Below are 144,179 nucleotides of genomic sequence, written 5' to 3'. Positions count from 1 at the left end.
TCTGTTAAAGTTAGCCATAAATATGTGTAAATAATACTGTATTGGATTGGATTTGAAGTTTCTGCGTATTAATTTTGTAAAATGATATTTGAAGTTTTAATTATGTTTTATGTGTATTAAATACGGCCGGGGTTTTACAAACCCTAACCCAAAGTTTTCTGAAAGAAATGTGTGGTGTGAGTCTCTGCCAAAGAGGAGGTGATGGTGGGGATTCGTAGGTGGTCTGCTAAAAGGTAAAGGGGCTGGGGCTCGGCAATACCTCACCCCATGCAGATCAGTGCCTGGTCTGTCTGCTCCCCGAACCTGGGCCCTTCAGCTGCTCCCCACTCTAAGTTGTGCCTCGCTTGGCTTCTCTGTCTTGTACCCATGGCCTGCACCCCAGCTTACACCAGTCAGGGCCGACCTTGGGCATGGGTGAGTTGGTCCCAGGCCCGGGGCGCCAATATCGCCAGTGAGCTGCCTGACTTAATGTTGAGCAAACAGGAGCTCCTCCATCCCACTTGGTCTCAACCGGTCCATTAAAGACTTTGTAATCAGCCCTTAATGTACCTAAGCTTAATTGTTAGCACTCCATCAACCCCCTACCCTCCTCCCATCTTCATCACACCTCCTGCCTTCACATTGCAACACCGCCCCCCCAACAAACAATACATTTTCTTTCTGCCCAGGGCACGGTCCCGGTCAATCTGATTTCTGGCTGGCCCTGCCCCCAATGCTGAGCCTTAAGCATGCTACTGTATTCTGTACACGTTCCTCTCCCCCTTAGGACCTATTACTTCATCCTGGGGCAGCTCCATAGTCCTGTGCCCTGTTGCTCCTCTAGCCGGAAACCCATGCCTGGACCCCATCCACCCGCAAGCCTGCACCTTTCCTTGACTACCATACTGTGCCCTGCTTGCTTCTCAATGCTGTAACCCATGCCTTGACCCCATCCACCCCCCAAAACTATGCTAAATCCTGCTGCTCTGTTCTGTAGCCTCCCCCCCCAACTTTTGTCCTGTGCCCTGCTGTAACCCACACCTCTACCCATCCGCCCCAAAGCTGGGCTTAAGCCTGCTACTCTGTTTTAGACTGCACACACTGCTTACCCCTCCTCCAACCCACTGTGATCCTGTGCGCCCCGCTCGTGCCTCTTGTCTGAAACCCGTGCCTCCACCACCTCCTCCACTTGCACCGCTGGGCTTAGGCCTGCTACTCTGTTCTGTAATATTCCCTGATCATAGACGCTTGAAGTAGAGGTGCCAGGGCCGCTGTCGCACCACCAAAATAACCACCAGTAGATGAATGAGCAATAAAGTCGCCTTTAAATTTTGTTTTTATCTTGTCACATTTCTGTGCGTTCAAGGACAGAGGTCAAATGTCAGGCTTTGTCTTCTGACAAATTGCTATTTATTCTTTTAACATGGAGACGGTTTACTTTTCTTTCTCTGACTGCAAAATTAGAGGACTTTGTAAAGTGACCTATCTGACAATCCTGCCGGGGTAATTGGAGTGTGACAGAAACGGCTGTAGGATGTCAGATTTTTTGTAGGTCACCTACTGCAGCCCATCCCTCCCCGCTGCCTCCTCCCGCGTCCTATGCCTTTCTCCTGTTCCTTCATCTTGTACCCCCTGAAAGCTGCTCCCCCATTCACATATTTTATAATGGCGCTAGGCATAACGGATCGAGAATAGATAGTTTTTCCTTAACAACTCTTCTGACACATCCCTAGCAACGCCTACAAATTGAAGGAAAAAAATGCATGAGTACGTAAATTGTGCAGGCATATGTAGATTACGCAACTCTTGTTACAATAACTTACCCTAGTGGTTACTCTTAAGTAAAGACAATGCAGCTGAAACAATACACAATCCTACGTCATACTTTTTGTGACGTAAGTTACTCCTAAATCTTGAATACGTTTCGGTAAATCAGGTCTTTAGAATGCTGGTCTGCAGTCACGGCTCACACAGGTAAGCGCTGTGGGGTGGTGAGGCGAGGCAGGGGCAGACCATGGTGGAGGGTAGTGGAATTCAACATACAACGGGATAGTCAAAAGTAGATAAACAAAAACCACTTACCTGGTGCTCGCCGCATTGCCGGCATAGTAAGTGGTTTTATTTATTTACTTCTCACTATCCCGTTGTATGTCGAATTCCACTAAATCCGCCCCCGCCCCACCTCACTGCCCACCGTTTTACCTGTGCGAACCGCCACTGCTAGTCTGGAAGCTTCTCTGACAGGCGAAGCGAGCAGCGTTCCAAAAGAGCTCACATTTCCAGATCGATGCCTGGCTGCACCACACGGGAACACGTCTTCCTTTTTTAGGTCTCGCCTTGCGACGTAGCGCATGTGCTGCTCGCCTTGGTTAAAGATAGGAGGGGCAGATTTACAAGCCCCTTGCGAGACATTTACGACGCCGTTGCGTCACTTCTGTGACGCAGCGGCAGCGTCAACCATGCGCCATGTTGCGCCTTATTTACAACATAACGCATCTAGGGAGATGCGTCACGTTGTAAAGCCCTGCGCTACATTAAACCTGCGTCAGGTTTAATGTATGCAGGGTGGGCGTTCTGTCGGAAAAAGCCTCGGAAAAGTGAGGCAGTGAAATCTACAAGATTTCACTGAGCCACTTTTCCGACGCTGCTGCGTCAAAACCCTGCGCCTGCTAGAAGCAGGCGTAAGGCATGACGCAGCATGTTAGGTATGGGCAGCCCCTAAGCATTGCTGGAGTCGCATCGTGCTTGCGACACGACTCCAGCAATGCGCCGCCCTTATGCCATCAGATGCGTCACGCATCTGTTTAGCCTTGCACCACGATGTGCTGCATTGTAAATGCGGCGCATCTTTGGTGGCACAAGGGTAAACTTGCGTGACGCATCTTTCCTGACGCATCCCTGCTGATTTGCAGGGATGCGCCAGGAAACATAAATCTGCCCCTAAGTGTTTTAAAAGCTGCAGCCATGTTGAAAGATTGTAACGTATGGATTTAGCTTTCCAGGGGTGTAGGTGCTCTTTATTGCACCCCATAGAGTCTAATATCCGGGGTTCAGAATTTGTTGAGTGTGAAATACAGCACCTATTCTGAGATGTTGGGGAATAACATGCAGATGTTGGTGCTTACCACTTGAAAATACCATATTGTTTTAAAAGTTAAAGGGTTGACCTGCTGAAATGTAATGAACGGTGAGGTATCTATCATCCGGGGACAGTAAATACTACCCTGCTTGGAATTCCAACCGCTGTTCAAACAGAGGTTTGTTCAAGGGTTGAAAAACACCAAACAACCCATAATCAGGACCTAAGTGGGGCGCTGAAGCACATTTTCGAACAGGTGGCACTCAGCACCGTGGATGGGGTGTGCCTGGCCAGCAGTTTTGAGGCAGTGTTGTATTTGTTGTCATGTATGTGGAAAGTGTTTTTTGATGTGTTTCAGTGACCAGAAGGGTGCTCTTGTCCTGGAGAGCAGTGCCTAGCACTGTGATCAATGAGGAGCTAGAGTGCTTCTACGCCAGCAGTGGCTCCTCCGTGGGAGCGGGGAGCGTTGTAACCCCCCACACTGCTGGGCAGAAAGTGTCAACAACCAAAAAGTTATAAAATGTGTTTATTATCATTCTATTTTTTTAACTTTCTGCCAGCAAACAGAGTGCGAGGGCAGGGCGGGGGTAGTGCGTCACTGCTGCCAAAGATTGGTAGCAGTGAGAATTCAGCCACTTAAGTTTGCATTGTGCATGTTGGTTTGGCTGGCTACCTTGCTGCGGCCAAACCAAAATACCCAATTCAAACCTCTCCAACTAGGCTGTCTTTGACAGCCAGGTTGGAGAGTAGGCCCAGACCTACAGTACCTTTTGGAGCGTGGAGCCAGCACACTCCAGCCAATCAAGACACTTTAGAACAGCATATTGATTGGATGAGAGAGTTGGCTGTGGACTTCGTGCTCGGAAGACGTGCTGCAGAACAACAAACACGTATTTTAGAACCTCGGCAGTGTAAGGAAAGTGATTTTTTTAATGTGTATATATATGTTAATGTGTAACTTATTGTATATTTATGTGTATGTGTATATGTATATATGTGTATTTGTTATGAGTATTATGTGTATATTTTGTGTGCCCCCCCAATGTGATTTGCCACCAACCGCCACTGTTCTACGCACTCAAAAGACATGAGAGATGTGTTGGAATTTCTGAATCACTGATGCCAACTGCAGCTGCATTATGCAGATCAATTGGGTAATGTAATATGGCCCTTGCCCAACGTCATCAAGCAACACATTATGCAAGTTAAATCAGATTTCTGAGCTGGGTAGAGAGGCTGCCCCAGGACCCGGGATCACGGCTTAGTTTCACTTTCCGTCGTAGGACTGTGAAAGTTGCCCTGCTCTGAAACCCCTCCAGCGTTTGATATTTTTGCAGCATGTATCAATTGAATTGATCTGGCTTGGCCGCCTACCTATATTTTAGATGCTTCTGGGAAAGTACATTTGATTGTGCTTTTCTCTATCACATTATTTTCTGCAGAGGAACGGTTTGTTACATTTACTGCCAGTTCATCTGTAAATCAACTGTTTGTTTGAAGTCAGCACTGTTGTAGTCAGTTTTTTGGCTTCTTCAGCACCTAGTGTAATTGCTGGTGTAAGGCGATCTAATTGTTTTCACTTTGTTAATGTTTTTTCAATGTATCTACAATTCTCAGGATTTTTCTGATGATCTTTGTGGCCATGGTTCCCATTTTGTTGGTCTGAAATAACTAGGGGTGGGCGGAATTTGCGAAATTCACTTTCGCAAATTATCGCGAAAATGTTAAATATCTCCGCAAACACGCGGAAATATCGCAAAGATGCAGAAGTTTTTTTCCCGCCCTTTCGTGGTATTTTCTGCGTGGTCGCGGCTCGCCAACTTACCCATGCGGTTGCTCGCGGGCGCGGCCATCTTGTTTTCACTTGTCTCGCGGTGCATGATCACGAGAAGAAAGACGTGATCGCGCGACGCATGACGTTACTGCGGGCGCGAACTGTCGCGAGACAGCGCAAATGGCTACCAACAATCCAACATCTCGTGGAGAACGCGACCGGATTGGGAAAACTTGTCGGCGAACGCGGGGATTCAGGTAAGGCGATCGCGCTCACGTGAGAATGTATTATTTTACAGCGCGAGTAAGAAACAAATTATCGCTAAGCTGCGGAATGCGGAAATTTTGACATTTTCGCGCTTTCCGCGGAACGCGAAAATGCCAAATTATCGCAATTTCCGCGAACGGAACGGAATTTTGGCCCAGGCCTAGAAATAACTCGGAGATTAATGCCTGTCACAAGTATTGCTGGACTTAGCTGCATGAACCCGGCATCCGAGAGAGAAAGTGAGAGATGTCCAGGCCCCAACTGGTTCATCAATACCAGATCAGGTCAAAGCTGGTGCAAACAGACTTTGCAGGAAGTGCAGATGCTCTGTTGTGGTTGTGGAGCTGATAAACGTAGAACCCCATGAAATCGATTAAGCATGCAGTTGAGTTTTCCTGTCTTGCATAAGCCCTACGTGTTAAAATAACACTGCCACAGAGTGTGGTGCATAATTTGCATTTTGCTCCCCACTTAGTTAGTCCTCTGTGCTGCATAATTGTGTCCTTCATTGGTGCATAACTCCAGCGGCCTTGGAAATAAGTAGCAACTGAGATGCAAACGTTGTAACAGAGAACATAGCTATTTTCAGAGGCACAGGCTTAACTTTGACTTTCTGTGTTGTAGCTCTAGTGGCCTTTTACCCACATGTGGCTGACATGTGATTGACTTTGTCGCAGGCATGACATGAACTGTTATTGACTCTACCACAGCACTACAAGTCATGTAGAGACACATGCCTAAGCTGTGACTATTGGGGAAACAGCAGTGCCCTTTCAAGGTCTTGTGGCGAAACTGTGGTTGATTCTGACCCTTCCATATTGGCCGAGCTCTGACACATGCTTGACCTGTAGTAATTGACTCTGCCACAAAGCATGTTTGATGAAGGCTTCTGTGTGCTCGTCAGAAAGGGCTCCATGGAGGTGTGTTTCATTGAGAGAGAGGAGTGGATAAGTAATATTTGAAACTCTCATTATACCCAAGGTTCACATCCTGCTTAAGATGTCCATCCCAAGCTTCAGGGGCGCAGCAGAGCCCACAAGATTCCAGCTGCCCCAACCCTTCAGGGTGCCCCCACTCAGCTCAAGGTCAATTCATATTTGGAAGATAAGGGAGACTAAGGGGCGCCTCTTCACATTCTGCAGGAGGGCCCCATCATTTAGTGTTATGCCACTGGAGGAGGGGTGCCCTCAACGCTGCAGCGAGCTAGTCTCGACCACTGACTGCAGGTGTGGATAAAGGCAAGAGAGAAATAGATAGGCAGTGTGGGGGGGGGCACCACTAGGATTATTTATGTATTTACTTTTCTGTGTATCACACGCAGATTTTCACTGATAGGTAACTTGGCGCTCTTGAGTCAGAGAACTGGTTTTAGCCATTATTCTTTAAATTCCATCCAACTCAAACCATCTCATGTGAGCCATGTATTTACCTGTTTCCTCAACCTTAGCAAAGAATTGTCTGTGATCAGTTTTTGGGGCGTACTCTTCCACAGTTTAGCCATGACCACTGAAAAAGATCTTCCACCCAAGGTAGCGCCACGAAACCTGGGCACATTTAGCAGCTTGGCATTTTCTGATCTAAGACTCCGCCTTGGCCTGTAGCGTGAGAATCTCTTTGTGAGAAAATTACAAATGGGGACCAATGCAGCGTCTTTTGCTCCAGGCATAATCATGTCAATGTTATTCTTTGACCCAAATGGAGCCAGTGGAGTTTAGCTAACAGCAGTGATATCGACACATATTTCCTTATGTTAAAAATCATCCTTGGGCCGCATTCTGTATCATTTGGAGTTACTTAATCAGTTTGGTGGAAGCTCGGGATATAGCGCCTTACAACACAGAGAACAGTGTGAAGGAAGTAGGCGTGTCCAAGTAGTCAAAGTTTGGAGGAACTATTGAAAATAGTGTTCAGGGCTTTTATCATTTTATAAACGTCGGTAGTACACTTTTTTTAAACAAAATATTCAATATGAGAAAGCCCAATTCTTACCCAAACCTTCATTCCCTCGCCAGTTTAATTCTCTTTGGATGTGTGCCTGCGCCCTCAGCTTCCTTCTCCACTTTGCCTCCGTGGCCTGTTCTTCAATTCAGTGATATCAAAACAAGGGGGGCACCAGGAGCTGTATTTAAACAGGTACTGCACACAAGTTCCAAAATGGACTGTACATCAAAGAGGTGTGCAGTTCCTAGTGAGAGGGACGGGGAAAGGGAGGTCTTTCTTCGTGATGCCCTCACAGACCCTGGAGAATGTCATGCTTCATCACTGGGCCAAGCTCCTCATTGGGCCGGCGCTGCAATGCCCGACGGGCTCCCGTAAATGGGACTCTTTGTTGGAGATCTTATGAAGAAGCCGTAGGGTGCGTGCGGGTGTGAGGGCTGGGTAGTGCACATGCTGGTAGCTTAAAATAAGTCTAGAGCAGTCCTATTCCTATATGTTTTTATTGCTGTGGTAGCTCAGGCTTAATTAAAAAATGCTGGTGCCCTAAATGGATATAATGTTCCTAAAGGGCTGTCGTGGTATAGTCGGTCAACATGTTTCGTGCCCAATTTGCCCCTAAAGGGTCAGATGGCACTTCATCAGGACCATGAAAAACTAATAAGTGGGTGGTGCAATATCGTGAGTCTGGTTCTAGTAATTGAATCTGATAACCAGACGCAATGGGAGGTACCCTATTAGGCTTGTGGGAGGAGACCTGGTGGGAAAAAGGGGAGAAAAAACAGGGGAGAGAAACAACCAAAGTAGAGTTAAGCGAGAACAGCCCGGCGGCGTGCTGATAGCAGTCAACAGGCTTGATGTTGTGGTGAGGTAGCGGGCATATGCAGGTATGGTATCGCACAGTGCCCATGCTTCCCTCATAACTACTGTTGAAGGATGTTGAAGACACTGGTGCACTAAAGTGCGCTAAGTATGCCTATTAAGGCAGCTAAGCATATGAACATACAATGGTGGTCAAAGGCTTGTTGCACCGGTAAAAACTCTTGTGATACATACTTATGCATAGGATTGCCTAGGATGGGGTAAGGAATCAGTTGAAGTTCCAGTAGATCAGAGGGGTCCCGATGTTACAGCAAATGTTTTGGGCTCCACTGATCAGTTTCTGGTTGATACAGGAGCTACTCGTAGCACCTTGTCTAAACAATTGGTTCCAAGGGCTCCCCTGTCTGGCTTAACCATTACATCGATAGGCTTCGATGGAACCCCTTCCCTTAGCCCATTGTCGCAACCACTTGCATTCCATGTGGATAAATTTACTGCTCCATGTCCATTTTTGCTTTCCCCAAATACACCAGACAATATTGTAGGTCTTGAGATGCTTAAGTATTTCAGGGCTACGATACGATGTTCTCCAGAAGGTGTACGTGTTATCTTGAATGACAACCATCCTGTGATGGAGAGAGCTTGTCTTGTTAAAGAGGATATTGCATTAGCTTCACTCCCTAGTACTTTGTGGGCTACTTCAGACACTGATGTAGGGCAAATGGTTATTCCACCGGTACACATTAGTGTCAAGGAGGGCGCTGTGCTGCCACGTTTGCCTCAATACAAAATTTCACAGGAAGGTGAAGAAGCACTCATACGTATTGTCCATGATCACATTGAAGTGGGGGTTGTTGAGGAAGTTCCTTACAATGTTTGTAACAGTCCGATTCTTCCTATTCTGAAAAAAGATACTGACACTAGGGTTTACAGATTTATTATTGATTTGCGAGAAGTTAATAAGATTGTAGTACCACAATACCCCGTGGTATCTGACATAACGACACTTCTTACTTTGGTTCCCCCGACAGCGACTACATTTTCTGTGATAGACTTGAAGAATGCTTTCTTTTCGATCCCTATTCATCCTGATAGCCGATATTTGTTCGGTTTCACTTTCAATAATCGATCGTATAGGTTCTGAAGAGTTCCTCAAGGCTATACTGAGAGTCCTAGTATTTACAGTCAAGCATTAAAAAGACAACTTGATTCTTTCATTTTGCCTGAAGGAGTGGCTCTCATACAATATGTCGATGACATCTTGTTGGCAGCCGACACCCCTGAGCAGTGTGAAAAATGTACTTTGTCCTTGCTGTCTTTTCTTGCTTCCCATCATCACAAAGTATCACGAAAGAAATTGCAATATTGTAGACCAAAGGTGACCTACTTAGGTCACCTTCTGTCTAAGGAGGGCCGTGCACTCACACCAGATCGCATTCAAGCTATTTTAGACACACCAGTGCCCCGTACTCAGAAAGATGTCCGTGCATTCATTGGTCTTACTTCTTTTTGTAGGCAATGGATATTAGGATTTTCACACATTGTTAAACCCTTGCTAGCACTTTTGACCAAAGATACTCCAATGCCCCTCCCATGGACAGATGAATGTGAGACTGCTTTCCGACAGTTACGACAAGCTCTTTGTTCAGCACCAGTGTTAGGTACTCCAGATTATACGAAGCCTTTTACATTATATGTACACGAGAAAGATGGATGCGCATTGTCAGTTTTAGTACAGACACACGGTGACAAACAGCGTCCCTGTGCATATTTTTCAGCAGTACTTGATCCTGTTGCTCGTGCGTTACCTGGATGCTTCCGTTCAGTTGCAGCAACAGCTGTGTCAATACGTCAGAGTGAAGGGATAGTTTTGTCACATAAGCTGTAGGTGCTAGTACCCCATGCGGTTGATGCCCTTTTAAATCAGACGAAGACGCAGCATTTAACTAGTGCTCGTCTGACAGGATACGAATTGACATTATTGGCCCCTCACATTACACTAAAGAGATGTGCGATACTAAACCCAGCCACTTTGTTGCCATACCCGGCGACTCAGTCTCAGTCACAGGAGTCTCATGATTGTATATTCCTTACTGAGGAACAGACAAAGGGTCGTGCCGATTTGCAAGACATGCCCCTTTCAAGTGTTGATGGGGAACTATGGGTTGATGGGTCCTGTTTGAAGTTACCAGATGGTACAACGTCAGCTGCATATGCAATTACAACACTTCAGACGGTAGTTGAGACAGCTCGTATTCCACAGAAGTCAGCTCAGGCAGCTGAGCTAATAGTGTTGACACGAGCGTGTGAATTTAGTACTGACTTATCTGTGAACATTTATACAGACAGCCACTATGCTTTCGGAGTGGCTCATGATTTTGGGCTACTCTGGAAGGAGAGGGGCTTTCTTACATCCCACGGGGTGCAAATAATGCATGGAGAATTAGTACATAATCTCTTGACTGCTTTAACATACCCGAAGAGGATAGCAATTGTTAAATGTAGCGCACATAAGAAAATAATTGATAAGATAGGACAAGGCAATGCTTTTGCAGACCAAACAGCCCATGGAACTGCCATGCAGCGAAGCACCACGTCTATGTACGTAGTGAAGTCACAGGCCGAACGCTGGCATGATACCAGACAGGAAGTGCTAGATATGCAGAGATCTGCTTCTGCAGAAGAAATTGAGCAATGGTCTAAGGAGGGAACATTGGATGATGAGGGCTGTTGGAGGAATAAAGAGATGAGCAAGTGGAGATTGCCGACAGCTTATTACAACCTATGATTCATATGGCGCATGGGCCGGCACATGTTGGAGCCTCCTCGATAACGAAATTGCTCACGCAAGTTTTGGAGCATCCAGAAATTGCCGGTACAGCTAAAAAGATGGTGCAGTCTTGTCTAATTTGTCTTCAGCATAATCCTGTTAAAGGGACACGAACTCCTACAGGAGGGTTTGCTACGCCAACCGCACCTTTTGAAGTTTTGCAAATGGATTACATCCAGCTTGAGCGCTGTAATAACTTAAAGTATGTTTTGGTAGTGGTATGTGCCTTTAGTAAATGGATAGAGGCATACCCTACGAAGGACAATACAGCTCTCACTACAGCAAAGGTGCTTTTGAAGGAATTTTTCCCTAGATTTGGTGTTTGTAAACTTTTATGGAGTGATAACGGACCCCATTTTATTGGGCAAGTTGTCGAATATGTCCTGAAGGGGTTAGGGATAAAGCAGAAGTTCCACGCTGCTTTCCATCCACAATCAGCAGGGTTAGTGGAAAGGTATAACGCCACACTTAAATTAAAACTGGCGAAAATACTGGCTTCCACATCCTTGAATTGGCCAGACGCATTACCTTTGGCACTGTTGTCCATTAGATCAGTGCCACATTCGCGATCTGGTCTTACACCATATGAGGTGGTGTTTGGAAGGCCTATGAACATTTGGGGAATTCCTAAACCACGCCCCATACATGATGTACCATGTGTGTTGATGAGTGACTACCTATCACAAATGACTGACAGTTTGGTTTCTATTCATCAACAGGTTCGAGAAGCTCTTCCTGATAGGTCTGCAGGTGAAGGCCATGGACTTCGACCTGGAGACCAGGTGATGATCCGATCGTTCCAGAGGTCGAGCAGCTTGGAACCGAGGTGGCGCGGCCCGGAGCAGGTGCTCCTTTCAACGAGAACTGCGGTTCCAGTGACGAACAGGAGGAACTGGGTGCACTCCACCCACTGCAAGAAAGTGCTGTCTACCTTGGTGGATCATGTTGCTTTGATCGACCATCGGGACATCCTGGATACAGAGAAAGGCCAAGCCATATCACCTGACGAACCTGAGGAAGTCTTCCCGGACCACACAATTCCTGGAGTATTCCGATACCAACTGAGACAACGGAAAGAGCCTGCATTGCTGAAATAGACTGGTTGAGCAACCTCCCTGGGTTAGTGAAACGGAATGCCGATGTGGCAAGGGGGGAGGATCAGTTCTGTATAGTGTAGCGACACCCGTCTTGACCCTCGGTGAAGAAATCAACGGCTGCCCAGGGATAAGCGCTCCAACGATTGTTTTCAACAATAAGCTGATCATGTCCACAATGAGATCAACTGTTGCTAAGAGAAAGATCATTTGTGCTATAGGGTTTGTTGTTGCTATGGTGGCTGTAGCAGTAATAACCTGGTTCGTTGAGAAAGTGGCTCCTGCTCGAGAACTTTTGATCGCCACTACTCCAGTATCAGTTGAACACCACTACTTTACGCTTCCCTACCATGAGCAGAAGCATCGAAAATCCTATTTAAATAATTCCTTTATCCAGATGTTGCATCATACTCATAATGCCACAAATACTACCAACTGTTGGGTGTGTGGGATGATACCTGCACATCAAAAGAAAGGAGGAACACCTTTTATTCCTCTTCCCTTTTCTCATAATGGTTCTTGTCAAGCTTGGTATGCGCTTTTGTTTGCATCTGGAAGACGCACAGTAGGCGGGCTTCTTTTTCGCCTCAATAAAGTATGCTATCAAGATAAAGATGGTTATCCTCAAGCCAAAGGGACCAAATGGGAATGGGAAGAGTATCAACCGGACAATATTTCAACGCCATATATCTTCACAAATATGAGAACTTTTACCAGTAATAAACAATTTGTGAATTCTGTTACCAGAGCTAAAGCAGATTTATGTGTAAGCAGTATTGGAAAAATTCCAGTGGGGAAGAGCGAATGTACTGTAATTCTGTCTATTGAAGGTATAAACAATAGCACTTTCATAGCCTCACACAATACTTATTTTATCTGTGGTAGCCACGGATATTATCAACTACCTGCTGGGTGGTCAGGCGTGTGCTATGTGTCCTTTCTATTGCCCCCTGTGTTTCGGGCACCTGCATCCTACCACCGGGACCTTAAATTATCCGACGATATCTCTAGGAATAGATACAAAAGGACAATAAGTGTTGACGAAGTAGACCAAACTGATACCACTCTGCAACAATATGTCAATTTTACTTTAGGTTTGTTCTCCTTTGTGGATGCTGCATTAAACAGTAGGAAAGTAAGACGATTAACTAGAGTTGTGGAAGCTGTTACCAATCAGACAGCTATGGATCTCGGGAACATTACGGAGGAGCTGCAAATTGCAAGGATTGTAGCTCTCCAGAACCGAATGGTCCTAGATGTGGTTCTGGCTGATCGAGGTGGTGCATGTCGCATCATCGGTAGCAGCTGTTGCGTATTCATACCGGATCACTCACCTTCAGTATATGACGCAATATCGAAGCTGCATAAGATTGCTGTAGAAATTCATCCAGAGACTGGTACTTGGACTCTGGCTGGATGGTTTTGGACTCTCGTTTCTGCTTGGGGCTGGAAGTTACTAACTATCCTGTGTATAATTATTTCGATACTTTTTACATGCTGTGTATGTATCCAATGTGGTCCAATGCTTTGCTCTATTTGCATTTCTGTCTGTATACCTGTCAAAAGGAATATTGCAGAGACAAAGGCCCAACAAATGTTGAATAAAGAAGTGGCCGAAATAATGCTAATAGATGTACGGGATGCATATTTAGATTATCCCAGAGGAACAGATGTCTTCAGCTAATGCTAAAAGGGTAGTCTGTTGTAAATTGGCTGCGATTGGATTAGCATTAGCGGAATCCATCTCGTATTTAGAGGCCATCTTGTCCATTTTGTGGAATCCATTTGTATTTCTGGCAGCCATTTTGCCTGCCATGTGCTCACCAAGAGCTGTTTCCTTCTTCACTGTTGTTCTCCCTTGTGCTCTGTTTAAAGGACTGGCTATACTTAGACTCTGCTACTCTGCACATGCGCAGAAGAGTCTAACTGTCCATGCATCTGTTTTTAGTCTGTAGCTGTCAGGTTGTTTCTACCAGAGTCAGCAACTGCTATCTCCTCCTTTACTGTTGACTGTGCATTTCTGTATGACCATCTATGTGCATAACTCTTCTCATGTATACTTGTACCACCTTTTTTCAGCCCCTGTGTGGGTATAAAAGGACCATGCTCTTTCTGTTCAGTGTGCTACTTCACTCAATACCGAAGGGTGCTGTTTGAATGTAGTTCTACCTCATGAGGTTTATTAAACTTTGTATTTTCTATTGCAGTTTCTGTGCCAACTTCTTCCTATTGGTCTGAGGACTCTGTGCAGAGAAGGGCGAACCCCTTGCACTGGTAGGCCTAGCTGAGGTCCACTTCTACAGTAGTTTGAATAACTTTATCAGTCAGTGTGAAAACAGTGGCAGTACTTGCTGCTGCTTGGCGTGCCCGAGTGTATATGTACAGAAGAAAGACCGGGGATATGTAAACTATAAAATGACATGGGCAATTGTGAATGAACATTTGATGGCATAAGTTATGTGTAGGCATCGTGGTGAAAACACTCAAAAATACATGGGTTGAATAATGCGTGTTTAAATGCAACTTCAACAAAAAGTATATGAAGTATATAAGTGGTGGCTGTATTCGCTAAGAGGTAAGGATACCAAAAATGAATGATGATGAGATGGCCATAAAACTAAGACTGGGGGGGCATGTCGACAGTAATAGCTAAACTTACTACCATTTTGGTATTCACAGAAGGCACTTACTCATTTTGGTATTCACAGAAGGCACTTACTCATTTTGGTATTCACAGAAGGCCCTTACTCATACCAAAATGAGTAAGTGCCTTCTGTGAATACCAAAATGAGTAATTGCTTTCTGTGAATACCAAAATGGTAGTAGGTTTAGGATTTTGTCTTAAGTTAGTTCTGTGAATCGGGCCCGTTGTATTTAGGTGTCAAGCATGCTTTGGCATCATGTTTAGAAGAAGAATGTCACATTGCTTTGTTGGAAAAGGCATTTGGGAGATAGTATTACCCACTACGGGAAGTAGTGGGGGTACAGGGCTAATGCAATGAGCCTCGCGGATTTCAAAGGTCCTTGATCAGCGAGGTTATAGTAGGTAACGAGGGACCCTGGCTTATGAGAAGGATCTGCCTATCAGAGGCCGGGTGTAGGTGGGGTAAAGTATCTCAAAGATCATGTGGGGTGCATAAAGGTTATATGGCACCCAATGATACCAGGTGGCAAGCATGCAATGGCGTCATGTCTAGAAGAAGAATGTCATAGCGCTTTGTTGGAAGCCAGGACCAGTGCCATATAACCTTTATGCACCCCACATGATCTTTGAGACACTTTACCCCACCTACACCAGCTCTCTAATAGGCAGATCCTTCTCATAAGCCATGGTCCCGCATTACCTACTATAACCCCGCTGACCAAGGACCTTCCAGAACCGCGATGCTCATTGCATTAGCCCTTCACCCCCCATACTTCCCCTAGTGGGTAATGCTATCTCCCAAACGCATTTTCCAACAAAGCAATGTGATATTCTTCTTTTAAACATGACGCCAAAGCATGCTTGGCACCTAAAAATATCCATTGGCTGTCGCCCACAATGCCCGTGGCTATTACTGTTGACATGCCCCCCAGTCTTAGTTTTATGGCCATCTCATCATCACTAATTTTTTGTATCCTTATCGCTTAGAAAATACAGCCACCACTTATATACTTCATATACTTTTTGTTGAAGTTGCATTTAAACACACATAAATCAACCCATGTATTTTTGAGTGTTTTCACCACAATGCCTACACATAACTTATGCCATCAAATGTTCATTCACAGTTGCCCTTGTCATTTTATAGTTTACATATCCCCCAGTCTTTCTTCTGTACATATACACTCAGGCACGCCAAGCAGCAGTAAGTACTGCCACTGCTTTCACACTGACTGATACAGTTATTCAAACTACTACTCCCAAGATGGCCGCTCAGGTTGCCATTCTAACACAGGGACGCTTCCGATGTCACAACGCGTACTTAAGCTTTGGACCTGATAACAGCCAGTACGGGGCCCAGAGCAAGGGTAGGATAGACGTATGTCGGCTGTCACCCTTTTGTGAGCATACCTTTCCCTGACGAATCCAACGCCGCAAGGACACCGGTAAGCCTTGTGTTACTGTTTGTGTTTTGACCACCATACTCTTCTTACAGCTACAGAGCAACGACATGCTCTGCCTCCCCCGTCAGCGGTAGGCTTGCATACCATGGGTGAGTCATAATATGTCGCCACGTTTTCCTTCTGGTTAATTTAGTATCGTATTTGCCGCTTTTATTTGAGTGCACGCTCTGTTTTTGGCTCTTACATCCACTTTGGGCACTAATGAGCGTTTCCCTCACTTTGCGTGTTGTGTGTTAGTAAGTCCCGCTCACTGCCAAGGCACACGGCTGTCCTTTTGGCTCTAGTCACGTCACTGCGGGGGCTAATGCTATTACCTTCAGTTTGGGTGCCAATGAGCCTTCATCCACACAGCGTGCTGTGTGCTGGAGTCCCACTTACTGCCGTGGCACCTGTTCATCCTTTTGGCTCCTGGCATACCGCAGCTAGGGTTGTATATATTTGGCACCCCTTATGTGTCATACACCAGCATTGTGTAAATATGAGCACTCCCTGCATACATGCATCACAAGAGTTTTTACCTTGCAACAAGCCTTTGACCCCCATTGTATGTTCATATGCTTAGCTGTCTTAATAGGCATACTTAGTGCACTTCAGCGCACCAGTGTCTTCAACATTCTTCAACAGAAGTTATGATGGAAGCATGGGCACTGTGAGATACCATACCTGCATGTGCCTGCTACCTCACCACAACATCAAGCCTGTTGACTGCTATCAGCACGCCGCCAAGATGTTCTCGCTTAACTCTACTTTGGTTGTTTCTCCCCCCTGTTTTTTCTCCCCTTTTTCCCACCAGGTCTCCTACCCCGGTACAAACCTACTCGGGTACCTCCCATTGCCTCTGGTAGTCGGATTCAATTACTAGAACCAGACTCACGATAGTGCACCACTCACTTTTTAGTTTTTCATGGTCCTGATGAATTGCCAGCTGACCCGTTAGGGGCAAATTAGGCATAAAACATGTTGACCGACTACACCACGACAGCCCTTTAGGAACATGATATCCATTTAGGGCACCGACCTTTTTTAATTAAGCCTGAGCTACCACAGCAATAAAAACATGTAGGAATAGGAGGGCTCTAGACTTATTTTAACCCACCACCCTGTGCACTACCCAGCCCTCACACCCGCACGTACCCTACAGCTTCTTCAAAATATCTCCGGCAAAGAGTCCCATTTACGGGAGCCCGTCGGGCATTGCAGCACGGCCCGACGAGGAGCTTGGTCCAATGAGGAAGCATGAAATCTACCGGGGTGTGTGAGGGCATCACGAAGAAAGACCTCCCTTTCCGCTTCAATTCAGTGACCCAGCCTGCTTGGCTGTGCCTGCGTCTTGTGTCCCGATCTGCTGTTCTATTATACCCGCTTTCTTACCCGATCCTGGGGCATATTATCAAGGGCTAGCGATATTTTTATCGCCACGTTTGCGTCCGTTTCCGGACGAAATGCAACGATAAAAATATCGCTTTATTTACAAGAGCACGCTAATGCATGTTTAATGGGATTAGCGCTGGCTTCAACATCGCATCGCCTTGCATCGCTAATAAGATGCAAGGGAGGCGTGTCCCGTGAAACAGCATGGAATATTATCGCTAACCCAGCTTCTGTCTATTTACAAGTGTATCACTAACACGCATAGCGATATTAAAATCAGCGCTAACCAGGTATTTCGCCGGTTTGTAACGCCTGCTATTTTTCTTACTAAGCCATATCGATAATGGGAGGTGGATTGTTATGCTGAGTTCACGTCTCCCTATCTACAAGGATTTCCCTAACGTGGTTTTCTATCGCTGGAATTCCAGCGATTTTGACTCTTTCCGCCGCTTTTGCCTGGATTTCTATCACCTCGGTGATGCGCGTTGGTAATAGTGCACTAACCGAGCGATAGATTTCGGCGATAGTCGGCATTAAAATTTTACACGCTAATTGCGGCCAGCGATAAATATCGCTGCCGCTTGATGATATGCTCCTCTGTGCTTTCTGGTCCTCCAACATCTGCACATTTTCTGCGTGGCTGCACCCCCTTTTAGCACCCTGGCCTCCACTCCTATACCAGTGCTTAATTTGAGCCGGTGGTTTCTGGTGCTCTGCACCAGCACTTAATTGTCAACACCTGGGCTTGTGACAGATTGCCACAAGGTGGCATTGTCTGGAGAATTAAGAGAGAACAACCACAAAAGTAAATTAATAAAAAGTAGATTTTACTGGACCGTCTTAAAACATACGGCATTTCCCACCTGGTCTTAGCCTGGCTGAAATCTTTTTTGTCTAACCGGAGACAAGTAGTCACTCTTGGCCACTATCAGTCAGCAGGGAAACCCTTATATTCTGGGGTTCCGCAGGGCTCCGCTTTAAGTACGGTGCTGTTTAATGTTTATATGTCTCCCCTCATTATCCTGATATCATCGTTCAATATTGAGACCATCTCGTATGTTGATGCTACTCAGCTAATTCTGGTGTTAGACACACACTCCACTAAGGCTGAAGAGAATCTCCAACTCTGCCTCACAGCTGAATTTCAATGGATGGAAGCGAATCACTTGAAATGTAATACTCAAAAAACAGGAGACCATGCCACTAGGAAAATCCAACACTTTCTCGTCCTTCCTATGGTGGCCCAAAGATATCCCTCCTCTGACCAAAAACTGTAAATGTGGTAAAGAATCTAGGAGTGAAATTCGATACCTGACTATCTTTTTGTCAACAAGCCCTAGCTGTGGCAGGCATGTGGTTTCACTTGATAAAGTCCCTTAAAAAGTTCTTTGACCTACAGTAGCAGTAGCCCTAATCACGTCTAGATTGTATTATTGTAACAGCTTATATGCAGGGACCAATAAGTCCGTTTTTAATAAACTACAGCTAGTCCAACATGCAGCTGCATGTCTAGTCCTGAAATGGCCATGGGGCTCCTCAGCGGCCCTAAAGTCATTACACTGGCTGCCCATACATAAGAGAGTCCTTTTTAAGATCCTGGTAATTACCTAAAGACAGAGCTAAACTGCAGGAAAGCCCTGAAAATCTGGATTTTCGGTACCTCAGATGTCTAATGTCTCTCACTTATCTGATCTCTGAGTTACTTTCTGTACCTTATGTAGGGTCCCGCATAGCACCATGATGCTCCTCTGACTGAAAGCTGCTCTCTATAAATTTTATATAAAATAGCAAAAGTTAATTATTAATTGAACATACATTAAAAATGACTATTACCTTTCGCCAGAGTCCTTATAGCTTTGGGAGCCTGAAATAGTCCGAATTGTCACACTTGTAGGCATTCTATGGTTAGTAGATGGGTTGTTACTATCATCGGCAAAAAGAAGAATTAATGGACAGAATGCAGAACAATGTCATACAGTCACCCCAGTACAGAGATCTCGGCCAAAATCCATTGTTTAGTTGCTCACCATGCCATTCCAGTTTGGACCCAGCCATATGCAAATCAGTCTTGAGCCCTCATCAGCCAGAATAGCTTGACTCCAGTGGCATGGAGAGCACGGACCCATGTCTGGGCATACCCGTTCCACGGGGTGACAAATGCAAAAAGAAGAATTAATTGACAGAATGCAGAACAATGTCATACATTCACCCCAGTACAGAGACCTGGGCCTAAATCCATCGTTTTTTGCTCACCATGCTATTCCAGTTTGGACCCAGCCATAAGCTAATCAGTCTTGACCCTGCGGCCAATGGGAACAGTCCAGCCCGAACTGCCAGGCTAGGTCCTCTCTGGACTGGAAACAAGCATCCTAGGACCAATTTCGGGCTTTCAGCCCTCATCAGCCAGGATAGCTTGACTCCAGTGGCATGGAGAGCATGGGACCCACGTCTGGGCATACCCGTTCCACTTGGGGTGACAAATGCAAAAAGAACAATTAATGGACAGAATGCAGAAGAATGTCATACATTCACCCCAGTACAGAGATCTGGGCCTAAATCCATAATTTTTTTGCTCACCATGCCATTCCAGTTTGGACCCATCCATATGCAAATCAGTCTTGACCCTGCGCCCAATGGGAACAGTCCAGCCCGACCTGCCAGGCCAGGTGCTCCCTGGACTGGAAACAAGCATCCTAGGACCGGTTTCGGGCTTTCAGCCCTCATCAGCCAGGATAGCTTCTGTTTGCTTGGTTACTATCATCGGCAGCATGACTGGGGCAATGTGTGGTGCAATCTGCAGTGGCCTCCTGACGAGAGGCATGGCTTTTTTCTTCTTTTTTTTTAATTAAGCACTGCGTATACCCCTGTGTGGTCTTTCATCGTGTGCTCTTTCCCGCTTCTCCTTTGGTGACACTCTACCTGCTCCTCCAACCTGTGTTCTTGCTGCCCTCTTGTCTTATAAACCTATTCTACTCGCCCACCCTTTACCCTCTGTCTGCTCCTCTGTTCTCTTTCTCTGCCTGCTCCTGCATTCTCTTTATGCGTCTGAGCCACGTTTTACTTCCCCACCGGCTCCTCCATACTGTTTCCTTGACCCTAATCTGTGCTAAGTGCTTGTACCTCCAGTGCTGCCTGTGTTCGTCTACACTGCTATGTGCCTGCTCCCCTACTGCTGTGCCCCCTCCTACTATTGCGTCCTCTGGCTGCTTCTCTCTTCTTTTCCCTATAACTATACCTCCATCCTGTGCCCCTGCCTCTCCTTCCTTTCTTTGACGTGCCTCTTCTCCCAGTGTTACGCCTACACCTTCACCCTATGCCATGTGCCTGCTTCTCCAGTTCTGTGCTTGCTCCTCCATTATGTGTGTCTGTGCCTCCGTTCTTTCCTTTCTAGCTGTCCCTCCACCTTGCACCCATCTCCTCTGATTTCCAAAGCATGCTATTATGCGGCACTGTGCCTAGGATGACCAGATTCTCAAAACAAAAAACGGGGACAGGTAATAGACATAGAAGTAGGACTACGGTTTGCAGTAACCATCGACATAAAAGTAGGACTATTTGACAGCTGTTATAGACATAGAAAAAGGACTACAATGACAGCTCCCTCCACAGACCGAGATGAAGCATTACAGACAACAAATCTACGGTCTTTTATTGGCACCCCTCTCCTTTACACAGCAGCATTAGTACTTTTTATTACATTTACACTTTTAAGGACTATAGCATATATTTGCCAAAAATCAGTAAAACATCACAGGCTAGCAAACGCCAGATTTACTAGCTTTATCAATGCTCGTTTCTATAGCTGCGCGTCAGCACCACGTAAAGTACAACTCACCAATGTTGCTTAGTTGCTCATGACAGAAAAGCATGGGAGGTAAACTGTGGAATGCTAAATTGCCAAATGGCAGCCATGGACCAATGTAAAAAAAAAAACACTTCTCTCCAGGTATTACTGCCTTAGGATCTTAAGGGTGGCAAAGGCTGGCCGACCACATAGTCCTCCCACATTTGCGTGGTCACTGCTGGGATGTCATGTTACCTTACTGGGGTATGTATAGTGCACTCTAGCCATTGGTATCATCTCATAGTGCAATAGTGTGAAGACCTGAGTAAAAAGCTCGAGCAGCGCTGCTCGCCTCTCCCACAGGCGTTAACCCTGCTCCTTTAAGTCCTTTCCAGCTAAACAGTTTGCCGTGATCTGAAAGGTCAGTCAAAAGGTCAAGTCATAGTTTTTATATGGAGAACATAGAGCATGAATCAATTGGTTATGAATAAAACATGCAATGAGCAATGCATTAATCCTTGCACGGTATGCATAAGGGCTACTGAAAAGTTTGTATGGCTATGAATACAAGCTTCAGGACGAAGAAATATTGTTTTATCCAAAGTAGAAACTTTGACTGGCATGGTGACGTAGGTGGCGCTGCATGTAAAATGTCTCTCTTCAAAGGATTTCCCTTCTTGCTACAGCGCTCACCTCAGTGACGACACATGCCGTAAACAGTGCAAGGAGAGCATGCGCGCGCATGCTCAACCGGAACAATGAAAAACAGGGACATTTCAGTGTTTAACCTGGACACTGTTTGAAAACAGGGACATTTGAGTCACTTGGAGAAAAGTGCCGGGACACGGGGACTTCTCCAAAAACGGGGACCGTCCTGGGAAAACGGCGACGTCTGGTCACCCTAACTGTGCCTCTTACTTTGACCGAGGAGCCTCTGATGTGAGGTTATAATATGGGCCACTGGAATTCTGTGATTCTGCGGCGTTTTCTGAATAAATATGGATTTACAGTACTTGCCAAATAATCCATCATCCGCTGTATAACTTGTAGGTTTCAACAAAGAAACGTTTGTTTATATCTACAGCTGCTCACAAGTTACTGAAAGAAGTGTCACACGTGCTGTCGCGCATTGGCAGACCAGTTGCAAAGGTTAACAGGTCACTTTTTAAGTGCAGATAGCTGGCAAAATACTAAAATTAACTTGCCATGAAATGTGTCGCATTATGCCACATAATTTGCATTTTCTTGCTGTATAATTTAGTCAGCTCTGCCGCATCATTTATTTCTCCTTTGCTGCACAATTCCAGTGGCCCTGGTCCACCATTCTGGACTCGGTAAAGCTCTGCACGAGCGTGGAATACTAAGTGACAGGCAGCTGCGAGGGAGCCGTTCGCAGAGATCACAGCCCCCTCGGTTAATTGGATTTCCAATCACTCCGAGGTTGTGGCCCGGGCACAGGTGCCTGGTACCGAAATAGATGCCCAATTACTGCCCATAACCTCCCGCGGCTCCACAATGAGCACACCTGGCCCAGATCTCGCCCGGGTCTAACAGCCATCAGTAGCAGAGGGCAGGCCCCCTGAACGTTTCATGCAAAGTGCACAGAGCGCTCATTTAAAACGTCTTCAAGAAGCATGGGCTAAGCAGGCCCATCTGCTGCTCCGAGCGCCCCTCCTACCGCCCTGGAACCATCTGCAGCGCCATTATCCACAGCCCCGATGCCGCTGGTGCCAGCTGCTGGTGTTAGTTACAGTGGCGAGGAGGAGCAGAGAGTGTGTCAGCATCTGAGGAACAGTGCGGCAATGTCAAGGGCCTGCCCACAGTGACGTGGGGATGGAGGCGGTCTGCAATGTCACTAGAGAACAACAGGATGCACAAGCAATCCTATTCGAGCATGGGTCTGTGCCCTCAGGAAGAGACGAACACATACAAGAGATCCTGTACGAGCAGGGGTATGTGCCCTCAGGAAGAGACGAACACATACAAGAGATCCTGTACGAGCAGGGGTATGTGCCCTCAGGAAGAGACGAACACATACAAGAGATCCTGTACGAGCAGGGGTATGTGCCCTCAGGAAGAGACGAACACATACAAGAGATCCTGTACGAGCAGGGGTATGTGCCCTCAGGAAGAGACGAACACATACAAGAGATCCTGTACGAGCAGGGGTATGTGCCCTCAGGAAGAGACGAACACATACAAGAGATCCTGTACGAGCTGGGCCCTCAGGAAGAGACGAACACATAAAAGAGATCCTGTAGGAGCTGGGGCTGGGCCCTCATGAAGAGAAGAACACATGCAAGAGATCCTGTACGAGCAGGGGTATGTGCCCTCAGGAAGAGACGAACACATACAAGAGATCCTGTAAGAGCAGGGGCTGGGCCCTCAGGAAGAGACGAACACATACAAGAGATCCTGTACGAGCAGGGGTATGTGCCCTCAGGAAGAGACGAACACATACAAGAGATCCTGTACGAGCAGGGGTATGTGCCCTCAGGAAGAGACGAACTCATACAAGAGATCCTGTACGAGCTGGGGCTGGGCCCTCAGGAAGAGACGAACACATACAAGAGATCCTGTACGAGCAGGGGTATGTGCCCTCAGGAAGAGACGAACACATACAAGAGATCCTGTACGAGCTGGGCCCTCAGGAAGAGACGAACACATAAAAGAGATCCTGTAGGAGCTGGGGCTGGGCCCTCATGAAGAGAAGAACACATGCAAGAGATCCTGTACGAGCAGGGGTATGTGCCCTCAGGAAGAGACGAACACATACAAGAGATCCTGTAAGAGCAGGGGCTGGGCCCTCAGGAAGAGACGAACACATACAAGAGATCCTGTACGAGCAGGGGTATGTGCCCTCAGGAAGAGACGAACACATACAAGAGATCCTGTACGAGCAGGGGTATGTGCCCTCAGGAAGAGACGAACTCATACAAGAGATCCTGTACGAGCTGGGGCTGGGCCCTCAGGAAGAGACGAACACATACAAGAGATCCTGTACGAGCAGGGGCTGGGCCCTCAGGAAGAGAAGAACACATACAAGAGATCCTGTACGAGCTGGGGCTGGGCCGTCAGGAAGAGGAGAACACATACAAGAGATCCTGTACGAGCAGGGGTATGTGCCCTCAGGAAGAGACGAACACATACAAGAGATCCTGTAGGAGCAGGGGCTGGGCCCTCAGGAAGAGGAGAACACATACAAGAGATCCTGTACGAGCAGGGGCTGGGCACTCAGGAAGAGACAAACACATACAAGAGATCCTGTACGAGCAGGGGCTGGGCCCTCAGGAAGAGGAGAACACATACAAGAGATCCTGTAGGAGCATGGGTCTGTGCCCTCAGGAAGAGACGAACACATACAAGAGATCCTGTACGAGCAGGGGTATGTGCCCTCAGGAAGAGACGGACACATACAAGAGATCCTGTACGAGCAGGGGCTGGGCCCTCAGGAAGAGAAGAACACATACAAGAGATCCTGTACGAGCAGGGGCTGGGCCCTCAGGAAGAGACAAACACATACAAGAGATCCTGTACGAGCAGGGGCTGGGCCCTCAGGAAGAGACGAACACATACAAGAGATCCTGTACGAGCTGGGGCTGGGCCCTCAGGAAGAGGAGAACACATACAAGAGATCCTGTACGAGCAGGGGCTGGGCCCTCAGGAAGAGACGAACACATACAAGAGATCCTGTACGAGCAGGGGTATGTGCCCTCAGGAAGAGACGAACACATACAAGAGATACTGTAGGAGCAGGGGCTGGGCCCTCAGGAAGAGGAGAACACATACAAGAGATCCTGTACGAGCAGGGGCTGGGCACTCAGGAAGAGACGAACACATACAAGAGATCCTGTACGAGCAGGGGCTGGGCCCTCAGGAAGAGGAGAACACATACAAGAGATCCTGTAGGAGCAGGGGCTGGGCCCTCAGGAAGAGACGAACACATACAAGAGATCCTGTACGCGCAGGGGCTGGGCCCTCAGGAAGAGAAGAACACATAAAAGAGATCCTGTACGAGCAGGGGCTGGGCCCTCAGGAAGAGACGAACACATACAAGAGATCCTGTACGAGCAGGGGTATGTGCCCTCAGGAAGAGACGAACACATACAAGAGATCCTGTAGGAGCAGGGGCTGGGCCCTCAGGAAGAGGAGAACACATACAAGAGATCCTGTACGAGCAGGGGCTGGGCACTCAGGAAGAGACGAACACATACAAGAGATCCTGTACGAGCAGGGGCTGGGCCCTCAGGAAGAGGAGAACACATACAAGAGATCCTGTAGGAGCAGGGGCTGGGCCCTCAGGAAGAGACGAACACATACAAGAGATCCTGTACGTGCAGGGGCTGGGCCCTCAGGAAGAGAAGAACACATAAAAGAGATCCTGTACGAGCAGGTGGTGGGCCCTTAGAAGAAGAGGGACACACACGATTCACATGTGATCCTGTATGAGCAGGGGCTGAGCCCTCAGGAGGAGAGGAACACACATGATGCTGTATGAACAGGGGCTGGGCACACAGGAGGAGAGGAACACACACAATGCACAAGTGATCCCAAATGAGCAGGGGCCTGGGTTCTCAAGAGGAGAGGCACACACAAGATTCACAAGAGGTCCTGTAAGAACAAGGACCTGGACCCTCAGTTGGAGAGTAACACACACTGCACAAATGATCCTGTATGAAAAGGGGTCTGGGCCCTCAGGAGGAGAGGAATACACATGATGCACAAGTGATCCGGTATGAACAGGAGCCTGGACCCTCCGGAGGAAAGGAACACACATGATGCACAGGTAATCCTGTATAAACAGGGACTGCACCCTTAGGAGGGGAGGAACACACACAATGCACAAGTGATCCCGAATGAGCAGGGGCCTGGGTGCTCAAGAGGAGAGGAACACACAAGATTCACAAGGGCTCCTGTAAGAACAAGGGCTGGGCCCTCAGGAGGTGAGTAAAACACACAACGCACAAGTGATCCTGTATGAACAGGGGCCTGGGTCCTCAGGAAGAGTGGAATACACACGATGAACAAGTGATCTGGTATAAACAGGGGCCTGAGCCCTCAGGAGGAGAGGAACACACATGCCACGCAAGTGATTCGGTATGAACTGGAGCCTGGACCCTCAGGAGGGGGGAAACACACAATGCATAATGCACAAGTGAACCTGTATGAACAGGGCTTGGGTCCACAACAGGAGAGGAACACATACGATGCACAAGTGATCCTGTTTGAACAGGGGCTGGGCACTCAGGAGGAGAGGAACACACATGATGTACAACTGATCTGTTATGAACAGGAGCTGGGCCTCAGGAAGAGACAAACACACGTGATGCACAAGTGATCCGGTATGAACAGGGACTGGGGCTCAGGAGGAGAAATAGACATACGATGCTTAAGTGATCCTGTATGAACCGGGCGAGAAAGGAAAAGACACACAGATGATGGACGGAATGCAGAGCAAATTAAACGTTCACCCTCAGGCAAGAGATCTGGGTTAAATCCATCATTCTTTTGCTCACCATGCTACCCCAGTTTAGACGCAGCCATATGCAAAATCAGTCTTGACCCTGTGCCTCATGGGAACAGTCCAGCCCGAACTGCCAAGCCAGGTCCTCCCTGGACTGAACAAAAGCATCTTGGGACTGGTTTCGGGGCATCACTCGTTAACAGCCAGGCTAGCTTGAATCCAGTGGCACAGTGAGTGTCGTGATTGCCGGCTCCAGGCGGGTACAAAAACTATGAACATGGCCGCCGCTCAGGGGCGTGCATGCGAATTGGCCGACTAGACGGGTCAAAGCGCAGCCCCTCCTGAGCCGTAACGCTTTGCATTCTAGCTCGCAGGCGTTCCACACTTACCTTCCAGTTCACAACATCTCTTCCTGGGGCGTCGGGTTCCTCTTAGGCGTCCAGCTTCGTGGCGGCGTCTCTCCTGCCCGGTCCTTCGTCCTGGTGATTCCATTCCATGTTCCTCCAGCGTCACGAGACTTTATTTTCTTCTCCTACGTGGTACCTGTAAAGGAAGAAGACATTAAGAAAAGCTGTATTACTACGTTATCGGTAACAGCGCTTTGCGCTGCCATTTTATGTACTATCATTTGTATATACATATGCATACTTATCTGATCTAGTGCTCCAGGCATTGTGGACTCCGCTCCTTCAGTCTGCATAGTCTCCTATCATAAAGACAAAAAGGGATATCAGTTACTTGCCTGAAAGAAGGTTATACTTTCGTTTTGCCTGGAAGAAGGTTATACTGTTAGTTTTTGCCAGCAGTAAACATTTTCTTGGGAATGTATCATACATATAGAAGTCTTGCAACAAGGTGGGTTTTTCAGCATGGGTATTCTTATTGTTTCTCTACAGTTCTGTCAGTCTTCTTTTCTCTAAGTAGTCTCTTGTTTCTTCCCTTAGACCTGGATATATGCCTGTTTAGTTCATTCCTATGAATACCTTAGAAGAAGGGAATTATTAAGGAAATCCCATTTTAGAGAGAATTAGGAAACTAAGGTGACTTTTCCATGTACTTACCAGTTATCTATTTTTTCTTACCTACAGCTCTTTAGGCCTTGTCCCTGCCTGGTTCTGTTTCAGCATGGGTTCGACGTGTGACCCTTACCTCTCCTTGTTTTGTTTCCCTTCTTCCCCTGGTTACCATTGTCACTTTGACTCTGTTGGGTGCAGTGGGTGATTTAGGGAAGTGGCAGATTTTTCTTCATGTCCATGCTGTTCCTGTGAAGTTGATCCTGACAGTGAGCACGGGACCCACATCTGAGCATATCCGGCACACTCAGGGAGAGAAAGCAAAAGACACACAGATGATGGATGGAATGCAGAGCAAATCAAACATTCACTCCAGTCAAGAAATCTGGGTTAAATCGATTGTTCTATTGCTCACCATGCCACCCAGTTTAGAACCAGCTATATGCAAATCAGTCTTGACCCTGTGCCTCATGGGAACAGTCCAGCCCGAATTGCCAAGTCAGGTCCTCCCTGGATCCAAAACAAGCATCCTGGAACCAGTTCGAGGGTATCACCCCTCATCAGCCAGGCTAGCTTGAATCCAGTGGCACAGTGAGCCCGGGACCCACGTCTGGGCACACCCCCGGTGCACTTAGGGTGAGAAAGCAAAAGACACACAGATGATGGATGGAATACAGAGCAAATCAAACATTCACCCCCAGTCAAGAGATCTGGGTTAAACTCATTGGGCCCAATTCACAGAACTAACTTAAGGCAAAATCCTAAACTTACTACTTTTGGTATTCACAGAAGTTAGGAGTTTGTCTTAAGACAAACTTAAGACAGACTTAAGACAGACTTAAGTTAGGATTTTGTCTTAAGTTTGTCTTAAGTCTGTCTTAAGTCTGTCTTAAGTCTGTTCTGTTAATACCAAAAGTAGTAAGTTTAGGATTTTGTCTTAAGTTAGTTCTGTGAATCGGGCCCATTGTTCTTTTGCTCACCATGCCACCCCAATTTAGACACTGCCATATGCAAATCAATCTTGACCCTGTGCCTCATGGGAACAGTCCAGCCATAACTGCAGAGCCAGGTCCTCCCTGGCCTGGAAACAAGCATCCTAGAACCAGTTTCAGGGCATCACCCCTCATCAACTAGGCTAGCTTGAATCCAGTGGCACAGTGAGCCTGGGACCCACGTCTGGGCATACCTGGCACACTTAGGGTGAGAAAGCAAAAGACACACAGATGATGGATGGAATACAGAGCAAATCAAACATTCACCCCCAGTCAAGAGATCTGGGTTAAACTCATTGTTCTTTTGCTCACCATGCCACCCCAATGTAGACACTGCCAGATACAAATCAATCTTGACCCTGTGCCTCATGGGAACAGTCCAGCCAGAACAACTAAGCCAGGTCCTTCCTGGACTGGAAACAAGCATCCTGGGACCAGTTTCAGGGCATCACCTCTCATAAGCTTGAGTCCTTTGGCACAGTGAGCCCAGGACCCATGTCTGGGCATACCCACCGCACTTAGGGTGAGAAAGCAAAAGACACACAGGTGATGGACAGAATGCAGAGCAAATCAAACATTCACTGCCGGTCAAGAGATCTGGGTTAAATCTATTGTTTTTTTGCTCACCATGCCACCCAGTTTAGACCCATCAATATGCAAATCAGTCTTGACCCTGTGCCCTTCAGGAACAGTCCAGCCCGAACTGCCAAGCCATTGTCCTCCCTGGACCAGAAACAAGCATCCTGGGACCAGCTTCAGGGCATCACCCTGCATCAGCCAGGCTAGCTTGAATCCAGTGGCACAGTGAGCCCGGTACCCATGTCTGGGCATAACTGGCGCACTTACGGCTAGAAAGCAAAAGGCACACAGATGATGGACAGAATGCAGAGCAAATCAAATATTTACCCGCTGTCAATAAATCTGGGTTAAATCCATAGTTTTTTTGCTCACAATGTCACCCCAGTTTAGCAGTTTAGACCCAGCCATATACAAATAAGTCTTGACCCTGTGCCTCTTGGAACAGTCCAGCAGAACTGCCAAGCCAGGTCCTCCGTGGACCGGAAACAAGCATCCTTGGACCGGTTTCAGGGCATCCCCTTCACTAGACTGGGCCCTTGGGATGAGAGGAACACACGCGATTCACAAATGATCCTGTAAGAATAGGGGCCTAAGTCCTCAGGAGGAGAAGAACATACATGATACACAAGTGATCCTGGATAAACAGGGGCTGGGCCTTCAGGAGTAGAGGAACACACAAGATTCACAAGGGATCCTGTAAGAACACAACACGCACACCTGATCCTGTACAAAGAGGGGCCTGGAACCTCAGGAGGAAGGAAACACACAATATGCACACGTAATCCCCTAAAAGCAGAGACCTGGCCATTCCGGAAAAGGGAAATACGCAAGATGCACGTGTGATTCCCTAAGACCAGGGACCTGGGCATTCTGGAGAAGGGGAACACACAAGATACACATGTGATCCCCTATAACCAGGACCTGGGCATTCAGGAGAAGGAGAACATGCAAGATGCACAGGCGATCCCCTAAGACCAGGTTCCTGTTCCCTCATGATGTGGGGAACACATAAAATGCACAGATGATCCCTTATGGCCAAGGGTCTGGACGCTCAGGAGGAAGGGCCGACACTTGATGCACATGTGATCCACAAAGTCTATGCGCCTTGGCCCCCAGGAGAAGAGGAACGCACATGATGCCACGCGCCAAGTTATCAGGAGAGACAGACATACATAATGCACACGTGGTACTGTAATACGAGTGCCCTCAGGAATAAGAGATAGGGCAGACACTTGATGCACATGTGGTTACCAAATGCAACAAGCCTGGGCCCCCAGGAGGAGAGGAAGACACATATAATGAACATGTAATTCTGTAAGACCAGGGTGCTGAGCCCAGTGCTTATTTTGAGCCGGTGGTTTCCCGTGCTCGGCACCGGTACTTAATTGTCAGCAGCGGGGACTGTGACAGTCTGCCACAAAGTGGCACTGTCTGGCTAATTTAGAGATAACCACAACAACAGCTAATTATTAACTCAATATACGTTAAAAATTAATGTTATCTTCCGCCCAAGCCATTCTTATAGCTTTGGGGGCCTGAAATAGTCTGAATTGGCACACTTGTATGAGTGTGAATGTTAGTACTTGTGTTGTTACTATCATTGGCAGTATGGCAGGGGAATATGTGGTACAAGCTGCAGAATCCTGGCTTTTTTTTGTTTAAATGAAGCACTGGCTGAGCCCCAGGAGGAGGGACAGACACACGTGGGACTGGAACGCTACGGATCTGGGGGCTTGATTTACAGTTCTGTGGTGATGAAAAATACTCCGGGTTGAGGCAAAAGTGCTGTATCCAGGGGAGAGTGTCTCATCTACTGTCCCTGCGAGGGAGAACATTCCTTCGATGGGCTCTCCTTCGGATTGAACACTTCCTGAAAATTAGGGTTTCCCACAATTACCATGTAACTCTCAAGCAGGGTCCGGGGCGAATGGTTTATGGAAGCAAGAACATGCAGAGAAGATGAAGTCCTCAGGGCCGGTCAGGATTGGCACAGTGCAGGCAGGGGCAGGTATACTGCCCACCAGGCGCTCAACGCCCATTGGGCTCAAAGGGCTTCAATGCTGCCCCCCCACCGTCATGTGTGTCAGCCTGTGTTGAGACAGCTTCCCGCGCTGGTTGGACTAGTGACCGTCTTATTGCAGCCACACCGAGTACTTCACAGGGCTTTAAAAGACCATTTACTTGCTAATGAGGCTTTGTTGTGTTTTCACCCCTTCTTAGAGCCCCTGCTGGAAGAAATAGCCACCCCCCCCCCCCCGAAATTTGGCTCTAGTTGCGCCTCTGCTGCCCACAAGCATGTGCAAGCCTATGTGCACTGCAGCCTCACCGGCAGGCTGCATCCCCAGACTGACTGCCTGCACTCCTTTCTCGCTTGCATGTGCGGTCTCATTGTGACCACGGTCCCTGCAATTGTATTACAAGACAGTCGGCTCATATTATGCAGTCTCTTTCCTTGCATAATATTTGCCTCCTTTGTCTTGCGTAAAAGCAGGACTCTCCTTCACCAACTGGGTAGAAGAATCTGCAATTTTTCATAAAAGAGAGACCCAATAATACGCAAAATGCAGCACATTCTGTGGCGGTAATACTTCTATATTTTGTCAGTTGATCACACATTAATATAATATGGGCAAACGTGTCACCTTATTAACACCCATTTCTATAAAGCAACAGAAACCAGTTAATCTTAGCAAAGGGCCTGACACTAAGTGACACGATGTACAGGGATCTTTCTGTAAAGTTTTGACCCCTTTGACCTATTTTTAGGTCTTTCCTGAGCCAGCACACATGCGCTGCCCTGCGAGGCTTTAGTAAGGGCTTTTGAACTCAGAACACACGCTTGTGCGTGTGCTTTTTTTTAATTAACCCGCAATAGGCCTGTGCATGCGTCTTTCTTAAAAAGACTGCACGCAATTGGTCCAAGGCGGGTGATTGTCCCGCCTTCTTTGTTCCCTGGCCTAGGGTGCTCGGGAGCACGCATTAACGCCATCTGTTTCCAATTATCGCTTTCGCGTTAATTGGAAACAGATGGCGCAATGGCGATGAGCGCTAGTTGCGCTGGTTTTTCGCCTGCAGCTGCGGGCACAAGCGCGAGCACGCACCACTCCCGGGCTTGTCTTATTAGCTTTCACTTTCGTGAAAGTTTGCAGCCTTGTTTGTTTGCAGCCAGGGAGCCCTGTTGTCCATCCACGCAGCCATCAAGAGAAGTAAGTCTTTTCACTTTATTTGTGGTTTAATGCCGAGCATTTATCAGCAATACGGCACTTTCTGAACACCCTTATTACAGTGTTGTGACCATAAAGCGCTCACCCGACACAAACTTTGACAACTGTTTTGTTTTTGCTGGGACTCCGACTCTGTATAGCACTAACAGGGGACCCAGCTTGTAAAATTGATGTATTTTTATTAGAAATGTATTTGGACCCATGTTGCTTTAACCTCACAAATGGGTCAGCTGAGCGTGCCAGTGCTTTGAAGCAATACGGGTAATTTATGAAGGTAACCAAAAATATGGTAAGAATTTTTAAAAATGTAAATAATATTGGCGAGTACAAAGCTGTGTGGATTCGAGCAGTCCTCCACCGGCCGATTGTCTTCTCAGCACTCGTCCCGGCGACCTGCTCTTTTAAATCCTTGTGCCTGTGTCGAGACGGAGCATGGCCTTGCTCGTATCCTGTCTAGGCCGTGCACCAGTGGCCGCTCATTTGCCCTGCTGTAGTGCCCAACTCCTGCTGCCTCCGCTGTACCAGGTACTCCAGTGGGTGGGGCTCTGCTTCCTCACTTTGATCAGGCACCGGCCGTGTGGATTCGAGCAGTCCGCCATCAGCCGGTTTTCTTCTCCGCACTTGTCCCATTCAGCCACGACCTGCCTCGTTAAACCTGGCGACTACTGATTGCGCAGGCATGGCGTGCTTCCTCTCTGGGCAGCGCGCCGGTGCCGCTCCCCACAGCGCTTTGGTGTCCAGGTCCTGCTGCCTCTGCCATATCTTGATGCCACCAGACACTCTCCCTCAGGCCGGCTGAGGTGTCCCGCCTGCAGCACAGCACTCGGGAAAAGTGGAGGGACCTGGCTCTCATAGGCACTGCTCCCTAGAACACACCCTCCCAGGTTTCCACAGCTCCGCTCCTGCTGGTCAATCAATCAATCAATCAAATAATTTGCAAAGCGCACTACTTACCCGCAAGGGTTTCAAGGCGCTGAGGGTGGGGAGTGGTAGAGGTGCTGTTGCTACTGGTCGAACAGCCAGGTCTTGAGTCGTCTCCTGAAGGTTAGAAGGTCTTTGGTTTGTCGTAGGTTGAGGGGGAGGGTGTTCCAGGTCTTGGTGGCGCGGTGGGAGAAGGATCTGCCTCCGGCTGTGGTTCTACGGATGCGTGGGATGGTAGCCAGGGAGAGGTCTGCGGAGCGGAGTTTCCTGTTGGGTACGTAGAAGGAGAGTCGACTGTTGAGATAGGCTGGGCCGGTCTTGTGGAGTGCCTTGTGTGCGTGGATCAGGAGCTTGAAGGAGATTCTTTTGTCGACGGGGAGCCAGTGCAGGTTCCTGAGGTGGGGGATGATGTGGTCACGGCGCGGGACGTCGAGGATCAGGCGTGCAGAGGCATTCTGGATTCTTTGCAGTCTGTTGATGAGCTTGGTCGGGGCTCCGGCGTAGAGGGCGTTTCCATAGTTGAGTCTGCTGCTGACTAGGGCCTGGGTGACTGTTTTTGCTTGTGTCTGTCGGGATCCATTTATAGATCTTGCAGAGCATACAGAGGGTGTTGAAGCAGGTGGAGGAGACAGCGTTGACTTGTTTGGTCATGGTGAGTTTCGAGTCGAGGATGACTCCCATGTTGCGTGCGTGGTTGGTAGGTGCGGGGGTGTCCCCAACGATGCAGGCCACCAGGAGTCATCCCATGCTGAGGGTTTGGGCCCGAGGATGAGGATCTCCGTCTTGTTTGTGTTCAGCTTAAGGCGGCTATCCTCCATCCAGTCGGCAGCGGCCTTCATTCCCTGGTGGAGGTTGGATTTGGCGGTGAGGGGGTCCTTGGTGAGGGAGATAATCAGTTGCGTGTCGTCGGCGTAGGAGATTATGTTGAGGTTGTGATGTTCGGCGATGTGTGCGAGAGGCGCCATGTAGACGTTGAACAGCATCGGGCTGAGGGAGGATCCCTGCGGGACGCCGCAAATGATCTCGGAGGCTTTGGATCGGAACGGGGGAGGTGAACTCTCTGGGTTCTGCCGGAGAGGAAGGAGGAGGTCCAGTCCAGGGCCTTGTCTCGGATCCCTGTGTCGTGGAGTCGTGTGCATAGTGTGGGGTGGCAGACGGTGTAGAAGGTGGCGGAGAGGTCCAGAAGGATGAGGGCCACTGTCTCGCTGTTGTCCAGTAGGATCCTGTTGTCGTCTGTGGCGGCGATGAGGGCGGTCTCGGTGCTGTGGTTGCTGCGGAATCCTGACTGGGAGGGGTCCAGGATGCTGTTGTCTTCGAGGTAGCGGGTGAGCTGGATGTTGACTATCTTCTCGATGACCTTAGCTGGGAATGGAAGCAGGGAGATGGGCCAGAAGTTTTTGAGTTCGCATGAGTCCACCTTGGGTTTCTTCAGTAGGGCGTTGATCTCTGCGTGTTTCCAGCTCTCAGGGAAGGTCGCTGTCTCGAAGGAGAGGTTGATGATGATGCGCAGGTGGGGTGCGATGAAGCTGCCGGCTTTGTTGAAGATGTGGTGAGGAAAATTGTCAGACGGCGAGCCGGAGTGGATTGTGCCCATGGTCTTGATTGTGTCTTCAATGCTCACGTTGGCCCAGGTTGTCAGGGGGTCGTGGTCAGTGGGGTGTGGTGGGTCCGGCGTGTTGGGGCCTGTTAGGGTCGTCCGGGGGTTGAAGCTGTCGTGGAGCTGTCGTGGATGTCGGCGAACTTGCGGTGGAAGAAGGTGGCGAGGGAGTCACACAGGGCTTGCGACGGCGGGATGTTATTGTGGTTGGAGCTGGGGTTGGAGAGTTCCTTCATGACGTTGAAGAGCTCCTTGCTGTTGTGTGCGTTGTTGTCGAGGCGGTCTTTGAAGGAGGTCCCCTTGGCGGTCCTGATGAGGTGGTGGTGGTGGTTGCGGATGGCGTCTTTGTGGGCTGCACGGTTGCCCGGCGACTTCTCGCTGTGCCATATGTTCTCCAACTTCCGGCAGGTGCGCTTTGATGCTAGAAGTTCCGGGGTGAACCATTTGGCTCTCTTGCTGGTGTCTTTGAGGGTTTGTTTTTTCAGCGGGGCTAAGGTGTTGGCGCAGTCGTCCATCCATCGTCTGAGGGTGCGTGCACCATCGTCGGGGTTGGAGGGGTTGGTCGGTGGGTTGAGTGCAAGGTTTGTCTGTAGTTGTACTTCGGTGATTTTGCACCAGAAGCGACGGGGGATCTGTAGGGTGCGGTGATGTGCGACGGGTTTCCGGAAGGTGAAGTGGATGCAGTGGTGGTAGGTCCAGGTGGGTTCGGAGACGTGGCTGAAGGAGACGTGGGGGCTTGAGGAGAAGATGGCGTCGAGCGTGTGTCCAGCGATGTGGGTCAGCGTCGTGACGAGCTGTTCCAGTCCGAGGTTGGCAAGGTTGTCTATCAGGGAGCTGTCGTTGTTGTTCTCCAGATGGAAGTTTAGGTCTCCGAGGAGGATGTAGTCGGTGGAGGTCAGTGCGTGCGTGCTGATGAAGTCGGCGATGGCGTCGCAGTATTGTGGTCGGGGTCCGGGTGGTCTGTAGACGAGGGTGCCTCTTAGGGTGGTCTTGGGGTCCGTGTGGATCCGGAAGTGCATGTGTTCGGTGGTGTTTGTTGAGACCCTGATGGTCTTCTTGTGGACGATGGCGATTCCTCCTCCGACTCCGTTGGTGCGGTCTCTGCAGGCGATCTTGTATCCGTCGGGGATGGCTATGGTGATGTTTGGAGAGGAGGCTTCGTTCATCCAGGTCTCGGTCAGGAAGGCGACGTCTATTGATGCGGTGTCGAGTAGGTCCCAGAACTCGACGGCGTGTTTGTGTGCGGAGCGGGTGTTGATCAGGATGCATCGGAGCTGGTTGTGTTCTGTCGTGGCGGGTGTCTCGGCGTCTTTGATGCAGGAGAAGTTGCAGTTCCGGCAGGCGAAGGGACCGTGGGTGCGCTTCGGGGCGGCCCTGCAGCAGGTGAGGGTCCGTCCTGAGTTGAGAGCATTGAGGGTGCTGGCGTCGTATCGGAGGCGGTCTTCATGGCTGGTGCGGGGGCCAGGGATTCTGGTGCTGGGCGCGGTCCAGGTGCGGATGGGCGCAGACGGGCTTGCCTTAGGCGCGCCGAGCGGCGCGACCGTGCAGCGGCCGCCATTTAAGGGGAGGTGGGAGGGAGGAGCAGCTGGGAGGCGGGTGGCAGGGGGCAGCACATGGACACGGAGGGGGGCAGGGCTGCAGGAGATGCAGCGGCAAGGGGGGCAAGCAGGCACAACAGGGGGCACGGGGTACAGAAGGCAAAAACGGGCAGTGGGGCACAGAAGGAGCAAAAGGGCACACAAGAGCACGGAGAACAGAAGGCAAAAATGGACAGCGGGACACAGGAGGAGCAAAAGGGCACACAAGGGCACGGGAAACAGAAGGCAAAAATGGGCAGCGGGGCACAGAAGGAGTAAAAGGGCACACAGAGCAGAAGAAAATGGCAATGGGGCAACAAGGGCACTCAGAGAAACATACAAACCTATGGCCACCACTGGCCACCAGGGATGAGGCGCAGGTGGTAGCCTGCGGGTGGAGGAGGGCCTCAACTTCGGCGGTGACAGCAGGAATGCAGGTGGAGCTGCAGCGGGGGGGAGCGACCTACCTGGCAAGGTCAAGGGTCGCTGCGATACCGGACACTGCCGTTGCACTCTCTGGTATTAGTTTCCGACATAACACGCAGATCCCTAGACGACCGCCCGCAGGTAATTTTAAAAAATCCTCTCAAAATACTTCAGCACACCGCCCCCAGCTCCATTAGAGGAGGCTGTGTACGGGCGTTGGGCATTGAAGTGTTCCCCCACATCTGCGTTGTTCTTGTGCTTCAGTTACAGTGTGCAAATCAGTTTGCTTTATCCCGGTGCTGGTGGGTTTCAGTTTCCATGTCCTGCTCTCCATGACCACATTATTGTCATGTCCCTGCCTGTTTCAGGACTATAGTGACATTTCAGTGTACAGATTTCTCTGACCAGCAGCAGTGGTGTGTTCTTTTTCCTAGCTCATTGCATCTCCTGTGTTCCTGACAGTGTATACCCTGACCCAGGTTACCTGTTTGTCCAAGTATCAGTGTATTCCCTCTCCTTATGTATGCCTCTCCCTCTTCAGATATGTTTGTGTGCCCAGTATCTGTGTATCCTTCTGTCTCAGTGTCAGTGAGTTCCTTGTCTCAGTGTCAATGTACTTCCACTCTCAGTAACTTAATTTCATGTCTCGTTGTATTCCTTACCTCGGTGCTGGGGTATTCCTTTGACCAATGTCAGTGTAATTCCTGTCTATGAGCTACTTTATTCCCTATCTATATTCCTTGACTCACTGTGTTCCCTGTCTGTGTCATTGTCTTCCTTATAGCATTGTGTTCCCAGTCTCTGCGTCAGTGTATTCTCTGTCACAGTGCCAATGTATCCCCAGTCTTAGTTTATTTTGTAAGTGTCATTGTATTCCCAGTTTCAGTGTGTTCTACGTCACTGTATTCCCAGTTTCAGTGTATCCTGTAAGTGTCACTATGTTCCCAGTCTCAGTGAATTCTGTGTCACTGTATTCCCTATAGCAGTGTTTTCCCTGTCTCTGCCTCAGTGTGCTCTTTGTCACTTTGTCATCGTATTCCCCGTCTCAGTGTATTATGGTAATGGCATTGCATTCCCAGTTTCCGTGTAGTCTACGTCACTGTTTTGCTATATTCCCAGCTTCAGTGTATTCTGTGTCATTGTATTCACTGTCTTGGTGTCATTGTTTATCCTGCCTCGGTGTAGTCTGTCTCTCAGTGTCACTGTCTTCTCTGCCCCATTGTATTCCCTTTCTCCGTTTATTCCCTCTCTCAGTGCCAGTGTATTCAATGAATTCCTGGTCTTAGTGGTGATATGTCTCCTGTCTCTGTGTTGGCGTGTTCTCTCTCTTTGCCACTTAATTCCCTGTCTCAGTGTCAGTTTATTCACTGTCTCAAGTCGGTGTATTCCGATTGCCATTGTCTGCATTCCCTGTCTCAGTGTACTCTTTGTCTCAGTGCCACTATATTCCCTGACTCAGTGTCAGTGTATTCTCTATCTCGTAGTCTCTGTGTGAGTGTCAATGTGTTTCCTGCCTCATTATATTCCCTGTCTCAATGTAAATGTTCTCTTTGTCTCAGTGTATCCCTCTCTCATTGTCATTGGTTTTCTTGTCCCTCTGTATTCCACTGCATTCCCTGCCGCACTGTGCTCCCCGTGTCAGTGTACCCCCTGTCGCAGTGTCAATTTATTCCATGTCCCACTACATTGTCCTTCACATTCAGTTTGTAACTGGACTTGGTGTCAGTGTATCTGCTGTGCCAGTGTCAATGTATTCACTGGGTCGGTTTATTCCCTGTCTCTGCATATTGCCAGACTCAGTGTCAGTTACTTCCTTGTGTCAATGTCTTCTGTACTCCAGTGCCAGTGTTTTCCTATTTCCTGTGTCACTGTATTTACTGCCCCAGTGTCACTGCACTCCCTGTTTCAGTATCGGTGATCTCCGTGCGCCTTTGTGTTCTCTGTCTCCGTGCCAGTGTATTTCTATTCCATGTGTTACTGAATTCGGTGGCCCAGTCTCACTGTCCCCCATGTGCCAGTGTCAATGTGATACCAAAGGGGATGATGGACGGAGCGCTTGAGCAAATCAAACACTCACCCCCAGTCAACTGATCTGGGTTTAATCCATCATCATTCTTTAGCTCACTCCACCACCCCAGTTCAGACATGGCCATATGCAAATCAGTCTGACCCTGTGCCTCATGGGAACAGTCCAGCCTGAACTGCCAAGCCATGTCTTCCCTGGACCGGAAACAAGCATCCTGGGACCGGTTTCGGGTTCATAACCCTCGTCAGCCAGGCTATCTTGAATCCAGTGGCAAAGTGAGCAAGGGACCCACGTCTGGGTATACCCTGCCAACTTAGGGCGAACAAAGCGATACCAAAGGGGATGATGGACGGAGCGCTTGAGCAAATCAAACACTCACCCCCAGTCAACTGATCTGGGTTTAATCCATCATCATTCTTTAGCTCACTCCACCACCCCAGTTCAGACATGGCCATATGCAAATCAGTCTGACCCTGTGCCTCATGGGAACAGTCCAGCCTGAACTGCCAAGCCATGTCTTCCCTGGACCGGAAACAAGCATCCTGGGACCGGTTTCGTGTTCATAACCCTCGTCAGCCAGGCTATCTTGAATCCACTGGCAAAGTGAGCAAGGGACCCACGTCTGGGCATACCCTGCCAACTTAGGGCGAACAAAGCGATACCAAAGGGGATGATGGACGGAGCGCTTGAGCAAATCAAACACTCGCCCCCCAGTCAACTGATCTGGGTTTAATCCATCATCATTCTTTAGCTCACTCCACCACCCCAGTTCAGACATGGCCATATGCAAATCAGTTTGACCCTGTGCCTCATGGGAACAGTCCAGCCCGAACTGCCAAGCCATGTCTTCCCTGTGTGTTTTCCATGTCTCAGTGTCAGTGCGTTCCCTGTATCTGTGTTTTCTATGTCTCAGTGTCAGTCTATTTCCTGTGTCTGTGTGTTCCCTGTCTCAGCATCAGTGTATTCCTATGTCTGTCTTTTCCCTGTCTCAGTATCAGTATATTCCTTGTGGGTGTGTTCTCCCTGTCTCAGAGTCAGTGTATTCCCTGTATCTGTGCTCTCCCTGTCTCAGTGGCAGTATATTCCCTGTCTTTGTTTTCCCTGTTTTAGTTTCAGTGTATTCTCTGTGTCTGTGTTATTCCTGTCTCAGTTTTAGTGAATTTGCTGTGTCTGTGCTTTTCCTGTCTCTGTGACTGTGTTTTCTCTGACCGGTGGGGCCTCTACAGTCACTCACTTATCAGGCTCCGGAAAGGTCAGTAAGTCTTGGTCAGCCAGTCACATGGGATGCCTATGTCTCAGAGATGCTACCAGATTTAACCTCTGTCTAAACACTTATAAGGTCCCAAAGGCGAGACCTATTGGCTATGCCAATGCTTGTTTTTTTATCTACAAATTATGCAGGTGCTGTCTTATGAGGTGAATACCGTAAATCCATCATCATGTGGACAACAGTCTGGGAACATGGCGGCTGGCTAACGCCGGTCGGGAGGATCACCGGGCTGCGGAGAGACTGAGTCATGTGGAGGTTTGGTGCTATGATGTAAGGCAAGGTGGTGTGAGCGGGGACTATCGTGCCTTAAACTGAATAACCCGAATAACCCGAATAAGTAGCACAATTGAGTGACCAAGCCCGTTTTGTATCTATCGCGGGACGTGACTCCGCCTCTTCCTCCTAAGGAAGCCGGAGTTGGGAGGAACTGTGAGCAGGGAATGCCGGGCTTTAACCTGAGTAAGCGGTGTATTTGAGTGTTTGAAACGTCCGAGCGTGCCATTTGATTTACAATTGCCTGCTTCTTTCCCCTCCGTATGGGTTACGGAGCCCGTTTAGAATTTGCCGCGACACGCGACTCCACCTCCGCCTCCCAGGGAAGCTGGAGTCGGGCTGCGGCTTCTCTAAAGCACGCTTTGCTGAGAATGGTTAAGTTATATGGCTCATGGAGAGGCACAGTGAAGGAGGTGGGGAGGTCTGCTGGGGCGCTCATGCGACAAATTAAGGGTGGTGAAGAGGTTGCAATCGCCACTATAAGAAGGGACATCTGGGGGGCCCTAGGATCCTCCTTTCATACAATATCACTCCTGGTGCCCCAGGAGCAGTTCTTTGACTTGAGCCTTAATCCGGGGTGGATGGAGAAAGATCGGATGTTGTGTGCTTCACCGTCACCGTCCAAAGTGAGTTTTGACAACACGAAGCTTTAAGAGGTGCGGGGCCCTCCATATTGAGTCAAGATCAGGAGCAGGACCAAAACATAGCGGAGGTGTTGCATGCCGTGGGAGACCCAGGGGTTGCAGGGATATTCGGAGAGGTGTACAGCCTGCGTTGGCTGCAAGAAGTAGATACCTTCTACGCCCTGCCCCAGAAAAAAAGAGTGTTAAAGAGGGAAAACAAAGCAAGCGAGTACGCCTCAAGCTGTAACACCGGTTAAGAAACCTTTGAAGGGAGGCAGAATCAAAAAGTGTAGGATAAAAGAAGCAGGGCTCGCATCCAAACCACCCCCTTCTCTCAGGTCCTATTTTAAAATCAGGGAGCATGTGGCAGGCTCAGTAGGGACAGAGAAGTCCCCTGAAGATGTCGGATGTAATGACCACAGTGAACTGCTGAGAATCGTTTTGCTCCTCTTACAGATAGCGGGGCGGAGAGCTTGGAGGAACATATAACCAACGCCACAGAAGTTTTGACTACCCCCCTGCAAATTCCCTCTATGTTAACGGTACAACTTGTTCAGAGGGGATCCGGGGATAGTGAAGAAGGGGCGAGGACCTCTGATAGTCCCTTGGAGGGGGGTCCCTTTAGCGACTCAAGTGACGGATCTCTTACTTGGTATGAGACAGGACATTCTGCTTAAGTTTGAAACCTCTGAACAGAATCAGAAAGAGATTCAAGTAAAATGTGGGATCCTGGGACAAAAGATCTATGGGATAGCCCTGCGCACGTTAGCATTGGAGGAGGAGGTGAAGGTGCTGGGGGAGGCCACTGGAGCAAATGCTAAGGAAATAGCTGGCCTCGGAGAGGAGAATAAGTCCCTACAAGAGGATCTGGAAAGGCTTGAGATACATGCTAGGTGCAACAATGTTCGCATTTTAGTGGTTTCTGAAAATGCAGAAGGGTCGGACATTAAAGGCTATATATGTAAGCTATTGGGAGATTTGTTACCGGACAGATCTGATATAGACTGGGATAAAGAACTTCAAAGAGTCCATAGAGACCCCTACAGGCTCCATTCAGGGAGAAAGGCACCTAGAAGAATTGTGGTGAACTTCCTAACTTTCTCAGTTAAGGAGTTGGTGTTGGGGCGAGCGCTGAAAGAACGGCAGTTAAAATTTGGGGACGTGACTTATCAGATTCGCTCTGATCTGGGGAAAAGGACTGCTCAGAGGCAGTGGGAACTTGGTTCCAAAATGAACGAATTACACCCCAGGGGGGCCCAAGTACAAATGAAATTTCCTGCCATGCTCAAAATTATGTGGCAAAACAAAATGCATACTATTAGAGACCCCGCGGAGGTTGACTGCCTGTTAAAGTCGATGGGAAGCCCAGATTAGGGATCTGATGTATATAGTTGTATATAGATAGTCCATGAAGTAAGGTAGGAAGTCACTATCCCATGTAAAGTCACGATGAAAATAGTAAACGTTTGTGTTTCTTATATAATAAGCACCCGTACACCTTCGTTTTTTTTTTTTTCATTTTCTTTACTTTTCTGACTCTTTCTTTCTCGCACGGCGAGACCTCATAGGCTTTGTCAGTAGGATAGGATGGGGGGTTCCCCATGGGGGGGTGGGGGGAGGAGCACGGGTGGTTGGGAGCATGTGGGAGAAAATTAAAAAATATTGTCCTCATTGCGCTATATAGCTGGTGGTCTATTTTAGGGAACGCTTATTTGTGGAGGCTGTTACATGTACAAAGGGTAGCGCAACATATGATGGACGTTGAAGGAATCGGCTGTAATTTGGTTCTAATGATGGACAAATGAAAAAGAATTCAGTGCACTTTGTGCCCTGGAACGTGAATGGCCTGAGGTCTAAGAGAAAGTTAGCTTGTGTAATGGAATTCCTGAAGAGAACCGAGGCCAGTGTTATTTTATTGCAAGAGACTCACTTGTTGAAGCACAAATGCATTGATGTTTTCAAGAAGTGGGCCTGGGTTCAGGATATTTTTTGTTCAGATCACAACTGTAATACAAGGGGGTTAGCCATTGTTATCAGAAGCAATATGGGTATTATATTGGAAAGTCATCAGACGGACTCATCCGGGAGGTGGGCGTTGATTAAAATTAGGATACAAGGAACACCAGTAGTTGTGGCTTGCTACTGGGCCCAATGAGGATAACCCAGATGCACTGATTAAATTGGAATCATGCCTACTGTCCTTTAGTGCTCCTGTGATAATTTGAGGGGATTTTAATTTAGTATTGGATAAAAGTCTAGATAGAACCTCCAAGGCTAAATATGTCACCCTGGAACAAATCATGGCAGTGCTCAAAACTATGATCAGTGAGTTAAATTTAACCGATATTTGGAGACTTAAGATGGGCGATAAGAGAGGTTTTACGTTTTTTAGTAAAAAATATGGGCACCATTCACGGATTGATTATTTTTATTAGATCAGGGGTTAAAGGGTTAATCATGTACCGCCATAATATCGGATCATTCGGCCGTTTTCTTATTGTTAAATACTCCAAATAAGAAGGGTGTAATCAGGTGGACGTTGGACAGGACAATTTTATTAGATGAGGGGGTCACACTTAAATTGAAAGAAGAGGCTGTGGTCTTCTTTGAGGCTAATAGAGAGTCTGCAAAACCCCAAATTCTATGGGATGCCTTTAAGGCCTCTTTAAGATCTAATGGTACGGGTATTATGGTGGGTAAAAAACGCAGTTTGAGGCAGCAAGAAGAACATTTTTTGGAAACCATTAAGAATAAAGAGCAAGAGGTACAAAAAGCTTCACTTGAGTGCCCTAGTGCGGTGATCCCCCTCACTAAGCAATTAGAATTATTGCAAGCAGAATATCACGGAGCCCTTGATAAAAACTTATTGGATAGATGGAGGACTAGTAAATTGCAGTATTTTGCATATGGTGAGAAGAGTGGCCCATTGCTGGCTTGGAAGGCTAAGACAGATAGAGCTTGCAATCAAATCTAAAGTCTTAGAGAGGATGTGCGGGAGATATAGTTGATACCAATGCTAGTATAGGGCGGGAAATCTCCAGACATATGAGCCATTTGTATACTGAAGACACTTTTCCTGGGAGGGCCAGTATTGAAGGTTTCTTTAAGGATATTGAACTCCCGAATTTAAGTGAAGATCAAAAGAGGGTGTTACCAGTTGAGATAACAGAAGAAGACATTAGACAGCAGTTCAGGAAAATGGCCAGAGGGAAGGCCGCAGGGCCCGATGGTCTCCTAACTGAGATCTATCATTGCCTCTTGGATGAAGTAATACCAGCATTAAAGGAGTTGTTTAATCAAATTTTAAAAGACGGAGAAGATCCACCGTTAAGTTGGGCAGAGGCAACAGTAACACTAATCCTGAAACCGAATAAGCACCCTATGTTGGATGACTCATACAGGCCCTTATCGTTACTGAATACTGACTACAAAGTTTTTGCTGGGGTATTGGCCGCAAGGATCGCCAAGGTTATTAAGTGTATTATACACAATGACCAGAAAGGCTTTATTCCAGGGAGCAGCTAAACGAATTAACTATCTTAATGCTTGGAGTAGTAGACCTGGTGGAAACGTATAAATTACCTGTGACGGTCGTGGCAGTAGATGCTGCCAAGGCTTTTGACCAGGTGCATTAGCCATACCTCTGGGAGGTCTTAAAGAGATTTGGATTTCCCAGTAATTTAATTAAGGCTGTCCAACTTTGTATCGCCTGCCCAGAGCAAGGGTGCTTGTGAATTGTGAGTTGACTGATTGGTTCAGCATTTTGTGTGGAACTAGACAGGGATGTCCCCTGTCTCCCCTTTTGTTCGATATGTATATTGAACCATTAGCAACATGGATTAGAAAGGATACTGCCATCGTCCCGTTTAGATACAGAAATTTTGAGATTAAGTTAGCGCTTTATGCTGATGACCTCCTACTTTATACCCGCAATCCACAGATGTCTATTCCCTTATTAATGGCCAAAACGGAAATATTCTGGAAAATTTCAGGATATAAGGTTAATACAAATAAGACCATAATTATGGAATGGAACCAACCTAAGCAACAGCCGTTGGTAAAATCAAGCATGCGCTATCTTGGCATTACTATAACCCAGAAATTGGCCTTTGTTACTACGTTGAATTGGAAAAAGATCAGCCAGGAAGTAGGGAGACTGCTGGTGAGATGGGCAAATCTACCTGTTAATTTATATGGTAGGGTAAATCTTATCAAGATGGCGATTTTACCCAAAATTAATTTTTTGTCTAATTCTATCCCATTATTATTTGACAAAAGAGAGATATCCAAGCGTCAGGGAAGGCTAGGCAGTTTTGTTTGGGCTTCTAAGGGCTCTCGCATATCGTGGAAGAAATTAAGGAGGAGATTGGAGAAGGGCGGGCTGGCTCATGCATATCTGTTGATATATGGGCATGTTTTTTTCTTTAAGAATTGTCGGATGGTCTTAAGTAAAGTGGACAGTTCTGCCGTAGGAATTCTTTTTGGAGCAATGCTCGGCGAACTGAGGGAGGGCCAAGAGCAATTCCTGTTTAAGTATGGAGACCCTAAGTTCTTCAAAAAAGTAAGGCTGAAGATTTTATTGGGAGCACTGAAAGTACGGGTCCTAATTCGTAAGAAATTAGGAATTTCCTATTATTCATCTAGGGCCCCGATTTGGGAATCCCCTGGGACCCCTGAGTGTCTGGATGACTCTCTTAGCCTTCCCTTAAGGAATACGGGCATTTTTTGCTGGGTATATTTGAAGGCGGGTATTGAGTTGGTTGATTGGGTACCTTGAATGCAATTACAGGGGGTCAACTCACCAGGTTCAAATACTATCAGCTCTCTGCATGGTGGGGGTGCCAAGAATGGAATGAAGAGGAGGAGGATTCCTGGTTAGACCAAGCAGTAAGAACTGGCACAGTTAAGAAGGAGGTAGCCTTGTGGTATAATACTTTGATCAAGGCAGAAGACAATTTAGATAGTGATATACAGAGGCTCTGGCGAGGGGTTATGCCAAATATAAATTTGAGGGAAACCTGGAAAGTCTATTTTACCCTACTCAGGGAAACTGTTAAACCTGCTTACCTGAAACGCAACCATCTTTTTACTGCGTATAGGGTATACTGGTCTCCAGCTAAATTAGAGAAACTCTCAGGGACACACTTTGAATGCCCAAAATGTAGAAATACTGCTGCTGACGATTTTCATACGATTTTAACATGCCCACATATTGTGAAGTTTTGGTCTGAGGTGTGCGAATTTATTACTGAAGTTATAGGTACTTTAATGAGGGTAAGCCCTGCCCTGGTGTTTTTTGGAGTTTGGCAAAATAATGACACTGTGATTAGTAGGTTGGATGCAAGATTTATTTTCTATGTAATTCTTTTAGGGAGACAAGAGATTTGCAAATTGTGGAAGTCAGACGTTCCACCTCTTTCGCTGGAATGTAAAAAAAGTGTTATATATATAAGCAAACAGGACCTGTTATGTGATACTAGCAGTTGAGAGAAAGTATGGGTTAAGCTGGTGGATTGGTCGCAAAAGTTCGATGTCCAATGATTAAGCCAATGTTTAGCCGTCGGTCCTGTTTTCCTTCCGTGCTACGGGCACTCCAGGGAAGGGTGGAAGTGGAAACGGCTGTTCTCTCTTGTGTGGAATGACTCTAACCTGGCCTAGATCACCAGTGAAGGAAGGGAGTATTGCCAACAAGTGAACTGGCAGAATGAGGACAACAACAAACAAGCATTGGAAATGCAATAGGTCTCGCATTTGTTGGAGCTGGAGCTATTGGTATTGTAAATGGCAATGTTTTGTACTTTGAAAAAGGTCTTGTGTTTGTTGGAGCTATTCACATTGTAAATGGCAATGTTTTTTATTTATCCTTAGGGTTTTATATAGCACGAACTTAACAGCCTCAGTTGTGAATTTCGATTCATCAAAGTTTTGTGAGCCCTGAAATTTGCACAAGTAAAGTGCTAACAGTATAAATATGGGCACTGTTTAATAAACGAAGCCACTGCAATACAAGAGCAAAGGTGACCGAGTGACTGCTTCTGGGTTGACGGAGTTGCTTACACTCACTGGCCGTTAAAGCTAGCTAGCCCGCTACTATGAGTTTATCAAACTTAGTCCAGAACTATTGGACCTCTATCCACTCAACACTCAGAGACCTCACTGGGCTGACCCATTTGACTACCTGGGAGGGATGCGCGCTGGGTATCCTAGGGCGGAGAAAACGACACAAGGTATCGATGCGCTTCGTCTCCCTGGCCCACCTATTGGCTAAACGCTGTATAGCAATGCACTGGCGGTCCCCTACTGGTCCCCCGCTTGCAGCTTGGGTAGGGGCGGTTCTTAAATGGGCTGCGGCGGAGGAGGACGCAATACGAGAGGAGGAGGCTAAGGGTACCCGTAAAACCCCAATCTCTTTAGAGTGGGCGCTCCTACTACACCAATTCCGACAATCCCAGACCCCAACAACACTGGTAGCCGACATGAATACCCCCAATGCCGCACCGCCTCCCGCGATCCGAGTTTTCGCGGCGGGGGACCCCCCCCAGCACCCCCCCACAGCACCCCCGGGCCGACTGAGTCCCCCCCTCTACTCACCTGATACACCCCACGGCTCCTCTTCCCGGACTTTGCACGCACCCACCCCCCCCTAGATGGTTGGCAGCTATATAGCCGAACGGGCAATGGCAGACTTGGGACACAGCCTAGAACTAGTCACTCAGAACTCCATGGCATCCCCCAGTTTGGTTCTCCTCCCCAGTTTTTCTATACAGGCTATGCTCGGTAATCATACAGACCACTTCCACACGAAACAAGACACGTACGTACTCTCTATATTGATGTCGGTCTATTTGCCCGCTAATGTAAAGTATCCATTTTCACGACGAGTGATGTATGTATGCTCATATTATAAAATGCCAATAAAAAGAATTTTCAAAAAAAATATGAGTTTATCAAACTTAATGCTATGTTTTCTTATGTTATGTTATGCTATGCTATGTTTTGTTTATGCTATGCTATGTTTTGTTATGCTATGTTTTGTTTTGTTATGCTATGCTATGTTTTGTTTTGCTATGCTATGCTTTGTTATGCTATGGTATGTTTTGTTGTGTTTTGTTATGCTATACTATGTTTTGTTATGCTATGTTTTGTGTTTTCTTATGCTATGCTATGTTTTATTTTGTTATGCTATGCTATGTTATGCTTTGTTTTGCTATGCTATGCTTTGTTTTGTTAGGCTATGTTTTGTTATGCTATGTGTTGTTGAGTTTTGTTATGCTATTTTTTGTTATGCTATGCTATGTTTTGTAATGCTATGCTATGTTTTGTTTTGATATTTTTTGTTATGCTATGCTATTTTTTGTTGTGTTTTGTTATGCTATACTATGTTTTGTTATGCTATGCTATGTTTTGTTGTGTTTTGCTATGCTATGCTTTGTTTTGTTATGCTATGCTATGTTTTGTGATGCTATGCTATGTTTTGTTGTGTTTTGTTATGCTATGCTTTGTTTTGTTATGCTATACTATGTTATGTTATGCTATACTATGTTATGTTTTGTTATGCTATGTTATGATGTGTTATGTTATGTTAGGCTAGGCTATGTTTTGTTATGTTATGTTATGTTTTGTTAAGTTATGGTATGCTATGCTATGGTATGCAACGCTAGGCTATGTTTTATTATGTTATGTAATGGTATGTTTTGTTATGTTAGGCTATGTTCTGTTATGTTATGCTGTTATTTTATGTTAGGCTAGGCTATGTTTTGTTATGTTATGGTGTATTAAACTACTGTGGATTTTAACACATCCAAAAGCTGATGAATGGAGCGGGCTTGCACGTCTTTGGGCTTGTGCGCGCTCCCCTCCCTCCCCCACCACAGTACTTTGCATTTTGCCCTGTGTTTGTAAGTGTGTTTTCATGTGGAATTAAGGTGCCTGGTGACGGGGCACTATCCGGCACAGCAGTGGGACTAGTGTCTTAATACTGAAAAGTAGCTGTGAATTGTGGAAACCCCAGATTTTTGTGCGTGAAGTAAATAGCTTGCAGGAAGCACTCCAATACATTTGGGGACACAAATGAGGGCGCAGGAGGTGGCTGAAGAAGTGGGGTGGGTTAATCAGCAGAGAGCGGGAGGAGGAGGTGGTGGTTTAAAAGCAGGAGGAGTTGTTAAAAACAATGGCGGGGGCTGGGAGGGTGAGTTAACATAACCAATGCATGTCAAAGGCAAAGCTGGCTGACGGCAAGTTGTGTATCCTCTTGAGTGCTGCGGTGGGTACCTTTGAGAAATTTCGCGCAGCAATAGACCTTCCATGCTTTCGAAAGTCTAATATTGCCAGCACGTTATGACCAATATTTGGTGATGTTTTTTATTTTGGCATGGCATGCAAAACAAGACAGGCCCGGCGGAGCGTGGCGCGCGCGCTTGGCGGGGGCGGCGGGAGCGCATTCCAGGCGATTTGTTTATGGTCTGCAACCCCGATAAGAGTACTAGCCATGGAGTGGGCTGGTAAAAGATAGCAAGTACTTGGCAAAGCGTTGTCAACCAATCTCAAATTGGAAGCTTTATTGCAGGCCTGAGTGACAAGTAGACATGAATGGAGTAGTGTTTGCAGGCGTGGTGAGCGTCATGCATGTGGGACGGGAATGGACATTATACACATGGAAAATGTATTAAAAGAAAGCTGACCGACCCTTTCATTTTAGGATGGTTCTCATTCGTGCCTCCTCCTTCGACCTAAGGAAGCGGGTTCGAGTCTCTGCGTTGGCTCAACATCCTATGATCCTGGGCAAATCACTTAATGCCTGTGTGTGTAATAGAAAAAAAAACTCAAACTGAAAGTGTCTTTGTAATGTAAATGGTGCTTTTATAAAGCACTCCGATACCTTCGGGGATTCGAGTGATAGTGCGGGAAGTGGCTGAAGTGGGGGGGGAGGGATTTAAATCAACAGCGATCAGGAAGGAGAACATGGTGGGTTAAAACAAGGGGGGGGAATGATTTGTTAAAAACAGCGTTGTCAGATGCTTGGTTAAAACGCTGGGAAGGAGAGAAGATGGCATGCAAAACAAGACAAGCCCGGCGGAGCGTGGCGCGCGCGCGCTTGGGGGCGGGGGAGGGGACCCTTTGAAGTGCTCCCAAAAAGCAGATTGCATGGCGGCACGATGCGCGTGACTGTGCGCGTGCTAGCCATGCAATCCGCTTTTTGGGAGCACTTTTAACCCTTTCGCTGCGGCGGAAATTCCGCCGCAGCGCTGGGGGGGGGGTTTGGGGGCAGCGCGGTGGCGCGGTGCCCATGACGGAACCACTCCGTCATGAGCCGCGGTTGAGCTGTGCTCATGACGGAGTGGTTCCGTCATGACTCCGCCCACGGCGCTAATCGCCCGCACAGGCGGGGAATTAGCGCCGCGTGGGCCGCGCGGCCGCCAACGGCCGCAGCATGACAGAACCACTCCGTCATGAGCACACGGCGACCGTGGCTCATGACGGAGTGGTTCCGTCATGAGTGGGGAAGGGGTTAAAACCCACAATAGTCTTTAAAACCCACGATAGTCTCGCTTTGCAATCGCTTACGCGATAGCAAGGCGAGACCTAAAAATCATGCGGACAACGCAGTAGTCACAGGAATATATAACTCTCACGCGCTCTGTCTATGACAAAGAGACAACATGTTAAATACATACCTCTGCAGAAGGTACCTTAGCTACCTGAACTAAAACATTACTCTCTGAGTTTCAGGATGGAAATATACCTCTGTAGCAGCAACCTCAACCAACCGAGCTATCTCACCTGCAGATTCGGTTGGCGAGATAGGCTGAGTGGTCAGTATTTCTGGATCACATGGTTTCTTTTTTTGTTGCTGCATTCTTATCAGTTTTATATTGCGCAAGCTCTACCCGAATGTCTTAGAGCGCTTTTTGTGAGCACCTGTTACATCATACAAGGCCAGGTTTTTTCCCATAAAAGAGAGGTGTCACTTTCACGTGGGCGGGGCTTACGCTGCAGATTTTGCTTTAAGCACAGATGACACCCCCAGCCAGGGAGCTGGCAGCGAGCGCCTCTCGCTGCCTCTTCCATGAGACAGGGGGAATGTGAGGGTACGTGAGACACACTTCTGGCCTGGGCGTGAGATCATACACGAAGAGACAGGCAGGCAGCCAGCAGAGTGTTTCTCTAAAATGGGCTCTTAGCAATAAATGTAACAATCTATTGTAGATTGCAGAGTAAGTGCCGCTAATGGGAGCGATTCCATCTCCAGCCAGTAACAGAGCAGACAGGAGAGGGCCCTTGGAATCAATGAATTGCTCGCAGGGCTCTGTTAATCGCCCCGTTGGCAGGCCGGGCCCTCCCTGTCCGTCACGCTGTCTCCCCCTTGACAGGACTCCCCTGGCAGGGGAGCGCTGCTATTAAACAGAACACTCACTGTCACCTCTCACCCTGCAGCAATTTCATCCCAGCTCCCAAACGATTAAAAAGGTGGCCAGACAGGCGGAAAACCTGGATATTCTAGGATGGGCGAGGGGGCGCAGGCACACCGGGGTGTCCTCTCTGGACTCCAGTGACACCGCTGTGCTTAATTTGTGAAAGAATATGTGCCGGTGGCCACATTCTACTTAGAAGCCGGCCTCCAGTATTGCCTATTATCGGGTTACGTAATCCCAAGGCTTTGAAGTCTTGATTCCTCCTCGAATCTCTTTCACTCACCACCAAACACTCCCTGTCCCTTTATCTCGTTGTTTCCCATCCCTGCCTTTTCTATTTGTCACTGTTTTCCTTTCTTTCTCTTCGGCATTCTTTCCCCCTTTTCTTCCTTTCTCTCTCTTGCTCTGGGTCAAAATATGAGGATTAAAAATAAACCAGAGTCCCCCCAAAAATAGACTGCTGTTGGGTCCCACTTGCACCCAGTGTCTCAAATGATGCACTGGATACTGGGCGCAATCCTCCTCAGCCGTCAGGGGAACTACCCTAGGTAGAAGTCATTGGAGATCATCTTCTCTTCAGGCACCAGAAGTCCCTTCTCTGTTGTCAGCCACTGAGGGGAACTCAGGGTTCACTCCTTCTTCATCCATCACAGAATCCTCTCTGCTCTCCTTCACCAGAGGTCCCTTAACTATCCTCAGCCACCGGGGCAACCCAAGGTTCACTCCTTCATCTATCACAGGACCTACTTAGCGGTCCATCACCAGAGGTCCTTTCTCTGTCCTAAGTCACTAGTGGCAACCCAAGGTTCACTCCTTCATCTATCACAGGACCTACTCCGCTCTCCATCACCAGAGGTCCCTACTCTGTCCTAAGTCACCAGGGGCAACCCAAGATGCACTCCTTCTTCATCCATCACAGGAATCACTCTGATCTTCGTCACTAGAGGTCCATTCTCTGTTCTCTGTCGTCAGTCGCCAGGGGCAACGCAAGGAGCACTTCTTCATCCATCACAGGATCCTCTCTGCTCTACTTCATCAGAGGTCCCTTCGCTATCCTCAGACACTGGAGGCAAGCCAAGGTTCACTCCTTCATCCATCACAGGACCCACTTTCTGTCACCACAGTTCCCTTTTCCATCTCCAGCAACCAAAAGTGGCCCAAGGTGCGGTCCCTGTCAGGCATCAAAGGGCGTGATCTGCTCTCAGGTCACTAGAGATTATCCCCTCTTCAGTCACCAGACTTCCCGTCTCTGTCCTCAGCCACAAGAGGCTACACCAAATACACTCCTTCACCATCCATCACGTGACTCACACTTCTCTCAGTCACCGGAGGTCCCTTCTCTGCCCCCAGCCACTGAATGATAGTGGTTGTAGATCTTAGTCTCTTAGCACAACTCCATCTGTACGAGTGCTCTCTTCGCTCTTCAAAATCTACAAAGACCCTTACATCTCCTCACACCCTACCTCTTGAGTGCCCTAGTGATCTTCCCCCTCCACACGAGGCAAGTGCGTAACATCAGGGACACATACCCACCTGTCCTAACAAATTATCTTACAGAACGTATTGTTGGCAACTTTATGACATGAGGTTAAGAAAGCTTCAGCTAGCCAGTCCTATTGGATGCCAGTGCTAAAGCCTTAGCGCATCTGTCTTTTAATCATGTAAAACGCATATAATGTAACTTATTTAACCTGATACCTTGCCATAGTTATTTGTTTGATATCTACTCCATGTATCCTGGTAATGTATAATGCTGACATGCCACAGGTCACACAACAGTAACAAGAACATACCACAGACACACAAAAGAAACATAATATAACATCCTAGACCACACGATTCAAAGGATTGTCTCTATACCATCTTACTTGCCCAATGTTGTAACTCTGCTAAATGACAGCATTGTGGTCTATTTACACATATGTGAATGTGGGGCTTGCATTGTTGTGCTGTTTTTTCTCCCACAGGACAGTCCACATTCAACAGAACATGACAGACTGTACATCTGACATACAAGTAAGAAGGAACAGACATGCCTCATACTTTGCTATTTTGAGGCTACCAACAGTACCTAGTACCAAGAAAAACTACAAACTCACCCAAAAGTACATACTCAACAGAATTTACCATACAGATTCACTCATAGTTCAGATATAAAGTTGCCTACCATAGAACTGCCAACACCATTTACCAACCAGGAATGTATATTACTCAATCACTTCAAGATATACCTATACATGTGCACAAAACTACGTCAAAGCCAAATAGCTAGCAGAATGTTGCCAACTCAATAACATACCCAGCCCACCCCATTAATGTACATCTTTGAACCATAAGAGGGTTTAATTACACCACAGGCTCATGTGCACCACCTTGCATCTTTAAAAATTGGATAGTGGGGTCGTGGCCAAGTTGGCGGCTTGAGTAGAGGGGCCTGTGTGTTGCTCCGTCCTCACCACTACTGCAGCATTGCTTACAGGCCCCACCCACAAGGACTGTAAGCCCGGGGGAAGACCATGTCCAGGGGAAGACCAACCTAACGACCAAGGTGGAGGACTGGGCACCCACGCGGAGGCCGTGTTTGACGGAGTGCGGCTGGCTCAGTACACAGAACACTGCCGTGCAGCCTTGTTTGCAGGCCCTACCCACCGATATTCTCTGCCAGGGGGCAGCCTGAGCCCACAGGCAGCCCGAATCAGCAGCGGTGGCAGTCTGTGGACCCCGGTGACGGCCGAACTCAGGATCCGAACACCAACGTGACAGCGCGGCTGGTACAGTTAGCAGAACACTGCGGCTGGCGGTACTTTGGTTGTCTGTTGCTTCCTGTTCCCATGACCCGAGGATCTGAGACTGAAGGCTGACGGTCTTGGTGCATGGCTTGGCACCGCCTCGGAGCCCTTTGTGGTTGGGGCCCGGACCCTGGTGCTTGACACCGCTTGTAAGGAGGCCCTCCTTGGGCTGGGGCCGTGAAGCTTCTCTGGCCCTCGCAGGACATGTGACAGGAGCACCCTGCTCCTTGGTGACGGGCCCGGAGCCCATACCGTGCATTACAGCCTCCCCAACCGGAGCCCCACCAAGTTGCCCGTATCCAGCTGCGCTGCTGGGTCTTTGTCCCCCGACTAGGCGCCAGTGGGAGGCAAAGGACACCACCTGGGTGCTGAGCAACGGAGGGACCCGGGCATGGTGGTAATTGGCCCAGCTCTTCAAGGAATTAAAAACGGAACTTCTGGTGGCTCCTAGCCTCCCAGCGCCTGAGGGGCACCGTCTCTACTATGAGGGAGCCGGGCCCACTGCTCTGGCAATGTGCGGGCCTAAAGGAAGGGTCGCCGCTGGGCCCGGGCCTTTGTTGAGGGAGGCCGAGGACTGCCACCTGGCCCTGGTAGAACAGCGGCGCAAGAGCGTTAAGGCACAGGACATAGGGCCTCATGTAGGTAGCGAAATACCAGTCGGTAACGGCCGATATTCGGTAAATATGCCGTTACCGACCGGTATTCAGACAAGTGAGATGTAGGAGTCCAAAAACGACTATTCGGTAAATATGAGGCGGTAAATACCGATTCATAGTTACCGAATTCTAAAATACCGATTCATATTTACCGAATACATAATTAACGAATCGGTAAATATGAAGTGGTAAATATGAAGTGGTAAAAATTTAAAATGACATGTAGGAGCAGTCGGTAATTAAGAAATCCAGGAAAATCGGTAAATAAGAGTCGGTAATTAACACGGATTGAAAGCAGGTGGTAACCATCAACAATGCACATAAGCAATCCCAAAATGCAACAGCGTGGACAACATGGCCGCCATGTACGTCATTGCAAGGCGCCTACGTCTACAGGCAGCAGGACTGAGGGTGTGGGGACGGGAGGAACAAATCTACAGACAGCGCATCACACTATTACAGCTGACTGATGCAGAGATACATGAGAGGTACAGGCTACACCCCGAAACCATCATGGACCTGATAAGGGACCTGCACCCACTCCTGGACCAGCCAACAAGAAGGGCGCACGCCATACCACCACATGTGCAGGTGCTCTGCAGCCTACATCTACTGGCATCCGGCAGTTATCAGGTGGTGATAGCTGCGGTGGGTGGTGTATCCCAGAGTTGCCTGTCCCGTTTCTTCAGGAAGTTCCTGGATGCCATGATGCAGAGAATGCACCACTACATAAGCTTCCCAAACACACAGGCTGCACTGCAGAAAACAAAAACAGACTTTTATCACATGGCACAGTTCCCCCATGTCATCGGCTGTATTGATGGTACACACATCCCAATCTGTCCACCAGCTGATACAGAGCACATCTACAGGAACAGGAAGTCCACCCACTCCATCAATGTGCAGGTGATCTGTGATGCAGGGAACATCATCACAGATATTGTTGCAAAGTTTCCTGGGAGCACCCACGACTCTTACATCTTCCAGAATAGTGGGATCTACACACGACTGAGTGCCGGCGAATTCGGAGAGGGATACCTGCTGGGTAAGTAACAGTGACGCCCCTTGAAACCTGCAAATCAGAGTGTATAGAGGCATGTAACTGATGGTTCCCTTTTACTCATCCAGGCGACAGTGCATATGCATGCCGTTCATTCATCCTCACTCCCTACCTACACCCAGCAACCCAGAGTGAGAGACGATACAACGTGGCCCACAAAACAACACGCAATGTGGTGGAGCGCACGTTTGGAATACTGAAGAGCAGGTTCCGCTGCCTCCACAAGAGCGGAGGCGCACGCCAGTACAAACCCATCACCTGCTGCAAGATTATTGCCACTTGTGCAATGCTGCACAACCTTGCCACGAAAAAAGGTACAGATGTGGAACTAACATATTTTGAGGACAACGAGGATGAGTCAGGCCAGCCAGAGGGCAGCGCAGCTAGAGTGCCAACTGCAATCGATGGGAGAGAGAGACGGGCAGAGATCACATGCAACTATTTCTGAGTAAGTGAGGGGACACAGCGAGTTGTGAGAAGTCATGACGTAGTTTAATGTGGCACCACGCCATGAACACATGAACAGGCCAATCTGGCAATATACCATCTATACAAGGAGTATGTCCAGGGTTACGTCACCCAATGGGAAGTGGCTAAGCAGGGCCACATCAATGTTTGCGCATACGCGCTGCAGTGGTGGATTGCACGGCCTGTGCATCCTCACTAGAGCCAACCCCAAGCCGCCTGCTGCTCCTGCGTGCTTCGGGGACGGGGGGTGTGATGCTGCTGCTGGTGTCGATGCTCTCCGCAGCATCCCCTGCAGCAGTTGTCGACGCCTGACTAGTCAATAGCACCCCTAGAGCACTTGTCACCTGCACCATCCCCCGAGACAGGTCGCTGCAGCACTGTGTTAGGCCCTCCTGCATCGTCACAGAGCGCCGGCAAAGTAGGGAAGTCGCAGTTGCCAGACGGTTGAGTGCCCTGCTGGTAGTGTCCCTTCTCTGGCGTTCCCGGCGCCGTGCTTCGATGTCAGCATCTAATTTGCTGCACAACTGCTGGATTGACTGGGACATGTCCCGAATGCCCGCAGCCATGCCGCCAATGTTTGTGTCCATGTTGACTAAGCTTGTCTTCATCACCCGCATGTGCCTCTGGACTGACATAACTGCCTTTGATTGCAGGCGCTGTTGCTTCAACATTTGGCCCTCGAGCCCCAAGAAGACACCATGGCCGTCAGTGGGTGCTGGTGGACTCTGGACACGCGACCTGCGGCGCCCTCTTGCTCCCGTCTGTGCTGCCTGTGAGGTGTGGGGCACAGTGGGATGGCTCCCTTCCTGGTGCCCGGTGCGGTCTTCTGGGCCCATGCTGTCGTCTGACGAGGTGTCAAAGGCTCGTAGCCTGGCTGCTGGACGCCTCCTCATTCTCACACCTGCAAGCGGAGATGTGGCCGGTGATTCGAACATGAGTGGCGATGCTGGCTGTGGTTGTGGTGATGCTGGCTCTCGGTGAGGTGATGCTGGCTCTGTGTGCGGCGAGGCTGGCTGTGTTGGTGGTTCGGCTGCCAGTGGGCCTGCTCCCTGGTCTGAACTCGTGCTGGCTAGAGGTGATTTTTGTGGCCGGTGTGCCGTCTCCCCTGCAGCATGCCCTGTACTGCATGATGTCACATCTGTGGACAGAAAAACAACATTGGCTCAGTGTCCCCGAAGGGCTGCATTGCAAGCGTCACAATAAATCATTTCACATTCCAATCTGTCCTCTGTCTCCTTGTGCCTCGAGTGCGTGACATGCCTTGTTGCCCTGTGACATTTACGTCATGGTTAGTGTTGCCCTGACTACATCTCCCGGAATTCATTGCCTGTCTGCACTGACACGTGTGGACTGCAGTGTGATTCTCGTTTCACAATGGGGGATGTGGGATAGGGGTAGGGGAGGCTACATTGCTGTGCTTTCGTCTTACCTTGGTGTGTTGCGGCTCTGGCAGAGCTGTCGGCGTCCCCAAGACCCACGACGCTCTCTTGCTCGATTGTGGCCGCCACCAGCTCCTCCAGTTCGGTGAGGGCAGGTGCCCTGTTGGTTCCACCTCCGGTCTGGCTGGCCTCCTTCTGGATGTCGCCCATCTTCCTCTTGGTCACAATCCTCAGGTCATACCAGCGCTTTTTGAGGACCTCAATGTCCCTGTGGGTCACTCCCACAGCATTGACTTGCGCCTGGATGGCCAGCCATATGTTGCGCTTTTCGGCCTCAGGCACTTGCAGGGATTGCCTCCCAAACAGCTTCGGGTGCTGCTTCACCACCTCCTCCACCAGCACCTGGAGTTCCTTGGGGCTGAATTTGAGCTTCCTCCTCCTTTCCCCTCCGTCTTTCTGTGTTCTCTGGCTGGACATGCTGTTCGTTTCCCGCTCGCACATGCAACTGCTCCCTGCCTCTCCTCTGCACTCCAAGCCTCTCCAGGGTCGGCTAATTATGTACACCTGCCTGGGTGTGGCCACGTCGGCTAATTGTGTACACCTGCCTGGGTGTGGGCAGTTCCTGGTTGGGTGGGCTGTCGTTGCACAGGATTAGCTGTTTCGTCAAGTCATGTGATGTTATTTACCGAATCCGTACATACCGATTCGGTATTTTCCGATTCGGTAGATACCACCTCGGTATTTTCCGAATCGGTAGATACCACCTCGGTATTTTCCGATTCGGTAATTATCACCTCGGTATTTACCGAATCGGTGAATTCCGATTCGTATTTACCGAATGTTACCGAATCGGTAACTGTTACCGAATTTTTACCTACATATAACTTACCGATTCTAATTTACCGATTCGGTACGGCTCGGTATTTAAGAACCGGTAAAATTTATTTACCTACATGAGGCCCTAAGTGAGGTTCTTGCATCTTCCTATGTGCTGGGCTGCAGAACTGTGACCAGTTACGAGCGCGGCCCTTCACTGTGAGCGCTGTGGAGTGGTAGCACTCAGCCGATGTTCCGGATTTCATACCTGGTCTCGTGAAGGTGAGCAGCTCAGCAGGGCCCTGGGAGTAAGTGAAGTGCTTTAAGGCTCTGGGCCCTCCTGCGTATGCCACAGAGAACCTCCCATCATAAGGGGGCTTAAGCTGGTATTGGACAGTCTGCGGGGGCATTCTTTGTGGCCCTCTTTCTGGAACTGGTACACGGGGCCCCTTGGGGCTCTTAGTGGGGTCTGGGCTAAGCTCCTCCAGGCGCTGATCGCAGCAGCCCCCAGCGGATCGGGTTTGGTGGTGTCGGCGGGCCTGATGTGCAGGGCCATCTGGTATTGAGGTGGAGTTCCTGGGGACTCCTAGCTGGAGGTGCTGGCTGCTATAGCATCCTCTGTATCGAGTCCAATTCTTAACTGACCCTCCTATGGAACTCGATAGTATGGCCGCCACTAAGTCCAAAAAAGACCGCACTCTACGGGATATGTTTGTCTAGGCTCTCGGGAGACCTTCAATGAGAAGTCAGGGGCAGCAGAATCGGGATCCGGAGGTGGTGGTGAAGCCTCTAAAAGCCCCGTTACCCGTGAATTCTTGGAGTCCCTATTTGCTTCCCTCCACGAGGATCTCCAGGCGGTGAAGAAGGGTCTCTCCTCAGATCTGAGGGAGGTGAGTAGGGATTTGGAGGAGGTGGGAGAGTGTGTGGCTGCCCTGGAGAATGGCTCCACAACAAGAGACGAAGAAATCGAGAGTTTACAGCCAGAAGTAATCCGCCTCCAGGAGCAGCAGATTTACCTACAAGCGCTTGCAGAAGAACTTGAGAAAAAGGTCCAGAGGAACAATATATGCATACGGGGTACCAACTGCCTCAGAGGGGTTCAATCTAAACAAATATGTCCAAGCGCTGTTTCACTTGGTTCTGGGCTCCCCGGCAGAAGAGGAGATAAAACTTGATCGGTACCACCAAGGTGCCCCTACTCCTGGGGTATCCCTTCTGACTAATTTTCCGACTGGAGGGCAAGACTTATCAGCTTCAGTCTCTCTCCAAAGCTTGCAAGGTCCTTGGCATTGATCATTCACAGCAAGGGTTTCAGCCCACCCCCACCCGGGATGGTACAGGACCTGCCATAGATGTACCCCGGAGGGCCTCGTCCTGATTTGGATACCATAGCACGGGAGCGTACAGCTGTTCTTCGCTCCCTGGCTGGAGATGGGGCGGATTCTGCCGGGTCTGGACTTTGGGAGGGCAGATGGACACCTTTTATTCCGCAGTTGGGCTTCAGAGGGTGGGAGCAGGCGATAAGGCCTATTTAGGATTTGCTGCTGGATGTTTCTGCTGTTGCCACCCTCTCACTAATGTTCCACGTTTGATGGACTGCCTTACTGTATTCTTTAAATTCTCTTTATTGTTGGAGATTTGGGGTTTTCTAGGGTTTCTTCCTTCTCTTCCTCAGGCACGCATCCATAGGAGCTACCTTGCTCAGTGGTCCCTGGCTTCTTTTGGAGGCCTGCTCATTCATTCCCATTATCTGACTTGCCCTGGTTTGTGGCCTGATCATAGCAATTATTACCCACACACTCTCTGTCGAGCCTAAATTGCTGAGCCTCAATGTCCGAGGCTTAAACAATCCCACTAAACGATCAGCCGTTCTCTCACTTCTTGAACACATAGGTGGGGACATTTGCCTCCTCTAGGAGACTTACCTGATGTCTAAAGATTTCCACAGGATGCGGTCCCGGTGATTCCCGCAGCAATATTGGTCTTCCTATCGCACTAAGAAGGGCGGGGTCACATCTTCTTTTCTAAGCAATTTCCTGGGGAGGTATTGGACACAGTAGTGGAGGTCAGGGGTCACCTCTTGGCCCTTTGATTGTAGGTGGGCGCTTACCACGTAACCCTTGCCAATGTTTACGCACGTAGCGAATGGCAGGAGAGCTTCCTTATAGAATCTTTGGCTAGGTTCCTCCAGACTCCGGGTGCATCCATGGTAATTTGGAGGAATCTGAATTTGGTGATGGAGTCGGGGCTGGACCGTTCTGGTCAGACATCTGCCCAGACCAGAGCTTTCTCGCGGCTTGCAGACTGTGGTTTGCATGAGCTGTGGCATTGGACATACCCGGGAACAGAGACTATACCTTCTTCTCGGCTGTGCACAGGACGTACACCCGAATTGACCACTTCTTAGCTTCCCTAGCTCTGGTAGATCCTGTAGCCAATACTATAAATTGAGCCCCGCTCTCTCTGACCACACACCTATAACCCAGACGTTCTGACTGCCTTCCTTCCCCTCTCAGACTTTGGGTTGGCAACTTCGGGATACTATGTTTCAGTCCCCACCACAGTGGATGCGATCCGAGCAGTGCTTAAAGACTATCTGGCCCTTAATGACAATGAGGCAACACCACTAGCTTCGGTGGGGGAAGCCCTGAAGTAGTCATCTGGGGAGAGCTCATCGCTCTTGAAGTGGGCAAGAATCGAAGGTGCTGTGACAAGCAGGGAGACCTAGAGAGGAGGGTCTCCAAGCTAGAGGACATCCATAAGAGATCGGGTGCCCCCAAGGTGTGGAGGGAATTGGAGAAGAAACGTTTGGAGCTGAGGCAAATGGCTCTAGACTGGGCTGAATATGCTATGTTGTGCCTTAAACACAGATTCAATCTGGGTAACAATCGGAGTGGTCCCATGTTAGCGCACACCTTCGCAGCAAGCAGTATGCTGGCTCAGTTCAGGTTGTCGCTACAGACTCCAATGGAGAGGTCAGAAAACCCAAGAGTATAGCGGCGGCCTTCCAAGCCTTTTATGACTCATTGTATTCCATGGCGGAGGGGCCGACTGTGGGCCGTCTGGACTAACTTAAGGGCACTACTCTACCTCCCCTGCCAACTACCGCGCTTGACCGGTGATCTCTGCTATTGCCCGACTGAAGCTCTTGAAATCTCCTGGCCTGAACGGCTTCAGCACCCCATTTTACAAAATCTTTTGCTCCAATCTGGTGCCTTTGCTCACATGACTTTTTAACTCCATCTCTGACTTGGACACTCTGACGGAGTCTATGCTGGAGGCCTTCATCTCAGTGAAGCCTAAGCCAGGCAAAGACCCGACCCTATGTGGGTCTTATAGACCCTTCTCGCTGCTGAACATAGATGCAAAACTCTTCTCAAGCGTTCTAGCTCACTGTCTCAATCCCCTTATGCCAGAACTCATCGCTCCGGACCAGTGGGGCTTTATTCCATCTCGACAATGCGGAGACAACACTAAAAGCATTTGCCATCTCATAAATAAAGTGCACTGGTCACTTAAAGAAGCGCTACTGCTTTCTATCGACGCAGAGACAGCGCTTGACAGTGTACACTGGCCCAATTTGTTTGATACCTGAAGCGGTTTGGCATTGGCAAGAGATTTGGGAAGTGTATTTGGTGCATTTAGAGTGTTCCCTGAGCACTGCTGAGGGTTAATGTTGTCCGGTCCCGATATTTCCCCATCTTTCGGGGCACTCGTCAGGGCTGCCCTCTTTCTCCGCTCCTTTTTGCATTATACATGGAACCATTGGCGCAAAAGCTGTGAGACAACCTCGTTGCCACAGGGATCCCATTTGGCCCTGGGCACCATTTGATCAGCTTACACGCCAACAATGTTATTTTTTTTCGGTCACAGAACCATTGACCTTGCTTACGGCTATCGCTGCAAAGCTCCAAGAGTTGGTTCGATCTCAGGGCTTCGGGTCAATATGCAGAAGTCGCAGATTTTGTATCTCACTGTCACCTGGGAGACTGAGAAAGTTTTGAAAGCACAATTTGCTTTTGAATGGGTGAGCGAGGGCCTTTCATACCTGGGCCTCTCCTTGGAACTAATGTTACCTAAGACTGTCCACATAGATTTGCAAATATCTAGTGATATAGAACCCTTTACCCTTATCCTGGAGGGTACGTGTTGCGGTGGTTAAGATGTCCACCCTTCCCTGCATCCTATATATCTTCCAAACTTTACCACTGACTCCACCTCCTGGCGCAGTTTGCTCTCTCCAACTTGACATTAACAATTTCATATGGAGCGGTAAGAAGCCCCAGCTGCAGAAACACCTTATGTACTGGGTGAAGCTGGAGGGCGGTTTGGTGGTGCCCTTACTGTTGTGCTATTACCAAGCCTCCCAGCTCTGCTACCTCTTTGAGTGGGATAGAGCCTTTTCTGAGAAAGCCTGGGTCTTTATTGACCAGGCCATGGCTGGCACTCAAATATAAAAGGAGATGTGGTTCTCCCGCCGGCACAGACCTTGGGGACTATACTCCTCACCTGTGATGATCTCGGCCCTGAAGGCATGAGACATGGTGGCAGTCAAAGCTGGCCTGACCACTTTTCCCTTACCCATGTCATCTCTTTTTGCCAATCCAGACTTTCTCCTCGGAATGGAGCAGGGCGGCTTTCGAAAATGGATAAAAGGGGTCTGTAAGTGTCTAGGCTGCTTATTCAAACTGAATGGTCTCCTTCTGTTTGACCAACTCAAACTTGGCTACTCCCTGACGGAGGCAGACTTTTTCCCGTTCCTACAGCTTCGCCACTGGGTGTTGGTTCCTGACACGCGACAGGAGGCAGGTTGCCCAATGACTCCATTTGAAAAGCGATTGGTCTCTGAGAGATTTTGCTCATCTAGGTAGGAATGGGCCCGACCCTGAACTCCGGGTCAGATGAGATGGGAGGCTAAAATGGGTAGATCCTTTTCGGATAAGGAGTGGGAGGACATACATAATAGAGTTCACCACACAGCGCACACGATGATAAACGGCCTACAAAATCGCTTCATATTGGTACTACACCCCAGGTTGCACCCGGAAATGGAATCCGGACCATTCTGGGGATTGTTGGAGAGCTAGAACCTTGCTTCACCTCCTATGACATTGTCCAAAACTTACCAGATACTGGGAATGAGTATTAGATGACACCGACCAGGCCTTCAAAACTACCATTCCACGATTTGCAGCCTACACTCTCTTGGGGCTGCCGAACGCACTGACTTTCCCCCTGCATTCCCTTAAAGGTAGGCAGATGACCATCAAGCTGAACACAGCTCTCTCGGTAATACTTTCACTCTGGGGCACTGACAAAACACCGTACCACACTGCCTGGTTGCATCAACTATAGTACCTTTTGGGAATGGAGAAGCTATCCTTGGCGGTTACTCCTGGGGGTTCCTCCTATTCAGAACTGTGGGCCCCTTTTATTCATATCCTTTCTATGTATGGAATTTAGGGAACTGACATGCCCGTCCTATCTCCGAATTTTACGATTTGTCCCCGAGACCCCCCCTTCTGAGAGTTGATGGGCTTTATACAATGTTGACTGGATGGGGATCGTTGTTTCACGCTACTTGACTGCTGCTTGTATCTCTTTTTTGTAATAAGCATGAAAGGAAGGGGAGTGGGGTTGTTCTTTTGCCCTTTTGTCTTGTTTCATTTAACGTATTCAAAACTCAGTCCTGTTCCACTTGGTCTACCAATGCCGATGACAGCGAAGTATAGCGCCAAGTAAACGAAGCCAGCCCTGATGAGTTGTAGGCGGCATGCTGAGTTACCCTATATGTTGGCTATGCTAATATCCAAAATTGATCCTAAAATGGGATAGGGATGTTAGTTTGCTCAGCCGGGAAAATGGACAAATGTTCACCCAGGTGGAATGAAAGAAACGGCAAGACCCATGGCATGCACCCGCCACACATACTTAATAGTATACAATTATTATCCCTGATGGGATGAGGCATGGTTTATTTTTCACAGTAACTAATACAAATAATGATTAAGTAATACCATGGACAAATCAGTTTTCCTTAATCAAAAACAATTACACATAACCACAACTATCAACAACCGGTTGATAACAATCGCACTACCTTATGGAAAGAGTGCCCTGGATTCGAAAATACTATGGTGCCATGAAAAACAAACACATTTGTGAGTGCAAACCTTTAATTCATCTCAGCCACTGGTAATTACTTTACCACTTTCTAGTCCATCGTGTTTTCTGGTCACCATGACAACTTGGACAGTAACCAGCCATATGCAAATCAGCCGTGTTACTGTTCCATTAATATCAGTGCAGCCTGGCTTGCCAGGTTAAGCTCCAACAGGACGGGACCTCAAACAACCCCAGACAAGTGAAGACCAATTTGGGCCTCATCAGTTAGAGATTGAGTTGAATGGCACAGTGAGCACATGTCCCATGTCTAAGCTTAGCTGTCACGCATTAGGTGTCTCACTGAGAGATTGCTCAGGATGAAACCGACCTCATAAGCTTTTGCAGATAGACAGCAGTCTTCACTATGGTAACCTAAAATTGAGTTGAGCCTTCTGATATCATAGCTTCTTGTGAAACTAAAGTTACATGCTGAGACCTCTTGCAGGAGAACAGTGGGATGTTCAGCAGCTTCCATTAAACCAAAGTCACAGGTCAAACCTCAAATAAAAGAACAATTGCATGGCCATAGGCTTCTAACCATGCTACTTACAAAACTCATGTTGTACCAAACTGATGGTCTAGAAGCAAAAGCAGAAGGGCCATCTCTGAAGTTTCCCAGTCCAACAGGCTTCAGCTTTACAAAGCACAGTCATTCCTCAGGAGATCATTTAATGGGTTCAGGCACACAAGACCTATCTACCACTCTTATGGCCTCAGCCTGTCCCACCATTTTCTACCAATATAAACCATTGGCTCTGCAGATTCAATTATGTACAAACATTTTAGGGGGTCCTAATATAAATAGCTCTGGTATAAGAGTATATAGGTTTTGTAGTGTCCTCTGAAATTGTGTAGCTAACTCAGATTCACACAGCTCACTGTGTCTCAGTGCAACCCCTGGGTGGTGGGTTGATAGAATTCCAGTCTGCCCCTACATATATGGCCCCCAGGCTTACTTGGAAGAACCTGTTGATTTTGCTTTGGAATTTGAAGAAGTGCCTGACATTGGATCTTCAACTTTTTGCGATTTACCCTCTTAGATTGAACCAGTCCTAACCTTTACTATGCATTGTTTATTGTGAAGTCTACGGGAAGCGTAGGAGTCACTGTTAAGAACCTGGCAGCTATTCAACGGATGAACAATGCTTATGCTTCAAGTGCTAATCTACTTCAAGGAAAAATCTATTCAATGTAGTGGGAAATTATAGTGATAAAGGAGAACAAAAGCAAGAGCCCTGTATGATACAACAGCATAGCTATGTGCTCAAGGCTAAAGCAAATTATTTAATAAAATCACAAATTTCTATCATCTTTCAGTGGAAAAGCTGCAATCTCTACAAGTCAAGGAATAAATTGCCAACAATCTCATATATTCCAAATATGTCAAGGATATTCTGCTGCGAGAGGGATAAGGCCTGGAAAAGCACAGATGAAACAAAAGTAGTAGAACAGGGGAAGGCCACATGCAAATGCAATGTGACATCAACGCCACCCACACAACCATACAGTTGATGGCCTAATGTTTTTCTAAGAATAATTCGCAGAAAGAGAGCGCAGTGAGTTAAGTGTGTGTGCGTGCGTCAGACTTAAAACTACTAGATTAACTGTACCACTTTCTACTATCCACGTTAAAAAAAAAAGAAGTTAGGTATTTAGAGATCTACGCAGCAGATAATGTAATCAAACTGTAGTGAACAACGTTCCCTTAGCCTCTTGACTGCTACGGCTTTCCCCTCACCCGGGGCTAAGCCATTTTTTTTAGGTGCTTGGGGTAGCTCATGCTTAAACCATCATAACTTTTTTTTCCACAAAAGGTATCCAAGCCAAATTTGCGTTCTTATTTACCAACAGCCTGCAAATTCTAAAGGTACACAGGGTTTTGTAAATTCCACTGGAGGGAACCTAGAGAATAGCCAACATTGTTTTTTCTGTAGGAAAAAGGGAGAAAAAACTGCTGGGCAAGAAACTTTTTATGTTTTTGGGGGGTTTTTGTTGTAAAATTGGCATCAGTGAACGGTTTGCTGTGCTTGGATCACCATCTTCCCAGCTTTCAGTAATAAGAAGTGTTGTATTAAAAATATATTTTACCACCATTTTTGCATTTTTCTCAGAGGTAGTACATTTTTCCTAAATTTTGTGCTTTTAATGCACTTTCAGTTTGTGAAAGAAACAGGGGTAAAACTCTTGGGTGATCCTAGAAAGCTATACATTCCTGAAATGTAGGCAACATTCTAAATCCAGCAAGGGGTCATTTGTGTAGACCCTCACAATTTTCCCACAGAAAATAATCCTTGAAATAAAACATAACGAAAATGAGTAGGAAAAAACAGCCATTTGTGACAGCTTTTTATCTATAATTTTTGTTACAATAGCGGATTTACAAAAGCAATATAGTGTTATGTCTGATAGACCCTTCTGGTCACAGGAATATCTCAAGTTTGTAGGTTCTCCAAAAACAAGCAATACACAGATCCAACAACTGACCACCCCTTTAAAATTATTTTTCATTGTGTACAAGCCATGCAAAAATTCATATGATCAAATATAAAGAAAGAAAAAAGGGTATGAAAGAGACCTATGTTGTTCTGAACACAAGTTACAGAGTTTCTAAACAGTGGCTACTTGTAGACCTCTGAATTTGTGGTTGCCTATTCTATCATGTGATTCAGAGAGCATTTAGTCAACTGTATTTTTTCTAGAACAGTGGTTTACATTTGAAATGCACAAATGCAGAGAAATCCCATTTGGTAATAACAAATGTTCTGATATTCTGTGTTCCCACACATCTCTTGTTCTCGGTCGAGCGCCTGCGACACAAAATGCCACAAAAGGCGACCTGGAGACATCACATTTCACTCAGCAAAATCAATGCTTTTTTTACAATGTGGGTAGCTGTGGAATTTGGCCTTTAGCTCAGTCACCACCTAGGGTATCCTACACACTCAGACATTTCAGAAAATTAGACACCTTGGGAGTGCAGGGTGGCATGACTTGCATGTGCCTCATGAGATGGTTCACCCAGACACCATTGCAAACCTCAAACTTGGGCTACAAACACTCATTTTCCTCACATTTATGCGAGGGAAATTTGTGGAATCTGCGGGGATCCCCAATTCTTCTACCACACATGCCTCCAAGTACTGTACTTGTGTGTGGGGGTCTACCGCCTGCTACAGGAAAGGACCCAAAAAGCAACATGGACAGCACACACATTTTTTTTTAATGCCTGTAGCCTTTCCCTTCAGTACTCTGATCCTTCTCGTTCAAACCTGTTCTTCACATATGCTATATTAGTGTAAAGGCATTGTGGCTTCTGGAAGGTGTTGCCATTGCCTTGGGCAACCAAAGAGCTGACTCAAGAAGATCGACTTGCGTCCAATGTTAAACACCAGCTTCCTGTATTCTTCTATTAGCCAAGTTGCCAAATACGACCAAAAAAGCGATGTCCTAGAAAATCTAATTTAAGCAGTAGGGAACTCTGCACTGGTTCTCTTTGTCCATATGAGGAGCCAGAAACTCCTGTGTGAAGCAACAGAGCAAACCTGAACAAGAATCTTTAGGTGGGCCCTAGGCAATATCATATACATATTTGAGCGGTTTCTCTTGTATCCATATATCAGCACACTGTGTTCCTTCTTACACTGCTACTAGAAGGGCCTAAAAATCCTTTATTAAGGACTGGGCAGCATATGTAGCATACATGTGAAGACAAATCACAAATGTGGCTATAGCATTTTGTTTTCCAAGGGAGAATTCAACCCTTTTTCCCAATAAGGTCTGCAGGAACAGCATCTTCAGGGGCATTAATGAGAAACCAGTGAGACTAGGAAGGGGGTAGCTTAAGAGTATCTGAAAGTTCTGATCAAAATCAACCAGTGCATAAATATAGCCCAATATTTATAAATGAATGCCATCTGTAGATCCGTCCATTCTTGCAGCATAATGTGTCGAATAGCCTTAGAGGAAGCCCCTTTTATACTGCAAGAAGATGGCAGACCTGCCGCCTGTGCCTTCAGGTGTAGAAGGCAGACCAGTGTCCTATATGAAGGTACAGATGAGCTACAACATCCCCCAGTACCTCGTTTTTGGTATAGCACCTCTTAGCTTCAACAGAAGGATTATCATCACCAGCAGCAGAGGCAGATTCATCATCCTGCCCTTCTGCCTCAGAACCATTCATCACATCCTGAGTTAACAGCATCTTCACTAAGAAGGGGGACCCCTGAGCAAAGATATGGGCAGGTATACCAGGGGAATAAACAAGTACCAAAGAGAAAACAGAATACCAGATGGTTAAGGACAACAACCAATAGGCCTATTGGTTGTTGTCCTTAACCATCTGGACCCTATTCTAGGGCCGTATTTATTATCAATTAGTGGCAGGTATTCTGTTTTCTCTTTGGTTAACAGCATCTTCAGTCATTCTGCACAGAGACTCAGGGGCCAAAGCAGCAGTAGTATGAAGTCTTTTGCTGCTGGTATGGTTCACAGGTGGCGGGGCGGGTGCGGGAGAGAGGGGTGCGAGGGGGAAATTAAAAAAAATGAAAGAAACACTTACCTTGCCTCGCCGGTCCCGAGTCTCTGCTCCTGCTCTCCTCGTCAGACAGAGGCTCAAGAAGCACAGAAAAGGTTCCCCTGACCAATCACAATGCTGCAATGCAGAGTTGTGATTAGTTTTGAGCATCCTGGTTTGACGCTCAACCAGGGAATGGGGGACTGGGCTTGTTCTCCCCACAGCCTGCATGGAGAATGGGGAAAGTGTGCATTGGCGGACCAAACAGTCATTGAGCACTTAGGAGTGGACAAACCACTCCTCCCCTGCCCTGCTCCGAGAGCAGAGCAGCCCTGCCCAGCCTCCCACCCGCAAAGCAGCAGGAAACATAAAATGATAATAACTCAAAATTAACTTAGAGGTATTTATCAAAAGTGAAGTTTTGAAACTATCAATGCCCTCCCCCCTCCCCCACTGATGGCAATGCCATTAGTGATCACAGAGGCAAATCAGTTGGAACAAACCCTTATGAGACCGAGATTCTTATTATACATGAATTAACATTATAGTCTATTGCATCAAACACAACTTACTCTCTTATGTGATAATGAAGAAAAAGAATGCATGTTGAAATAAACTATTTGCCTAGAATCACTCAATATATTCGAGCGTGGAAGCTGGAAATGATCACAGATTTTCTGGTTTCACTTTATGCAATGCAGCCACTAGATCCAGTCACTAGATGCATATTTCTTTCTCTCACCCATTTTACATCAGAGGTGACTAATTTGTTTTTAATTCTTGGTGCATGAAGTTAGAATATAGGGTCAGGCAGATGTCACATGGGCTTGAGGGTCCAAGTGGATCTCAAGATGAGCCAAAGTCAGGCATCTGATTTAGGCCAGGCTCAAACTTTCAGTGCCTAGCTCTCCTCAAAAACTGATGTGGACGAAGATATGTGTGATGCATAAGCAGGACCAAGGGCACGGATCTGAATGGACCCCTGCCAGCCCCTTACTCCACATCGGTTTGCTTCCTGTAGGGCTTTACATTGGAAAGGTCTTGGTGAGTCTCAGATGCACCAGTAATTAAAATCTGTCTTTGAAATGGTTCCCTATTGGGTCCTAAAATCATGTCCTGCACAGGTAAAAACAGTGTTCAAATTCCCAATGGCCGTACATAGACTTCAGGAAATCCATACCAGTGATGCCATCATTTTAACTTCATCTTGCGTTACCTAATAGTATTTGATTTTGTCCATGTGTTGTCTTTATTTAGTTTTCAAGCAATATATGCCTCTATTATGTTAACGCAGACGCTTCTAAAAGTCTGGGTAAGTTCTGGCTGTGGGTGAGTGTTTAGGACGGGCACAATTGAGATCTCTGGAGAGGAGTCTGAAGGTAGCATGAACTTCTCAGTGCCTGTCAGCGGGCAATAAATAAGTTCTGACTTCATGCACATGTAATCCTTGGTCTTTCTGCAGAGCACACAGGACAATTGACTAACTGACTGCCAATAGTAATTGTGATCTTATTGGAAAGCGTGAGAAGGAGGTACACAGCTGTCAACATATTAAAGCTCGAAAGGGAAATAAAATGAAGTGCTTAAAGCTGAGCAGGTGAGGTGGTTCTGTGGGTGTAGGAGAGTAGGATCTGTTTCACATGGGTACCCCCACTTTTTGCTGGTGTTTCACTGTTTTTCGACCTTAGTCTGGCTGTGGCCCTGCTAATCAGGACCACAGCCTAGCTGCTTCCTCTCTAAAATGGTTTCCATGTACATTAGGTACATATCTAATTGGATTCTGGAGTGCCTTATAAGCCCCTAGTATATGGTATACTATGTACCTAGGGCATAGTTACCTCAGAGGCCTACCAGGGGTTGAAGCAGGTATTATGCCAACCCTGGGAAGCACTCCAAAATGGCACCGCAGGTCTGCTACTGCAGCCTGGTTAAGGGTGTGCTTGCACCCCTTACAGTGGTATAGGCTACCTATATCACTACCATTGCACACACATATATAACCTATAAGTCACTCCTTTGGCAGGCCTAAACAATCCTGAAGGCAGAGTGCTTGGTTTTTATGTGAGAGGGTGCCCCTGCATGAGCAGAGCCCCTCGGCAGCGTTCGGAGTATCTCCTCTGATGCTGTTTGTGGTGCAGCCCGACCATATACTCTTAAGTGCATTATAACCTTGCGGTAAATGCTAACTTTGGGATGGCTGCACGGAAACATGTAGTGTTTGGTGTCAAACGCTTTGGAATACTAACCCCCCACCAGTTCTGGCGGCGGGGGTAGGATTCCACCCTTCTAGAGGGAGAGACATGTTTACACTGGTCTAACCCGGTAGTACTTTCTACAGCCCCGGCATCACAAAATGAATGCCTCTGCCACAGACACGGGCCTGGCCTTCTGCTGCTGACCGAAACTCCGGCAGGGGAGGCCTGGACAATAGGTTTCCTGTCCCAGGGAGGTGTAACCACCTCCCCAGACAGGCAGATGTGTATTGGGGCTGGGCGGGAGCACTCTCTGGTGCTTTGAGGTCCTGCACTGGGGGCACACTTGGTGTCCCTGTGCATAGTCCAGTTCAAACCGGTGGCAGGGGCTACCTGCCCCTGCTCTGGCACGAAACTGGACAAAGGAAATGGGTGTAACCACCCCTCTTTCCAAACCCTCCCATAGGTGGGTCCCTAGAGTATATCCAACCCCCAAACTTTGTATAAGTATGGGAACCCAGACCTTGCGACTTTAGATTACCCTGGACGAAACTCTGCAACATATATCCTGGTCCTTCGATGTTCTACTTTGCTTAGAAGACTGAAGAAATCTCCCTTGGGGTCAAGGAGTGACTCCCATGCTTGACAGGCACCAAAGAAGCAACTGTCCGGTCTGCATCGCTGAAGTCTTTGCATCACCAGAGGTGGATTTCCAGACTTTTCCGAGGCTACCCTGAGTCCACAGCAAAGCTGAGGCCCGTGGCTATCGTGGGTGATGTGGAACCGTGACCCCTGGACACCGTGAACTTTAGCAGCAACATCATCTTCCTGGTCTCCCTCGAAGTTGTGGTTTGGGCTCCGAGTAGCCTTGAGCATCTCCTGCACTGAAGATTTCTAGCCTCGACTCCACGGGCCAGTTTCCAGTGCGACCGTTCGAGGTTCCTTTGCGATCGCTAATCCGTTGGCTAGTAGGTCCCCATGAAGAAAACTCCTCTTCTGATTGGGCTTTCCTGGTTGCTCCAGATGTGCCCCAACTTACCTTCACTGGGTGAGTCCCACAGACCTTGCTGGTCTGCACCGCAGTCCTTTCTCTGATTTCCAGTGACTTGCCATTGCCAAGGCTTGTTGGGTCCAATCTGGTCGCCGATACTGCAGCACTCGACAGACATTGTGGGGCAGCTCGAATCCAGCTCCTGGTCATCATCCGTGCCTCCTGGACCTCGTGGCTGAAAAGTCAAGACACCTGTCAACTCACCAGAAGCACTCGACATCTGTGGGCATTGGTCCATCCTGCCCTTGGTCACTGGTAAGTGACCCAGACTCTGTCCCCTCTGCTTTCAGGTTCCTTCCATCCTAGATCCAGGCTTGGATCGCTTCGGACACTTCTCCTCTTCACGGCAGCAGCACTTCTTCGCCAGCTTCCATTGAAATCGGCGACGCGACCCGACCCGACACCAAAAGACACCTATGCACCCGGCTTCCTTGGGTGAGGTAACACGAGTACTCCGGTGCTCCCATGGGTGCTAGCCCTAGAACTTCCTAAGTCTAAAAGGGTTTGGTCCTAACTCGATTCTAAGTGTCCCTAATCTTTAAATTTCCAACCGCGACATTGCCCATAGAAGCTCACGGGAAACCGCGGTTGTGTTTACACACTGCACACGGCCCCCGTGGGTCCCCTGCATCACTACCTTGGGTGGTTCCTTGGGGTCCCAGCGATTCTACAGGCTCTAGGCCTTGTGTCTAGTTCAGTCGTGGTTCTTATACCACTTTTTTGGAATATGGTTTGGTACGCCCCTAGGGCCCAAACGTGTATTTGTGCTATTACTGTTGATTGCTAACTTGTAAATTAAGTACTTCGAACTCCAGCCTCATAAAGAGACTAGAGGGGTGTGTTTTATCTTAAATACATGTATTTTAAATATATACCTGGTGTGGTTGTCCTTTGATTTGATCATTCAAGAGATTATAGACTGGTAAAACAAGCTGCTTTACATTCCTTCAAGACTTAGCCTGAAGGCTGCTCTCCATAGCTACCACTAGGATAGCTTTCAATAAAGGTTGTCTTTGACCTATTCACCATAAGGGGTTGTTTGGACTGATACAGGGTGCCCACTATAACTAGTGGACAGCATATATCAGGCCAACCTCTCACAGTGGGTTGCTGGTGAAGTGAGGAGATGAACAGGCATACGTGCACATGAAGAGGGTGACAAAACAATGTGAAGAGAAGAGGAACCTGATGATGTGCGGGACATATCAAAGGAAGATTTCAGAAAGATGTAGGTAGCATAAAAATGGAGGAAGTCTCTAGCAAAAATGAGAGACAACAGGAAACTGGCATTAAGCGGACCAGAAGTGATTGAAACACTGCCTCTTCCACAAATCTTAGCTATGTTTGTTCATTCTAAAATTTTCAGATTGGAAACGTTTTCAGTTGTAATTATTCACAACACAATCATTGCGTTAATAAGCACTTACTAAGCCAATAAATTAGACGTGCTATTTTAGGCATGTGTCCATTGTTGAGTTATAGGCTTAGATGCTATAACAAAACTCCCAGATAGACAGTCAAATACTGGCCAAGTGGTGTGCTTTAAAAAGCACAGGATTTTTGTTTTAATGTTCTAAGCCACACCCTTAATTTTGCAGGCCATGCCTCTTGTAAAGGATTCCTAGCTGTACTTCTTTGCCAATTCCCTTTTAGAGACCCCTACCTTTTTCATCCCATTTTAAACACTGGCTGCCTGAGATGATGACCAGAGTGATCCAATCACTGCACAGCGTTTGAGCTTCATGCCCATATCAGGCCTTGAGCGTGGTGCATGGACACCTAGGACACAGTGCTTCAGTATCCGAAATCAGCTCTTAAACCATGATCCCAGCTGCAGCTCTGTTTTTCCTTGCTCTCAACCCTGACATGTATATGAGTGAATCAGACATAGGATCAGCATGCCAAGTTAGGACTTCAAAGGCCCCAGCATTGCACTACCTTCTTCCCTTCGGCTCTGTGCGGACAGTCACCAATCTGACTGTACAGTGTGACAGTAAGTCACCGGCATTGTCATGGGGCCAGTGTTTATGATTATACCATATCTGCGTTGAGAATAGCAGCTCAAGCAGGTACTAATTTCCTCTTTTGTTGCTGCTTTACGTTTATATTTCAAAAGGAACTAATATATTGGATTGCTATGATTTTCATTCATGTTTTTGTCTACCTTGGTATGAAAAAACGTGTCATACAGTTGTCTAAGGACCCGATTACGAGTTTGGCTGTCCATAGCACCGCCAAACTCGCGGTGAAGGTGCTGTGGTGGTCAGAGACCTACGCACCAGCAGTCAGACCCGCTGTATTACGAGTACAGCAGTCGGACCGTCAGGGGACTGCCACAACCAACAGGGATCCACAATCCCTCGTGGTCTTGCGGTGGTGTGGGGAAGCAATATGCTTGGCGGTGCTGCTGCAGAACCGCCAAGCATATTATTACTTTTTCCACCACCAGCCTTTTCATGGCTGTGAGCCTGCCATGAAAAGGCTGGCGGTGGGAAACAAAGTGGGCACATGTTGTGCCACCCTGTCTGCATGCACCCCCTTTCCTGCACAACATAAAGTGCACAGTCCATGCTGTTCGGGAATGACCTTAAGCGCTCCCATTGCAGTGCCCTTTTAATAGGCACCCCTATGGGATCGGCGAACCGCCCACCCCCAAGACGACGAGGAAACCCGTAATCTGGTGGGTGGGCAGCAATGAGGTTTGGCAGTGTGGGAGCAGGGTGGCGGCGTGGAGGACCGCTCCCACACGGCTAAACTTAGAAGCAAGTCCTAAGTGTTTCCTCCCTCAGTAGCGCTTCCTTTCAAGATATACTGACAAATTATATCATATCACCAGTCTACATATTCATTGTCAAAAAGATAGATTAAACCTACCAAATCAACAAACACTCTGAATCGCATCAAAGCCACTTAATTAGAAAAAGGCTGATGAAACTTAACAACCGTTTGAAACCCAACAATGGACAAGTGTATATCCCACTAGAACAAAACAAATTGCAATGTCCTTTATTGCACATATCCATGGCTGTGACCATCATATCTTTACATGTGTGATACCATTCTGATATCTTATATTCAAAGTGAGGAAGCAGGAGGGATCACCGGTGCCTTGCTGTGCAGCTCTCCACAGTGTTCAAGGGTTTTATGATCCCAGGTAGTTTCAAACTTTCCTTTGCTGGGTTTTAGGTGCTTTATGTCATTACACACAGCTAGGTATTCTGCAGTGTTTTTACTATTTCACCCCTTTCACCTCGCCTGCTCTCTCTGATGCCTCGCTTCTCCCTAACGTGGCCTGCTGCTGAGCCTGGGCTACTGCAAGGCTAGCTCTCGCTGCGCACCCCAAGCCTGATCTGTTGATCTGACGCATTGACTTATGGGAGCCTGCTCTCCTGGGCCTCTATGCCCTATGTTTCTCTGAGGAGGATCTGGACTAGAGTGGACAACATAGTCCAGACTATCTCACCAAAGTCCTCTGCAGACTGGCCTTCCTCTCCCAAATAGCTGACAATGAATGCCCCTATCACTGTCCATTACCACCGTCCAGTGGCCCCAGCCCAACGTATCCTTTTTAGGTTTCACCTGTATAGTACTTGCGCTATGCTTGTGAAATGTCTTGTATTTAATGTATCTTAAAAGGGGCTCTTATCAGTTCCCATGGCCAAATTATTGTGTTCATTCGCTTTTGTGTGGAACCTTTTTTTCTGTTAACTTCCCCTGGCTACACCAATTTACAATACTTCTACTAAATCTGTTTACACTGTTTAAATGTCATTCACTGTCAAGACAAGATCTCTTCCCACAGAAAAGGCAGACAGCTGCTGGAATGCTTGTTTTTTATTACTTAGTTGTGCAAAGCAGATGCTTTAGCCTTAGAACGGTTGTGGCATTTCCTTTTCATGCCTCAGTTCCTTTTTTTGCACTTTGCAGGCATTATCAGATTTCTTTTTTCAACTTAATCTATTTGGTCATTATGATCAAATTCTAAATGTTACAACAAATATTACACGTAAAAAATAAAGATAACATAGAAGAGCTATGCTATCTTTTACTACTAAGCAGGCAGCCACAAGTGCAGTTACCTTGCAGACAACAGGATCATGATTTGAATGGTCCAGCAGGTGCAGTAGCTCCGGCCCAATTCTTGTCAGAACTCCTCTAAACACATAATATTGCTATATTTGACTACTAAACAGTTACCTTGCATTTAAAAGGGTCTTGATTTGAATTGTGCAGCGGGTGCAAGGGTACCAGGGCCAAAAGCTCTAGGGACCCCACTAAACCCAGATTATCGCTAAAATGTAAAACTAAATGGGCAATTACCTTGCAAACAACAAGGTCATGATTTCAATGGTGCAGCAGGTGCAGTGACACAAGGATCAAAAGCTCTAGGCACCCCACTAAACACCTAAAAGTGCTATATGTTACTACTAAACAAGCAGTCACAAGTGTAGTTACCTAGCAGATAACAGTGTAATGATTTGAATGTGCAGCAGGTGCAGTGGTACCGGGCCTAAATGTTGTTAGAACTCATCTAAACGCCTAATACTGCCATATTTTACTACTATACAGGCAGTCATAATGGCAGTTTCCTTCCAGTTGATAGAGGCTTGATTTAAATGGTGCAGCAGGTGCAGTGACACTGGGGCCAAAAGTTGGCACAACTCCACTAAACACCAAATATTGCTATATTTTACTACAAAACAGGAAGTCACAAGTGTAGTTATCTTGCAGGCAATAGGGTAATGATTTCAATAGTGCAGCAGATGCAGGGGCACCGGGACCAAAAGCTCCAGCCAGCCACTAAACACCGGTTATTGCTATATTTTATAACTAAACAGGCAGCCACAAGTGCAGTTATCTTTCAGGCTCTAGGGTCATGATTTGAATGGTGCAGCAGGTGTACTGGCACCGGGCCAAAAAGTTGGCCGAACTCCTGTAAACATTTAATATTGCTATATTTTATTACAATAACAATTCAAGTTACCTTGAATTGAAAGGGGATCGATTTAAATGGTGCAGCAGATGCAGTGGTACCTGGGCCAAAAGTTTTCATAACTCCACTAAACACCTAATATTGCTATATTTTACAACTCAACAGGCAGTCATAAGTGCAGGTATCTAGAAAGCACAAGGGTCATGATTTCAACAGTGCAGCAGGTGCAGTGGCTCTGGGACCAAAAGTTCCAGGAAGCCTACTAAACATCTAATATTGCTATATTTTGTATTCCTAAACAGGCAGTCACAATTGCAGTTACCTTGCAGTTAAAAGGGACTTGATTTGAATGGTGCAGCAGGTGCAGGGGCACTGGGGCAAAAAGCTTTAGGGACACCACTAAACCCAGATTATTGCTAAATGCCACTACTAAACAAGAGAGTCACAAGTGCATTTATCTAGCAGGCAATGGGGTCATGATTTGAATGGTGAACTAGCACCAGGACCAAAAGCTCTAGGCACCCATCTAAACACCTAATATTCCTATATATTACTACTCACAAGTGCAGTAACCCTGGGCGAAGTTTGCATAGCCGCGCTATGCGAGGCTACTTGAGGCTACATGAAGATGTACAAAAACTCTGCGACGTTACGCGTAGCTACACGAGCATGCGGAGTTGCTTGTTTCTGCATGCTTGTGTATGCTCGCGTTGTGCTCGCGTATGCTCGCGTTGTGCTCGCGTATGCTCGTGAGATGTTTTTGACGTTCGTCAACGCAGATGACCTGTTTAGGGGAATATCGCGCGAACTTCACCACGTGGTCGCCAATGGGCACGCCCATCTTGTTTTCCTATCTTTTGCATGGTTCTGGGGCCTGTTTTCCAATCTCTCTCCAATCTTTTCAATCCTTTGTATTTGACCCTGTTTTTCTGATCTTTTTGTATTTATTATCTATCCTCTCTGTCCCTAAGTCTATATTTTGCGTTTTATTTCTACTTTTACTGCGTTTTTTAAAACTTTTCTGCTGTTTTATATTATTTCCTTCTTTACTCTCCTACTTCTTCCCCTAACTTTATTTTTTCCTGCAAAATTTTCTTTTCCGCCCCCGCCCACCCCAGAACCATGCCTAAGGGAAAGGGTACCGGCTCCAAGGGCAAGGTGCCTGCACCAAAGAGCCGCCTGCCTTGTGGCAGACTGCTCAAGGCAGGGGTGCAGGCCCGGTCCCTTTTCGGTGAGGCGGAAGTGGCCGCCTTTGTTTTTTTTGTGCAGCGCCACCTCCCCTTGAACTTGGCAGCAGGCGGCAGGCCTGGCTCCGGGTACACTACCCAGGAGCGTCACCACCGGCAGTGTTTCGCTGCTCTGGGGTCCGGCGCGCCCATAACCAGCTGACCCACCGGTAGTGAGACATCTTGAACCGGGAGCAGGACCTGCTGGACCTGCTAGGTGTCGAGGTCGTGGGGCTTGGTGAGTAGCTAATACTATTGTGTGTTCTCTAGTCTGTGTTACTGTTATTGCGAATATAATTTTTTTCTGAATAGCAAGAATGCTGCTGCTTACATTGCAGGTAAACTTAAGTTTAAAAATCTTTAGTGATTGTTATTCTTCTAGACACAGGTGCTCGGCACTACTAATCATACTTGTTTGCAACTTTGCGCTCGCTTGGGCTGATTATGTAAGAGTTTACTTTAGAGAACTTAAGTTAGGTAATGCTAGAGAGACTCTATTCCTTCCTTTGTCCACCTGTCTGTAAGATAGGGGTGGATAGGTAGTTTAGTTACTTGGTTACTTAGTATTAGTTGGTAATTTTTAAGAGGTCCTTAGTAGAACCTTTGTTTAGTGAGTGAGTAATAGGCTTAGCAAAACATCAGCAGCAACCACCCAACAATTTGGTGTATGCAAAAATGTATGCATGTGTCCTCCATCTATGAATTTTTGAGGACTAAAATAAATGGAAATGCAGAGTTAGTGAATAATTGGCCCGTGTGAATAGGTAGGCAAGTCAGGTGGTCTGGAATCAGAATGGAACACTGGATTAGTGTTCATAAATAATAACTAGACGGTCCGCGAATCCCACGATACTACTAGTCAATCAGATTAGATAGGTCAATTTTATTGCAATTGTTGTTTCCAAAAATTTTTTGGGAGCGTTTTTTAAAATATATTATTTGTTTCACACCAATCATTAATGTTTGTCTCTTTCTTGATTATATCTTACATGATCAGCACCCAGAGGCAAGAAGACGGGGTCTGAGTCGGCGGGAGCAGCTAGAGAAGAACACCAGGGCCAGGACCGCTCCTCTACAGAGGGCTCTGCTGATGTCCCCAGTAAGTCTTCCTCCTGTTAATAATAATCATTATATTTCCCTAACTTTTACTGCACCTTATTTTTTCCGAACTATTATTTCCATTTCCTGATTCTATTTTACCAAATCTTCTTCGATCTAGACTATCTGTTTCTAAATTCTTGTTATCCCTGCCTTTAACTGCCTCTGCTCTGACTCTTTGTACTACTACTATATTATTAGTCTGTCTGTAGCTAAGCTTGCCTAGTTGGCCACTCTTTATTTTTATTTAAAAGGTTTTAAAACTCAGATTCACCGATAGCTCTAGCCACTGAGTCCAGTCCTTTGGGTTGTCCTCTTCTAGTCTTCTTAATCTTGATAGGTTTTGACAAATCCCACGAACAAAATGCCCAACTAGATATTTTACTATTTTTGTTAGGATAGGACATACTCCTATTAGTGTCTACTGTCTACTCTAGTACCCGGTTTGTACTAGTGATGTATGTGGAAGATATATGTATTTTAACTATTTTTTCAATCTTGCTACTGAAAAAGAATGAATTGGGGGAGGCGTATATAGCATCTGAAATATGTGTAATGTTTTTTACAGGCGTACAGACCACCAGTTCCGGCGACAGAGACGGGGCAGGCGACTCCAGCCAGGAGGGAGCAGTGGATGCGGCAGCTGCCACAGGGGTGGGTGAGGCAGCAGCAGTTGCGGGCGGTGGTAAGTTATACTTATATTTCTTACTGATTGACAATAGTTACACACTCGCTGCAAGGGTGTACACTGTATGTTGAGAGAGACTAAGTTGTTGTGAACAACAGTTGAAGAAGAAGACACCCTTTACGTAGCATTAGGGGCGAGCAATAGCATTAGCAGTGGGAGTAGTTGAGTAAATAATGGCTTCTTCAATCTGACTTCAACTCAGCTGGCAAAGTTTAATGGAGAAGACTAAGAGTCAGACGACCTTGATGGATGGGTTGATCGAAAAGGGAAAGAAGGATGGAAGGAGGAAGGACGGGCGAGATGTAAATATATATGACTCGCAGAGAAGGATACGTGCCACGTGGGATGCATGCATAGGTGGCTGATAGGAAGGAATCAGATGCATGGGTGGTTGAAGGATGGGTGGAAGGTGAAAGAAGAAAAGATGCCTGCCTGGGTGGATGAAACTGTATGGGTGATAGCAAGAATCCTCCGGGGTTTTTGATGGGTCAAACTCAAAGGCAAGCAAGGAAGGAAGGACGCATGGGTGGTGGCTTAAAAAATAAAAATAAAATGTTTGTTGTTGTTAAAACAAACTAAGGTTTGTTGAGAGATTAAGAAGAATGATAGACTTACTTTGAATGGATGATGGCTGGATGGTATTCATCACATCATATTCATAGCATAGGTGGAGACTGTCACTGGATGAAGAGTCTTTGAAGAGAATGTAAAAGGAACCACGCCAGAGTAGCAAGCAAAGCCAAGGAGAATAGAAGTTATATGTTCAGAATACTCCCTTGACTGACAGTAGTTTGCAAGCACAGCATATATTTTGGGTATGTATGTTATCAAGCGCCTCCCACCGACTCCGATGCCCACTCACTACCTATATGAATTTATTTTCGACTGTTTCAGCCTGCCATGGGTGACCTTCACTGGCCTATCAGCTGCATGGATTGGTTACTAACCGGTTACACAATAAATCAAAACAAAGTACCTCATGTCGTCCCATACATATATATAAGCAATGATCATTTGGATAAGATATCATCTGCCTTGTTGTAGTAGGCAGGGTGAAAGTGAAATTGAGCAGTTGCCCTGGACTTGATGTAACAGAGAGTATGGCCAGTGCCACCCATAATAGAAAAAATAAGATGACTGTGTAGTCAGCTTCCCCACCTGCAGAGAGAAGACTGTAGTAAATATAAATAACGTGAGTCTGCGTCACGAGTATAATGTTTGTCTTGAGCGCAAGCTGACTGAGCTGGCATGCCGGCTGCAACAAGGTTACTTAATTTAGCTAAATAAGAGAGAAGAAGAAAACTGGTGTACTCGAGTCCATACTACCACAAATGTTATGTCATGTGCTTGCTAGTACTACTGTGCCGCTATGTGTACAATTAATTTTGTGTTATTGTTTTGCTAACAGTATTACAATAGTCTTTTTTCTTTTTTGATATAGGTACTCCTTCCCAACCAAAAAGACCAGACAGGAAGGAGTTGGCAGCTATGGCCCGGCGCCAGAAGCTTGAGGTGATTTGGATTAAGTATCGGCAGCTGGTGGCTCTGGAGGAGGAGGAGGAGGAGGAGGCAGCAGCAGCTGCAGCCTCCTCCAATGCCTCGGGCCTCAGCCAGGCCCCTAGCCCTCGAGAGGTACAGCGCCGCAGTCTGGCAGCCTCCCACCGCACTACATCTAGCACTGTTGCCCCCCCGTGGATGCAATTGCCGAGCCTTTAAGTGCTGCGTGCTCCTCCAAATGGCGCGCCTAGAGGAGCAGGTAAAGGAGGTCCTTAAGAGACAGCGAGCCCGCCGATAGACTGAGATCACTTTGGATTGCCCCTTTTTTATAATTTTTTTGGGTGGGTGGGCATTGGGCTACGTTGGGGAAAAGTTGGGGTTTATATTTATTATTTATTATGAACAATTTTTTCATTCAACGCCACGGACATTGTTTGGACTCTATCTTTTGACTTTTTGGACATTGGTTAGGGTTAGGGAGAGGGGTGGGTCAGGTGTTGTGGGATTTTTTACAATAGTTTATTTTGCTAGGGGATTAAATTATATTTATACTTAAACTCTACATACGATATAAATGTTTTGTGGAGGGGGTTACTCTTTTACATCAGACGGTTTCCTTCCTTTGCTGCTGCAAAATAATCTGCCAATTTTGTAACAAACAAACAGATAGATGCGGTACCCTCACTGAGTGACTTGTCCTACTAATACTGTCAGTCTCTCCTCCTAGTCTATGCAGTCTGCCACTGGACTCAAGGGTGTGGGTGTGTGAATTAATGAACCAATTAATTTCCATTATTAATTATGCCTCCCCCAAACATCTTCTCTTACCTGTGATTGATGTTTATACTTAGGCACAGCCATGGCTGGTTATAGTGATGATCGTTTGTGTTTCCCAAGATGCCATGGTTGTGGTGGTAGTAGTAGACACTGGCAGTAGCATTTGCAAAAAAAGAAAATGAGACAGTCAGTCGTCTGAGAGATACTCTGGGAGGAGTAGTAGAACAAAGTATAGTACAGTACACTAGAAGACTGCCAAACAATAATAATAATGCTGATTAGCAATGCTAAAGTAAAATAAGACATAATGGTAGTGGGGATAGCCTAGTACAACAGCAAGTTACAAACTGTAGTTGTGTTGAGTCACTCGACACAAGCGTAACCTTTAGTGCTGTAAAAGGAGGATGATGAATCCAATTGTTGCCGATAATTAATTATGATGGATTAGGTTCCTTTGGACAAAAAATTGACTGAGCATGGGTGGGCAAGCAGAAGAAGATGCTCACCCTGCCTTGAAATTGAATCAGTGTTGCTTTCACCACATCCGCCCCAGCAAGCGTGTGATCAATAATTGGTGTACATTTAATTTAGTCACACCTCAATATAAAACTCACAGCCCAGGGCAAGAGGGTTAGGGTTTGCTGAATGGTTGGGAATGGGGGTTTAGAGAAAGGTTTGACAAAGAAAAACACTACGCATGGACAAACAGCAAAACACAATCTTGGCAGACGACCATCATATCCATAAATCTGTTAAGGGAGAAAAAGGAAATGCATGCATGATGATGATGATGACTTGATGGTTAATGATAAGTATTACTGATGGAGCAAGGTTTCGTATTTTAGAAACTTGCTTGTATGCAATCCTCTCAAATAACATGTAACAACGTAACCAACAAGTCTTGTAAATACTAACATTGCATTACATTCATCAATACTGTATCTAGGGGACGCTTGCCTATGTGTATTATTAACAAATAACCAGAGTGTCTAAAAATGGCTGCCAAAAACGCAGGAAAGTCTCTGCGCATGCGTCTACTGCATCTACGTAGTATGACGCCTTCTGTCGCTTGGTGGGAAAACTTTGCAGCTGCGCAATAGCTTTAAAAATGGCAGCTTGAAACTCACATGATAACGCACATGCTATCACTTAAACTAAACCTATAAGTTCTACTAAGCACTAATGCAAAAATAATAAATACGTAAATGGGGATAGAATAGAGATAAGTGGTACAGTGAAATCATTTATTGTCACATTCTAACATGTCTTTTTCTGACTTTATTATTAGTTATGTTTGGGCCTCGGAGGGTGACTGAAATCCCTACCCCACATGATCATAGAAACTTGCGCATAGAAACTTGACGGAAACCAGGATGACACACTTGAATCACAGCCAAGGCCTCATTAGGCGAAGACGCCTGGGAAAGTAAACCCCTGAACCGGACGAAAGCAACAATTTTGAATAAAATGTATTACTTGTATTGATCATAATGTGAAATGCGAGTGGGAATAAAGCTATGGGAAAATAAATTAAGGGGCGTAAACATAGAACAATAGTCCACAGTGAAATTATTACTTTTAATATGGTGTGATGAACTCACCTCCTCGCCCTGACCAATCAGAATAGGGGAAAACACAAAAATTGAAACTTTGGTAGTACATGAATACAGAATAGTATAATTGAGGTAAGTTAGCTAGAGACTTTGTCAGACTTGTCAGATCCGTCATTTCGACTCGTCCCCGACCCAACACGTATGCTGCCACAGATTCTGTCCGAGGCGCTGTCTCAGACCCTGCTGCTGCCAGAAACTGTGCTCGAGAAAACGAGATCTGATCGAGAATCTAAATCATCTAGAAGGGAAATTTCAGAAGAGGGACATCCGAGGAGAGTAGTGCCAGAGAGGGGTGCGACGCTGGCGTTGCACTTAGAAGAGGTCACCTTCCCAGGTCCGAATCTACCCGATCCTCTGTCTCCATCCTGTCCTGGGAGATTCTATCTGGCCCATCTTTAAGGAGTTGGGTTCATCTATCTCCTTAGGTAAATTATAAATCTGTGAAACCTGTCATTGTACCTTCTCTCTCTCTCTCTCTCTCTTTCCTCTTTACCAGGTACCGTCTTCATTGATCATTATTATGACTTTGCTATATTTGACGTTTATTTTACCTCTTGAGAGAAGGTGCTAGACTGTATTTGTTCTGACTCACAAAAATGTATTTATTTAGATAAAAAAAATTAAAAAATTTTAGTTTGTGGTTATTTCGAGTTTAAAGTTAAATGTCATTTTCTACCTTAAACTATCTCAGCAACCTGATTCGTTGAGTAATGACATTTTCAAGAAGGTCAAGTTGGTAAGATTTGGTAAAGGTAAAATATCAAATTACAGGTAAACTCAATACTGATGACAGCGGGGTTTACTAGCTTATCTGTGTGAATGTTTTGGGCACAGGTGAGTATTAGGTATTGTGTGTGTAACTCGAGCTGGTAATCCACCTTCCATCATTACTTAGTAACTAGACTAGTAGACAGTACAGGGCAGCAGTATATTATTAATTATTATGCAATTTGCCATGCCTGTCTGCCCTCAGAGGGACCCAAAGAATAGCTGTAGAGATCAATTATAAGCAGAGAACAAACAACAACAATACACAGTCGTAACGATTGAAGAGAAAAAATGAATCAAATTATTTAAAAGATGATGAATGTTGATACTAAAGTGTTACTGTATGTTATCCTGGTCAAATTGGGGAGTTGCATCTCGGCATTCCTCTTAGTCCTCCCTTCCATGGATGCTGAGTCTGTCAATCTTGGGTGCCACTGCCTGCCTGGCGGATGTGGAGTGGTAGGTGAGTGTGAGTTGTTCATCTCTCATTAGCACAGGGTAAAGGCCGGCCTGCAAGTGTAGATGGGAAAGCAAAAGGGATATTTAAAAATCATGGAGAAAAAAACCCATCAATTATGGAGGAGTGCAAACACTTTCAGAGCGGCATGCCTAAATCATGTCTACTCTGTTGTTTGTTTCCAGCATTAACCTACAACAGCAACAGGACAGAGTAGGCCCACGGCGCCCACCTAACTTCCACTTAGTTTAGATTTTGACTGAGCCAGACAGAACACACATGTCACATATACAGCAACATAGCATTTTTCAAAGTAAGTAACTAAATCAATGGCATGCACAGCTGTCAGTCATGCCACCACTACTACACTCTTGACTCAACTCCACCACTACAAAGACATGTAGGTCTGCTGTGGTTGTTGTTGACTTGTTTACCTTTTATGCCACTCATGAAATGCCCTGAGTTATTCCATCAATCATCTCCGATCCTACTGAAGATATTATGTCACTGTGGTCCTCATCATGGTGTTGTACAACTTAATCTGCAGTGTACCGAGTGAGTACAGATTCCATATTAAAAAATGCAATGGATCGCCCTGCAGTAGAAGTACAATTTTGTTACTAAACAACAAGAAGGAAAACATTGACTTGAGTCACTTTTAGTGTGTAGATTAAATATTAGTACACAATGAATTCACTTCATGCAAACAACACAAATACCAATCACTCAGAGTCAGCGTTCAATGCAGACCATCATTATTACCTGTTTTACCTGTTCCTTGTTCTCATCTTAAGTTAAGGGGCAGTCTCTCTTGGCTTTGAAAGGAGGATAGCTATAGTAGTCATCATGTTCCACTACTTTTGGAGGGACTCGACGAGGCAACATTTTTTTGTAATTTTCTCCATCTAATCATCATCTGGCTTGAGGAAAATGGATTTAGGGTGAGTCAGGAGAATGGAGCAGGACTCGGAGGAGTGGACTTAAGTTAAATGCACAGAGCTGCAACTCCAATATGGAAATAAAAAAGACTAGAAGACGGTGGCACTGGTGATGGATTTGTGGTGATTCGAAGTTTCAGGGAAGTATAGTTCATCCTCAAACTCTGGTCAAGTAGGTAATCATCTAAGACACTACTTCCATCACCTAAGTCGATGTCCTCATCTTTCTGCGTTGATTCACGTATTTTGTAATTCGTGGTATAAAGTGCTGATTCATTTTGATCATGGTTAACCTCTCCACGTTTTTGGATGGGAGACTGGTCCTTCTCACTGTTACAATGGCACCCGCAGCACTGAAACACGCTCAGAAGAGACACTAGCAACAGGGCAAGCCAGATAGTTTATCGCCAACCTGCTGAGCACTGGCTATTGGCGTCTTTTACCATACCACTACAGCAATGGGTTTTGATCAATGTAGACCTCTGTTGGGTCATCAAGATAGGCCTGGACCATCCGCTCAATGTTCAGGGGTACTCCACTTTGCTGGGCCTCTTTTGTCTTTGCATCAGCACTGGATCTAGCAAGCCCTTGCTTTAAATACAAATTCCGTGCCGATTTTACTGGAGCTGATGATCCGGTTCTTGCTGTTGTCGATAATGTTGGTGACAGCTCTGAGCCAAACGCACTGCCCTCAGGCTCTGAAGTTGAACTTAACGCTGGATGCCCTGCTGCAGTACTTGTTGTGGGTTTGGGTAGCGGGCCTTTAATTACCAACTGTTCATTTTCCAATTTACTGGTTGCCTCAGCTATCCAAGTTTTGTACTGGGCAACATCCACTTCTGAAAAAGGAATTCATGTCTTACTGTTCAGTGCTGATTTGTACTGTGGACCCAGAATTGTGGCACATATGTAATGCTTTTCTGAATCGATGCGAGTTTGCACCCTTGTATTTTCAGCTAAGGGACGGGATAAGCTCTCCACCAACTCATATGCTTCATTTTTTTCCTCCACGCCTGTGTACGTTTCAGACACCTCCTTCAGCTGTTGCTCTAGCATGTGCAACAATTGGATAGCTTGGCCCATAGTACAGACCTCCTTGCTGACTTCACGTGTGAAGAGCTTGAAAGGAAGTAGCATCTCTGCCAGGCATTTAACTAGGCCCCATTGGTCCATCTGAACGGTCATGCCTTTGACAGTAGCATCCCCTCTTTGCATGACATATTCATTGATTGGTCTGTACTGCTCAAACAGACGCTCAAGCATGTAATAAGTTGAGTACCAACGTGTTGGCACCACCTGGATGAGTGCTTTGACTGGCATTCTATACTCACGTTGAATGATCCTCAGCTGCTTCCGGGCTTTAAAAGAATGGCTGAAATGTGTGCATATTCTTCTGCAGGTGGTCAGTAAGTTGCTGACTCTGGCTTCTTTTTTCAGAAAGTCTTGAACAATAATGTTAAGTCAGTGCGCCAAACACAGGACCCTGAAATAGGCACCATCCTCCATGGCCTTAACTATATTACTGCCATTATCCGAAGTAACAAAACCAATGTTAAGGCCTCTTAGGCACAGCCATTCAAAGACCTTGCTGTTAAACTCTTCCAAAATGTTTGCAGCAGTATGAGATTTCTCCATGGTGAACATGGCTACAGTTGCATGTTTCCGAGTAGCATTAAAAATCTCAGCAGTGTCAACAACACCTGCTTCAGATATCTTTTCTCTGACCCCCAGAAAAGAGATCCAGTGTGCAGTGATGCACATGTAATCAGTGGCTTGGCAACTGGTCCACATGTCTATTGTCAGGTGGATATTGTGAACAAGACTCTGCTGCAAAGCTTCTGCAAGAAATTCCAGGACATCGTGATGTAGTGCTGGAACGGCAACTCTGGTGAAATAGGACCTGCTGGGAACCTTCCATTTTGGGAAGATGGCTGTCACAAATTCTTCCACAAAAGAAAAAGGTAGAAGGTCCAGCGCTAACATTTTAGCCAGCTTCGCATTGTACAAACGTGTCGTTGGGTGGTTGTGTTCATACTGCCCCTCCGACCTAAGCATGCTGACAATGGTAGGCTAGATTATTTTCCTTTCTGATGCAGCTGATGCAGGTGACTTCTTGAACCCAGTTAGGCTCAACGACACACTTTTTTTCATTGCAGTACTCTGTTGCCTTGGTGTCTCAGCCTGACTCTTACTACGGTGCCACTGAGATGTTGCTGACGATGTGGGCGGTACCACTACACTGCTTGGGACAGGGCTACTTTGTGTACCAGAGAAAATGTCTCTCTCTAGTTCACCTTCCTCCGCGATCATATCTTCTTCTACTTCTTCATCCACACCAACAGCAATGGGTGAAGTTTTACTTTTAGGCCTTTAAGGTGTTCCTCCCACTGGATCAAGTGGTGTTTTTTCAGATGGGTAGTTGGGCCTCTGGTACCATAGTTTGTACCAAGCTTACCCCAACTAACACTATGTCAACAAATTGAGCATATAGCAACGTTCTCCTCCTTACTGCTAACCAAAAAGAAGTTCAAAACTAGGGAGGTGAACTTTCTTGAGCTGCTGGAGGTGTCACTTGCTATGCCAGATGAACTGGAGGGTGTGCCTGGAATTTGACTCTGAGCAAAACCACTACAGCCTACTGAGGTGGTGGTTGTGCTGGATGTAGGTCCCTGCCGGGCCTTTGCAAAGGCTAATATGGAAGCTGGAGGTGGTGTTACCTGTCTTGGTGGTATCCATGCTACATCCCTCGCAGCAATTTGGGATAGGGTAATAATGTTGGTCTCCATCTCCACTGGGCCGGGAGTGATGTTCATGATGACTGGCTCATCATCATCCCCCTCTTCTACATCTACCTCCATAACTCTAAGGCTTTCTAGAACCTTCCTTTTCCCTAGCCTTGTCTTGCGGCGTGCCTCACTCTCAGACTGAGCTGGTGGCTTCCAAGTGGCATCTAGATCATCAGAAGGGGTGCTTGAAGAAGAAGTTGATGGACTAACCCTCCTTTTCCTTGCTAGGGATCTGGAAGACAATGGATCTTCTGAAAGAGTGGTTTGCTCTTCTTCGTCTGCAGGAAGCTCGATTTCCTGAACTGCCCCTACTTCAGGAGGAACAACTACTATTGAGGGCGGTTGTTGCGGTTGTTGTTCCGGCTGTTGTTCCGGTTGTTGTTCCGGCTGTTGTTGGCCACTTATCTGCTGAGTTTCCACCTGCGTTGATTGGTTACTACTGTGCGATAATGACATTTCAACATCACTGCTCGTTGGCGTTTGTGCAAGTAGACTGGCTACCTCTGCGACACTCATGGGTTCGGGCCTAGGTTGGTGGGGTGGGCCTGCTGATGCAGAGGTGCTGCTTCCAGCTTGGTCCACTGATGCAGGCGTACTTTTTGGTTTCCCAAAAAACATATTGGCCGGCACACCAGTCTTGGTAAGTGGCAGTGCCACTTCCTTCTTCTGTTCCTTCTTCTTACTGGCAACTTTCTTGGTACTGGAGGACCTGGCACCTTTCTTTGGGGCCATCTTCTTCCTTCCGATGTCCGCAGGATGCAGGTGCACAAGTTGCAGAGATGTCTGTGGTCACACGTGACGTGGTGTGCAGCAGGACTTCTGTCTGGCAGTACAACGGGTGATGATGACACCTCCTCCTCTGTCTTTTTGTGCACCTAAAAGCAAAGAAGCCAGGAGAAGAACATCAGTGAAATGTTGCATGTGTTGTTGTGGTTCAATTACTACTACTACAAACAAACAAATATAATATATAACTTAGTGTGTTGTGGTCACACTTGTTAGTGTTATATTATTACATTTTATTAACTCAGTTTAAGTTATAAAAAAAACATAACAGTGTAGCCATTTGAGAGACTTTGACAACAAGGGCTTTCATGGTATACTGTGTAAACTCAGGAAGGATAGGAATGAAGAAGAAAAAAACCAAAAATATAAATGTAATGGAAGTGGAATCTGTTTGGCATTAATTTGTTCATCACGCCATTCATGGAGCTGCAGCTGGTAAAGGGAATGGAAGCAGTAAACCAAGAGTAACAAAGGAAAGCCATGCAGGCCTATATGGCAAAAGCAGCACACTACTAAACTAGCACCTAGGCCTGGGCGGTAAATTCCGTTCCGCTCGCAGAATTTGGGTAATTTCGCGTTCCGCGGAGAACGTGGAATTGCCAAAAATTCCAGGATCCACGGCTTTGTGGAATTTTTTGCTTGTTTGTGCTTTCAAAATGCGTGTTTGCAAGATATTTCCCCCTGAGCACTCAAACAGCGTTTGTGAACAGGAAAAAAGCATCGCAAATGGGTGGAACAAGCAATTCTGCGTGTTCGCGGAATTTCTGCGTGCTCGCGGAGATTTTTTACCGTTTCACAGAACTTAGCGTAGCGCGACTACGCAAATTCCGCCCACCCCTACAGTACCACCACAAAATGGCCACATGGTCACTCACAGTCACAACAAGCAGGAGGCCTGGAAAACTATGAACTCATGCAGGCCTATATTGCCAGACAAAGGAGGCATGCTAAACAACACAGCTTTAATGCAAAAATGCAAAAACGAAAATGACTATACCACACACACACACATCCAACAAAGACATTTATTTAACACGCACCAAAATAGTGAAATTACATTTTATTAACTCAGTTTAAGTTATAAAAAAAACATAACAGTGTAGCCATTTGAGAGACTTTGACAACAAGGGCTTTCATGGTATACTGTGTACACTCAGGAAGGATAGGAATGAAGAAGAAAAAAACCAAAAATATAAATGTAATGGAAGTGGAATCTGTTTGGCATTAATTTGTTCATCACGCCATTCATGGAGCTGCAGCTGGTAAAGGGAATGGAAGCAGTAAACCAAGAGTAACAAAGGAAAGCCATGCAGGCCTATATGGCAAAAGCAGCACACTACTAAACTAGCACCTAGGCCTGGGCGGTAAATTCCGTTCCGCTCGCAGAATTTGGGTAATTTCGCGTTCCGCGGAGAACGTGGAATTGCCAAAAATTCCAGGATCCACGGCTTTGTGGAATTTTTTGCTTGTTTGTGCTTTCAAAATGCGTGTTTGCAAGATATTTCCCCCTGAGCACTCAAACAGCGTTTGTGAACAGGAAAAAAGCATCGCAAATGGGTGGAACAAGCAATTCTGCGTGTTCGCGGAATTTCTGCGTGCTCGCGGAGATTTTTTACCGTTTCACAGAACTTAGCGTAGCGCGACTACGCAAATTCCGCCCACCCCTACAGTACCACCACAAAATGGCCACATGGTCACTCACAGTCACAACAAGCAGGAGGCCTGGAAAACTATGAACTCATGCAGGCCTATATTGCCAGACAAAGGAGGCATGCTAAACAACACAGCTTTAATGCAAAAATGCAAAAACGAAAATGACTATACCACACACACACACATCCAACAAAGACATTTATTTAACACGCACCAAAATAGTGAAATAACCCCAAATAAAACACATTTTGCAATTCAATACAATGCCATTCATGCCCTAAATGATGTTTAAATTCAACAGACACCACAGAGACAGTTGTTTCATGCACCCATGACTAGCTCTGGGCCTACTGGATGAAAGGCCTATTGGCAGACTAGGCCACAAGCTTGCAGGCCTATGGCAAAAGCACACTGGCTGCCTCCACAAAATGATCGCCAGCCACATGGCCAGGCAACCCACAGCAACAAGAAAGGGAAGACAGACAATGCAGGCCTATAGCAAAAGCACACTGCCTGGCTTCAAAATGGCCACCAGCCACATGGCCAGGCCTACAACAACAAGAAAGGGAAGATAGACAATGCAGGCCTATGGCAAAAGCACACTCCCTGGCTTCAAAATGGCCGCCAGCCACATGGCCAGGCCCACAAAAACAAGAAGCCTAGGCCAAAAGGAACAAAGGAAACACATGCAGGCCTATATGGCAAAAGCAAATGTGAAACAAGGAATTCTCTTGGACCTATGCATCTATAGTTAATTATTCAGTCACACCAACCATATATCCTTGTATTATACGTACAAAAACATCCACATAGGGACACAAATCTAAACCCAAAAAGGCAACCACATGCTACACAAAGATAAAAAAACTCCAATATATACTACAGTCAAAATTTATTTAAAAACAACATTAAAATAGCTTTACAAAATTAATGATGATTGAGAATAAATAAAATACATAAATATATACAAAAAAATAAAAAATCGTTATGAGAGACAAAAACTTATATGTGAAACACTTAAATTCATCAAGAGAAGGTTATTGCCAACAGGAATCAAATACATAAACACCATCAGTCTATTCATTCATGTTTGTATTAGACATGAGGCTGTTCCTGGATATAACCCAATACAGAGGTAGGCGTCGACGCGTTTCAGTGGTAATAGATTATTGCAGTACCACCTTCAACAGGACTTAAAGAATACGTGTCTCTCTCGCAACAAATGTAAAAGATTTTTTGAGGCATGATAAACAACACAGCTTTAATGCAAAAATGCAAAAACGAAAATTACTATACCACACACACCCACACATCCAACAAAGACATTTATTTAACACACACCAAAATAGTGAAATAACCCCAAATAAAACACATTTTGCAATTCAATACAATGCCATTCATGTCCTAAATGATGTTTAGATTCAACAGACACCACAGAGACAGTTGTTTCATGCACCCATGACTAGCTCTGGGCCTACTGGATGAAAGGCCTATTGGCAGACTAGGCCACAAGCTTGCAGGCCTATGGCAAAAGCACACTGGCTGCCTCCACAAAATGATCGCCAGCCACATGGCCAGGCAACCCACAGCAACAAGAAAGGGAAGACAGACAATGCAGGCCTATAGCAAAAGCACACTGCCTGGCTTCAAAATGGCCACCAGCCACATGGCCAGGCCTACAACAACAAGAAAGGGAAGATAGACAATGCAGGCCTATGGCAAAAGCACACTCCCTGGCTTCAAAATGGCCGCCAGCCACATGGCCAGGCCCACAAAAACAAGAAGCCTAGGCCAAAAGGAACAAAGGAAACACATGCAGGCCTATATGGAAAAAGCAAATGTGAAAGAAGGAATTCTTTTGGACCTATGCATCTATAGTTAATTATTCAGTCACACCAACCATATATCCTTGTATTATACGTACAAAAACATCCACATAGGGACACAAATCTAAACCCAAAAAGGCAACCACATGCTACACAAAGATAAAAAAAACTCCAATATATACTACAGTCAAAATTTATTTAAAAACAACATTAAAATAGCTTTACAAAATTAATGATGATTGAGAATAAATAAAATACATAAATATATACAAAAAATTAAAAAATCGTTATGAGAGACAAAAACTTATATGTGAAACACTTAAATTCATCAAGAGAAGGTTATTGCCAACAGGAATCAAATACATAAACACCATCGGTCTATTCATTCATGTTTGTATTAGACATGAGGCTGTTCCTGGATATAACCCAATACAGAGGTAGGCGTCGACGCGTTTCAGTGGTAATAGATTATTGCAGTACCACCTTCAACAGGACTTAAAGAATACTTGTCTCTCTCGCAACAAATGTAAAAGATTTTTTGATACACCTGGTTAAAACAAAAAACACATAATGAACCCAGCTTCCAATCTATTCACCATGATCATTCATCTAATTGTTAAATACATTGATATCAACCCCTATCCCCTCATAACTATTATTGATAAATAACAATATATAATTGAAACAAGAAAATGACACAAGGATAAAAAACTTATGAGGCTAGACAGTTTTAATTTCAGTTGTTTCACAGTCTGTTATCAATGTGTCCATATAGTTGTTAAATGGGTTCAGCATTATCATGCAGATTGTTAGGGCCCCATTGATCACATAGAGGGGGGGGCATTAACAATGAATAAAAACTCACATTTCATAATCTATTTCAATCCATCAACCGTAACAATACATCATACACACATCTTTACTCATTTGGTGTATTATATGGATACATTTTTCCATTTGTTACCTACCGCTAATCATGTAGGAAGGTGGGATGCTGATTATATCACCGGTCCTTTCGCAAACAGTTTAAAAATTGCACGTGGTCTGTCTAGATCCAACTGTGTCTACACCATATCAATAATTTTCGGCCTAATGAAGAATGAAATAACATACAATGGTTACCTATTCTTGCTTATGAACTTACGATGATTTAATGTAAAATCATCTAGATACTAAGGTCATACACTCACCTTCATTGTTTTGAAAAATGCATATAAATGTGCCGATCAAGTATCCAGGGGTAGTTTAGAACAGAGTTACATTAATGATGTCCGCCGAATATTTCCCAGAGTAGGGCCACGGGTTTCACACCTAGAATGATAACCGTTTCTCTTTATTGTTGTGGTCCCGTTTTAATAGAACCATTACTATTGTGGATTCTACTATGTTATTCAAAGTGGATATATTCGGAACAAATGTGTTACTTACTAATCTACAATAGATATTGTGACGCCTGTCTTTGTAACTAATCTACACTATATTAAAAGGTATCTCTCCACTTTTAATATTCCTATATTTATATATTATTTGTAAATGGGCGCTACACCCAAATACGGATTGCACTCCCCCTATGTGACGAGGATCTAACCAAGTAGCTCAAGGCTAGACATCACCCCACTGTTGAACAGTGAAAAGGGCCTCAATAGCAGTGAAAGTCTTAGCGTAATCCATATAATGTATTTTACCCGATTTCAAGCACCGTTTCTTTATAAGAAAAATAAGGGGCTTCCCTGCTAACGGGCATGTACATAGTCCGTAACTGTACATAGCATAAGTTTAAATATTTCCCCGAAGGTGCTAAAGATCTTAACATAATCAATCTGGTTCACTTTGCCAAAGGTCGGGTACAGCTTCTTTATAAAAATCGAGGGGCTTCCCTATTAATGGACATCTAAACAATCCGTGGCTCTGCGTGGTGTTAATTTAAATCTCCCATTTACTTGCTAACCCTGCTCCTTTGTGTGTTAGTACGCTACTTATCTATTGGAAAATCATGCTGTACTCATGCTGCTTGCGCTTACCTTAAAATGCGATGAACGCAGATAACCGCGTGTCGCTGGGTCGTCTACCCGGCGTCTCGTATGTAGAGATAAAATGAACTAACGGTGTTTTCTCTTGAGTTTATTTTATACAGAGAGTTTGAATAGTCAGGTTCAGCTGTGACAGTTACGTCACTCCAATGCATTTCTCATTTCCTGCTTTGCTTAAAGCGGCCCCCTCTTAAAGCGGCCCCGTCTTATGCTAAGTACATGTGGGGTCCACTGCAGTTTTTACGATTTCTTACTAGTTAAGAGATCGATAAAGATGTGGTGTAGTCAAACATATTTTAAGGTGTCTATATTTTTAGAAGGATTTATCATAAGGATTATTAATTATGAACATATATTTTTGAAATTAATTGGCTAAGTTCTCATAATGTCTAATGTATTCAGAGACCTATTTAGAGTGTATACGAAGTTTCTATGACTTCACCTATGCTCTTATTTTTCAACTATACTTATAAATATAAAAGAAGGAGGTGCATGGCCCCATTATCATAGAACAGAGGATAACCTTATAGAGCCCAAGCATGTCCATCGCTATCAAGAAAGGTGGCTGCCGGTACACCACCGATGTCAACAGACATGGGACATGCCCAAGCCCATCAGTAATGTTAGCCAAGAAAATCCTATGAGTGTGACTCATTGTTCTTTATTCAATTAACCTCGTCCAGTCTTCCTTTGTGTTTAAACCTGTGCGGATAGTGTCTAATATTGAAATATACCATTGTTCACGGTTTTTACGTTTCAATGTTAGATCCCCTAACTTTTTGTTGCCTTCTATTTTTTCAATAATGAGCCACTTAAAATCTGTGAGGGTGTGGCCTTCTTTCAAAAAGTGGCTAACAAGGGGGGCATTTTCTTTATGGTTTTTAATAGCAGATTTATGCTCCCCTAATCGAATGCGGAGCTCCCTAGATGTTTCACCAACGTATCCCAGGTTGCACGGGCACGAAAGTAAATATACCAGATTTTTGCTCCTGCAGTTATTTAATGTTTTAGAGGTCAGGGTATGTTTGTTATAAACCACCTCCTTCCCTCTATATATTGTCCACAAATATTGCAATGGCTACACTTATAGTTGCCAATGGCCTGAGTACCTAACAAGGTCCGTTGATGTATTTTAGGACCCTCTCTATAGGTATGTACAAGTTCCCTCTTTAAGTTGTTATTGCGTTTAAACGCAAATAAAGGCCTCTCAAGTTTAGTGGATTCAGTGTCATCCAAAATGCTCCAGTTTGAATTTATTATATTTTTGATTTTATTGCTCAAACAGGAGTATTGACTGACAAAAACGAATTTTTGTTTCTGTTTCTTCTCCTGTCTTGATCTGCTGATACCTCCAATTGTCAACATACTTTCCTGATTATAAAATCGGGTGCACTTGACGGAGTGAGAGATGAGTTTCCTAGGATAACCTCTCTCCTTCAGCTTAACCTTTAGGAACTCAGAATGTTTATAAAAATCGTTCAGGGAGGAACAATTCCTCCTCAGTCGGAGGAATTGCCCAAATAGAATATTATCTTTTTGTGCCTTGGGATGGAAGCTTGAATAATGTAAAAGGGTGTTTTTATCTGTTGGTTTAGAAAACAGTTCGACCTCAAGCTTCTCACTAATCTCTTTGATTTTCAAATCTAGAAAGTTCACACTTTGGTTGCTATATTCTGATGTAAACTTCAGGTTGATATCTCCCAAATTTAACCACTCCAAGAATTCATTCAAGAGGTCAACAGTGCCTTCCCAGATGAAAAAAATTTCATCAATGAATCTGCTCCACCTCCCCACTGTATGGTAAAAGCAGCACACTTCTAAACTACCACCACAAAATGGCCATCAGCCACATGGTCACTCACAGTCACAACGAGCAGGAGGCCTGGAAAACAATGAACTGAAACAGGCCTATAATGGCCAGGCAAAGGAGGCATGCTAAACAACACAGCTTTAATGCAATAAAATGCAAAAATGAAAATCCACAGGGCTAAACAAGGTATGCAAGTTACACAACAACCACACACACACACACACACACACACACACACACACCAAAGGCATTTATTTTACACACACCAAAAAGTGAAATACCCCCAAAAATACACATTTTGCAATTCAATCCAATGTCATCCATGCCCTAAATGATGTTTAAATTCAACAGACACCACAGAAACAGTTGTTTCATGCACCCATGATTATCTCTGGGCCTACTGGCTAACCACAATATATTTATTTTTTTAAATGATGAAAAGTACAAAATTGTAGTTGCATTAACTGCAATGCCCCAATCAAACAAACAACACCAACTTACTTGTAAAATCTCAAATCCAAAAGTCCTCAAATCCAATGATATATGATGCAGCAGACACAAAGGGTGATCCTTCCAGCTCCAAATCCAAATGAAAAGTGAACCGGACATGGACAAAGCACTGGGAGGAGCCTGCTGGACAGGAACAGGAAGTTGGAGACTCTGGGGCACTTCCTTCCTCTCCAAAAAAAAAAGTGAAAAAAGAAAAAGGACTCCTTGCACAAAAAAGTACAGCCAAATGTCAATCTGAGGATTTTTTTTCATCCAGATCATCATTTATAAGAATGTTTTATGTTGCTCGAGAAATATTCTTCTCCAGATTGCAAATTTTGCGTGTTCTGCATCGTGAGCTTCACTAAACTTCCGCCGGATGTCCGATGGCGCGTCTGAATGACGTGTTTGCGATCGCACACTCTCGTGGGTTCGCGCGGCCGGCTGCCAAAACCTCGTGGCGCACGCGAACGGATAGGAAAACTTGTCAGCGAACAGAGGGATTTCGGTAATTCGCTACCGCGCACGCGAAAACGCATTTTAAAAGCGTGCACAAGGGAAAAACCCGGCTACGCCACGGATCGCGGAGTTTTCGGTAACCGCATTCTACGCGAAACGCAGAGTTGCCAAGAATACGCAAACTCCGCAAGTGGAGCGGATTTTACCGCCCAGGCTTAAAGTGCAGTTACCTTGCAGACAATAGGCTCATGGTTTGAATGGTGCAGCAGGTGCAGTGGCACCAGGCCCAAAATGTATTATGACGTCCTCGAAACGCCTAATATTACTATATTTTACTACTATACAAGCAGGCACAATTGCAGTTATCTTGTATTCAAAAGGGGCTTGATTTGAATAATGCAGCAGGTGCAGTGACACCGGGACCAAAAGCTCTAGGGACCCCACTAAATGCAGAATATTTCTAAACTGTACTACTAAACAGGCAGTCACAAGTGCAGTTATCTAGCAGACACTAGGGAAATGATTTCAATGGTGCTGTAGGTGGAGTGGAACTGGGGCCAAAAGTTGTAAGAACTCCTCTAAACACCAAATATTACAATATTTAACCACTAACTAAGTAGTTACAAGTGTATTACCTCACAGGCACGAGGGTCATGATATCAATGGTGCAGCAGGGGCAGTGACACCGAGGTCCGAAGTTCTAGAAACTCCTCTAAACTCCAAATATTGCAATATTTTACTACTAAACAGGCAGTCACAAGTGAAGTTACATTACATCCAATAGGGTTATGATTTCAATGGTGCACCAGGTGCAGTGGCACCGGGGCCAAAAGTTGACATAAGTCCTCTAAAATCCAAATGTTGCTATAGTTTACTACAAAACAGGCAGTCACAAGTGCAGATCTCTTACAGGCACTAGGGGCATGATTTGAATAGTGCAGCAGGTACAGTAGCACCGGGCCCAAAAGTTGTAGGAACTCCTCTAAACACTTAATATTGCTATTATATCAATTAATTATATTATTTCACTCTTCCATTTTAATTTTTTTTGCTATTACTTACCCGCACTATACCACTAGTAACAGCACAGTATATTGTCTTTTTGGACATAAACAGGTCATAACACTTTAACAGACTTTCTGTTTCTGTAAATTGTACAACTACTCAGCAAGCTACAACTTATAACAAAAAACTGCAAATTATTAATCACATAGGCGAAACTTATTACGTTTACCAATGCTTGTTTAGTTGGGTACACCTGCTAGCTTGTTGGCAAATCTCACTCTAATACCCTGTTTACATTATTGACTAAGCTACGTCCCTGACTTCAGATGAAAGGCGGGTGACCTCTTTTAACCGCTGCTGTCAGCTGGGCTGGCTTTGGCGTGAGTCCCCTCAGCCCGCCTTCTCCCTGGGCGCCAAAGAAGTGTCTTTACACACTCCATCAACCCCCTGTGGTTTGTTTTGAACTTGTGTATTATCCTGCGGGCAGCGACCTCACAGAGGGAACAGCGCCCCCCTCCACCCACGTCCCCACTCCGCCCCCTAGGAAACAGAAACAGGACGCGTGTGCTTCAAATACACAAGAGGCGTCAAAAACCTCATAACTTGTCAGTCCTCTTTCATGTGGCACGGGGGCATCCAGGGTGAAAACCGCCTCTGTGGAACAGGAGGTGAGGGGGCGGGAGGGGGGGGAGTTGAGAGAACAAAAAGGGGTAGAGAGCGAGAAAGAAAGGCAGAAAGCGAAATAGAGAGGAAGAGAAGCAAAGAACTACAGATGGAAATAGGGAAAGGGAGAAAGAAAAAGAAAAAGAAGGAATTAAATGTGTAACCTGAAAAAGATACAGAGTAGCGTGGAAAAGATGTAAAGGGGTAGAGAAAGAGAAATGGAGAGGTGGACGAGAAGGAAGAATAACAGTGCAGGGGGGAGAGGGAGCGAGGAAGGAAGAGAAAAGAGGGAGAACATAGCTATAACTTACCCCCCTCCCCCAGCGCCTTGAGACCCTTCCGGGTGAGTAGCGCGCTATAACAAATGCTTGATTGATTGATTGATTGATTGATTGATTGATTGATTGATGGAAATACAGAGATATGGAAGAAGTAGGTGGAAAAAGAGGGGGAAATGAAGTGAGGTGGCATGGATAGCAAACAGAAAGAGAGGGGGAGTGTAAAGAGGGAAGGATGAAAATTAAGTCTATAGACTCTAGAGAGCGAAGGAGCTCAGATGGAAACAGAGAAATAGGGAAAGCATGTGGCGAGAGAAGACAGAGGAGCGGGGGCAGAGACATGAATAGGAAATAAAAGGAAAGGAGAGAGGGCTAGAGAGTGGGTGTAGAGGGAAAATGGGGAATTGTAAAGAGTGTGAGAGAGCAGGTGGAAAGAGAAAGGAAGACAAGGTGGAGCAGATGTAAAGAAGGACATATAGAGAGAGGGAGAATATTTGGTTGAGAGGATGAAAGTGAGAAACGTAGAGGGCTGGAGAACAAATAAAAGGAGAGGGCGGAGAGAGCAAACAGATGGAAAGAGATGGTGGCGCGTAAAGAGAAGGAGAGCAGACGTAAAGAGTGAGAGATGGAAAGAAAGAGGGGAAATGTAGAGCAGGAATAGAGAGTAAAGGAGGGGGATAGATGGAGAGAGACGAGGATCAGAAGGAAAGGGAGGGGGTGGGAAGACAGAGAGGAGGAGCAGAGGGAAGAAGAGACAGGGTGTAGAGAGAGGGGGACTAAATGCGAAAAAGATGGTAAATGTAGAGTGGGGGGAGCAAATGTAGAAAGAGAAGAGGGAATGTGGAGAGAGAAGGGACAGATGGTAAGAGAGAAGGGAAATGTAAAGAGAGGGTGAGCAGATGAAAATAAACTGTAATGTGTAATGAGGAAGAGGGGAGCACTGGGCTTTAAGTGGGCCTGGTCTCACCGGGTCTGAGCACAGGCAGTTTTTAGGTCTCGCTGAGTCAGCGCACATGCGCTGCTCGGAGAGACATTTAGTAGATGAGTGCTGCTGGCTGGCCTAGCGCTTGCGTTCACGCGAACGTGCATGCAAGCAGCCGGCCGCCAGCAGTCTTTCATGGGTCATTAGAACCGTGATGACTTTCACTTTCGCAAAAGTAAAGAAATAGAAAAAAACATCTATTTCTTTACTTTTGCCATGATTGTGGCACCCACGCTTTACTTGTGTTCAAAGTAAAGCGCCGGTGCCGCGATGCTTGTTCTCGCGCGCGCGGCCAATGCTTGTTTAGAGCATCTTGGGTCTAAGCGTTTGCTCCTGTTCCTTTTTCATCTTCTTTGGCACACGTAGTTGCTGGGGCAGGGCAATGACAATCATTGTTGTCGCAGAACTGGAACAAACTGAGGGATTACAAGCATCTCAGGGCCTCAGTAGCTGGTCTTGTTTTACAGTTCATTGAGACATAGTCCTTTCACGCTTTTTCCACCAGATGCTTGATGACGACATCCTCATTATTACATCACATGGTATGGCCATTGCCACCATTTTCAATTGAAACTCATAGCCGACGTCACACTCTAGAGCCACCGTGGGAAAGCCATTTGGGGGTAGTAAGAAGCTCATCCAAAAGGATCTCTTGCAAACTACTGGATGAATAGATTACTTTTACAGACCTCAAATTGTTGCAACATGCAACAAGCGCTATTGGAAAATAGTCCAAAACTGGCCATCAACAAGTTGGCTGTGTTGCTGTACAAACTTCCCATTCAATGCTGTGCAGGCTTGGCTTTGTTCATGTGGGTCTGTGTTTACCAATGACCTCTCTTTGGCGGGGATTATTTTATCCATTGGCTGCACAGGTCCAGTCCTGTTGCATTGACTTAGGGCTGTTGAATTCTGGGAAGGTTTAGCAAACGTAAGCACTGCTTAGCGAGCCTTCGACTGCATAATGCCCCTTAGGGCTGCTCTCTTGCTGATGAACTATCTTGCAAGATTCCTATTGACTGTATCCTTGCACTTGATCCTGTTCACTGCTCCACCACCCTCTGGCGTGGTGAGCACTATACAAATATTTAACACATACATAGAATAGGTTTGGGGTGTTCCGGTTGCTCGACCAACATTTCTTATACAACTTGCACCACATGGGTTCTTTAAAGACCATTTCTGCCACAAATTTTGGGGCTGTTCAAACCCAATGGATAATGCCTTTTTTTGTTATTCGCTTCATTAAAATTTACTACATTCACCTGCAATAGGAACAATCATTGGCATAGCCAATAGATCTCACTTTTGGGATCTTATAAGTATTTAGTTATGCAGCACAATATCCATGGTGCAACAACATCAATTGTTGCATGGCTAAACACTTATAAGGTCCCAAAGGCGAGACCTATTGGCTATGCCAATGCTTGTTTAAAGGGGGCCTCGAAATGGGTCTCTATCGAGCTCTGTTTTGTGCCCTCGCACAAGCGGTCCAGTTTTTGTCCAGACTGCAGTGACAACAGGCACTTCTCACTAGTAGAGAAGTTACGGCTTGACGTTATGCCAGGTGAGAGTTGTAGGGGAAGGGATATCCTTTAAAGAGAGTAATTTTCTCTCTAGATTTCCCTTCTCTTTTCGAAACTCAGGAACAGCAACATTGTCGTTGTGTCACCAGGGCTTTAAGTGGAAGCTTTTTCAATTTATACAAGCCATAGTTGCTGCTTATTTATCTTAAGCAACTAACAACCATTGACAAAGCCAATAGTCCTGACTTGTAGGTATGTCACATATCTAGATGCAATGACAGAAACAGCAAAATACAAGTCGGGCAGCACACTATACTTAGCACGGATTTTTAGCTTACGTGTTTTTAAGCCACGCCCTTAATTACATCAGCCACGCCCCTTTGAGAGACCCCCCCCCCCAGTTTTTTCATCACACTTAAAGCCCTGGGAGCAAATAAAAAAGAGGTGTGCGTGTAAAAAGAGGCGGCTGTAGAAAGATGGCTTAGTGTAGAGAGAGTATGAGCCTATGGAGAGAGGGGAGAATGAAGAGAGAAAGGTGGCAGAAATAGAAAGTGTGTGAGACACAAGGGAGAAAAGAGGATGGCAGAAGGAAAGAGAATGGAGCAAGATAGAGGGGAAAAAGATAAGAAAAAGGAGAAATGCAGAGAGAACGGATGGAAGAGAGGGGGTGCAAAGAGAGGGGGGTTGAGAGGGAGGATTTAGGGAGAGAGGATGGCAGATGGAAATGGAGAAGGAAGAATGTAGAGGGGGAAGCAAAGAGAGAGAGAGAGTGGATACGATGGGGAAATATAGAGAGGGGGAAGGAAAGTAGGTGGAAAGTGAGAGGAATATGTGGAGAGATGGCAGCAGGGGAGAGCGGGGGGAATGTAGAAATAGAAGAGGAGCAAATGGAAACGTAGGGATACATATTAAAGGGGAAGCAGATACAAAAAGAAGGGGGTGTAGAGAGAGGAGGCAGCTAGAAAAAACAGTTGAGAGGGATAGGCAGAAAACAGACTGGAGGAGAGCAGGTGGAAGAGAGATGTACACATGCATAGAGAGGGGGTGTGCAGAGTGAGTGGAGGCAGAGGAAAGGAAAGTAAGAGAGGCAAAGAAGAACAGGTCATTTAGGGTCAGTGACACCGAGCACAAGGCACTCTGCTGGCCTCGAGTGCTATATAAAATCCAAACAAATGGTCCACTGAGAATACAGTTTCCCGCGCAGCCTGCGAGACTGGCAGCCCGCATTGATTGGAGGGATCAACATTCATCTATAACAGTGATTCATTGGTCGCATCACAGGAACTCCAAGTTCCCAATCTCGAAATCCAATCAGGGTGCTGCGTGCTCTGAATGAGATCTCTCCAGCTTCCGGTCCCATCAGTAATGAAATGAAAAGGCAGCCGGTCTAGAGCAGTGTCCATCAAAAGCCAGGCATCACTTCTAATGTCAGGGAGCAGCGATACAAACATGAACCCGGGCCCCCCAAACATCAGTACTCACTGACCTACTAAAAATACAACTCAGCAGCCCATCCAGCACAAACATGAAACCAGACCCCCCCAACCTCCAACACCTACTAGAAATAGAACACAGCACCCCATCCAGCACAAACATGAAACCAGACCCCCCCAACCTCCAACACCTACTAGAAATAGAACACAGCACCCCATCCAGCACAAACATGAAATCAGACCACTCCCAACCTCCAACACCAACTAGAAATAGAACACAGCACCCCATCCAGCACAAACATGAAATCAGACCACTCCCAACCTCCAACACCAACTAGAAATAGAACACAGCACCCCATCCAGCACAAACATGAAAGCAGACCCTCCCTGACCTACTCATCCGGTATTAACATGGAATCAGACCGCCCCACCCACCCAAACTCCAACACCTACTAGAAAAGCAACACAGCAGCCCATCCAGCACAAACATAAAACCAGACCCCCCAACCTCCAACACCTACTAGAAATAGAACACAGCACCCCATCCAGCACAAACATGAAATCAGACCACTCCCAACCTCCAACACCAAATAGAAATGTAACACAGCAGCCCATTCAGTACACACATTAACCCAAGCTCCACAACCATCACTACTTACTAACCTACCAGAAATACAACACAGCAGCCCATCCAGCATAAACATGAAACCAGACCTACCTACCTCCAACACCCACAACAAATGCAACACAGCAGCCTAGTATCCACCAAAAACCAGGCATCCCTTCACCTGATGTCAGCAAGCAGCCGGTACGAACATGAACCCAGGACCTCCAACCATCACTACTTACTAACCTACTAAAAGTACAATAAGGCAGCCCATACAGCACAGACATGAAACCAGACCCCCATCCACACATCCAGCACAAACATGAAATACGACCACCACCCTCAACTTCCAACACCAACTGGAAATGTAACGCTGCAGCCGATCCAGTACAAACATGAAATCAACCCCCCCCCCAACCTCCAAAACCGACTAGAAATACAACACATCACCCCATCCAGCATAAACATGAAATCAGACCACCCACGATCTCCAACACCAACTAGAAATGTAACACTGCAGCCCACCCAGCACAAACATAAAATCAGACCACCCCAACCTCCATCCCCAACTAGAAATGTAACACTGCAGCCCACCCAGCACAAACATGAAATCAGACCACCCCAACCTCCATCCCCAACTAGAAATGTAACGCTGCAGCCCACCCAGCACAAACATGAAATCAGACCACTCCCCAACCTCCAACACCAACTAGGAATGTATCACTGCAGCCCACCCAGCACAAACATGAAATCAGACCACCCCAACCTCCATCCCCAACTAGAAATGTAACACTGCAGCCCACCCAGCACAAACATGAAATCAGACGACCCCCAACTTCCATACCCAACTAGAAATGTAACACTGCAGCCCATTCAGTACAAACATTAACCCAAGCCCCCTCAACCATCACTACTTACTAACCTACTAGAAATACAACACAGCAGCCCATCCAGCACAAACATGAAATCAGACCAGCCCCTCTCAACCTCCAAAACCAAGTAGAAATGTAACACAGCAGCCCATCCAACACAAACGTGAAACGAGACCCACCTACCTCCCACACCTACTAGAAATGCAACACAGCACCCTAGTACACATCAAAAACCAGGCATTCTTCTCCTGATGTCAGGGAGCAGCCGGTACAAACATGAACCCAGGACCTCTAACCCTCACTACTTACTAACCTGCTAGATATACAACACAGCAGCCCATCCAGCACAAACATCAAACCAGACCCTCATACCCCCCAACCTCCAACACCTACTAGAAATGCAAAACAGCAGCCTAGAGCCCATCAAAAACCAAGCATCCGTTCTCCTGATGTCAGCGAGCAGCCGGTACAAACATGAACCCAGGACCTCTAACCCGCACTACTTACTAACCTGCTAGATATACAACACAGCAGCCCATCCAGCACAAACATGAAACCTAGGGGCATATGTATCAAACCCTTTTCTCAGAATCGGCACTTTTGCGAACGGGAAAAGGCCTTTTGGGATGTATCATCCCAAAAGGGCATCGCAAATTAGAGAATCGCAAAATTTGCGATTCTCTATTTTGCGATTGCATTTAAGGAATCGCAAATTGCGATTCCTTAAATGCAATGTATGAAGCCTAGAAAAATTGCAATTTGGCCGTAAGAAATCGCAAATTACCACCAACTTCAAGTTGGTGTTAATTTGCGATTTCATTGCAAAATGCACTTTTTGGCATTTTTCAAAGTGCCATGTGACGCACAGACATGCCCTTAGGGCATGTATGTGCGCCACATGTGCATACATACATATTTCAGGGGTGCAACAGGGTGTCCTTTTGACACCCTAGGACCCTTGGAATTGCATTCTCATTTTGCGATTCTCAAATTGCGAATCGCAAAATGAAAATGTCTTCCCATTCATTCCTATGGGCCTCCTAGCCCATAGGAATGAATGGGAAGGCTTTCCTTAATTGCGATTAGCAATTTGCTAATCGCAATTAAGGAATGCCAAGGAATCGCAAAACATTTGCGAATTTTTTATTACATCCCGTTTTGCAATTCTAAAATAGCGATTACCTAAAAATGGCTATTTGAGAATTGCAAAAACGGAACTTGATACATATGCCCCCTAGACACCTATGAGAGATGCAGTCCATCCAGTGCAGTGTCCATCACACACCAAGCATCCCTCGCAATGAGATCAGGCAGCAGCTGATGCAAAGATGTAGCCCACAATCTCCCACACATATGAGAAATGCAACACAGCAGCATTCCATCCAGTGCAGTGTCCATCAAAGACCACTTTTCACTTCTCTTGCACTTAGATCAGGCAGCAGCTGGTGCAAACATGAATCCCAGACCCCAATCTACCACACCTCCAAGGAATACAACACAGAACCCCCTCCGGAGCAGTGACCATCAAAGACCACGCATCCCTTCCACACAGAGCAGGCAGCAGCCATCTCAGCAGTGCAGGATAACACCCCATCCATTGCAGCGCCATTCAAAGACGATGCGTCCCTTCACTGAGACCAGGCAACAGCCAGTGTAACTATGAACCCAGACCTCAAACCCCACTCCTACAACAAATGCATCACAGTCACCCATCCATTTCAGTGTCTATCAAAGTCCAAGTATCACGTCCGCTGAGACCAGGTCGCAGCCAGGGCAAATATAAAACCCAGACCCCAACTTCCCACACCTCAGAAGTACAGTACTGCGCCACCCAGCGCAGTTTCCATGAAATAATATACATTCCTTCCAATGTAACCAGGCACCGCCGGTGCAAACATGAAACTCAGAATCCCTCCCTCTTGTAACAGCAGCGCAAGACAGCAGCCCATGCTGTGTCGTATCAAAACCAAGCCACCCTTCCAAGGAGTTCAGGCAGCCGCTGGTGCAGACATGAAACACAGGTGCCCGGTCTCCTGTATCTAAGAGAACTGCAACATGGCACACTATCCACTGCAGCGTCACTCGACAACCCAGCACCACTACCATTACAATCAGGCAGGAGCTGATGCTAACAGCACACCCAGAAGCCATTTTCCCAAACCAGCAACAAAGCCCCTCATCCAAAGGAGAGTCTATAAAAGACCAAGTTTCCCTTGCACTCGTCTAGCAGCAAACCCATGAGCATCAATCTCCCACTCCTACGAGAAATACATCAGAACAACCCATCCAGTGCAGGGTTCATCGAAGACCAGGCAACCCTTTACAGGCAGCAGCTGGCTCAACCATGAAATCCAGCCCACAATATCGCACACCTATGAGTTAAGCAACACTGAAGCCCAACCACTGCAGTGCCCATGGAAATTCAAGCAACCCTACCACTGAGCAGGCAGCAGCTAGTGCAGGCATGAAAGCTAGAACCCAATCTCCCACATCTAAGAGAAAGGCAACACAGACACACTTCCAGCACAGTGTCCATCACAAAGCAACCTCTCTTCCACTGAGACCAGGAAGCTGACAAGGCAAAGATTAAACCCAGAACCTGAATCTCCTACACTTATGTCAATGGCTGACTGCTACGGAGGGCGTACCTGGATATGTGGGACCTTATGTCTCTCTAAAGAAGTGGTTATCCCTTTTCAGCTTTCAGTCAGAATGAAACCATTCCTGATAGAGAAAAAAGTAGATGGCATCAAAAAACCTCCAGATGACGGACCAGAAGAGGATGGACTCAAGAAGAGCATTTAAGAGACCACAGCTGAAGACTCCTTCATAACAAGAGGGAATAAATATGACCCAGAAGGGTAAGGCCAGCAACAGGCAGAGGATGGCAGCCATGCTTCTTTGGGAAAACAAGATGGTGACAGAGCGGGGAGGAGTCATCTTGGATTGGAAAACAACCACAATCCAATACGGTGACTGCACCACATGAGGCACAGAAACAGAGAGACAAAATGGTGCGTCGCACAGCAGCCCCCAGCTCTGGACAACCTGTCCGTGAAGGCAGCCGCCACCGTGAATCTGGTAAACTCCACTGTGGGCTCTGCTCCCCACATGCCGCTTCGCCAGTTGAATCTCATTGGGCAGTGTGCATGGATTGCAGACCATGTAACAGTATTTTCCTACCACCCAGGACCCATGCTTTAGATGGGTGGCACTGGAAACATTATTCAACCAAAGTACTGCTTTTGCTAGTTCCCAAGACAGGTAAGACACTGGGTAGCCTTTCCATGTAACTAAATACTGAAATTGCCCTTGGCAAAAATGAGAATTAGCAATGTCTGAAAACTCAAGTTCTGGTTGACCATCAATGAAGATAGGCAGAGACGCAAGAGAGATTCGAGAAAGACAAAAAAAACATGCATTTGCAATGCAATCGGTCTCGCCTTTGGGACCTTATATGTATTTAGCTATTCAGCACATTTGCCGGGGTGCTGAAACATCTACTATTCTTTAACACGGAGGGAAAATAAGCACCAAACTGCGTGACACGCCAGGTATGGGAACACATGGAGAGAAATATTGGCTTCCAGCAGGCAAGAAGGATGTGCACAGCCTCAGGTTGTAGCGGAAGGAACCGAAGCTAAGAGAAGGCTACATCAGCAAAAGCCTCTAACGTGGCCTCTTGCCTAATTTTGTGGGCTCGTGCACCACACGTGTGCATGCGTACAAAATGACACAAGTGCATTTTTTCATATTAGTCACTGATCCAAGTAGGATCGGTAGCAAAAAAGAAAAAAACGTGCAAAAGCGTACTTGAAAATGTTTGTAAAATCGGGCGGAGAACAACACCAGGACAACATAGGGTGGAAGCAACACAGAGTGCGGGTGGGGGAGGAGAAGCAGCGGTCAAAACAGCAACGGGGAACAAGTGGGGAGAAGCACACAAATGAGCAGGCAATGGGGGGAGTATGGAGGTGGGAAAGGAAAGCAATGGGCGAGAGAGTAAGGCAGGGGTGGGAAGGAGAAGCAACAGGAGAAAGAGCAACATGGAGAGGGAGAAGTACATGCATGACAGAGAGCAATAAGGAGTGCAGGGGTACATACAAGAGAGACAGCTGTAAAAAACACATGCACACTCATGGAGTGCTTAACCAAAAAAAGAAGTAATGCTTGAAAAGCAAACAGTAGAATGATGAAAGCCAGCCAATCAAAAGTGATGGTAAAGAGGACATGGTCCAAACACGAGATTGACAAGCCAGGCCACAAATAAGAAGCAGGCACATGATAGTGACAGGAAGTCAACCAGTGGTAAGCAATGGATGGGCTCCAAGCCCCTGTATGTTCTTGGTAAGCCCACATGCCTCACAAAAGCCAGAGCATGCACTGTCTAGTAGGCTAGACCTAATAATCAACTATTATATGCTAGGCCCAATCAGCATTCATCTGTGCTGTATGTATTGGGATCACCCCTAGCCCTGCTCCCTCTGTCCACTAGTACCATGCCCACAGTCTCTGACCGGCATTCAAGTACCCCCACTCATACCCCGCTCTTCCCTTGCACCCTAAAACTCCTCCTCACCACGTTAGACTTTCTGATCTGTAACAAGTGAAGGACAAACGCCTCCTTGGATTCCTTGTGGTCCTGCAGTCTAGGTCTCCCCAATGCCAGAGCTAATTCAGCCCCTTGACTTCCTTGGCTCATCTTTGGTAGCAGGGTCAAGCTTAAAGCAAGTCCTCCGTGTCATTCAATACACATATCCATGGGTGCGCCAGCACGGCAGACTGGCACACAGCTCCATAACACAGAAGTACTAGTATGACAAACCAGTGATTGGTGGTGGTAAGCGGTTAGAATACTTTTTAGCTACAGTCCAATCTTGATTGCAAACACGTCACCTAAATTTGAAGTAGAGAAATAGTACTCTATTTGGTAAGGATAGAAAATCAGAACAGTTGGAATTTGAACTGGAACGGCTTCATAAACATGAGAATGTACTCCTATTGGCATGTTCGACTGTGTGTAAGTTACAGACTTAACATTTACGGTTATGGAATCACGTGACGGTATTTTTAATTACATTTTTCTGTTTGTTTTCTGTGGCTATAGAGTTCAGGGGAGGAGCATGTGCTGGCGTGTGATCTAATGCATCCGCTTAACATGCATGACAAGTCATTGACTTGTCCTGTTTGTAGACCAGAGAGTCTACAATCAATAATTGTGCTGCTGTGTGTGTTGCATGTGGATACAGGGTAAGTGCACTGACACACAATGAATGAGCACACATGTGATGCCTGAGGCTATCGAAGTTGCTGTGAGATGTTTACTATGAGTATTTGATGTTTTGGGGTGACTGAACTTCATACGCACTGCATGCACAGTTAGATTCAATAGACGTATTCAGTAGAACTGGCCTTTTCCATGTTGAAGAATGTGTAGAGTTTCACATGTACATAATAGTATATGAATCATTTAATTAACATGTATGTACACATTTTATGTCTACGATTTTGACTGTTAATGCAGAACTCAAGGGAGCTTGGTACGTTTTGGTTCCAGAATTCCAATGTATGTACATATGTTCCTGATGTAGTGTAAAAGACCGCAAAAATGCATTTACTAACAAGGTCTGTACAGGTGTGCCTGTGCGCTCATATATGACAACTGAAAATCTCTAATACATGCTGTTCTTTACTCCCCAGACCAACAGTCTCTTACTCTTAAGGTTCATTAAGAAAGATTTGTCTTGAATATGAGAACTGAAACCATGGTATGTGCTTGTGCTGATGCGGGGGTGCATCAGGCTCAGTCAGGTGAGACGTCTAGCATTCCCTCGTCCTCACAAAAATGCAGATTTGGACCTTCCCAAAATACAGAAACCACGTCTCAATGTTATTGCCTTGAATACATTTTAAAGAGTATAGACAAAAATATACTGATTCAGGTATGGGCGCAGTTAGGATTATTGTGCTATGAAAACATTTGTACTAATAATGAATTTAACAAAATTGGAAAAAGAAGTAGCAGCTATAAACTTTAGAACATTTTAAAAACTATTTTAAGACTGTTGAAATAGAATGCCACATAATATGCAATGTGTTTACATGTGAGGTCTTCAGAGTGTAGAGCGGGCCTCCTTGTGCCAGTGCTACTTGATGTCTGGGGTTTTAGAGGGGCCTGGGTCTGGCCAAGAGGGGCATTTATTATGCCCTTGGCAAACAAATACGAACACAATGCTGAAAACAGTGCTACCAATTTATTGAAATAAAACAGAGTGGAGGTGAGCCACTTTCTTATAATGTTTTTTTTTGGTCAGTCGCATCCTGGCTGGGAGTAGGTGTCCATGGGCACCCCAAATAACCCCCAGCATCTCACCCACTCATGTCGGATAAAGGATCACAATGTGGGCACATTGAGAGTGAAGGGACAGCCAATAACATGCTGGCAATCACATATTTTACTGAACTTTTCAAAGAGACAACTAAACATACCTGCAATATTCACATTGCTACACAAATGATCAGAGCTGCCAACTGGCCCCTATTCTTGGGAAGCACCTTTAGCCATTCCTAGGATTTTAGCCAATAATGTGTGGCCTCTTGGGTCTTCTAGCTTCACATTTAATATCCTAAAAATTGAGTAAAAAATCCCAGCATGCAAGGCGCTATTGGCATAGAAACCAGGACTGGCTATAGGCGTCACAGATGACGTGGGGCAAGTTGCCAACTAAGTACAATAAAGTGACAGAATAAAAGGCAAGAATGGACATCAGATGTTGACAAATCCTCTAAAATCCATTGCACATTTTGGCTTCTTTGCTTAACATTTTTTTTCCACTTTCACATGATTAAGGACAAAGTTGCACAGAACACTGCTTTTGGATCCCCTCTTGAAATGTTTGGCTTGTTTGCAATAATTTACCCTGTATGTATTTAGTGTGCGAGATTGAAGAGCACTCCTGGAAATCAGTATTGTCCACATTTTCAGTGACTGTGCCATCAAGTCCCATAATATTCTAGCTGGCTTGCAGGATATAACATATAACAGAATAGTTGTGGGCAAATAGGTTTTAGGGTGGCCATTAAATGGATTTTATACAAGGGGGTGCGGCACTGAAAAGTTTGAAAAACATTGATTTATATGGTTTAGCTAACCTGTCATTTGCTATATATTTAAACTAAGGATACAATCAGTCAGACTATTTTACAAAGCAATACACATTAAAAGGCTATGGATGTGACTAGAAGCCAATGACCAAAAGTCAGAAAAGTGATTGGGCGCCGCAGGACTTTCCTGTTCACACACCCTCCCCCTTAGGGCATTCCAGCTCATGAGGCCATGCACTATCTTGGCCCCACTCCAAATTCATACTGGTCTGAGAACAAGGCAAGGTAACATGAACGTCAGCCATGTGTAGCCAGGGATGGGAGCTGCTTTCCCTGGCCTGCTCTTCAGTTCCATCTGGCACTGCCCTTGTTGGCACTTATTGAAGGGCTCATGAACGCACAGTAGTCCGGATTCTAGAGGTTTTCCATTCTTTGAACTTCCTGTCGGCAGATAATAGGAGGCAGTTGGGTACCTAAGGGAAGGACAAGGGGGTAAACCCTGTGAAGTCAATGGGTGTCAAGCAGTCAGATGAAATGACATTCATGCAAGACATAATGAGAGCTATCTATGCCACGGTTGGCATGGAGATCTGTGTAGACATGCTAATACCACAATGTGGGGACAGGTGGCATCAATAAATGTAATCTAGGAAGATAAAAGGCATATTATACAAGTAAAGATTTATGTTTGAAATTCACAAAACGTGATTGATAATATAATTGTATTTAATCTCATGTACAAGTACACCCGCATAGTTGGATTTTATGTGGCACTAAATTCACTCTGCTGGGAGGGTGTCCCAGGACCATGGAAAGTTGATGAACAACTACAAATCTTAGTTTGTGGAATTCACAAACATTATTATGGGTCCAATCACAACCTCAATACATTTAGAGATTTACTTGTGTTAAGTGAGGAACAACAGTTAATCAACATTCAGGGTGGGGAAGAGGTATTGTACTTTTACTAAGCATGTATACAGGCCTAGTTATATGCCACGCGCATTTTGCATTTCTAATAAATGACATTAAATAACTGTTCCTGGAAATCTCAAACTTAAGCTGCCTCCCAGATGTCAACTTTGATTTTTTGCAGAGAATTAAGTAAAATTAAAACTTTTATCAACGTAGGAAATAGTGCCATGAAAGGGGAAACGTCTGCCAAGGCGTGGAACGTGTGAACTACAGATACGCCAATCATCGGGATCTATGCAGGGCTTTGATCTCGAAGGAACTCTTTACAAACCACCCGTTAGACTCTTCTCCAATTGCTTGTGACTGTCGGAAGGTTTCCACGTGTTCAAGACAAACCTCTTAGTGGAACGTAAGGTCTAAGCCACCCACAGTGCATCTGAGAGGTGGGTGGCAGAAAGCAAAGACTGGTCCACTCACAGTGCATCTGAGAGGTGGGTAGCAGAAAGCAAAGTCTGAGTCACCTACAGTGCATCTGAGAAGTAGGAGGCTGAAAGCAAAGTCTGAGCCACCCACAAAGCATCTGAGAGGTGGGTGGCGGAAAGCAAAGACTAAGCCACCCACAGTGCATCTGAGAGGTAGGTGGCTAAAAGCAAAGTCTGAGCCACCTACAGTGCATCTGAGAAGTAGGTGACTAAAAGCAAAGTCTGAGCCAACAACAGAGCATCTGAGAGGTGGGTGGCGGAAAGCACAAACTGGTCCACTTACAGTGCATCTGAGAGGTGGGTGAGGGGTTGTATATCAATGGGGTAACCCGGTAAACCACTGGACTCGGGTATATATATTGGTACATGAAAAGACAGTCACAGTGGAATCATTTGACACAATTAGAACACACGTTTGTTGTGTAAACTTAAACAGAATTATGACAGCACCTATTGAGATACATAAATGACTGAATTTAATCAGTTGAGCACAGAAATAGGTCAACATATCAACCTTTCAACAGACAAAAGCATGTCACAATCATCATTTACAATTTATATGGGTGTAAGTGAAGTGATAAGTGCAACATAAATAGGGATAAGTGCAAACGATGTGAAGGGGGAAGGTCGTGTGTTTAAGAACATCCAAAATCAATTTGAAGACCTAACCTGCCACTTAAATGGCAAGGAACACAAATGCAACAACATGAACAAGGAAAGCAGTTGTATAATCACTGTCAGTCTCATGTATTGGGAACAAACAAGGAAATAGTCGACGTTTCGACCCCTAATCAAGCCAGCAAATAAGAATTCTTGGAAGCGGGGTCTTCTTCAGGACCAACAAGGGGGATAAGCTTACACCTGAGGACAATGAATAAGATTATTAAGGTGTGTCTGTAAGACAACCAAATGTCAATTCGTAGAATTAAAATATTATTTACCAACAACAGCAGAAATGATTCATGCTGGACGATAGGCAGGATGGGCCCATGTGGCTCCTGAAAAGAGACGGAAAAAGCAAGGAGTACACCTGCATAGGGTCTTTGTTTAAGGCATGTTACTTAGTACACTCTCCGTTGTGGTGTGGTACTCACCATTGGGTGTTAAGAACCGGTACTTGAGTGAAGATATTCGTGGCGGTATCTGGAGAGTCAGAGTGAACAGTGGTTCAAACGTAACCAAAGCTGGGGGGGGCAAGAGCACAAGTCTCAAACCTCAGAAACGGGGTCAAAAATATACCCAAAATAATATATAATACGTTCTGTAATAGTAACGGGGTATGATCAAAAAAAGAAGAACCCAGAGGAGTCAGAAGAATGGAATTGATTACAAACGTTTATATCAATTAGAACGCATTTGGCGGCAATTTTGTCCGGGGGTATTTAGTTTAAGAAAGGTGTAATCGTGATGAAAACACCAGGGGTAAGATAAAACCGGGGCATGACCAAAAACGGCATCCACAAAGGGTATAACGGATTAATGTGTATATTAGAACAGCCCACTTAGCGGCTGTACATGCCCAAAGTGTAATAGATTAATGCGCCTATGGGGATAGCCCACTTGGCGGCTTGTACGGTTAAAACCCAAACGGGGTGTCTAAAAACGAGAAAACTCGCATTTAGGAAAGCTAAGGGAGAAGGCAACAACCAGTCTCTTAATGGGGCAAAGGTGTGCGAGTAGCGCGGTGAACGAAGCAAGATCTCTCATGGGGAACAAAGCAACGCGCATGCATCGCAGTATGACATACCTCCCGGGCAGCGTCGACGGCATCTGACAGCTAACCCTAGGAGGTGTCACATGACCCTTTAAGTATCTGACACGAACGAATACGTCAGGACTGAAGCGTAACGCGTTCATTGGGCGAAGGCAGGGGGTGTGTGTCAGCTCAGCTGAAACCTCCACAGAGTCCAAAATGAAAGTAATTACAAGCATGAGGCAACCGGAGTTTGAAGCCGCACACAGAGCATTCAGAGTGGCCAATAATAACTGCTGTGGGACTGCTCACATTCTAAGCGTCTTGTTACAACAGAATCGTACATTGAGGAATGATATTCACAATAATGCGAGTAGAGATGGAGATATGCAGAACGTTAGCCATCAAAATCACCTTATCAAATATACATAACATCATAAAAAAACGTAAAAGGCAGAGCGTTAACCAAATCGTTGAAATAACGCAGCATAATACTGAAGAAACAGCTTAGTATCTTATGATGACATGGAAAGATGTATAAAAAGGTGTTGGCCTGACTGCAAAAGCAGCTTACATTCTAATAAAGTGCTCGAGCAGCCTCATTGATTATTAATAAACATCGAAGCAATGCTTTTCTCAGATTTTTTTTTAAAAAGGGCACGGAGACAATTGCATGCTTACTAAAATGTAAAGAGTGTCATCTCCAAAATAGCAGTATTGTAGTGTGTGCCATGTAACATAAAACCTATAGGAGATGTGCATGAACAAGGTAAATACTGAATGTTAAGTCTAGGTATTATTCAAAAGAGATAATTGGGCATATGTGGCGTCAAGTTCGTTCAGGCCATTTTGGACAGAATCAAACCTGTCCATCCATTTGCATTCCCGGATATTTAGAATAGAACCCAAATCACCTCCCCTGACACCCAAAGTGATGGCCTCAAGCACCAGACATTTCATCGATTCAGGGGGGTGGTTAGATGTTAGGAAATGTTCAACCATGGGGGCCCCCATGGTACTGCACCTTATTCTGCTGCAATGTTGTAGGATCCGACACTTGATCTTTTGAGTGGTCTGACCTATATAGATCTTATTGCATGGACAGACAATTGCGTAAATGACATTCTTGGTGTTGCAGTTTGTCAATGTTTTTAAAACCACTGTACAGTTGCTATGTTGAAACATCTTAGTTTCAATGGTAAGATTGCAAGCTTTACATTGTCCACATTTGACATGGCCTACTGGGGCTGGAAGCTGCCCCAGCGAGTCAATAGTTGGTTTAGGAGGTGTATCCAAAAAGGACTTTACCACTTGATCACGCACATTTCTGCCCTTTTTAAAGGAGTGCACTGGAGGTTCAGGAAGGTGTAGTTCAGATGACACCAGATGCCAGTGTTTGTTTATGATATGCCGGATTTCGTTGCTCCTGGTATTAAAGGTGGTAACGCATATCAACCTGTTGAGCTCCTCATCACGGTTCTTAGGAGTTAGAAGCATATCTCTATGGGTAAACCATGCTCTCTTCCGGGCCCTCTTAACCAACCGTCTGGGATAGCCACGTTCAATCAATCTGACGATCAGGTCATCCGATTCATTGAAGAAGTCCTCCTTCCGTGTACAGTTCCTCCTAATCCTGAGGAACTGACCAAAAGGCAGATTATCACGTAAGCCTCTCGGGTGATGGCTCCCATATCTAAGTAAGGTGTTTCTCTCCGTAGGCTTACGGTAGAGGGTCGTGTATAGGCACTCATCCGTGGTTTTGATTGAGATATCCAGGAAGTCAATAGTAGACTTAGCTTTGTTGATGGTAAACTGGATATCCACCGTTCTTTCATTGAGCCATTTGAAAAAATTATTGAGTTCCAAATCGCTACCCGTCCAGATCATGAGGACGTGGTCGATGTAACGTTTCCAGTAAGCAACCTGCATTCTGAAAGGATTCATGATGTTGTTAACATAGGTCTGCTCATAGTCGTCCATATACAGAATGGCCAGGTCTGGAGCGAAGCTGGCCCCCATTGCGACGCCTTTAGTCTGCATGAAATATTCATTCTGAAAGATAAAGAAATTTTGTGTCATCGCTATTGTGAGTAGTTGAATTATAAACTCAGAAGGAACATGCGTCGGTTGTGTTCTTGTGTCTAAATATTTCGACATCACATCTAGAGCATGTTGTTGCGGAATGCTAGTATATAATGACACAATATCCATTGTGACAAGGATTTGGGTATCTGGGTTGAAAGGCATACCATCAATCAAATTGATGACTTGCATGGTATCTCGTAAGTATGACCCAGTTTGTTCAGCCAAAGGTTTTAGGAAGAAATCCACATATTTACACAGGGGTTCAAGAATTGACCCACATCCAGAGACTATAGGACGTCCAGGTGGTCGTTGTTGATTCTTGTGGACCTTCGGTAAAGTATAAATAGTGGGGATGCGTGGGTGAGTCTGGTTCAGATAGGCAAATTCCAAATTTGAGAGAAAACCTTGAGCAAGGCCATCCTGAGTTATCCGTAAAATCATGCTGCTAATTCTCTTGGAGGGGTTATGGTTTAATCTGGTGTAGCTTACACCATCATTCAGTTGAGAATAGATCTCATCCTTGTAGTCCTCCACATTCTGTAGTACGATGGCACCACCCTTATCAGCAGGTTTGATGACAATAGAGCGATTGTTCTTAAGATCATCAAGGGCTTTCCTTTCACCACTGGTAACGTTGTGTTTTACATATTTTTTGATGGAACACGTGTTAAGAGCCTCCTTGAGCACAATGCTCTCATAGGTTAACAGCCGGTGTGAAACCATTTGTGAGGTTGGAGTAAAGGAGGATGGAGTACGGAGTCCAGTGCAAGATGTCGTAGGATGAATTGGGGACTGACGAAAAAAATAACGTAACCTCATCTTCCGAAAGAAACGGTGTAATTCAGTTTGGAGGTTGAATTTATTAGGATATGTAGTAGGGACGTAAGATAACCCTTTGCTGAGAACCATATGTTCATCATTAGTCAGTACATGATTGGACAAATTCATAATGGGGTCCTTAGTGGTGGTCACCAGCGATAGACCCGGCGTCTCGTTTGAATTTCCCCATGCTGTTCTTGGGGGAAGTGCACCTGCTTCTGGACAGGATTCATACCCTGTGGTTGGGCTCGGCCCCATCCTTGTTGAGGGTGGCCACGTCCCCGACCTCTGTTCCAGTTCCAGTTCGTATTCCTTCCTCTTGGTGGTCGCCATTGTCTGTCCTCTAAAAATGACGGTCCAGATGGTGGATAATAGGCAGCGTCCTGGCCTAGGTAGCCAAGACTGGTCCCTGCTTGTTCACTGTCGCTTCCAGTGGACCCTGATGATTCAGAGAAGGTTGTGAACCTTCGGGTGCCTCTGAAGCCACCTCTTCCTCTGTTGAAGAAGCGTCCCTGTGGATCCTGTTTGTAATAATCGTCGTGTAAATATGGGTAAGTCAATTTCTTATCATAAAAACGTACGTCTTTAGAGAGTTTATCAAGCTTCTTGGCTTGGGTATTGATGTCAAATTCTTTGATAGTTTTCTCAAGACGCTCCAAGGCTTCTTTGGCATTAGTTAAAGCGTTGTCTGTTGAAATATCGCGTTTAAGATCCGCAATTTCCTTCATAAGCTTCTCGACCTGTTCGAGAGCTGTTTCCACCCCCAGCACCATCCAGTGCCGTGAGCAGTTGTTGGCAACAAAACTGAAGCCCTCCTTGAACTTAGGTTGGTCCACAAAGATCGCAGGCTCGTTCTTGACTTGTAATCCAACTGGTATAACATTAGCCTGTAGATATTTGGTCAAGACGTGTCCGTGTAGTCTTGTACGGATTAGCTTTTTCTCTAGTCTTTCCAGTCTGTTTATCTTCTCGTTGAGAGACACATCTATGTTGGGAGTGTTAGAGGTTATAAAAAGATTGGTGGGATCTTGAGTAAGATTAGTGATGTACTCCTCAGTATATGATAATGTTTCATTAACCGTCATAATGTGAAAATGAGAATTAAGTTCGCTCAAAGCAGATACCCTCGCAGGACAAGCCTGCACTAGGAAGAGTTGTATATCAATGGGGTAACCCGGTAAACCACTGGACTCGGGTATATATATTGGTACATGAAAAGACAGTCACAGTGGAATCATTTGACACAATTAGAACACACGTTTGTTGTGTAAACTTAAACAGAATTATGACAGCACCTATTGAGATACATAAATGACTGAATTTAATCAGTTGAGCACAGAAATAGGTCAACATATCAACCTTTCAACAGACAAAAGCATGTCACAATCATCATTTACAATTTATATGGGTGTAAGTGAAGTGATAAGTGCAACATAAATAGGGATAAGTGCAAACGATGTGAAGGGGGAAGGTCGTGTGTTTAAGAACATCCAAAATCAATTTGAAGACCTAACCTGCCACTTAAATGGCAAGGAACACAAATGCAACAACATGAACAAGGAAAGCAGTTGTATAATCACTGTCAGTCTCATGTATTGGGAACAAACAAGGAAATAGTCGACGTTTCGACCCCTAATCAAGCCAGCAAATAAGAATTCTTGGAAGCGGGGTCTTCTTCAGGACCAACAAGGGGGATAAGCTTACACCTGAGGACAATGAATAGGATTATTAAGGTGTGTCTGTAAGACAACCAAATGTCAATTCGTAGAATTAAAATATTATTTACCAACAACAGCAGAAATGATTCATGCTGGACGATAGGCAGGATGGGCCCATGTGGCTCCTGAAAAGAGACGGAAAAAGCAAGGAGTACACCTGCATAGGGTCTTTGTTTAAGGCATGTTACTTAGTACACTCTCCGTTGTGGTGTGGTACTCACCATTGGGTGTTAAGAACCGGTACTTGAGTGAAGATATTCGTGGCGGTATCTGGAGAGTCAGAGTGAACAGTGGTTCAAACGTAACCAAAGCTGGGGGGGCAAGAGCACAAGTCTCAAACCTCAGAAACGGGGTCAAAAATATACCCAAAATAATATATAATACGTTCTGTAATAGTAACGGGGTATGATCAAAAAAAGAAGAACCCAGAGGAGTCAGAAGAATGGAATTGATTACAAACGTTTATATCAATTAGAATGCATTTGGCGGCAATTTTGTCCGGGGGTATTTAGTTTAAGAAAGGTGTAATCGTGATGAAAACACCAGGGGTAAGATAAAACCGGGGCATGACCAAAAACGGCATCCACAAAGGGTATAACGGATTAATGTGTATATTAGAACAGCCCACTTAGCGGCTGTACATGCCCAAAGTGTAATAGATTAATGCGCCTATGGGGATAGCCCACTTGACGGCTTGTACGGTTAAAACCCAAACGGGGTGTCTAAAAACGAGAAAACTCGCATTTAGGAAAGCTAAGGGAGAAGGCAACAACCAGTCTCTTAATGGGGCAAAGGTGTGCGAGTAGCGCGGTGAACGAAGCAAGATCTCTTATGGGGAACAAAGCAACGCGCATGCATCGCAGTATGACATACCTCCCGGGCAGCGTCGACGGCATCTGACAGCTAACCCTAGGAGGTGTCACATGACCGTTTAAGTATCTGACACGAACGAATACGTCAGGACTGAAGCGTAACGCGTTCATTGGGCGAAGGCAGGGGGTGTGTGTCAGCTCAGCTGAAACCTCCACAGAGTCCAAAATGAAAGTAATTACAAGCATGAGGCAACCGGAGTTTGAAGCCGCACACAGAGCATTCAGAGTGGCCAATAATAACTGCTGGGGGACTGCTCACATTCTAAGCGTCTTGTTACAACAGAATCGTACATTGAGGAATGATATTCACAATAATGCGAGTAGAGATGGAGATATGCAGAACGTTAGCCATCAAAATCACCTTATCAAATATACATAACATCATAAAAAAACGTAAAAGGCAGAGCGTTAACCAAATCGTTGAAATAACGCAGCATAATACTGAAGAAACAGCTTAGTATCTTATGATGACATGGAAAGATGTATAAAAAGGTGTTGGCCTGACTGCAAAAGCAGCTTACATTCTAATAAAGTGCTCGAGCAGCCTCATTGATTATTAATAAACATCGAAGCAATGCTTTTCTCAGATTTTTTTTTAAAAAGGGCACGGAGACAATTGCATGCTTACTAAAATGTAAAGAGTGTCATCTCCAAAATAGCAGTATTGTAGTGTGTGCCATGTAACATAAAACCTATAGGAGATGTGCATGAACAAGGTAAATACTGAATGTTAAGTCTAGGTATTATTCAAAAGAGATAATTGGGCATATGTGGCGTCAAGTTCGTTCAGGCCATTTTGGACAGAATCAAACCTGTCCATCCATTTGCATTCCCGGATATTTAGAATAGAACCCAAATCACCTCCCCTGACACCCAAAGTGATGGCCTCAAGCACCAGCCATTTCATCGATTCAGGGGGGTGGTTAGATGTTAGGAAATGTTCAACCATGGGGGCCCCCATGGTACTGCACCTTATTCTGCTGCAATGTTGTAGGATCCGACACTTGATCTTTTGAGTGGTCTGACCTATATAGATCTTATTGCATGGACAGACAATTGCGTAAATGACATTCTTGGTGTTGCAGTGTGTCAATGTTTTTAAAACCACTGTACAGTTGCTATGTTGAAACATCTTAGTTTCAATGGTAAGATTGCAAGCTTTACATTGTCCACATTTGACATGGCCTACTGGGGCTGGAAGCTGCCACAGCGAGGCAATAGTTGGTTTAGGAGGTGTATCCAAAAAGGACTTTACCACTTGATCACGCACATTTCTGCCCTTTTTAAAGGAGTGCATTGGAGGTTCAGGAAGGTGTAGTTCAGATGACACCAGATGCCAGTGTTTGTTTATGATATGCCGGATTTCGTTGCTCCTGGTATTAAAGGTGGTAACGCATATCAACCTGTTGAGCTCCTCATCACGGTTCTTAGGAGTTAGAAGCATATCTCTATGGTTAAACCATGCTCTCTTCCGGGCCCTCTTAACCAACCGTCTGGGATAGCCACGTTCAATCAATCTGACGATCAGGTCATCCGATTCGTTGAAGAAGTCCTCCTTCCGTGTACAGTTCCTCCTAATCCTGAGGAACTGACCAAAAGGCAGATTATCACGTAAGCCTCTCGGGTGATGGCTCCCATATCTAAGTAAGGTGTTTCTCTCCGTAGGCTTACGGTAGAGGGTCGTGTATAGGCACTCATCCGTGGTTTTGATTGAGATATCCAGGAAGTCAATAGTAGACTTAGCTTTGTTGATGGTAAACTGGATATCCACCGTTCTTTCATTGAGCCATTTGAAAAAATTATTGAGTTCCAAATCGCTACCCGTCCAGATCATGAGGACGTCGTCGATGTAACGTTTCCAGTAAGCAACCTGCATTCTGAAAGGATTCATGATGTTGTTAACATAGGTCTGCTCATAGTCGTCCATATACAGAATGGCCAGGTCTGGAGCGAAGCTGGCCCCCATTGAGACGCCTTTAGTCTGCATGAAATATTCATTCTGAAAGATAAAGAAATTTTGTGTCATCGCTATTGTGAGTAGTTGAATTATAAACTCAGAAGGAACATGCGTCGGTTGTGTTCTTGTGTCTAAATATTTCGACATCACATCTAGAGCATGTTGTTGCGGAATGCTAGTATATAATGACACAATATCCATTGTGACAAGGATTTGGGTATCTGGGTTGAAAGGCATACCATCAATCAAATTGATGACTTGCATGGTATCTCGTAAGTATAACTCAGTTTGTTCAGCCAAAGGTTTTAGGAAGAAATCCACATATTTACACAGGGGTTCAAGAATTGACCCACATCCAGAGACTATAGGACGTCCAGGTGGTCGTTGTTGATTCTTGTGGACCTTCGGTAAAGTATAAATAGTGGGGATGCGTGGGTGAGTCTGGTTCAGATAGGCAAATTCCAAATTTGAGAGAAAACCTTGAGCGAGGCCATCCTGAGTTATCCGTAAAATCATGCTGCTAATTCTCTTGGAGGGGTTATGGTTTAATCTGGTGTAGCTTACACCATCATTCAGTTGAGAATAGATCTCATCCTTGTAGTCCTCCACATTCTGTAGTACGATGGCACCACCCTTATCAGCAGGTTTGATGACAATAGAGCGATTGTTCTTAAGATCATCAAGGGCTTTCCTTTCACCACTGGTAACGTTGTGTTTTACATATTTTTTGATGGAACACGTGTTAAGAGCCTCCTTGAGCACAATGCTCTCATAGGTTAACAGCCGGTGTGAAACCATTTGTGAGGTTGGAGTAAAGGAGGATGGAGTACGGAGTCCAGTGCAAGATGTCGTAGGATGAATTGGGGACTGACGAAAAAAATAACGTAACCTCATCTTCCGAAAGAAACGGTGTAATTCAGTTTGGAGGTTGAATTTATTAGGCTATGTAGTAGGGACGTAAGATAACCCTTTGCTGAGAACCATATGTTCATCATTAGTCAGTACATGATTGGACAAATTCATAATGGGGTCCTTAGTGGTGGTCACCAGCGATAGACCCGGCGTCTCGTTTGAATTTCCCCATGCTGTTCTTGGGGGAAGTGCACCTGCTTCTGGACAGGATTCATACCCTGTGGTTGGGCTCGGCCCCATCCTTGTTGAGGGTGGCCACGTCCCCGACCTCTGTTCCAGTTCCAGTTCGTATTCCTTCCTCTTGGTGGTCGCCATTGTCTGTCCTCTAAAAAAGACGGTCCAGATGGTGGATAATAGGCAGCGTCCTGGCCTAGGTAGCCAAGACTGGTCCCTGCTTGTTCACTGTCGCTTCCAGTGGACCCTGATGATTCAGAGAAGGTTGTGAACCTTCGGGTGCCTCTGAAGCCACCTCTTCCTCTGTTGAAGAAGCGTCCCTGTGGATCCTGTTTGTAATAATCGTCGTGTAAATATGGGTAAGTCAATTTCTTATCATAAAAACGTACGTTTTTAGAGAGTTTATCAAGCTTCTTGGCTTGGGTATTGATGTCAAATTCTTTGATAGTTTTCTCAAGACGCTCCAAGGCTTCTTTGGCATTAGTTAAAGCGTTGTCTGTTGAAATATCGCGTTTAAGATCCGCAATTTCCTTCATAAGCTTCTCGACCTGTTCGAGAGCTGTTTCCACCCCCAGCACCATCCAGTGCCGTGAGCAGTTGTTGGCAACAAAACTGAAGCCCTCCTTGAACTTAGGTTGGTCCACAAAGATCGCAGGCTCGTTCTTGACTTGTAATCCAACTGGTATAACATTAGCCTGTAGATATTTGGTCAAGACGTGTCCGTGTCTGAGAGGTGGGTGGCAGAAAGCAAAGACTGGTCCACTCACAGTGCATGTGAGAGGTGGGTGGCGGAAAGCAAAGACTGGTCACTCACAGTGCATCTGAGAGGTAGGTGGTGGAAAGTTAAGTCTGAGCCATGTATAGTGCATTTAAGAAGTAGGTGGCGGAAAGCAAAGTCTGAGCCACCCACAGTGCATCTGAGAGGTCGGTGGCAGAAAGCAAAGTCTGAGCCACCTATAGTGCATCAGAGAAGCATGTGGTGGAAAGCAAATTCTGAGCCACCCACAGTGCATCTGAGAGGTAGGCGGCGGAAAGCAAAGTCTGATCCACCCACAGTGCATCTGAGAGGTGGGTGGCAGAAAGCAAATTCCGAGCCACCCACAGTGCATCAGAGAGTTAGGTGGTGGAAAGCAAAATCTGAGCCACCCACAGTGCATCTGAGAGGTAGGTGTCAGAAAGCGAAGTCTGAGCCACCCACAGTGCATCTGAGAGGTAGGTGTCAGAAAGCAAAGTATGAGCCACCCATAGTGCATATGTATCAAACTGGGGGAGTAATTGAACAAGTGCAATCAAGTCTGCAGTATCGTGACGGGGCAACACAGTGTCCAGGAGTAGCTATAAGGACAAGGAGGGATCACCCTACCATGTTTTATAAGTCCACCTACCTAGCAGAGCCATAGATGGGAATTATACCTCTGCCTTTTTAGGTCGATCTTGGGCAGCGCATGTGCTGCTGCGAGGCATGCAGTATTGGAGTATGGCTTTGAAGCCCCGCCCACTCTCAGCCCATATTTACAATTGGCTTGTGTCATTGTTCTTCGTAAACGCTGGCTTCCGAGTCGTTATTTGGCTTGTTAGTCCCTCCTTGGTACCACCTTGTCTGCATTTGTCACCTCTCATAACGACTGGACCTTTTACTTGTCTTGTTACATGGTCTCCTTTATCTTGACTGTGAGCACTATTTTCTTTAATGATCTGCCCCTATTCCAACCACTATGTCGCAGCATGCCGCACGCTTTTATTTTATTTATTAATGGCGGTCCGCTTTAAATATAGTGGCTGACATTTCTTTCTTTATTTATTTTAGCAGTGCGGTCCGCTTTAAGTATAGCAGCCCTGCTTATATATATATATATATATATATATATATATATATATATATATATATATATATTTTTTTTTTTTTTTTTTTTTGTTTACTAGCACCCATGCGGCGCTTTCTCATTCATGGAGGCCTCGCCCCTTTCTTTAGACAAGCCGCGTCTAAAGAAAGGCGAGTGGCCGCTATAAAAGTGAAAGCGCTGCATGGTCGCTTTTACAAAAAAATAATCTGTTTGTAAACTTTCCTAAAGAAAGGGGCGCGGCGGCCTCCATGAATGTGAAAGCGCTGCATGGGCGCTAGTAAACAAACAAATATTTGCAATGCAGTAGGTCTCGCATTGCGAGAGTTTAAGCAATTACATTGCCAATAGCTCAAACTCTCATAAATGTGAGACCTTTTGCATTGCAAATGCTTGTTTCCAGTTTGGTACTGTAGATCCTCCGTAATTTAAAAATGGATCTGGTTTCTTTTTAAATGGAAAACAAAATAGATTGATGGTAAGCCGTGTCATATGCAGCATGTGCACACAGAGAACGTGTAGAAGCAACTCTCTCAATGATGACTATACTTATCGCGGAGGCAGAGCCGGCTGGTGGACCTCACGCTGCCCCTGTTTTTTTCCAAAAGATATAGAGGACAACACAATAGGGTGGATCTTTAGGTCAAAACATTTGTTGTTAAGAGTATTATCTAGCCTAGAGACTCTTTTTTAAAAAACATGTCCTCCCCATACTGTAAATGCCTCCTACAACCCAGTACATATCCAAGCTCTGAACAACCCGCCCATTTTCATACCAAGGGAGCACTAATTACCAACATACACACCAAACAAAATCATTTTGTATTTCTGTGGTTAAACATTCTTTATTTGTGTCACAAAATTCAAATATATGTAATGTGTTTTCAATCCCTGGGAGGCACATCTTTTCTAATTCCTTTCATATTGCCGCTGTTGCACTCTATTACGTCATTGCTATACGATACACAACACCCCGTTTCAGAGGTTATAGTACCATAGCAATTACCTATACTATTAACCTTATAGGTATAAGCAAATATGGGTCAGTGATATATATTTGATTATGTACATATTGTTTAATGTGAGGCTCCCTAGGATAGAACTGTTTATACGCCTTGGTTCGAATACACTGGGCTGACCTAATTCTTTCTCCATCATGTTGGTTGCCATGCCACCCTGCCAACAAAGGGTTACTATGTGACCAGACCAAGCCATGGTCTGTTAAGTGCTCTCACCAAACAATGGGATGTCAAGAACCCTCGCTTAGCAACGCTTGCCACATCATTCTCACCAGGCATCCAGACACAGAAGGCTCTACAGCTGGTGAGAAGGTTGAAGGGTAATCTAGACACCTAGCAGCTGTGCCTGTCCAAGGACACTCCATCAGATAGGACAGACCCCAGTCACGTGGGTCGTAACAAGGTATGCAGACAGTTTTACATGATTCAGCTGGCCAGAGAACAGTGGCAGGGTTGGTGTTTACTATGTTATGCGAATAATGTTTGGTATTTTCATTGGTTTTGCTCTAGGATGTCTGGACCAGAGGAAACTTTGAATTAGGTGTGTGCAGAATTGGCATAATTAATTACGCAAGATTACACATAATTACGAGAAATGCAAATCCGTCATTTCACGCTATATTTTAGCGTGAGATACGTCCTTGCATCAATTTGTGGTGCATGGTTGCTTTTAAACACAGCACCATGCCCATGTTCTGTTGTTTGTGTGTGTTTGTGGTATATTTTTACCACAAATGGTGCATTTTCGAGATTATGCCGGTGTAATTTAAATTTCCAACAGGCCTGCCATTTTCAACCCCACTTGAAAGTCTCCTCTGCCCCAGACATTCAGCACCTCAAACCCTGTCTGCACCTCAACCAGACTTGGATGCTGGCACCTACCCGAAGCTCAACCCGTCCTTGAGAAATTATTTGCTATTCGTTAAGAGCAATCTCAAATTTAGCTCAACAGCATAAAAGGGGATGGATTTGAATACCAACTTTCAAGCAATGCCACCCTGAACAGTGACCTCGCCCCTCAAGAACACATAGCCAGGAAAACCAAGACAGCTTGGTGCCAGCTCTCTGTACCGAAGAAAGTGAACACATTACCCCCAGTAAATGACTTGAACTCCTGCTGTTTCATCTGCATGGTGGCAATTCCCTGATCCATGGCCTCCCAGACTTAATGGCATCCTACATACCATAGCATGCCTCAGTAGCCAGAAGAAATTAAGGCCACATCACCGCCACCGTGATGGAACTCCACGAAGTCCTCTAATCAGCCTACTTCATCCTCAGAATCAGCTGTACCACCAACAAAACTATCACCCCTAGCATCCCCTCTAAAGTTCACCAGGTCCGTAGGGTATTGGGAAACCTGTAGCCAGGACACCATGAGGCAGGAGGCAAAAAAGTGCAAAAAGTAAAGCAACATGCTTCTCCATTTACGCACCCAGGAGCAGGACTTTCATCCTTGTATTCATCAGGAATGCCCAGTGGCGACTGGCATGTACGGAGGGTGGTGTGGCGGGTGGGAGAGAAAAAAAAAGTCAATAAAATAAGTAAAAAATAATTACACGTACCTTCTTGGCGCAACATCCTCTTTGCTCCGGTCTTCTCCAGGCAGGCAGGCTAAAACGCAGAACCCAGGAAACTGCATTAACCAATCATGGGCCTGCTCCCATGCAGCATGAAAGCAATGCTAGGATTTGAGGGAGCAGCCTCCTTTGGTGCTCCTGGGGACACTGGTTGCCTTATGTTTTCTCTAACCCAGCTATCTCTTACAGAGGTTTAAAATACCCATGTCTGGCTGGCCGTCCCAAGAAGGCCGTCCAAAGAGACATGCGCACTCTGAACTTAATAGTGCCCTGCCCATCACTGCTTTCTGCTGCTGCTTGACTGGCAGCAGCAGAAAGGCCACTGTAGCAATATTCCAAATATAGATTAGGAGGAAAGGAATACATGCGAAGATCGTAGATATGAATCCAGTGTTTAATCCATGGTAACTGAGTACAACAGTGTCCAGCAGCTCACACAGCACAACGGATAAAGACTACAGAACATCCCTTCAAGCCATAACATTCCAATTACATGTGTAGGTTCTAGTCCTACCCCACAAACCTACTTAAAGCGATACACCATCGCTACACATCTCCCTTCTTAATTATATTTTGTTCAACAGATAAATTTTCAACGTAACTCACATGTAACATTGTTAAAAATAAAAAACAAAAGATCTTGCATAATACATCACTTCAAAACCACAAAACCCTCAAGTTTCCTGGGAGCCGTAATACACCTACCAAACCTGCTTACCCTGCTCCCAGTGGTGCATTAATTGATTTGCTCTTTATTCTGTGTTTCAACTTCACTACTCTTTCCCTGAACATGACCATCCTTTAACTCCACACCTTCAGGGGTTTGCTCACAGATGTTATCATGATCACAAGAGACAACTTCACCTGCTCTGCTCTGCATAGTCTGAGAACCCAAAGGGGCTGTAGACTGTGCACTCGTGCCCAGATCCATATCCCCTAATCTCTCATTGCGTTTTTCCAACGACGGAAAAACATCCAACCACCAATAGTCTCTTCTCCCCTCTGAAACACAATTTTTTTCTATACCACGATCATTTGAAAGAGCAATGCGACTCATATGATGAATACTGCCATCATCGAGCTGCACCGTGTTCCTCATGACCTTTTTAATCGTTTAAGGATCCGAAAATCTGGGTTGTAACTTGCTTGATTTTTTTGCATGTTTAACCCTTACACTTTGTCCTACGTGGACACATGGTTCTTTCGTACCATGTTTATTGTCAAAATAAACCTTATTCTTTCCTTGTGAAATCTTCATAGCTTCTCTTATAAGATCAGCATCCCAGTCATATTTCCTGCTTCCTGATTTGGGATCATCTTTAAAAAAACAAAACAAATATAAAGCAGAAGAAGAAAAGGACAAAGAAAGCGGTAAAAGCAACTTTATCCCCCTATCGATCGATGGATCATCTTCACCGGGAATCCACAGAGGAAGCGAAACAGACATATTTGTTTTCTCTTCAACCTCTTCAAAAGCAACTATAAATCGCTCTACGTTTCGTTTTACCTCGACTGGGTTCTCTAAGGACCGCCTGTATTGCGGTAAGCATAACCTCTACGTTGTTAGATTTGCAAAGGTACGTGACTGTGTTTCAATATTAAGTTATTTGACTTACATTTAAAAGTCGCTACCAGCGCTTCTTGGGTCCGCGAGTCCATTCCAAGAACCTTGACTCTCGCGCTCGGTCTGCAGCGACCGTACGTCAGCAAACGCGCCTTTGCATCTCGACGTTTACGATTGGCAGAGCGTACGTGGGGAAGACAAAATAAAACGTCACCACGTTACGTTACAAAACGCCTACAGGACACCATCGGCAAGCTGTTTTCGTTACCATGACAGCGCCTCACGAACGGAACAATTTTACACGGTGAAGCTTGCATTTCAAGTGTGTGCAAAACGAAGGCACGATTTTCACAGTATCTTAAAGTCAACCGCATGAAAAGAAAAAGGGGATAAAGGTATTTTTAAAAAAAGTGGAACCTATGGAACGCGTTGAATGTTATTCCTCCACTTATTTCATTATTATTTAAGCAGCTCTAAAGACGATGTTTCACTGAGTACATCAGGGAAGTTTTCAAGAAGTGGGTAATTTACTATATCACAGCTTTGAGTACTTTAAGTGGGGATCTATTCACGAGACTACCAGAGGAACAGACTGGAAGTAGTGTTTAAGTCACAAGTTTATAGTGTAATTCAGATTCATTATTTTTTTTTTGTCTTTGCCTCGTTCTTCACCTACATGCCGACTAACACCTCATCCACTGACACGAGGAATGCCACTTCAGACGATGGGAATTTTTCAAATCCACACATCAATTTGCCAAAAGAATTTTTATCTACGCCTGGCGAACCAGTTGTAGCATGGTTGGTCTGGAAGGAGTACTTCATCAATTATATTGCTAATTTAGAGGACATCAGTGGAACATTTTCACCTGAAAGGAAAAAGAGGATGTTGTTGTACTCTTTAGGCCCTGAAGGTTTACGTATTTTTAGTGAAATGGTCAAGGTTGAAAGATCAGAAGGTGATATGGACGTTTTTAAATCAGCTATATTAGATCTGGATGATTATTTTTTCCTTCTGTATGTATTGCTGTTACTAGACATGCTTTCTTCCACAGGAAACAAGATAAACAGGAAACCATAGAGGAATATGTGTCCGTGCTAAGGAAATTAGCGAGCAAGTGCAGGTTTGCTCAACTGCATGACGAGTTTATCCGTGACCAGGTTGTCATGCATACAAAGAATAAGTCGTTACAAGATAAATTGTGGATTGAAGGGGAAAGCTGTCTTAAAGACATAATTGCAATTGTTAAGAAAGGTGAACTTTCAGAGCGTTGTGCGAAAGCCACGCTCTCGAATGACAAAACGAGCACTGGTGAGGTGGTAGGCAAAGTAAGTGAAAAAAAAAGTGTGTACAAAAATAACGCAAACACAAGGTTCGAGAAAGGCAAATCAGATTTCACTGCAAAAAAAAAAATGGATAATGTAGATAATAGAAAGTTTTGAAATTTAATTTGTTATAGATGTGGGAGCTACTCACACTCTGCGGGTTACGAGAAGTGTCCAGCGAAGTCGGCTAAGTGTTTAGAATGCGGTCTTATAGGACACTTCTCTAGAGTTTGCAGACGGAAAAAAAAAAATCTAAAGGTAAAGTGAAGTGTGTTCAAGAAGAGGATGATGATAGTTCCTCATCTGCCAGCGATACAGAAATACAGGTGAATTGCATCCAAAGAAAGAAAGTGGTACTGAATATAACTGGTAGTTCATCTTCTAAACCGTTATGCATGGTCTCTTTAGGTGGCATTTTAGTCCAACTGGCTGCTGATTCAGGATCTCCTTTCACCATAGTCTCACAAGAGATATGGAACAACGTGTTCATTGGTAAAATTGGTGAATGGTTAGAACCTAATGATGTCTCTGCTGAAAGTTTCACAGGGGACAAAATAGACATGTTAGGTTGTAGAACACTAATCTTCAGGTTTAAAGAAAGAGAAGCAGTGGGTAAACTATATGTAGCCAGAGAAGGCCCATCAGTGCTGGGGTGGAAGGATCAGAAGTCTTTAGACATCATCCTGAACCCGAATAGCAAAGAACAAGTTTTAGTCTCCTGTGATGGGGAAGACACCAAGAAGTGGGTTTTAAAAGAATTTCCAGAAGTTTTCACAAATAGCATGGGCAAATTAAAGGGGTTTACACATCGGATTCACTTAAAAGAAGGGGCTATTCCCAAAATTCACAAGGCAAGGAACATTCCTTTCATTGTAAGAGACGAAGTGAAAGCAGAGTTGCAGAAAATGTTAAAAAATAATGTCATCGAAACGGTGGAAGCTGCCGAATGGGTTTCTCCATTAGTCGTAGCACGCAAATCGGATTGCAAAGCCCGTTTATGCGTGGACTTGAGATACCTTAACGATAACATACTAGTGGACCAGTTTCCTCTTCCGAGGATTGATGAGATGCTGTCTGTAACAAGGAACGCAAAGTGGTTCTCCACTTTGGAACTATCAGCAGCTTATCATCAAGATGCCTTAGAGATGAGTAGCAGGCATCTTACCACTTTCTGCACCCCATTTGGGTGCTACAGATTTAAACGCATGCCGTTTGGATTGGCATCAGCCGCTGCAGTATTTCAGAGGCTCATGACAAACCTTTTCAAACACATCCAAGAAGTTGCTGTCTTCCAGGATGACATTTTAATCATGGGGAAGGATAGAACACACCATGATATGATCTTAAGAGAGGTATTGTCCATTCTCCGTGAAAATGGTTTAGTGGCTGAAGGCAGCAAATGTAGGTTTGCTGAGAAGTCAGTTACATATTTGGGCCATGAGATTAGTTGTTCTGGTATAAAACCCAAATGCAGCTTGGTTGAAGCCATTCTTAATGCTCCTCCACCTAAATCAAAGGATGAACTCCGTTCTTTTCTTGGTTTGGCGGAATTTTATTCCAAGTTTGTCTATAATTTTGCAAAAAAAACGTATGAAATGCGTACTTTATTGAAAAATAAAGTTGTGTTGGAGTGGACACCTTCATGTCAAAGTGCATTCATTAGCATTAGAGAGGCAATTGCTCATGCTCCCACATTACAGGGTTTTGATCCACAGGCGTTCTCTATTGTCGCGACTGATGCCAGCGGTACTGGTCTAGGGGGAGTATTGTCTCAATTATCGGATGATGGGAAAGAAGTAATCATAGCATTCGCGTCTCGTTCTCTTTCTCCAACGGAAGAGAAGTATTCAGTAATAGAACGTGAAGCTTTAGCCTGTGTTTGGGCAATGGAACACTTTAGGAAGTTCATAGGGGGAAAGAAATTTTTGTTACGCTCAGACCATAAACCTCTGATGAAACTATTGACGACTGAGGGTTTGTCTAGAGCTTCAGCGAGAATTGCAAGGATGTCTATGCGACTCCAAGATTTTGTGTATGAGGTGAAGTATGTACCTAGCGCAAAGAATATCATAGCGGATTTCCTTAGTAGACTTCCTTTACCCATGAAGGAAATTGACTTAGATCCTTGGTGTGAATTCTCAGTAGCAGGTGTATTCGACGACACAACTGGTCTGCGTAAAGATGATTGGCACCAGGAGTGTAGCAGGGACAACATTTTGGAGACCGTTAGAAATAGAGTCATCCAAGGTTGGTCAAATGATTGCAAACGGGATATGGCACTGAGGGTGGTTAGTCTAAATATCGAGTTTTAAATTTCGACCTACAAGTATATCGAGTTGTTAATATCGTAGGTAAAGAATATCGAAGTCAAGAATATCGATGGACAGAATATCGACCCCAAGGTAAGTATTATCGAAGTTAATAATATCGAAGTCATTAATATAGATGTAAGTAATATCGTAATCAAAAGTTTCGATGTCAATAATATCGATATTTTATTAGTGTAATGTATTTTAATATGTATTTTATTTGTATGTTAAAGATTATTGTAATGTATTTTAATACATTGAAAAATAAATGTTTAGAGATTAATAATTATTTAAAATATAATTTAGCGTTTTAGTATCAGAGCGGGTTGTGGGTTTATAGGGGAATAGGGTGGGAAGTAATTTAATTATAATTAATTAATTAATATGTATTGTTTAATTGGTATTTATGATTAATTAATTGTTAATTAATTACTAATTGTAAATTAAATATATTAATTGATTAATTAATTGTTAATTAATTATTAATTGTAAATGAATTTTATTAATTGGTTAATTATATAAGTTATAATTAGTTTAATATTAATATTTATTTATTGGTATTGTTAATTAATTAATTGTTAATTACTAATTAATTGGTGATTTAATTTTATTAAGTGATTAATTGATGATTAAATTAATTATGTGAATTTTTATGTGTAGTGGGTTGTGGGTTTATAGGGGAATAGGGTGGGATGTAATTAAAATCAAATAATTACTGATAATTGTTATTTATTTGTAATTAATAATAATTAATTGTTAATTAATTATTAATTGGTAATTAATTGTTATTAGTACGTTAAATATAGTAAATATAAATAATTTATTCTTTCATGTTATTTGTTGTTATTGCTAATTAATGTATTGTTAATTAATAATTAATTTGTGAATAATTGTAATTTGGTAGTTAATATGTATAAATTAGTAAATAATAAGTATATTAATTATAAAGAATGTATTATTATTTGTAAATAATAGATAAACTGATATTTAAATGTATTGTGTATTTTGTATGTGTAGTGTGTTGTGTGTTAAAGGGGGAATAGTGTGGGATGTAATTTAAAGTTATTTATATAAATATTTATTTTAAATAATTGGTATTTAATAATAATTATTTTGTAAATTAATTATTAATATGCTATTTTTTTATAACTAATTATTTAATTGGTTATTATGTTTATAGAATCCCTATGCTATCCAGTGCTTTCCCAACTGTTTTACTATCTGGAGTGGGAATAGTAATTTTTACCCCTACGCTATCCAGCGCTTTTCCTACTGTTGCACTCTCTGGAGTTGGAATAGTAATTTTTACCCCTACGCTATCCAGCGCTTTCCCTACTGTTTCACTTACTGGAGTGGGAATAGTAATTTGTACCCCTACGCTATCCAGCGTTTTCACTACTGTTGCACTCTCTGGAGTGGAAATAGTAATTTTTACCCCTACGCTATCCAACGCTTTCCCTACTGTTGGACTCACTGGAGTGGGAATAGTAATTTTTACTCCTATGCTATCCAGTGGTTTCCCTACTGTTGCATTCTCTGTAGTTGGAATAGTAATTTTTTTCCATACGCTATCCAACACTTTCCCTACTGTTGCACTCTCTGGAGTGGGAATAGTAATTTTTACCCTTACGCTATCCAACGCTTTCCCTACTATTGCACTCTCTGGAGTTGGAATAGTAATTTTTACCCCTACGCTATCCAACGCTTTCCCTACTGTTGCACTCTTTGGAGTTGGAATAGTAATTTTTACCCCTACGCCATCCAGCGCTTTCCCTACTGTTTCACTTACTGGAGTGGGAATAGTAATTTGTACCCCTACGCTATCCAGCGTTTTCACTACTGTTGCACTCTCTGGAGTTGGAATAGTAATTATTACCCCAACGCTATCCAGCGCTTTCCCTACTGTTTCACTTACTGGAGTGGGAATAGTAATTTGTACCCCTACGCTATCCAGCGTTTTCACTGCTGTTGCACTCTCTGGTGTGGGAATAGTAATTTTTACCCCTACGCTATGCAATGTTTTCCCTACTGTTGCACTCATTGGAGTGGGAATAGTAATTTTTACTCCTAAGCTATCCAGCGTTTTCACTACTGTTGCACTCTCTGGAGTGGGAATAGTAATTTTTACCCCTACGCTATCCAACGCTTTCCCTACTGTTGGACTCACTGGAGTGGGAATAGTAATTTTTACCACTATGCTATCCAGTGGTTTCCCTACTGTTGCATTCTCTGTAGTTGGAATAGTAATTTTTTTCCCTACGCTATCCAACACTTTCCCTACTGTTGCACTCTCTGGAATGGGAATAGTAATTTTTACCCTTACGCTATCCAACGCTTTCCCTACTATTGCACTCTCTGGAGTTGGAATAGTAATTTTTACCCCTACGCTATCCAACGCTTTCCCTACTGTTGCACTCTTTGGAGTTGGAATAGTAATTTTTACCCCTACGCTATCCAACATTTTCCTTACTGTTGTTTTTGTTGGAGTTGAACTAGTAGTTTTATTGTGTCTGATATTATTTAATATGTTTTGTATTATTGTAGCTATTGTAATATATCATTAATAATAAAAATTATTCACATTAAAAATATTGATTATTATTTGCTATATGTAATTATTAAATATTTATTAATGTTATTGTTTTATGTGTATAGATGTATTGGTAATTTTTAAAAACATTTAATAATTTATACGTTACAGAAATTATTATTAAAATTAATTATTAAGTAAGTATATATATTATATATTATATGTATATGTTTAATTAAAGTTTTAATAAATTATATATATTAATTATACATTTTAAATATTATACAATATATTTAATTATGTTTATTTAATTTATAAGTATAATTTGGTTTATTTTACATATATTTTTAAAGTAAAAGAAAAACGATATTTTTAATAACGATATTTTTGACATCGATATTTAATTTTTGATATTTTTGTACTTACCATGTTGTAGATAGGATGTCGATATTCTTGACATCGATATTTTTGTTGCGATATATTTGTAGGTCGATTTTCTGTCTGTCGAAATTATGTCATACAACCGGCACTGAGAGCTTTTTGGGAAGTGCTTGATGAGTTGAGCCTTGATGGGGAATTTGTTTGTAGAGGTGGGAAACTTGTACCTCCACTTGGTATGAGAAATAAAATTATAGTAATTGGTCACGAAGGACACCCGGGAGTTTCTCGTACTAAGAGGAACATTAAAGCACTATATTGGTGGCCAAGAATTGACTTGGAGATTGAACGATTTGTAAGGGAGTGTATTAATTGTGAATCTTCTGATAAAGCACAGAAAACACTTAATCCCATCCTCATCGCCAAAATTATGTAGCAATATTCCAAATATAGATTAGGAAGAAAGGAATACATGCGAAGATCGTAGATATGAATCCAGTGTTTAATCCATGGTAACTGAGTACAACAGGGACCAGCAGCTCACACAGCACAACGGATAAAGACTACAGAACATCCCTTCAAGCCATAACATTCCAATTACATGTGTAGGTTCTAGTCCTGCCCCACGAACCTACTTAAAGCGATACACCATCGCTACAGCCACCCAACCCCCGCCCCCCACCCCTGTCCCACCGCTCGGCTCGGGACGGGGTTTTGAAAAATAAAATGGTAATAAATTAACTTTATTACCATTTTATTTTTCATTTTTGGGGGCAATTTGATTAGTGGGGCGATGCTCCTCCGCCTTAATGGAGGAGCCGCCCTCGGAATGCCCAAACCCTGCACTAATTTAGGACAGAGCTGAAGGCACAGCTCTTTAAACAACACTATATCACGATGGAGGAACGGTCCTCCTTCACTCTCCGAGTCCTGCTTCCCTTGCAATTACACGTTCACTATATCTTTGCTTCTGACCTGAACAGTGCTCTGCTGCCTTTTGACTAGGATTACCCTATACAGATACTATATACATTCATACATTTTCTGTTTTTGCTGGTGTTTGTAGGTTATCATGATTATTCTAATCAATATATGTTACAACAGGTTAGTGTATAGATTCCTAATGTTGCCAGGGATATCTCTGGCAGGCCTGCTGTTCTTCAGACACCATTTCCATGGTCTATATCACAAAAGAAGGGACGTGAGATACAACATTCCCTTTTTCTGCAGAGGTAAGGCTACACCCACATCTCTGAGATCTAGTCAGTGGGCTCCCAAAATTGGTAGGCATGATGAATTCCATCGGTCCTATAAAGCCAACTTCTTTCACCGGTGTGTATATCACTGGCCAGCTTATCGTCAGGTTGATGCACAAAGCATAGGAATATCTTCTCAATAACATGTTGATTTTCTGTAGTATTTTGCTTTGGTATAATAGTCTATTTGCACATAATGTTGTTTATTTGTGAGGAAGGAGGGCAAACGATGTATAGATTGCAGTGGCTAGGTTGCCTCACCTGAAGATGGTGTTGGGTAGTACCTAATGGCCAATGGTATCACATGTCGCCAGAGGTCATAGAGAACAAGGAGGCATTACCCCCAGGTCCCTCCGTCCTCGACACCGTCATGGACAAGTGAGATGTAACTATCTCGCTGACAGAAAAAGAACGAAGGAATGCTGGACCTACCCTTGCCCCTCCCACTGGGAGTACATAAGGAGTACCGTCCCAGCATTCCTCCTGTTCTTTTACTGTCATCCTGACGGTGTAAGAGGACGCCGCAGGAGCGGAGGCGCTCCTGCCTTTTTTCTGGATGTCGCGTTGTGGCTGCTGGCTCTTACCTGGTGCCGGCGGCCCTTCGTTGTTGGCCTCTCCCTCCCTGCTGAGCTTGGGGGGAGTGGCGCGGGCCTCTCCATTTCGTGTACCTCGCGGCGGTGTAATACCGCGTTGGTTTCTTCTTGGCCCGATGGCCGCCTCCCCTGGCCTGCCGGGCTTGCTGGGGGGCGCGGCAGAGCTGCTCCTTTGGATTGGTTGGAGCTCCTTCCCCGGCCGGATGTCGTCATGCCTGACTTCCGGTTTTTGATCGTGTGGACGGAAGTCAGGCGCCTCGAGGTTACCGGCTTTGGGAGACTCGTTATAACGAGCGTTTGGGGTGAGTACCGCATAGCGGTTGTTATCTCTGGCGATTTTGCTGTGTTTGGTGTATTCTTTACGATGGGAAAGCATTCCAGGAAAAGACATCACCGGGAGAGGTCTTCCTCTTCTTCTAGTGCTTCCAGGTCTCCCTCCCCTGCCAGGTCCAGGCGCCGTGATGCTGGTGCTGATGCGCATATTAAGCGCTTGATCAGGGAAACCTTGACTGAGATGGGTGATGTTGGATCCCGTCGCAGGTGTCCTGCTCCTGTTTCTTCAGCCTCTAGTGGCGATGAGTCTGCTGGTTTGGGGGATGAGGAGTTGAAGGGCAAATATGTGGACAAGGATGCTATGACCATGATTGTGCAGCATGTTAAAGAGAACATGGGGTTCCCTGACGGGGACGCGCCTAGTACCTCTAGGGGCCCTTTGTTGCGACAATTTCAGAGTGCTGCCACTGTCGATGTACCTGTCCATCCCTTCATCAAGGATGTTTTGAAACGCGAGTGGGCTGATCCTGATCGCATTTTGATTCCTCGATTCATGACGAAACTCTATCCTCTGCAGGATATGGCTGCTGAACTGCCCGATTCAATTCCTATTGACTCATTTGTGGCTAGTTTGGTGGGGCGTACTTCCCTTGCTGAAGATGCTGTGCTGAAGGATCCGGTTGACAAGAAGGCGGATGTGGCGCTCCGTAAGGTGTATTCTAGTTCCCACCTGGCCTTGAGGGCTGGCATCTACGGGACTTATGTGTCGCAGTCCCTGTTGTCTGACCTGAAGTCTCTCTATCAGTCTATGGATAATGCCACGGACTGTTCTGGTTTGCTGGAGCAGATTGAGCGTCAGGTGGAGCTGCTCTCTGATGTCTCCTTTGACGTTGTGCGTGCTTCTGCTCTGTCCGGGGGGGCTTGTGTGGCTGCACGTCGCAGTCTTGTCCTTAAGGACTGGAAGACTGACTCTGCGCAGAAAGCATGCGCTTTGAGGTTGCCCTTTCAGGGTACAATGTTGTTTGGGGGGGAGTTGGAGGCAAAATTGCACAAATTGTTTAAGGAAAAGAAGCATTCTTCTTCTTTTAAAGTCTCTGCTACTGCTCCTGTCCCTTCTAAACCCAAATCTTTCTTTCGCCCTGCTTCTCGTAGGCAGTTTGTGAGAGGCCAGGGTAGGTTTGCTTCTGGCCGTGGTCGGGACCGTAAGGCTAAGTCCCCTCCTCCTGCCAAGCCACGTTCCTGACTCTTTGGCGGTGGTTCCCGGGTTGTTGGTTGGAGGGCGGCTGCGCTTCTTCCTGGATGCCTGGGTTCAGTCTTGTTCCGACGTCTGGTTGTTGGACATCATTCGCCAGGGTTATGTTCTGGAGTTTACGGCTCCTCCTCCAGACTCGGGTGTTCGGCCGACTCCTTGGCCTTCGAGTCGTGTAAAGCGGTCTCACCTTTCTCTCGGGATTCTGGACCTTCTTCGGAAGGGTGCCATTCAGGAGGTTCCTCCGTTGGAGACGGGGTTGGGTTTCTATTCCCTGGTCTTTCTGGTTCCAAAGAACACGGGGGGTTTCCGCTTGATTTTGGATCTGCGGGTCATGAACAAATGGGTGGCCAGGATCTCTTTCCGCATGGAGACCTTGCAGAGGGTGATTCCATTGGTGCTGCCGGGTCACTTCATGTGTACCCTCGATCTTCAGGATGTGTATTACCATGTCTCGGTCCATCCTCGATCCCGCAGGTTTCTGCGGTTTTGTGTTCAGGGGCGTCATTACCAGTTCATGGTATTACCTTTCGGTCTCCGGTCAGCGCCAAGGGTGTTTACGAAGGTGGTGGCGCCTTTGGTCGCGTGGCTTCATCTCCAAGGGGTGATGGTGTACCCCTATTTAGACGACTGGTTGATCCATGCTCCATCTCGGGTCCTGTTGCTGGAGGCCAGGGAGGTGGTGTGCTCGGCGTTGCGGGCCCATGGGTTTCTGATCAACTTCCCCAAATGTCAGCTGACACCGTCGCAGGACATGGTTTTCATTGGGGCCCGCTTCCGTTCGGATCTGAACCGTGTGTTCCTCCCCGAGCCTCGGGTTTTGACGTTGGTGTCCCTTGCTCGTCGTTTCCGGGTGGGGGGTGCCTTTCCGGTGCGCCTCTGGTTGCGTCTTATGGGTCTGATGGCGGCGACAGTTTTTACGGTGGCCTGGGCTCGTTTTCATCTGCGCCCCCTTTGGGTGTACCTCCTGTCTCTCTGGGATCCCCTGTCCCGCAACTTGGACGTTCTTATTCCTGTGTCTCCAGTGGTCCTCCCGGTTCTTCTTTGGTGGTCTGTGCGGGATCATCTGTCTTTGGGTCTGCCCCTGCAGTCTTCTCCTTCTCTGGTCTTGACGGCGGATGCCAGCGCCTTGGGTTGGGGGGCGACCTTGGAATCTCGCTCCCTTCAGGGTCGTTGGTCCCTCCTGGAGAGCCGCCGGTCGTCCAACTGGAGAGAACTCACGGCGGTGTCCCGAGCTGTGATGGGTTTTCGGGCTCTGTTGCTCGGTCGGAACGTGTTGGTGCGGTCCGACAATATGGTGACGGTGGCTTATCTGAATCATCAAGGGGGGATTCGTTCGGCTTCCTTGAATGCGGTAGTGGTGCCCCTGTTTTGTTGGGCGGAGGGCCATCTGCTGTCTCTGACGGCAGTTCATCTTCGGGGAGTGGACAACTTTGTGGCGGATGCCCTGAGTCGGTGCTTTCCGGATTCTCTGGAGTTGTCTCTCACCCCGGTTGCGTTTCGGCTTGTGTGCGGGAGGTTTGGGCGTCCCTTTCTGGACCTCTTTGCCTCCCGGCACAATGCTCAGCTCCCTCGGTTTTGCTCCCGGTTTCTGCAGGAGGGTTGTTGGGGGGTGGACGCTCTGTCTTTCCCGTGGCCGCCGCGTCTCCTCTATGCCTTCCCCCCCCTGGCTCTGGTTCCCAGGTTTCTGGCCCGTTTGTGTCAGGAGGATCGGGTGGTGGTGGCGGTCCTGCCGTTTTGGCCTCGGAGGTCTTGGTTTCCAACAGTGCGTCTTTTGGCGGTGCAGGGTCCCTGGTTTCTTCCCCTGTCTCCGTCTCCGCTTCGGTCTTCCCCGTCCCTGTCGCTTCTCCGGTTGCGGTTGTCGGTGTGGAAGTTGAAAGGCAGGGTTGGAGACGGCGCGGTTTCCCGGAACATTTAGCGGTGGCTCTTCAGCGTTCCCGGCGGCCTTCTACCCTTAAGGCTTATGATAGGCATTGGGGTAATTTTGATCATTGGTGTTCGTCGTTGGGGGTCTCCCCTTTGTTCTGTTCCTTGCAGATCGTCCTTCAATTTTTGTGGGAAGGTTTCGAGAAGGGTTTGGCTGTGTCTACTCTGCGGGCCCAGTGGGTCGCTGTTCGGGCTTTTCGTTCCCCGTGGGGGAACCTTTCGGATATTGAGGACTTGGTTTCTCGTCTTCTACGCAGTTTTACTGTTTCTCGGCCTGTTTCTCATCCTTCTTTTCCCCTGTGGGATTTGCCTCTGGTCCTGCGTGTTTTGATCGGTCCTCCTTTTGAACCTTTGGATGTGGTGGATTTAAAATTTCTGACTCTCAAGGTGGTTTTCCTGGTGGCTGTCACCTCTGCTCGTCGTCTTGGGGAGTTGGGTGCCTTGATGGCGCGGCCTCCTTTTCTTTCCTTCACGGAGGAGGGTGTGGTGCTCCGACTGGATTCTTCTTTTGTATCGAAGGTTTTGTTTTACCTGCCCTGGGCTCTGTTTTGGATTCTCCTGGTGGTCCCCAGTGGTCTTTGTTGGATGTGTGCAGGGCTTTGCGCATTTATCTGGCCCGGACGGCGGTTTTTCGCAAATCGGACTCCCTTTTTGTCTCCTTTGGTGCGGCTTCACTTGGGAGTAAGGCTTCTTCTGTGTCCATCGGCCGTTGGCTGAAGCAAGTCATTTCCTTGGCCTACTCTCTGTCTGGTTCTCCTCCTCCTTTGGGGGTTCAGGGTCGTTCTACGAGAGGGGTGGCTGCTTCTTGGGCGGAGGTTCAGGGTGTTCCTCTCTCTGAGATTTGTAGGGCTGCCACGTGGGATTCTTCCAATACTTTCATCAGACATTATCGCCTCCTCAATCTGTTGGGGGATGATGGAGGTTTTGCATTGGGGGTGTTGAGCTCTGTTCGCTCCTAAATGTTTTTCTGCTTTATTTCCAATAAATCTCTGGGTTTGTTTGCTATCCTGGTGGTTTGTTGTGTTTTCTGGTATGAATGCCGGGGTTTGCTTTGGTATTTCTCACTTGTCCATGACGGTGTCGAGGACGGAGGGACCTGGGGGTAATGTCCTATTACTTACCGGTAATCTTCATTACTCCGGGTCCCGTAGTCCTCGACACCGTCATGACTTCCCTCCCTCCCTCCCTGTCTGCCGGCCTTCATTGGGGCTTGGTATTTCAGGAGGAATGCTGGGACGGTACTCCTTATGTACTCCCAGTGGGAGGGGGAAGGGTAGGTCCAGCATTCCTTCGTTCTTTTTCTGTCAGCGAGATAGTTACATCTCACTTGTCCATGACGGTGTCGAGGACTACGGGACCCGGAGTAATGAAGATTACCGGTAAGTAATAGGACATGACTCCTCAGTGTCTGATTTGCTGGCTGCCTCAATGACTAATAGGCGTGCAGTAGAAGTAATGACAATCAAGATTGGGAGGCCTGTAGCAGATTGTGTTGTTCAATGTATTTTTTGGAGCTAGAGTGATACTGCTTTCTTTTATGGCTCTTGCCTAGTAAAGAGAAGTTGGTGATGAGGCAGTAGAATTTCAAGATACAGATATTTTTTTTCTGGAGAGGGAGCATTTGTCCAGTTTCCAGGGCTGCCGCTGGGAGACATAGCTGTTGGTGAGCTTGTTTTGATGAGGGTGGATGGTAGCATATCAGAGTCAAAGAATGTTGTTTTGATGAATTCAAAGTCTGAAAGAATTCTATTATAGGATGCAGTGAAAGAAGATTTTAGGAGTTGGCAAGGGCAGTGAGATTGCATATGGATTTACATAGCCTTGTAGCTCGCTGTCATGGGATATATCTGTTGTTAAAGGCCCTGAACTTGAATTA

The sequence above is a fragment of the Triturus cristatus genome, chromosome 1_2 (genome assembly GCF_964204655.1).
Source record: "Triturus cristatus chromosome 1_2, aTriCri1.1, whole genome shotgun sequence".
NCBI classification, from domain to species: Eukaryota; Metazoa; Chordata; class Amphibia; order Caudata; family Salamandridae; genus Triturus; species Triturus cristatus.
This window is presented reverse-complemented; position numbering follows the sequence as displayed.